Source organism: Cryptomeria japonica, chromosome 9 (genome assembly GCF_030272615.1).
Source record: "Cryptomeria japonica chromosome 9, Sugi_1.0, whole genome shotgun sequence".
In the NCBI taxonomy this organism is placed as follows: domain Eukaryota; kingdom Viridiplantae; phylum Streptophyta; class Pinopsida; order Cupressales; family Cupressaceae; genus Cryptomeria; species Cryptomeria japonica.
This window is the reverse complement of record NC_081413.1, coordinates 650,274,132-650,418,310: the sequence shown is the minus strand read 5'-3', so window position 1 is coordinate 650,418,310 and position 144,179 is coordinate 650,274,132. Positions and strand designations below refer to the sequence as shown.

Genomic DNA, 144,179 nt, shown 5'->3' with positions numbered 1-144,179 from the left:
TCTTAGGTTATCTTCATATGTTATGGTGGATCTTTGCTCATTGTTAGGCTAGGGTTTGGTGGTTGAATCCATTTTAGTCTTTCAATATTGTTGTTTATTGCTATCCATTTTCACCATATACATTTTGGCACGCCCGGTGGGACTCTTGTCCCTTTGCATTTAACATTTTTGTTGCAGATTTTGCATTTTTGAAGTTGCAGATCAGACGATTTCGACGACATTTTAGGATTTTTTTCGCGTCTGCGAGTGTTCGGATCGCGTTTTTGTATTTCAGAGGCGTCTGTGATATCTTTGATCGCGTCTGTGTTTCTGTCATTTCTATTTTTTTTGCAGGTTTCCGAAAGTCGCGTCTGTGATCCCGAATCGCGTCTGTGAACCATCTGATCGCGTCTGCAGAATAAAGAGCCGTCTGTGTTCTTAAATTACGTCTGCGACTCACAGAACCGCGTCTGTGTCGGACAGGCGCGTCTGTGTCTGGTATAACAGCGTCTGTGCATTCTGTTTTGCAAATTTTTCAAGTTTTCCGATTCAGGTTTTCGGATTTTGTACTTAGGGTTCCAGATCTGGTTTATATTCGGCTAACCTTTGCAGATCTAGCTAACCTGGTTTGTGCAGCTTGCTTTGGAGGCAAATGCGTTTTTGTTGAAGGCCTCTTTTCACAAAGTCTTTTTGGGTTTTCTAAAATTTACCTAACTTGTGTGCTTGCAGGAAGGGGTTATCATTTGAAACAACCCAAACTACTAACAATTTTGTTGCAGGGCCTTGGCTAGGGTTTTGTAATTTTTATTGTGTGCCTTGTTTCATAGCTTAGCAAACACTTCAATTGGTGCACTAAAATTGAATCATTGTCTTTTGTGTCTTGAGCAATAGGCTCTTTTTGTTTACTCTTTAGAGGGCCTGTCTTCCCGTGTGGTCATTAGGACTACTAGTGAGAAGAGAACGACCCAAGTGGTAGCGAGGAAAACCCACCTCATCCAAACCACTATAATCAAATGTATTCATGGTGAAAACTATGAATAACGTGTGCTGATTAGTTCATACCGACACTATGTCTCCCCATAAACCCGTTTGATCAAATTTATTTGATCATTTGTAGGGCGTAACCCCTACCGGCTGGGAGCCTTCTGTATTTACAGAGCTGAAAGTGCCGCATGTATGGCCACACGAGCGGATGCCCTTACTAGCACCTCATTGTTTTAGATGCCCAAATCCTTCTAGTTGTTGAGGCAGGAGGTCGGACCTCTAGTAGCGGCCCACACACATACGGTTCTTAGTAGAGATACAAAGTTCGCCATGGGGAGTTTTCATGGGGACTGATGCTTGGCTGACCCGAGAAGTGAGTGCCGAGGGTGGAGCCAGTGAGGTCAAGCATCTAAGTATCCGCTCTGAATAGCGTAGCCTCGGGGGTAAAACCCCATGTGGGATCAACAATTATTGTCCTGGCCAGCCATAAGAATTGTGCTTGACTTATGATAAACATTCAAACAATCAAGACAAAACAGCAAAACATTGTGTCTTTTGTGTCTTCAAGTGTATGCAAAAACTTTTTACATCAAACAAACACACTTTTTGGAGTCTAAACAGTCTGCAAACATTGGGTCATCAACACTGTGTCCTCTTGTCACGAAAAAACAGTCGAAAAATCAGATTTGGTCACAGCAAAACAAATTCACAGATAGGAAAGATTGCACTAAGGTTACAGAAACGCGTCTGTGTCTGTTAAAACCGCGTCTGTGTCTGATAAACGCGTCTGTGAAGTACAAAATAGCGTCTGTGTTTTTATCTTCGTCTGTGTCGAACAGAGACACGTCTGTGTCTGGGAATCGCGTCTGTGAAGTATACAGGCGCGTCTGTGTCCACAATTGCAAAAAACTGTTACAGTCCCAGCAAACATCAACAGGAAAATCTCAGACTCGCGTCTGCGTCCAACAGAATAGCGTCTGTGTCTTAAAACCGCGTCTGTGAAGTATACAGAGGCGTCTGTGTCAGGATTTGAAAAGTTTAACAGTCAAGCAAACAAAGAAAATCAGTTTCGGCATACTTGAGCTTCCTAGGTTGTCTCTTCAGGTTTCATCTAGCATTCAGCCTGTTCTAAGGTCTTACACAGTCCATCATTGCTTCATACCTCATTTTACATTCATACTTGTCTAAACTTGAGTCAAAAGGTCACTTGCTTGTCCTCACTATACTTTGTCAACACACTACATACTACAACACTTTGCTAAGTGGTCCCTCATCAAGGTTTCTTACCTTTGGGTCTCATTTGGTCTTACTTAGAGTCAAGGTCAGCTTACCTCATCAAGAGAAACTATCCTCTCTTTGGAAGTCACACCTACTCTACTACATACATACTTGGTCTTACACTTTGGACATTGCAAGTAAACTTCAGATTCATTTACACTCCATACAACTCTTGGTCTTACATACTCTTGTCATTTTCGTCTAAGTCTCTCACATATTGGTCTAACACCTAGTTCATGGTTGAAACCCGTCTTCAAAAATCTAGGAGAAAAGCTAAAGAAGCTCAAGGGTCCGTAAACATGAGTTCTTATGAGTATGACAATGATGTCTTCTACAATCCTGAGCACACTACATTACCAGACATGAATGTTTATAGACACAATCCAAATATGGAAAGCGCAAACGCTATACACAACGCTACACACAATGATAATGTGGACAATTCTTCAATACTATCAGCAGACATACAAGAGTCTATAATGGATCCTCAATTCAATAGATTGGTTGAAGAGATAATGAGGAGAGATCGTCAATATTTCCTAAACATGATGGCACAAAGTGGAGCTAAAATACCACATGATTTTGACTTATCTCAACTTATGGAAAGTAGACCTTCACAACAAACTCAACCTAATAGTGGAGGACCAAATAATATGATGCCGGAGTCACCATCAGTTTTGCTTCAAAAACCAGCAATCCCACATACACAAGCTCAAATGCATGATACTTACACTCAAAGACCATCATGGAGGCCTTATGTTCAAACACATGCTCAAGATATGGGTCAACCAAGACAAATGGATACTCAAGGACTTCCTCAAAATTTTGACACAAGAAGACCTCATGTCAAAATTGGGGGCAACACAATGGAAAATGAAAGGCCTATTGAATATGGTTTATACACACAAAACAGATATGGGGTCCCTCAACAAGAAATTATGCCAAGTGCTCCATACATGTCGCAACAATATAGACCTCCATATGGACATGTCTATGATCAATATCATCCATACATGCAACAAGCTCCTCCTCAAATGGGTGTTTCAAACATGGGGTATGCTACAAGAAATCAATCTCCTCCCAAAAATAATTTGGAGCAACAAATTAGAGATCTACAAAAGAAAGTGGAAGACATGGGCACATCAAAACCCACATATACTATGAGAGATATATGTCCTTATCCCTTCGATAAGAGCATTCCAATGCCTCCATTTCCTCCACACTTTGCAACGCCGAAATTTGACAAATATAGAGGGAGAGGAGACCCCAAGGCACATATAAGACAATTCTTCACAGCTTGCATTGAGGTAGCCGCAGAAGAAACATACTTAATGAGGTTGTTCCCACAGAGCTTAGGAGATCAAGCGATGGAATGGTTTTCTCAATTACCTCCCGGTATTAAGTCATGGGGCGACTTGGCAGAGGCATTCATCCAACATTTCTCTTACAACATTGAAACAGATGTCTCAGTTACTACCTTGTGCAATACGAAACAAAAAGAAGGAGAATCTTTTGCGTCATTTTTGCAAAGATGGAGAAACTTAGCTAGCAGATGCTCTTGTGAAATTCCGCAAAAACAAATGGTGGAGATGTTCACACAAAATGTTAACAAGGCTATTGGCTATGATCTCAGAAAAGCTTGTTTGTCTACATTTAAGGATGTCATTGAAAAGGGCCTAGCAACAGAAAAGGTCTTAATTGAACAAGGAGTTATCAAACTATTCAAAGAAAACAAAGAGGACTTTAAGGGAAAGGACAAACCAAAATTTTGGAACAAGAACAAGAACACAGTTAATGATGGTGTTGTTGATGCCAACACAGTGAGACCAAAGTTCGTCTTTTCTGGATCAAGTTCTACCAACAATCAAGTGAACAATCAAACGGCTGCTAAACCACGAAGGAAATATACTCCATTGGGAGAACCACTTGAATCAGTATTCAAAAAGCTTGTAGCAAACAAAGTGATCACGGTCCCAGATTTTCCTCCATATGAACCAAAGGTCAAACCGAATTGGTGGAATGATGATGAATATTGCGAATTTCATAAGAGCAAGGGTCACAAGACAAGTAATTGCCATCGATTGAAAAACATTGTACAAGATCTCATTGACAGAGGAGATATTGAGATTGAGGGACATTCATCTAACCAAGAGCATGAGGTGTTTAAGGAACCATTCCCAAAACATGACAAGGGAAAAGGCAAAGTCACAGATGATCAAGCCAATTACACCAGAACATCTTACAATTATGATTCCACTATTAATCACATCTCAACGGACAATCATATTTCTACCATTACTATCAAAAATAAAAATCCTGAGAATCCTCCTCAGCGACCCAAAATTGTCCTAAAAGGTGTGGGATCTTCGTCCACATCTACCTCTGAATGTCATGTTACAACCCGTCGAGGTAAGATCACATTGCCAGGTACCTCTACTAAGAATACCAATCTTCCGTCAACTAAGCCTGAGTACGATCTTGTAGAGCAACTAGGGAAAACACCCGCACTCATCTCTATTCTTGAGCTCTTACGTATATCTCCTGCACATAAAGCTATCCTTGATAAAACCTTGAGAGATGCTGCTGTCCCTACTGATCTAAACGTGGACCAGTTTCAAGCCATGGTGGGATACTTATCCGTTCCACACTCCCTCACATTCACAGAAGCCGATGACGCCTCCATAAGTCAGCCTCATAATGCACCTCTACATATTGAAGCCTTCATACATAAACACCGAATAAAACGAGTCTTGATAGATGGAGGAGCAGGTCTTAATATTTGTACATTGAGCACCATCAGACAATTGGGATATTCTGACAAAGCTGTGAATGCTACAAACCAAATCACTATTAAGGCTTATGATGATGAAGAGCGTTCGTCCAAGGGCACAGTCATCTTACCACTCAGAATAGGACCAGTTACAAAGGACGTGATTTGTCAAGTCCTGGATCTGGATCTCACGTATAACATATTGCTAGGACGCCCGTGGATTCATGAAATGAGAGCGGTCCCATCAACATACCACCAATGCATTAAATTTCCTCATAATGGAGTCGAGGTAACGGTTAATGGTGATCCAAATCCCTTCATATATTGCAATAACTTGAGATCACATACTGAGATTATCATTCCCAGCAATCGTGAGGCTACTCCTTCTTCAGCATATATTGATCCTGAGTCATTAAAGCCCTCGACATCCAAACAAGGTGAACTTAGAGCCAAGTTTCAAGACAAAGGCATCGGAGAATACACTCTGAATCAAACAATGTTCTTACGACAAGTCATGAACTCCCCTAAGGAATACGGGAGGCCACATCCTAATAAGCAAATCTCCATCATGCTACTCAAATGGGATCCTACCGTCTTTCAAAAATGGGGCGAACTAGAGGAAGAAAGTTTATATAAAATGCTATATAAAGACGCTGAAGATGATACACATGATCAAATTATAATACCCTGTGAAAACTATGGTAAAGGTTTCAAAATTCTGCAGAGATTCGGGTATGATGGAAAGAGCCCTCTCGGACTACGCAAAGAAGGTGTCATGGAGCCTCTACAACCTGAGCTAACTACAAGAAGGGAACGCTCTAAGGGGCTTGGTTTTCTAGATCCCAAGATTCAAAACAAGAGAACAAAACAGATATGGCGAGTCAAAGTGGCTGAAGTTCAACAAGAGGATAATTATTCCACAGACTCCAATGAGTGGGAATGGGGTTCAGACAAATCCTCCAGCGACTATGAACTCAATGAGACATTTAGAGAGCCAGATGAACCTACAGAGGAGGAGGAGTTTTACAAGAAATTCAGAGTTGGTCAAGAACCGACCCATAAGGATCCCGCACAAGCTTCGTTTCAAGGCCCTAGGTCAGGATCACATAGGATGAGGACACCTGTCCCTGAGGGTGCTACTAGTGATGATAATTTGGACTCACTCACGATCGAAACTGATGAGGAGAGTGCCATTGACAACCTCGATGACTATCTTGACATACCTGAATATAACCACATCTTCACTATTAGCCTTGCGGACTCTAAAAACACTAAAGACCTTCCCCTCGTTCACCCCCAACTCATTGACTGGGATCAGGATGGACCACCACAGTTTGATACATTTCAAAATGACGAAGCTATTGTTGATTATCTGGGCATTCGCGAAGATCTTCCTCTTGGAGACCATAAAGCAGGATACGCCATAGAGCTAAATAACATGGCATACTTTGGTGAGGGTGTCGGGCCTTCTAGTCGCAAAAATGTGAAAATAAAAACAAAACAAGGGTCTTATGGCGAAAACCACACTGTGGCGCTCTCTGACTCTAAAAAAGTAAAAAGAAAGGACGTATCTGAGGGTGAAAACCTCTCTGAGGCGCCCGAAGATGGAAGGCTTGACATTCTCCCAGCATCATACGAGGAAAAATCATCCATGTTGGTAGAGGAGACTATAAAGACGAACATTGGTACAGCAGAGGTCCCACACAACATATTTTTGGCTCAATCATTGACAGAGACCGAGAGAGCAAAATTCATAAGCTTCTTTAAGGAACGACAAGTCAACTTCGCATGGTCTTATGCTGATATGCCTGGACTAGACCCCGACTTAGTAATGCATCATTTAACAGTCAAACCGGGGGCAAAACCAGTAAAACAGAAATTGAGGAAAATGCATCCACAGGTGGCATTGCTAGTCAAGGCAGAGCTGGAGAAATTACTAGATGTCGGATTCATACGCCCAATTGATTATCCTGAATGGATTTCCAACTTAGTGCCTGTTAGCAAACCAGATCGCAGCATCCGAATATGCACAGACTTCAGGGATATCAACAAGGCTTGTCCGAAGGACGATTTCCCATTACCAAACATTGATTTAATTGTTGATCTCACAGCAGGCCATGAGATGTTATCTTTAATGGATGGATTCTCTGGATATAATCAGATCAGGATTGCACCTGAAGATCAACATAAAACATCATTCACTTGTCCATGGGGAACCTTCTGCTGGAATGTCATGCCCTTTGGGCTGAAAAATGCAGGTGCCACGTATCAACGAGCCATGACTACTATCTTCCATGATCTCATGCATGTAACGGTGGAAGATTATGTCGACGACCTTTTGGTTAAATCAATAGACAGAAATACACACTTGGACATACTTTCAGTTGCTTTTGATAGGCTGGAAAAATACAAGGTAAGATTAAACCCAAAGAAATGCGTCTTTGGAGTAACCTCCGGGAAGCTCCTAGGATTCATTGTGTCTAAAAGAGGAATAGAAGCGGATCCAGCAAAAGTCAAGGCTATCTTGGACATGCCACCACCCAAGAATATCAGTCAACTTCGGTCTTTACAAGGGAGACTCCAGTCCATACGAAGATTCATAGCACAACTTGCAGATAAGTGCAATCCTTTCCAGCACCTGCTACACAAAAACATTAAGTTCAAATGGGATGAGAACTGTCAACAGGCTTTTCAGGCACTTAAAGACTATCTTTTGAACCCGCCAGTTTTGATGCCACCAATTCAAGATCAACCATTGCTACTTTACATATCAGCTACTCCAACAGCACTGGGGGCACTCCTAGCACAGCAAATACCTGACGGCAAGGAAAAAGCAGTCTACTATATCAGTCGCACATTGGTGGGATATGAGCTAAACTACACACCAATTGAGCGTGCATGTCTCGCTGTGGTCTTCGCTTCACAAAAATTACGACATTATATGCTCACTCACAAGACCAAGCTGATTGCCAGAATTGATCCACTAAAATATCTTCTCAACAAAGCTACACTTACTGGGCGACTGGCCAAGTGGGTAATGATTTTGAGTGAATTCGACATTGAATACGTGGACAGAAAAGCAATCAAAGGACAAGCCATCGCAGATCAACTGGCAGATGCTCCCATGATAGATGATGTTCCTCTACAGTCAGAATTTCCAGATGAGTCCATTCTAACAATATCACCTGCAAAGCCATGGCAACTATACTTTGATGGCTCATACACACAGCACGGGGCAGGAGCGGGTATACTCTTTATAACTCCTCAAGGTGATTCTATACCAAAGTCATACCGCTTATCATTTCCTTGCACCAACAATATAGCGGAATACGAGGCATTAACAACGGGGCTAAGAATTGCAGTTCAGTGGAAGATCCAAGAACTTCGTGTTTTTGGGGATTCTCAACTTGTCATCCGTCAAACAACTGATGATTATCAAACAAAAGATGAAAAGCTAATACCTTACAAACAACTGGTAGATGATCTGAAACAGCACTTTGCAAAGATAAAGTTTGAGCAGATACCAAGAGAACAGAATCGTGCTGCTGATGCCATGGCTACAATTGCTTCGCTCATTGATCTACCGCAAAATGAGACTCGCTATGAGTTCCTGGTTGACAACTTGCTGATTCCGTCATATGAGATCACTCCTACGGAAATGATATGTGTTGTTGGTCCTGAATCCCAGTTATATGGTTCCATATTCACATACCTTCGCGACAACATCTTACCTCCCGATTTATCGAACAACCAACGCCGCACTTTCATCCGCCAATCCTCCCGATACGTTATCCTAGCTGATATCCTATACCGACGAGGTCTAGATGGCACCCTCCTTAGATGTTTAGAGAGTGACGAAGCTCAGATTGCGTTACGAGAAGTACACGAAGGGATATGTGGTCCGCATACTAGTGGTCCTACCTTGGCCAAGAAACTCATCAGGACTGGATACTACTGGCCTACTATGGAAAAAGATGCATATCAGTTTGTCAAGAGGTGTAAGCAGTGTCAAATTCATGGAGACCTCATACATGCACTAGCGCAGGAACTACAGCCACTTGCATCTCCTTGGCCCTTTTGTCAGTGGGGACTCGATCTCATAGGCAAGATTCACCCTCCTTCTTCCAATGGACATAAATTCATTATCACAGCCACAGAGTATTTCACAAAGTGGATTGAAGCCGTGCCTCTCACGCAAGTTACTGGGAAACAAATCGCTACTTTCATCCTGAACTACATCATTTGCCGATACGGGATTCCTACTTCCATTATTACCGATAATGAGCGTCCTTTCAAGAACCAGGATGTTCGTGAACTCTGTGAGCGCTTCCATATCTCCCATCGTTTCTCCACACCATATTACCCCCAAGGTAATGGCCAAGCTGAGGCGTCTAACAAAACAATTCTCAAAATACTTAAAAAGACAGTCGACGACGCTGGCCGTAACTGGCATGTCCAACTCAATCCCGCACTTTGGGCCTATCGTACCAGTGTCCGCACACCTACAGGAGCTACACCCTACTCACTTGTCTATGGCGCTGAAGCCATCTTGCCTATTGAGGTCGAGTTACCTTCTTTACGGGTCTCCTTGAGAAACATAATCGACGATGAAGACTACAGGGTCTCTCGCTTACAAGAACTAGAACTGCTGGAGGAACGACGACACACTGCTTTTAATCATCTCAAGGCTTACCAACAACGAATGAGTCGCAGTTACAATCACAAGGTCAAGCCTCGCACATTTGAGGTAGGTGACTTAGTCCTCAGAGAGAACCCCAAGAATCAACAAGACAGAGAAAAGAAGGGCAAATTTGAACCCAACTGGCTGGGTCCTTACATCATCACAGCAGCATATGGATCTGGGGCATATCAGCTCTCAACTACAGAAGGTGAACCCTTGGAGGATCCTATCAACAGCATGCACCTTCGCAGGTTCTACACATAAGCTCTTTTTGAGTATCCTAATTTCAAAAATACAAAAATACAAAAAAATCAAAAAATTCAAAAGTACAAAAAAATTATAAAACAAAAAAATCGTTACTTGGTGAAAACCTGGCAAACAGGCGCCTTGTGACAACAAAAAAATTGAAAAATCCAAAAAAGTAAAGAGAAATAATTTCGTCCAACGGTGAAAACCACTTCGGTGGCGCCCTGGGCAAGTACCATGGTGAAAACTGGGTCACCAGCGCCATGCGTAGGGACTTTGCTCCTCCCTCCTTCAGGATTCTCTTTCATCCTTTCACTTGGCACACACTCACAACTTATTCGCTCACAATAAACTTACCCATTCCCATCATGGCTTGTTATTGATCTACCTAAGATTGGTTAGCCATCCATAACCCCCCCTTTTCACTCCCTTTCCATCCATAATAAATCAGATCCTATCTGTGACTACGGCCAATTCCTACGTCTAGTAATGGGTGTGGAACTGAGAACATCACATGTTTCGAGGAGTACAGTTTCTTTCAGCTTTCTTCAATCTATCCGCGCACAATCCGCAATAAAGCAACATTTGCATCGCAGATCCACAATAAAGTTCCATCTTCTCCACAATAAAGTATCAGTTTCATGGATTCAGTCAGTTTCAGATGAGACACAGCAGCAACAATGGGCTTCAACAAATCAAATCTTTCAACAGACTCAGACAACATATGGTTCAGTGCTATCTATCCCTTTTGTGAAAGTGAACATTGTGACCACAATCGAATAAGACTTAAACAAGTGACAAGAGACACTAAACTTGAGGACTACAGTGATGTTGGTGTCGAGTCTTGGTTTTCTTTTGATTTTATCTTTTTGGTGACATGTCTTTTAGCTTTTCCAAGATGTCTTTGACTAGAGATTCTATCTCCAGGATGTCTTTGACTAGAAAGGCGAGGATGGGGTATCGTCACCTATTTGCATTTGCTGTCTGTGGATTGTCTTTTAGTAATGCTATGACTTGTCCAAGGATATGAGGACACTGTGAGTCTAGTATGAACTGGGGCATTCCTTGTTTGTGATTGTCTTATCTCCATGCAAACAGGTACAATGACTTTCTGGGCCGAACAAATGCCTCGATTGTCATAACCTACCTGCCATAATAAAGCTCAATGATGATAACGCACAAGAAGCTCTTTCACGTTCATATCTTCTGTCTTCCATCCCCCTTTCTTGATTGACTTCCATTGTCCTTCTCGAGTCCGTGTAGCCCGCTATCATATTCATTTGCATTACATACATTCACATTTGCATCATGCATCACATATACAACATAAAAGAACAAAAATATATTGCATTGCATCATATAAGCATCCATATCATAAAACATGCATCACATAAAGAACATCTCATCACATAAGGTACACATGCATATAGCTGCCGCAAAGATGAATCATCTCATATATATAATCAAATGTGTCATAATACAATGATGTCAAAAGAATCATATGGCTACAAAAGAATCACCCGCAGGTGTCTACAATACAACAATGATACATCTACTGATACAATGGGAACCCACTATAGCTATGAGGAACTCCCTCCCTCGGAGCCGCCTCGCCTCGACGGAGTCTGAGCTATAGATGGACCCGCCCCTGGATCCCCCTGTCTCTCTGGTGGTGGTGGAGGCCCCATGACTCCACCGCTGGATGCCTGTCTCCTGCGACTCCCTCCCGTAGCCGTCGCTGTGCGCGACGATCTCTGGAAGCTCCTAGCCCGCTGCTCTGCTGGCACGACTGCATAGTATAGATCCCTCCAGTAGGCGATCTCCTCTCCAGCTCGCAAAACATATGCGTAGCCTGCCCCTGCATCCTCTGCTGCCCGCCTCCCTGCCCTCAGAGCTGTCTCGGCCTCTGTATATCTCTGGATGGCCTGATCCCTCTCCCGCTCTGTATCTCGGACCCTGATCCTGAGGTGGTTCCTCTCTCGAACCAAATCCTCAATCTCATCTGCCTGGCCCTGGCAGATCTCCCGCAGCCTAAGCACCTCATCCTCCTCAGAGTCTCCGCTCTCTGTCCCTGCCTGTGGCTCCTCCTCTACAGGTGCCTGTCCCTGTGCCTGTATAGGTACCTGTGGCTGTACCTGTCTCTGTCCCTCTGGCTGCACCTGTCTCTGTCCCTCTCTGGGACCCTGTGCTGCTGGCACCTGTAGGGGCAGTCCACCCCGTCCTCTCACCACTAGAGCTGCTCTCTCCTGTCCTCCCTCCCTCCGAGGTGCTACCCGTCTCTCTCCCACCACTCCCCTCCGCCTCCGCTGGCCCCTACCTCCATCCCCTCCTCCATCATCATCCTCTCCTCCACCCTCTCCATCCACTGGCTCTGCTGGATCTGTCAATCTAGGAAATGGATGCTCTGCCCAGTACGCAGAGTACTCTGCGTCCATCCCTGCATCATCTACCTCTGGCCACATGTCCCATGGCATCGGCATCATCTCCGCTAGCTGTATAACTGCCTGATCATATGATAGCAGTGGGCCAAACTGCACCTGATCTCTGACCGTACGGGCATACATGCCCGAGCCTCGGGGCATCCTCTGAATCCTGCCATACTGCCTGCATACCCTGTCCACCAGCTGTCTCTCTAATATATAGGGCGTCCGCCCAATCAGGTACCTGCTCCGGAAGGTGTAGGGCAGCTCTAATGCATCGTCCTCCCACTCCTCACACCCCAGGTACGGCCTCCAGATCACCATGTCAATGTCATCAATGACTCTCCTCCAGTGCTCCAATCTCCCAATTCGAGGCTGGGATGTAATCATGGCATATAGGTGCACAAAACTCTGTCCCTGTCCTCTGCCTCTGAAGTGAATCGGTCGTGTGATGGGAAGGTGCTCATAGGCCCAAACCTGCAATAGAGTCACACCGCAGCCCAACCCCACTGATCCATGGTATACAAACTGATGCAGCTCATAATACAAATGTGTTAGGACACATGGCCCCCATGCATACCTAGTGTGCTCTGCCATCAGCGTCTCCAAGGCCCCTCCCCAACCCACTGCCAATCCTCGTGTGGCCCTGTCTGGACACAAATATCCACTGATAACTCCTCCAACAACTGCCGGCAATGCTAATCCTGTGGCAGTCATGGTGTCCCAGGCTACATGACCTGCTCGCATCTCTAACTCAGGATCCTGAAAAACTCGTCTCAAGGCCTCCCTGTCACCGTCACGGTCGTAGGGGATCAACTCTCCATCAATGGGAACATGTAATATCCTGTATACATCCTCCAGTGTCACTGTCATCTCACCCATCGGCAGGTGAAACGTGCATGTCTCTGAGTGCCATCTCTCGGCCAACGCAGTCAGCAACCCCATGTTTGCCCGAAACTCGGGCACATAGAGCATATGTGTGAGGCCCATCTCCTCAACGGAAATCATGTCCTGGATAGACAACTCTGGTCGCAGTCTCTGAGTCGACGGGAATCTCTCCCGTGACTCCAACATCGGCAAATACTCCTGCAGTCACACAATCAATCTTGTCAGTTATCGTGGCATTCACTGTTTATCACAAAATGCTACTTGCTACCTAAATGCATATGGCTATCTACCCTAGTGACACTCACTGTTCATCACAAAGTGTTGCTATTTATCCTAGTAGTGCTCACTGTTCATCACAAAGTACTACGTGTGTGACATTCCCTGTTCATCACAAAGTGTCACTCACATTCGCACTCCCTGTTCATCACAAAGTGCTGCCTATCCTGGTGCTCCCTGTTCATCACAAAGTGCCTTGATCTATCCTAAGCTTCCTAGAGGACCTGCTTGAGTGTATCCTCTCAGCAGCTTATCCAATCGACAGCGTATGTTCATCACAGAACTGCCGATTTGACCTAACAGACTAAAACCATGCATTTAAACACACAAACGCACTTTTACCTCACAAACGCACTTTTAACTCCTAAACGCGCTTATAGACTGCATAAACGCGCCTCTGCAACACAGACGCTTTTTATGAACACAAACGTGCCTATGCCAGACACAAACGCGACCAGGGAACACAGACGTCCCTGAATGACATAAACACTCCTAAAAATCACAGACGCTGCTACATTTCACAAACGCGTCCGCAATGAACACAAACGCGGTTCCAGGCACAGACGCGCCTGGACCCGACACAGACGCGCCTGTTGGACACAGACGCGCCTGGCGCTGACACAAACGCGGTTGCGCGTTTTTGCACTTTTAAACTATCCTATTTCTAGCGCATTTATTGCTCCTAAACATGCATTTATGACAAAACTCGAAATGCGTGAAAGTACGAGGAGGTTTTCGGGTACTTATCGGCTCTCCTGCATCGGCTGGTCGCTGGAATCGGCGGACACGGTCGAATCTATGAACGAATGCCATTGCTGCTGACTGCTGCTGCTCTTTTCTCGCTCTGCACTGTGATCTTCTATGGGTGTGGATGACAATGAGGATGTCTTTTGCCCGTGGTCTATCTTATAGCCTACCCTAGCCCTCGCCTGCATTTTCCCGAGTCAGTCTTCTTCAGTCCGTGACTCTGTCACTCTATTCGCTCAACCCATTCTATTCCATCTTTCTTATCGAGAGATTGTCTGCAATCTTTTCAGACATTTTCATCCAATCTCTCGAGGGGGCATATAATTCCTTATTCTGGGGCAACTCTGTATCAGTTCATCTTATCTTCTTTGAAACAACGCGACAAGCCGCATTGTCTCAAAGAGGGGCAAAATGTAGACACCCAAAATTGTCATGTCTAATTAAATAAATATTTTATTTATTTAATTATCTAAGCCTAATTCTTCTATTAATTAAATAAATCTTTATTTATTTAATTAATTCATTTATCCTCTTCTAGCCTTATCTCTCATTTAAATAAATACATTTATTTATTTAAATTATTCCTTTTCTAAATTAAATAAATATTTTATTTATTTAATTGTCCTACTTCTTCTATTAATTAAATAAATCTTTATTTATTTAATTAATTCATTATCTTTTTCTACACATGACACATGTCATTCATCTCTTATTTCCTACACTACCTACCTCTTTCATTATTTTGGTATTTCTTATACCTACCCTCTAATCCTAGCCGACCTCTCTTTTTACACCTCTCAATCTTAACCCTCCATTTCTTATTGTGTCTTCTATTTAAGGAGATGCTTTCTTCATTGTCAAACCCTAATCACTCATGCTAATGATCTTTCATGCAGCTTGGCTACACTACAATTCTACTTGCAACCACATTCCGTTCTTTGTTGAGCTCTTGTGCATACAAAAATCTGAGAGCAAGCATATCAAACAAGATCAATGGAGATAGGAAGAATGGAGATCAAAACCCTAATGGACATGTGATGGTATAATCTTTGTGATTTTTGAGTTATTTGCATTGTCTTAGGTTATCTTCATATGTTATGGTGGATCTTTGCTCATTGTTAGGCTAGGGTTTGGTGGTTGAATCCATTTTAGTCTTTCAATATTGTTGTTTATTGCTATCCATTTTCACCATATACAGTATGTATGTATGTATGTATGTGTAGTTGGCATTTTGATGATTATGTTGTGATTGTCATTGATGGACACACACTTGCTATGAGATCACTTTGAGAATGTATGAATTATGCTCAACCGATAATTGTTCCAAACTGGTATCATGTTGTAGTCTTTAGAGTATTGTTGTTATGCAGAAAGTGTTTGCCGATCCCAAGCGGCATAGAGAGATCAAGCGGTTTAAGGATCTCAAGCAGAGCGGAGCAAAGGAGCCAGAAGCGGCAGTTATCTTTTTCCCAGTCTTCAATTTTTGTCAACCGGTAATCCATTAAACTGGTATTACTCTGAGTCACCAACCGGTAACCCGAAAGTTGGACAAACCGGTAATACTCTGTGATGAGTTACCAACCAGTATATTTTTGTGATGAGTTACCATCCACCGACACTTTGACGGTGTTTTTGTGTCGTGTTATCAAATGTGTCTAGATACAATGAACCTAGGAACTTGTAATGAAATCCTATTGGACTGACATGAAATCAGATTCCTTTTAAGGACATCATGTCTAGGGTTTTGAGAGAGAGAGAGTATGCGAGTATAGCTGTTAGGTTTTGTAGTGGTTGAAAAACCTCTTGAATGTGTGATCTTAACTGAGAAGATCAAGTCTATGAGTTGTAACAGAGTAAGGAGTTACTGAAGACTGAAGTAATGCTGAAATGCATTAGCTATGAGCTACAATAGATCTAATCAAGCAGACTATGCCATTTGCTAGATCATTCACTTGTTGATTGCTCACATCTTTGACAAGTTTGAAACCCTTAACCGGGTAGGCCCAGAAAAGCCTTTGTAATTCCTCTAACAAGGTGGTTCACATATGTGGATCTGAAATCCTCTCACAAGGTAGTCTTTAATCGGACTTATCTCCTAACAGGGATTGAGATTCCTAATAGGATCTGTTCTAGTAAAGAACATTGTATGACCTTAACCGGTCTGGTTACTATTCTGCAAATAGTTACTTGTGAGTTTCATCTCACTGTGGTTTTTCCCATTTGGGTTTTCACGTCAAAATCTCTTGTGTTATGGTGATTGTGCTTTTGTAGGTGAATGTATTATTTGCTATTTGGTTTGCATGTGTGTTAACCGGTTTGTTTGCTAAACTGTTTTACTAGTTTACTGCTAGACTATTAAAGTGTTTAAGTACAGTATTTTTTGGTATACTAATTCACCCCCCCTCTTAGTATTCATCAATTGGTATCAGAGCCAACCTTTCTATAAATCTAACCACTTGGAAAGAGATATGGGGGAATACACTGTGAGGGAACTTACTTATCGACTCACTCAATCTGAGCAAGCCTATGATGAACTTATGGTCAAATATAAGGCCTCTCAGGCAAAAAGAAGAGAGCATGCTGAAAAACTGATGGAGCTAACTAAAAACAGTTCTTCTGATGAAGTGAACATGGAAGTCCTAATTCAAGAAGTTGAAAAACTGAATGAGTCCAACGCCAACCTAAGAAGGGAACTTGAAGGCCTAACTATCAGAATGTGTCAAGAGCTTGAGAACCAGAGGAAAGCTGAAGATCTGGTAAAAGACAAAGATCATGAGATCTCCAAGCTGAAGCAAGAGATCATTGCACTTACCGCTCGTCTTCATAGAAGCAAAATGGAAAAAGAAGAAGTGCAATGTGAACTAAACATGGCTGTCTCTGAGAATGCAACCTTGAAGGAATCTAATGCTACCATTTCCAAAGAACTCACCGAGTCAAAGGAAATACTTGTCAAATTCAATAAGAGCTCTGTCAAGCTAGAGCAGAAGCTTGAATCGGCTAAACTAGTAAAGAATACCAATGGACTTGGTTTCTTTGAATACGAGGAAGGTGAGACCTCTGGAACAAAAATTGGAGCATCAAAGGATAAAGGTAAGCAAAAGTTCAAACCTGTTTGCTTTAACTAACTCAAGGAGGGACACACTGCTAATGTATGTAAAAGTAAGACTTACAATAATTTTCCTTATTTTCTAAACGATAAGCCTAGATCCAATAGATTCAATGGTAATTGTTATGCATGCAACAAGTTTGGGCATAGAGCATTTGAATGCAGGTCTGTCATGCACAATACCGAAAGGTATTCTCAAAGGAATCAAGGAGTTTTTCCTAAACCCTTTGGGAACCGAAACCCAAACCGGTTTAATACCTATAGTCATCAGTCAGGTAGCGGTGGCTATCAAGCGGCAACTGGATGGAGAGCAATCTATGTGATTTGTCATGGTCATGGTCACACTGCTGCAACATGCAGAAGGAAGATTGGAAACATGAATAATGGACCTTGGAGAGCACCTGGAATGGTTTGCTATCACTGCAACAAACCGGGTCATACAACAAGATTCTGCAGAGCAAGAAAGACTATATCGGATGATATACCAGTCACTTCGGAAGGAAAAATTGATGTTGAAATTGTTCAAGCAGATATGAAGAAAACCTGGAAGAAGAAGCCAGAAGAAGTGATTCAAGAAGAACCGGTTTCTGCACCCAGTGTGGAAGTCACTGAACTGGCAAACTAAGCATCAGAAAAGCTTAGGGAGAGAAAACGGTGAAATATCTCGAACCCCCGGTTGACACCGGTAAAAGACCTTAACCGATATGAGATACTTGTCAGATTGGCAGAAGACCAGAAATGGTATAAGGAAAAATTAGGGTTTATGCCCTAATAGTGGAGCATTTATTGTGGTAGGTGAAGAATCTGTTTAAAAGGAATTTTCAAATCATTTCTCACTATCATTTTTCGAGCAAAGAAGTTTTCAAGTGCAGAGTGAAGAAAAGCGATTTACATTGTGATTCAAAGAATTTATCAAAATCCTAAAGATGAATCTGAAGCAAACATCTATTGGAGAAGTGTAGAACGCAAAGTGGTATTTCAGTAACCGAAGGAGTGTGTAGCGAAGTTCAAATTGCGAAGCCCTAAATTTCGATCTACAAAGGTATTTTTCAAAATTCTTAGTTTATCGTGGCTTCAGCATCACATGCTAGCTCTAGTGCACCCGTTGATTTTGTAGACTTCATTCAACAAAAGGCAAAATACAATGCCCTATCTCAAATACCCACTGGTGTCATAGTGGAAGAAGGCATTTCAGATTTCATTGACTGCAAGATTGAAGACCTAGGATCTCTGATGATCCATTCCCAGTTGAGTCTGTTCTGCAGAAAGGATAAGAAGATTAAACCAGAATTCAACATTCTGGAAAAGAAGAAACTTCACAACGCAACTTATTTTCTTGAAGAATTTTCGGATGATCACATTCGAATTATTCTGAGCAGAGTACACGGTGATAAGATGTACTTAGAGCGGACGCATGATATCACACCTGAAGCGATTCATGTCGTCACCAGTTTCTGCAACGTCGGTGAACTGCCAGCCCTAAGAAAGAGTAGCAAGACAGAAATGACTAAACACACCGGTTCTATGAGTGATTCACGGGGAATGACTGTCAATTCCATCAAGGACGATCTAGTCAAATATGAGTGTATGGTGATAGGATAATGGACGTTCCATGCCAGCAGAATCAACTCTGTCTTTGTTGCAGTGGTAAATGGCGCCTACAAGATGATCAAAGAAGATGCATCGTTTGATCTGTGCACTAATATGCAAAGACAACTTCTGTTGAACCTCAAGTCGATCAAACAGGACAATGCCCTGAAATTTAAGTTTGGACAACTATTGGTTGGGTTGTTCTTCTACTTCCAAGGCTATTTTCTAGGAGTAGGTGATATTCAGTGGTCTGCTGACCAACCGGTGACAAAGCAAATTAAGGAAAGCCTACAAGCGGTAGGAACTGGTTATCCAGAAGTGCTGAACAAATATTTTGATGAGTTCAGATGCAAAATGAACCAAAGAGCAAGAATATCTGGTGATATTGTCAAAAAGTATGAGGACATCTGCTTCACCATCAAAGTTGATGAGTGCATAATGGAGGCGGTTGAGCCTAGACAGGAAGAAGTGGAACCAATGGGATATGAGGTAATGTATGACATGTTAGATGGGTATGCCTCTACCCTAATCGCCTCGCCCCTTGATCCAAAGGAAAAGAGATCCGACACCTATTTGGATAGGGTTACACCAGTTCAAGAACCCTCAGTAAAGAAGGGAAAGGCAGTGCCTTCAGCATCGACACCGGTTATCACAACAAGTCCCAAATTGACCAAGCGGTCACCAACAAAGAAGAAACTGAAAGCAGCACCCGCCAAAGTCTTTGAGAGGAAGCGGAAGACAAAAAGAAATACACCAGACTCAGAGGGCACTGTCTCTGAAGAACAACCTAAGAAGACTAGGCAAATGAGGAAAAAGACAAAGAGTGAATTGACAACATCTGCACTGGTAAATATTGATATTTCCTCTTACAAACCTTTGACACATTGTCAAAGAACAAATAAGAATATTAGAAGAAAAGTACTTGGTGATTTGAAAGAGTGTTTTGATGATTTTAATGACGATGAAAAGAAAGAAGTTGAACAGGAAGTTATCAATTATTTATGTATTAATGACTGGTGGCCATCAGAAATTAAATCTGAGACGCCTGATTCTTTGTATAATTCTTTAGACAACAAGTGGCACATTGCCATAGAAAAGGAACAAGAAATAAGAGAGGAAGTATTTGCACAATACTTTTATGATGTGCCTAAAACAAAACTGTATGAAGTGGTGGAGAGATATAAGGGCCTCTTCTTCGTGAGAAGAAGAAGACTCCTGTTATTGGAAGGAAAAGTTCCGGAAGTGGTCAAAGAGACCCACTCCCTTGCTCAATCAGCTTTAAGACTGCATGAAGTGGTTGAAGCCAAGAGGAAAGCAGAGCAAGAACCAAAAATCACTCAACCAGATGAAGTATACAACAGTGAAGGAGAACCGGTCACCACTCAAATGGAACCGATTGATGTTGATGCCTTAAATAGTGACAATGTTACTCTGGATGCACTAGTAGAAACAAAAGGTTAGGAGAAATAGGAGGAAGACAAGAGAAAACAAGCAGAGGAAGAGAAGAAGAAACATGAGGAAGACAAGAGAAAATAGGCAGAGGAAGAGAAGAAGAAACAGGAGAAAGAAAAGACAAAACAGGCAGAACAGGAAAAGAAGAAAGAGGATGAGAAGAAAAGAGAAAAGAAGAGGAGAATAAGAAACAAGAGGATGAGAAGAAGAAGAAAGAAGAGGAAAAGGAAGAGGAGAAGAGAAAGGAAGAGGAGAAGAAAAAGGAAGAGGAGAAGAAAAAGGTAGAGGAGAAGAGAAAGGAAGAGGAGAAGAAAAAGGACGAAGATGAAAAGAAGCAGAAAAAAGAGGAGAAAAAGAAGGCAGAAGAAGACAAGAAAAAAGCCAAAGAGAAAGAAGAAGCGACACATAGCACTCAGATGGAGACTCCAAAGGCAATCGGTAGTCAAGCCAAACCGGCTGACATTACCAGTCCTATTGACCTCCAGTCTGCAAACGAATCGGAGCTACTGCAGAGCATTAAGCTTGCTCAAGAGCGATTGGATGCTCCAAGGAGGAAAAAGGAGGAAGATGTTATCCAAACTACAGTGGAAACACTCACCAATTTGATACCCGGTACAAACCTCCCCAGTACCGATTCCTCACTTGCCCAATTAAAGCTTCTATGTACAGTTGTGGAAGACCAGGTCCAAAGCCTGGAAGAAATTGCAGAAACAAATGCCAAAAAGGAGCATGAAAAGGCTCTGAACATTGCCTTGGTGAAGAAGTTGAATGAGCTTCAGTCATAACTTTAGAAGGCACAAAAGGACATCAGAGATGCAATGGATGAGGGCAATCTACTACTCAACAAGATTTGTCAACCTCGTTTATTTTGTGATGATGTGCTCACTCTGAAGGACAAACTGCAATATGATATGCACTCATTTATTAGCACCTTCAAGATGCCATATGATTCCTTCTCCACATATGGACAAACTGCTCACTGGTTTCAACTTCAATCTGCAAGAATAGAGGTAGAGATAAGCAACTAGACACGTAATTTGCAGGAACTTCAACTGGTCCTATTGCCAAGACTGCAAATTCTCCAAAAATGCTACCTCAATATAGATGCCCTAACAATTACTCAAGAGATGAGTACCATGGATGCCATGGAGGAGTAGGTTTATCAGATGCAAACGGAGAATGAGGTTGCTACCTCATTGCTTGAATCATGGTCTTTATCCATGAAGACATTTATGCAGGATTTTAAATAAGTTTTTGACAAGTTTCACTTTTTATTGTCATAAACTTTTTAAATCAGTTTTTAATGCTAATGGAACAACGGTTTTCAACTGTACTTTGTCATTGTTGGCAAAGGGGGAGTAGTATTTTGTATTTAAAATTTTGATGCATGCTTTGCATACTTTCATGTTTTTCTCAGTAAGGAAGTAGTATACATTGTATTTTCTGCAAAAGGGATAGTGTATATGCTTAGAGGGAGTAATTTTACTTATGGCATAATTTTGTTGTAAAACACTTAGATGTCAAAAATTTTCCTAAGTGTTAACATCAATACCAAAGGGGGAGATTGTTGGCATTTTGATGATTATGTTATTGTCATTGATGGACACACACTTGCAATGAGATCACTTTGAGAATGTATGAATTATGCTCAACCGGTAATTGTTCCAAACCGGTATCATGTTGTAGTTTTTAGACTATTGTTGTTATGCAGAAAGTGTTTACCGATCTCAAGTGGTATAAAGACCCAAGCGGCATAGAGAGATCAAGCGGTTTAAGGATCTCAAGCGAAGTGGAGCAAAGGAGCCAGAAGCCGCAGTTATCTTTTTCCCAGTCTTCAATTTTTGTCAACCGGTAATCCGTTAAACTGGTATTACTTTGAGTCACCAATCGGTAACCAGAAAGTTAGACAAACCGGTAATACTCTGTGATGAGTTACCAACCGGTATATTTTTGTGATGAGTTACCATCCACCGACACTTTGACGGTGTTTTTGTGTCGTGTTATCAAATGTGTCTAGATACAATGAACCTAAGAACTTGTAATGAAATCCTATTGGACCGACATGAAATCAGATTCCTTTTAAGGACATCATGTCTAGGGTTTTGAGAGAGAGAGAGAGAGAGAGAGAGAGAGAGAGAGAGAGAGAGAGAGAGAGAGAGAGAGAGAGAGAGAGAGAGAGAGAGAGAGAGTATGCGAGTATAGCTGTTAGGTTTTGTAGTGGTTGAAAAACCTCTTGAATGTGTGATATTAACTGAGAAGATCAAGTTTGTGAGTTGCAACAGAGTAAGGAGTTACTGAAGACTGAAGTAATGCTAAAATGCATTAGCTATGAGCTACAATGGATCTAATCAAGCAGACTGTGCCATTTGCTAGATCATTCACTTGTTGATTACTCACATCTTTGACAAGTTTGAAACCCTTAACCGGGTAGGCCCACAAAAGCCTTTGTAAATCCTCTAACAAGGTGGTTCACATCTGTGGATCTGAAATCGTCTCACAAGGTAGTCTTTAATCAGACTTATCTCCTAACAGAGATTGAGATTCCTAACAAGATCTCTTCTTGTAAAGAACATTGTATGACCTTAATCGGTTTGACCTTAATCGGTCTGGTTACTATTCTGCAGATAGTTACTTGTGAGTTTCATCTCACCGTGGTTCTTCCCATTTGGGTTTCCACATCAAAATTTCTTGTGTTATGGTGATTGTGCTTTTATGGGTGAATGCATTATTTGCTATTTGGTTTGCATGTGTGTTAACCGGTTTGTTTGCTAAACTGTTTTACCAGTTTACTACTAGACTATTAAAGTGTTTAAGTATAGTATTTTTTGGTATACTAATTCACCCCCTCCTCTTAGTATTCATCATCATCATCATCATCATCATCATCATATATATATATATATATATATATATATATATATATATATATATATATATATATATATATATATATATATGCATTGAGAGTTGGTTTTTCCTTGCGGAGTACTTTTGGTCCTTCCTCTTGACTTATTTTTCTTTGATCCTCGACTGTGATGGCCCTAGATCGGGACTAGCATTTTCAATAACTATAATAGCGGTAGATCTGGTAATCAAGGCGTATTTGGAAGACAAGATTTGAGTTTTACGATCTCAATCATCACTCATAGATTACATTTTTTGCTTCATTTATATGTAATCTGTTTTCAAGTGTTAAGGCGGGCTTTGGGGTTGCTCTATATACAACTATAGCTTTGAATATGGTTACCATTAACATATTTAAGATATAGCTATAAACATGCTCTTCATCCAGCCTCGCCTTGATTCTTAATCAGAATGGTTTGGATTAAGGTTAGTTCAGGGTTAAATTTTTTCTACAGTTGACTCGGGCTCATAAAGTGTTTGTTTCTCTAAGCACTAGGTAGGATGCATTTAATCACTTGTTTCAATGACGCAGAGATATATAAACCTTGTAAACACTTTTAACATGAACTCTTTAACTTCTCTACTACTACGAGTATAACAATTTGCAGGAGAAAGTTTCTTTACAGTGGTTTTGCAGGTTTATTTGACTCACACTGGAAGAAACGGTATCTTGATTACTACAAAGCTCCTTTATCTACCACTTTTGCAATTCTCTGCTTACGACAAGGCAAGAATTTGCAAGTATACTTCAGAACTGTATTTTAGTTGGAGTACCACTGAGCTTATATGTTTTTGTAACATGGTTTATCCACAGTATGGGTGGATCGGTTGTAATGTATTAATGTAATTTCGCATTGTAATCAACCAATGACTGATGTATAATGTAATTTTCCAGGATTGTATCCTTGGGCAAGACCAGAGGTTTTCATAGTTCGGTTCTTTCCTACTGGTGCCCACACCGAACCGAACATGTAACATGTAAAGATTTTAAATTAATATATATATTATTTGGCTACGACCCATTATCTATATATATATATATTTTATTAATTATCTCCATTTTAGAAGAAGATAAATATGATAAATTAATAAATATAATTTATTAATTAGTAATCATATTTATGAATTAGGTAATTAAATAAAATAAATTTATTTAATTAATAAGCAAAAAGGATAAATTAATAAATAAATATTAAATTTATTTATTTAATTTTTAGAAGAATTGTTAGCAGGAAAGGGGATTTAATTAATTAAACCTAAGAGACAAATAAGTCAAATTGACGTCCAGAGACCTCAATTTGGTCAAATTAAGTCATTTTGAGTGAAATTAGGAAGAATTAGGAAGAAATGGAAAGAAAACGGGAAGAATTGGGAAAATTGGGTCAAAATGGGTAAATTAGGTCAAAGCAGGTAAGAGGACACGAAATGGAGACAAAATGGCACCATGGGATAGGAAAATGGGTTAAAATGATAAACTCATGTTTCACGAGTAGTGGCTTACAATAACCCAACTTTCATGAGAATGAATAGTCTGCTTAGCACTCATTTCATCTGGGTGATGCTCATAGAGGTAAAGCATTAGGCCTTCTTGGTAAGTCACCCATCCCAATACTACTCCAACTCAAGTCCACTTAACGATAAAGTTTCTTCCAAGGTTAAACCCACTTAGCTTGTAACCCCACTTGCAAAATCTTTAGCAAGTGTTGTGCCTTATGAACCATTCATTATAGAGCCCCTTTAGCTAGTCAATTGACAAGTAAGAGATATTTTCCGTAGCAAGTCAAATTATGATACATGATTCATCTCTGTAGTTTTTGAGTCAAACTCATTGACCCATGTTTCATGAATAGTGGTTTACAAAGAACCCATCTCTCATGAGAATGAATGTTCCACTTAACACTCATTGCATCTGGGTGATGTTCATAGAGGTGAGGCATTGGGCCTTCCCGAGATGTCACCCATCCTAGTAATACTCCAACTCAAGTGTGTTTGACCACAAAGTGTCCTCCAAGGTTAAACCCACTTAGCTTGTAACCCCATTTGCAAAACCTTTAGCAAGTGTTGTGCCTTTGAATCTTTCATTATAGAGCCCCTTTAGCTGATCAATTGATAAGTAGGAGATATTTTCCACAACAAATCAAATTATGATATTGCTATTAGTGTTGTGCCTTTGAATCTTTCATTATAGAGCCCCTTTAGCTGATCAATTGATAAGTAGGAGATATTTTCCACAACAAATCAAATTATGAATGTTCCACTTAACACTCATTGCATCTAGGTGATTCTCACAGAGGTGAAGCATTGGGTCTTATCGGGAGGTCACCCATCCCAATACTACTCCAACTTAAGCGTGTTTAATTACAAAGTTTCCTCCAAGGTTAAACCCACTTAGCTTGCGGCCCCATTTGTAGAACCTCAAACAAGTGTTGTGCCTTATGACCCATTTATTATAGATCCCCTTTAACCCCTTTAGCACTTTCTCATTGTTTTGATATTTGAATTCCACAATTTGCACACTATAAAGGGCGAGTCTCTCAAGGGAAGGCAAAAGCCAGAGCCTCTAAACTATTTTTGCCCTCTAAAGATTGTATCTTGACCATATGTAAAGAAGAATTTATTAAGGACCAACTTGAACTCCAAATGCAAACCTAAGACAAAGTTAATCATGGATCAAAAAAAAAGTCATCGTCATAGAAACCCACTACATGGGGCAAAAGTGTGAACCCTATTCTCTACAAAATTCTTAACGACAACATAACAAAAACACTTTATAACTATTCTATTTAATGTATGAAAAAAATTAACATACTTTAACAAATTAACAAAATTACAAATAAAACTAACGAATTAAACTATTAAAAAAAGGCTGCAATATTATTAGCAAATTGAGTATATACTACTAGTATTGTGACTTTTTCTAGATCACATCATCATGACAATGATACCGAATGTCTGAGATACGTCGAATACTAGTCAACTTTTTATATTTGTCCCTGTCTTCTGCCCACAAATTGACTTCGTACAGGATTACCCTGAGAAATATGTGTATGAATGAATTAAAGAATAGAATCATCGAAATTCTAGCACAAATTTGAGAGGAATAGCGGGAATACCCACCAAAAAAATATGCTCGCATGGGACTCCTTGAAAGTCTTTCTGCCTTGATTTCTTCCTGGTATGACGAATTCCAAACCCCTTCAAATCCAGTGGAGACGCACCCTCCTGCTTCTCCCCCTCCTCCAGTAAATTCAATGGAAAACCCTGCACCTAGGGTTTCTTCTAATAACGATAAAGTGCCAGCCAAAAAGTTATCCCAAAAATTGAAGGGTTATTTCGATCTTGGAAAAGAGGAGATTGATAAAGCAATCTCTTGTGAAGAATGGGGTTTGCCAGACGATGCCGTCGCTCATTATTTGAATGCGCAGAGAATTTTCGCAGAGGCGATGTCACAACAGGTTACATTGGACTCATCCAGGTTTTGATTATTTTAACGCCCTAATTATGTCGCAAACAAATTAAATTGAAAACATTAGAGCGGGGTAATTTGATGAACTCAATTGAGACATCTAGTCCTTGTCTTGTTCAAACGAATGCGTTTTTATGCTTCTGTTTTCATCATGGTAGCAACTTTTGTATGGAAATTCATTACGGTGGACCTCAAAATGAAAGAACCGATTCACAGAAAAACATACAGTAGATTACATTATGAAAATATGATAACAAATGGCAATTTGAAATCTGCTGGCAAAAGGCTTTTCTAAAATTTGACGAAGATGTTAAATTTTTAAAATAGTACAGAGACTCTTCTAGTGTATTTATTTTTCAATAAATATCAAACTATAGTTAATTCACCTTTTTTCATTAAATTAAAATGTTATATAAAAATAGTGTATCTTACGGATTCGCAGTATATTTTTGCTTGATTGATTGTGGGTTATTGGGGTTCGCTCCCTTAGAGAAAAGGTTACAGGGAAATCCCAGAGGGTACAGCAAAGCAAGGACAAATTAAATTCCTACACAGCTAAACATGCAGAAACAACTTGCAACCATGTCAAAATGGAGAAACAAGTAAAACAAACTTGCCTAAAAAATAACAGACCAGAAAACCAGATTAAGTACCCTGTTCAAACACATTATTGGGGTTAAAAAGGAGTGGTGCTTTGCTCTGACCACCCCACTGATGGACAACAATGGAAGAGTGAAGGCATTCGAAATTTCCGGCTCCATCCGTCAAAACGACCCTCAAATTGTCTATGCATAAAGCCAGGTCCTGGCAGAAAAAGTCATGCCCAACTGCTTTTTTGATAAAGATGAGAAGATGCGTGTAATGCCCCCTCTTCAAAATTAATCCTAGATTAAAATCCTCGAAATCAATTTGTTAATTCCATTCAGTTTGAAAATTAAATATTCAAAATATTTGAATTATCTATAGAGCAAAATGCAATGCGTAATCAGCGATTAAAAATCATAGAAAAGACAAAGTAGATATAGGTGCTGATATGAAAAGAATCGCATTGATATTTTAAGTAACCATGTCTCTTTTGAAAGATATTAACTCGATTAAATCTACCACTCCCTTTGCTATCTGCTGTTGGTATAGAATTAAATATTGACTAAGGAGGTCACTAAATATATGTTTGAAGAAGAGCTTTGACAGCCACAGCGCTTTAGAAGACCATTTCTGACAGAAGGCCCAATTTGGTTGGGTTATTTAGTCATATTCCAACTTGAATGCTGCTGTAATTCAAATAACTATTGCAGTAAAGACAAGGCAAATATTCAATTAAAAAGGAAAGGGGATAGTAGTTGACAGAAGTAGCAATAGATTAAATGCAGTCCCTTTCAAAAGGGGTTAATTAACACTCTAAAGTAAAAATTATAATTAAAGTTTATAATATTGAGGGGCATGTGAAGAGTTGTTTCTATTGGAGGAAAACGGTAGTAAATATAGAGCAAGTGAGCTGTAGGAGCATCATTGAAAAAATGTTTTATTATCTGATTTCTACTCCTTATGGAGCATGTAACTGCAGTTCAATATATTTAAGAACGAAATCTCTTTAGATTAGGATTAGTGGACAAAAATCCTTGATATGTACTTGGCGCAATCTCACCCAGGTAGTGCATATGAACTTTCCATAAACAGCCATTGTATCATAAATTAACAATAAATATTATATTGTTGGTGGAACCCTGCACTCGGCTGGAGTTCTTTCCATTTTATACTGAATATTGCTTACATGTGAACCTTGTGGATTTGCCCATACTTGGTGCAGCAAAAGACATTAATGCACTGTGGTAACATAGTGATATTGAATCTAATTCAGTTTGCAGTTGTAATCCCTAGGCAACTCACTTGAAGAATTATTACACTTGCAGATCTGATTCGTAAAGAAATATTTAATTATTTGCCAATACAAGTTGATTCTTTGAGAATTGATTATAAGGTTGTGTGGCTTGCTGCCATTACTTATAATTGGACTAATTCTGAATCTTGACTTCATCTCTGATTTATGAGATTAATTGGTGAAATTCATTGTGTTAAATTTAATTAAATTAGGAGAAGATCAAATATTCCAAATGGAATATTAGAATGTGACAGAGTTCAATAATTTCCTACAATTGTTGCAGAAGGATGGAGGTTGAATCCTTTGTAGGAGTGTCCAAATTGGAATGGAAGCTAGAATGTCCATATCTTCTTCATAGACAACATGGCTCAGAATCTAGTGGAAAGTGGCAGTGTCTTAGATTGGTAAGCTTAAATTGGCCTCAAAGTTTGTAATATATGGTGGTTGAGTGCATAGAGCCCCTTATTTGCATGACCCTCTTCACCCAAAATTGTCTTAATGAAGCTTAGGGTATTCTTGTTTAGGATGCAAAAGGTGTTATGAAGGTGGTAGTGAGAGACAACTCATCATAAGGGGACTCTCAGCTAGAGGCACAATACTATGTCCTGCAAAACATAGTGCAGAGAAACCAAAATGATAGTCAAGAATCCCTTTCTAGATAGAGCTAGTTAAAACTTAAAAAAGTGGCCCCACAATGATGCTCAGTGAAGATGCTAAAACTGGCATTAAGTAGATATGTGACAAAAGATGGCCACCCTCCTCTCCAACCATTCATTGCAAACATGCCAAATATTCTATGTGCAGCAGAGATTTAAATGTTGACTCTATAATTATTTCAAGGGGTATAGAGTCCTTCTGAAGCAAATTCTGTTGGAAATCTGAGCTTGTATGGTTGTCATTGATGTCAAATTTGGTTGTCCGGATGGAGTCTTGTTCGGATGTGATCCTGTATTGTTGTAGGTTTCTTTGTCTTGTGTTTGGTGTTGCAATTGAGCTTGATGTTTTGGTGTTGGTTATAGCAAGTTCAATATGCAAGAAAGAGTTTTTAATGTATGCAGGAAACAATATTTAATGTCTCATTAGTAGAATGATTTGCATCCCCTTGGATGGTAAAGATTATGTTGCATCGATTGGTTTTCTGGCTTGTGGATTGCAAAAGTTGGTTGTTACTGATCTTTGACAGTAAGGGTGTCTATCAGATTGGTCTAGATTGTGTTTGGTGGCCTTCAGATATGTGGAATTTTATGTTGTGGATTAGTGGACATGGTTATGTGGCTCATACAATATTTAAAATGTGTTTCTTTGATGGTGTTTCTGTTTTGCTAGTGAGTTATGTTGATTTGTGTTTGGTATATTTAGTTGTGTTTTGGTTCGACGTGTTTGGTTGGATTATCTTTTTTGGATCATGCTTTTTGTTCCAGATATGCATTGGAGGATGAATTAGAATGTTGTTATGGATCTCACCATGGTGTGTGGAGATTCGCTCGGAATAATTTGTCTTTTGGCCTACTAATTGATAAGCTTTATTGCCTATCTACACATTACGTTTGGTGGCGACTTTTGAGGATGTGTTAGTGTGTGTGGATTGTTGGATTCGACTTGGAAGGATGTGTTGTGATGTATTTGGGTCCCCTCTTTTTCTTGGAGTGGATCGCCTAGAGTATTTCTGGTTCGGGTGGCTTATTTTGTGCAATAATGTTTATTCTAGTTGTGGTCGACCCTCAATTAGGTTTTTTGATGATCTATCTTATATTTAAGGAGTGCAAATGTATGAGTTGTATGTGAGATGGTATGTGAATTGATGAGAAGTGAATGTGAATAATGTGCAAGCAGGTTTGAGACTGCAGATGTGCGAAAGTCAGTTTGTGAAGAGCTTTAAAGGTGATACGTTCTGTGAGACAGTGTGTTGAGAAAGTGGTGGTTGTCAGAGATGTTTGTCATGATGTTGGTTGCTTGATACATATGTTTAAGGACAATTTCATAATCAGGAGATCCTTCTCATTTCAGTTTTTCTATTTCCTTTGTTGCTAATTGATAGTGGGTCCTTCGGTAGCACCTTGTATCTTGTCTTGAAGCAGTGTGCCTCAGTTGTTCAAGTCCATGTATCTTGTCCTAAGGTAGCGTGCCTTAGTCTTGCAAGCCCATTAGGTGCAGTTCCGCTCCTTGGTAGTAAGCCTAAAACGTTGTAATCATTTTTATTGATATTGTGTTTGATTCTCACTGTGGTTTTTCTCTGTTTGGGTTTTCCACGTAAAATTGGTGTTCATGTGTTGATGGTTGATGTGTTTTTAGTATTGTTGTAGAATGGTTAAATGCTGTTTATAATTAATCTATTTTGAAGATCCGGATTGATTCACCCTCTCTCCCAGTGTTGCCTTGGGTTCAACAATCGGTATCATAGCTTATCCTTTATCTTCTGGATTGATGCTATTGCTACTCTCATGGAGAGCAGTGGAGTGTGTGGTATCTGTTGGTTGATCAATATATCTTGGTGAGCCCTTTGTCTTTGATGTTAAAGGGGGAGAGAATTGTTAGAGAGAATTGTTTTGCCATCAATGACAAAGGGGGAGATTGTTGGAAATCTGAGTTTGTATGGTTGTCATTGATATCAAACTTGGTTGTTTGGATGGAGTCTTGTTCGGATATGATCTTGTATTGTTGCAGGTTTCTTTGTTTTGTGTTTGGTGTTGCAGTTGAGCTTGATGTTTTGGTGTTGGTTATGGCAAGTTCAATATGCGGGACATAATTTTTAATGTATGTAGGAAACAATATTTAATATCTCATTGGTAGAATGATTTGCATTCCTTTGGATGGTACAAATTATGTTGCATTGATTGGTTTTTTGGTTTGTGGATTGCAAAAGTTGGTTGTTACTGTTCTCTGACAGTAAGGGTGTTTGTCAGATTGGTTTGGATTGTGCTTGGTGGCCTCCAGATATGTTGAATTTTAGGTTGCGGATTAGTGCACACGGTTATGTGGCTCATACACTATTTTCAATGTGTTTCTCTGATGGTGTTTTTGTTGTTCTGCAAATGAGTTATGTTGATTTGTGTTTGGTATATTTAGTTGTGTTTTGGTTTAGTGTGTCCGGTTGGATTATGCTTTTTGGTCCAGATATGCTTTGGAGGATGAAATAGAATGTTGTTATGGGTCTCACCATGGTGTGTGGAGATTCGCATGGAATAATTTGTCTTTTGGCCAATTGATTGATAAGCTTTATTGCCTATCTACGTGATATGTTTGGTGGTGACTTTTGAGGCTGTGTTAGCATGTGTGGATTGTTGGATTTGACTTGGAAGGATGGGTTGTGATGTATTTGGGTTCCCTCTTTCTCTTGGAGTGGACCGCCTTGACTATTTTTGGTTTGGGTGGTTTATTTTGTGCAATAATGTTTATTCCGGTTGTGGCCGACCCTCAATTAGGTTTCTTGATGATCTATCTTATATTTAAGGAGTGCAGATGTATGAGTTGTATGTGAATTGATGAGAAGCGAATGTGAATAATGTGCAAGCAGATTTGAGATTGTAGATATGCGAAAGTTAGTTTGTGAAGAGCTTTGAAGGTGATACATTTTGTGAGACAGTGTGTTGAGATAGTGGTGGTTGTTAGAGATGTTTGCCATGATGTTGATCGCTTGATACAGATGTTCAATGGCAATTTCATGATTAAGAGATCCTTCTCATTTCAGTTTTGCTATTCCTGTTGTTGCTGATTGACAGTGTATCCTTCGGCAACACCTGGTATCTTGCCTTGAAGCAGTGTGCCTCAGTTGTGCAAGTCCATTTATCTTGCCCTAAGGTAGTGTGTCTTAGTCTTGCAAGTCCATTAGGTGCAATTCTGCGCCTTGGCTGTAAGCCTAAAACATTGTAATCATTTTTATTCATATCGTGAGTTTGATTCTCATCATTGTTATTCACTGTTTGGGTTTTCCATGTAAATCTAGTGTTCATGTGTTGATGGTTGATGTGTTTTCAGTAGTGAACCACCAGGACGCGTCCCCCCGCCCCCCCACAAACCCTCGCGTTTACGAGACGGGGGGATGGAAACGGGGCGTCCCCCATCATCCCACCACTTCCACTAGGATGTACCAATTTAGAAATTCGAACCCTAGGAGTCTACCATAGCCCCAACTTAGAAATTCGAACCCTAAGCAAAAATGGTGGAAAATTTGTGAAAATGGCATCCTTGTCTTCAAGCAAGTCTCATTCTCTTCATTGGATATATACATGAAATATAACATTTAAGTATAAGAAAGGAAAATTCTTATACTTTAAGTTATATTTCATGTATATATTGGCAAGATGTTTGAGTGGTTTCAGATGTCTAGGAATTATAATGTAGATTTTGGGTTTTAGAAGATTTAAATTTTTCGGACTTTGTCAAATTTCAGTAGTTCGCAACCTCCTATCAATATTCTTTCACTCTCTCTATCTCACTCTCTTTGTCCCTTCAACTCTAGGCCTATCTTTCTATCTATCACTCTTCCTCTAACCCCTCTCTACCTCTCTCTATCTCACTCTCTTCTCTTTCCTCCAAGATCGAGACCTGTCTCTACATCTCTCTCTCTTACCCAGATCCCTGCCAGGGATGCTACCCTCAACCTTGTTTTGGTGTTGCCCCCAAACTCCCATCAAACTATAATTCTAAGCAAGTAACAAGCTAATGATGAATCATGATCATAAATCATATTTTTCGATATAATAGAAATCTCCAATTTGACAATTTCATTTGTCAAATTTTATTTAGTATTCAAGAAATCTTAGTATTTATTATTTTGCAATTTTGCTATTTTACTAATTTACCAAAGTTTCATTTGAAATATAATTCTTATACATCTTTTCATAACTAGTTTTTCAAGTACTATATGTATATCAGCACTGCCCCCCTGCCACCCCCTCGCCGCCGTCCACCTGTCATTCCCAAACTTAGGCCCTTTGTCCCCCCATCCTCGAAACCCATCTCTGCATCCTTGTGCCCCTTGTGCCCAACGACTGTGGAACACTGGTTTTTTAGTATTGTTGTACAATGGTTAAATGCTTTTCATAATTAATCTGTTTTGTTAGTCCTACCTTGGGTTCAACAAATTCAATATCTCCCATTCATTGGTGGAATCATTGACCTTTACTTGGTGAACTCACAATGATGAGTCACACTTTTGGCCGCAGTAGGACATTGAAATCAGCATTTGTCACCAAATTTTCCCTTTTGGACACCTATAGCAATTAAACTGTTTAGAATTTGAAGATGACATGAACTACTGATATTTGAGATTTTGTCTGTAGATTTGTTGACGTGCGTTTTGTATACAATCAAACACAGAATAAAATACCCAAGGGTACCTTATCCTCTCTTGAATAAAGCCTCTGATTGCTGAAGATGTCGCGAAAAAGGATCAACCAGGATGACTCCAAGGTTCTTCAATGTAGGGTCTCTACGTGTGGATAAGCACCAGTGGTCGTTTTGAATGCTGTTTCATCAAGGGGCCTTACGTTTCCGTACAGGAACAGAATTTCCTAAAACTAACAAGTTCTCAAAAGATCAAAAGGTAGGGTTTGCAAGAGATGAATTCTAATCTAATCCTAGGAATGACTTAATGTAGGCTAGACTTGGTAAGATTCTACCAATTTCAGTATTGCCAAGGAATAACAACTCTACTGAAGTTGATGCGATCTTCTAAGGTGACTAATGATTTTTCAATTCATCAAGAATCATAGACACTACCATGAAGGTACATATCAATGGTTCAATAATGATTTGAAGGTTTTAAGCAATCCAAATATCTCCAGTTGACCACACAAGGCGTCCTTACAATCAGCAAGAAGCTAGTGGTTTGGAACGTGAATCTCACCAATGATCAAGCTCAACACTTAGTCTTTCGAATTTAAACACTACTTCAACCAAGAATGATTCAAGAAAGTAAGCAACCATGAAAGTAGCCACAAGAATTGCAATAAAACACCATAACTTCAATATTTATTGATCTCAAAGCCAAAATAGACAACAATTGCTTAAAATTCTCTCTTCAATGCTCAATCTTGCTACAAAATAACTTCTAACTATCTGACTCTAATATCTATTTCTCTTCTCAATCTCTAATTCTATTCTGCTATTCTCTATATCAAAATGAAAATGAGTGAGGGTATATATAGCATCCTCAATTACAATGAACGGCCCAGATCAAAAGAAGATCATTGGCTGAGATTCTGACACCTAAACCCTAATTAGGGTTTTATTACAAAAAGTTCCCCTTTTATTGAACAATATTAAATGCATAGCCAAATATTTAATTGGCACAAAAATCTAGGAAACATAGACCAATGATAATTAAGGTGCCACATCATCTATAACAACCTCTCTTCTAGAACCTTGTTCCCTTTCCAATGCTCCTTCTTAGCATACGCAATGAGTCTGGACACAATTCCTTCAATCTCGGCAATAGGAATCTTGGGAAGATTCCTCATTCGTTCCTCCAAGTGGATAACTTGATCAAAAGCTTTGAGAAGAGCTACATCCCATCCAGGTTCGAGTTCCTTGATTTTCTCAATCAGGAGCATAGTGGCGAACATTTGATCTCTTTGCTCATCTGTGATAATATTTTCATCTTTGCAAAAGATGACTTTAACCTTTTCTTCCAACTCTTGAAGATTCACATCTGTCTCGTCTTCAATCCTTCTGCTAAGAATAGAACATAACACCTCAAACACCTTGTCCTGAATTGGATGGATGACCTCCTCAACTTGATTGCATTTGGTGCTGATGTCTTCGAAAAGAACTTCCTTCATCTGGAGTAGAGTTGACCACTGGAGTAAATTATGAGCTCCTCCATCCATTATCTTTTCTTGTGCTAGGATCTTCCTTGGTGTTTGCCTGATTACTTGTAGAACAGGAATGATAACATCTCTAGTGTGTGCAAAGGCGGCTACTGTTATCATTAGGTTGTGAATGATCTCAAGGACCTGGATAGCTCGATGGGTGGTCTGCATCATTCTTGTTGCGAACTCAATGGCAACAGTATGGGATTTGTCAATCCAAGAGCTCATAAGCTGAACCAAGCTCTTAACTCTTTCTGCCTCGCCAACTGATTCGAGGGGAAGTGCTTGCACGGGAGACATTGCTGGATCCTGACGCCCCAAAGGCTGATTGAGATGGCTAAAGTAGCCTCTCCAAGCACCGACCTCTCGTTCAAGCTTTCTATTCTTTTCCATTTCTTCTTTAAGCTTGTCTTTAAGTGCCTCAAATGAATCAGTTGCCTCATCCAATGTCTGCTCGGCTGTGAGTGGACCAAGCTCAAAGGTCTCTACATCATACTCCTCTGCCAAGATCTCACCTTCATATTTGTCCACTGCTGGTGTAGCTATCTGCAATTTCCTGGACCCTGTCTCATCTCTGATCATCTTGGACATCTTGGTAGCCTTCCTCTTCTCTGTCATTTCCTGAGAATTTCCAACAAGGCTTTCTAAATCAATTACATTATCTTCATCTTCGATCACAATCACCCTTGTTAGCCTCTCTTTCAACCAATCTGGAATGGCGGACCTTGTCTCCCTAACTTGTATTTCTTTAGGCACTAATCCCTCTTCTCGGAGAGGAGATGTCACTTCATCATCATTCTTGTCTTCATGTAGCTCATTGACTTGGGGAGATTGACTTGATGAACATTGAGGTGCTTGCCTTTCTTCATGTTTATCATTCTGGACCATTGATTCCATAGATTCCTCAACTTCAAGTACCCTCTTCTCTTGTCCTTGACTTGTCCTTTTTTCATGTCGGGAAGATGTGCCAGATGAGTGATCTCGATGGGCTTCTTGCTTCTTCTTGGAGGGTTCTCTTTTCTCAGGTCTTTCTTTCCTCTTCGCGCTTCTAGGATGAGGATTGCCTTCACTCACGCATCTAGGGTGAGGATTGTCTTCACTTGTGCTCCTAGGATGAGGATTGCCTTCACTTGTGCTTGCTCCTCCTTCCCCTGGCCTTTCCTCCAAAGTAAAAGTCATCGGTGTGTTCTGTTCTCTCAACTTTTGATGTTGTATATCCACCCATCTGCGAGTACATGACAAAACCGGAGCCATCAAAGTTTTTAAGTCCACAATCTCAGGCTCGTTCCAATCTATCCTCACTGCTTTGTCCTCTCTGTCATAAGATGATTGGAGATGTCTGCCACTGTCCTGAGCTTGATCAGCCACCTTGTAAACTTTGCATTTCCTGATGAGATCTAAAGGCAATCTGGAATGCATCTTTCTTTTTACTTCTAAATCACTTGAGAGATTCATCCAAAAGTCCTCTATCTGAAATTCATGCTTGTACTTTCTACCAACTGTCTCCTCTATATACCCATAAGGATCAAAATTCTCTCTCAAGGCAAAGAATGAAAATGAATATAAGGCCAACTCTTTCTCTGCATCATCCAAGGCTAAAGCATTAGGACATACCTCAACTGAATTCCCTAGTATGATAGGCACCGGAATTCCATTTCCATGCCTGTGTTTGAATGCCTTCGCATAAGCCGCCAACTGCCTAGTCACCTCCAGTAACACTATTCTGTCTGTCGGATATCTTGGCAACATATATGGAGGTGAAGGACACCCATGAACTCTAATATATGTAAACTTCTGGAATTGGATAAACCAAGCACCATACCTCTTTACAAGCTCTTGTGCATCTTGAGATATCCGATTGTGAATCCCACCTTGCAACATCCTGGTGATGTTCATCGTGAAGGTATCATTAACTAACTTGTAGTTACTTCCCGGTGGATGATGCAAATGAACATAAGAGTCACAAACTCTGACTTCCCCTGGTCCTCTTCCGATCACTCCTCTGTGAGGTAGTCCTGCATATTCAAAACTCCTGATCAAAGCATATATGATGTATGAACTCATGTGGAAGGACTTGGTAGCCTTTAGTCTTCTTAACTGCACGTCCAAGCAATGGCTAATAATTCTAGCCCAATGAATTGTTCCTTTCCCTTGAACTATCACTTGGATGAAGTAGAACATCCATTTCTCAAAATAGAAGGCTTGAGGAGCACCTGTAACTCGATTGAGCAAAGTTATCAAATCTCTGTACTCCTTCTGGAAGTCGATCCTATGTGGTGTGTTGGGAATCTTGCTCAGGTGAGGATGACTTTTGAGTAACCAATTCTTATTGATGATGCTCAAGCAAGTGCTGGATCATCTTCATACATGGATCTGGCTCCTTCTAAGCTTTTGTAAATCATATCTTTATGTTCTGGCAGATGGAGAGCCTCACTGATAGCCTCTTCTGAAAGGTAAGCCAAAGTGTTCCCTTCCTTGGACACGATTGATCTTGATTGTGGGTCGTAATGGCGGGCACACTCGATCATCAGCTCATGGCACTGGACTGCTGGAGGGAAACCGGCCGCCTTGATGATGCCACTTTCAATTATTCTCTTTGCGACAGGTGATGGTTTTCCAATAAAAGGGACCTCTCGAAACTTCTTCACACTGAAGTTTCCCAAGTTGGTATCTCCAATGTTGCTCCACTTTGACACGATCTTGGTCTCCAATTCTTCATTCCTTTGATCTTCCTTCATGAGAGCCGGACGACTAGTGGATGCTCCTGCCTTTGGGGTCGCCATCTTGACACCTACACAACATTTCATAATGAGTAATATATTTTGCAATTTAAACATATAGAGTAAAAAGGAAGATTGAAGCTTTTAATTTAGGAAACTTCATGATAAATCTTTGAATTATCATTTCCTAAATTTAATTACGCAATTTGAAATTCAAAATTCAAATTTTCAACATTGGACTAGGAAGATCTCGCCATACCTCCACTTGAGGATTAATTCTAAGAAATGATGCAAAATTAGGAAAATTTGCTAGGGAAAAGGTAGATCGAAGTCTTCAAAATGCGCTTCCTTTATCAACTCCACCACCTCTAGCTTTCAACAAAATTCGCTCCAACTTAGACCAGATTTCGCACCTTTTATTGCTTCTCCAAATCGCACTTGAATGAATGATTGAATGATGGATTAAAATCGCTCAACACACCTCTCTTATATAGGCGCTCACCACTTCTTTTTCCCATAGGCCGACTTGGAAAATAGGCCAAAAATAAATAAAAATAAATAAAAGGAGAAGGCCGACTTGCCCCAAAACATTAAAATGATACCTTAAGCGCTTGTTTTTTAATTTTTTATTTAATAATAATTAATTTCGAATGCCTTAATAATAATAAAAAAAACGATTTTCCAAGGCTTAAATTAATTATTAAATACCAACGCACCCCTTATTAAATGCCAATTTAATTAAAATATTTCAAGGTTTTAGTGAATTTGGCAATTAATGCGATTTGTTTGAAGTAAGCGCTCAAGCCTAGGGAAAATAATGGATATCAATAACATCGCTCTGGTCCCTTGGAGAGGGACAGGAGCGCCCATGCATTTTAGACCTTGCATTTCTTATTTTCACGTTCAAAACCTCACCTTTGGCGTTCAAAATGGCGTTTATATTGGGAACTTTGAGTTCAATTTATGTGATCTTTGGAAGGAGCTTGCCTTAAAGCATTTTCGCCCTGGTCCCTTGGTGAGGGACAGGAGCGATTTCACACTTTGTCCTTGGTCTTTGTCTTCCAAATCGCCAACTCAAGTTTGGAGGTAAACAATGATCTTCATTCGTCCCTTCAGTGCATGTTCCACTCGCTTTCTCAAGGCAAAATAGACTATCCAAAGATTTTTGCCCTGGTTCTCCAGTGAAGGACAAGAGCGATTTTTGTATTTGAGCCTAGGAATGTTGATTCTTGGAGGCAATTCCTTGTTCATCATCTTTTGAAAGATATTTCTCAATTTGCACAACCTTGTCTTGGCGTGATTCTGGAGGGGATTTATTGATTTTATGAAAATCGCCTTGGTCCTTCAGTGAAGGACAGGAGCGCCTTTTAGTTTATTGTGCAAATTCTTGACCACATCAACCTCCAATTACCCTCAGGGCATAAAACATGATTCTCCATTCTATCTTGAGTCCTGGAAACAAGAAATAGTATTTCAAACGTTAAGTGTTTAGGCATACTTGAATATTTCGCTCTGGTCCCTTGGAGAGGGACAGGAGCGCCTTAGCTCATTTTCATCGAATTTTGTGGTCCTTGCAATTCCATTCTTCCTTGAAGCATTTTTAAATATCACTCCAATCTTGTGCCTTGACCTGGATTCGTCCTAATTTGGGGAGGAAAGCTTGTTAATGTGTTTTTCGCCCTGGTCCCTTGGTGAGGGACAGGAGCGCCTTGGCAATTATGAGCTCACTTATGTTTTGCTAACTTTCAAAATTATCTTCAATGGACCGGTTATGCCTTCCTTCATTCATCTCAAACATGAAACTCGCTTTACCTTTGCCAAAAATTTGTCTTGTGAGAAAATCACTCTGGTCCCTTGGAGAGGTACAGGAGCGCCTATGGCCATTTGGGTTGATTCTCTTCTTTGTGGCCTACTCAAGTTATATTCAATGGGCAAAACATACTTCCCTTGACCTCTTCAAATCGTGAAATCACTTAAGTCTTGCGAGGATAATGCAAATTTGGAATTCAAGCTCCGGTCCTTCAGTGAGGGACAAGAGCGCCTTTTGTCCTCAAGGCCAAATCCTTTCACTTTTCATCTCAAATTTCCTTTGCTGGGGAAGATATCATCCTTTTACAATCCATGAACGAGAGCCTAAATCCAAAAAAGGTCCAAGAAGGTGTGTACAAAGAAAATCGCTCCGGTCCCTTGGTGAGGGACAGGAGCGAATTCATCTTGCTAGACAAAAAGTTCAACCTTTCATTGCTTTTAACTGAGTTTGGATGCTCCATTACGCTCATTTCATCCTTCATTGTGTCCTTAATGCTTCAATTTGATCAACCAAGGCCAAAAATGACCAAAATAAATCATTTCGCCCTGGTCCTTCAGTGGAGGACAGGAGCAAATTTACCTTAATCCTTCAAATTTCATCATTTTCAAATCTTCAAAATCCTTAAAATCTTCAATTCACGTCCAATTATCTCCCCTGGAAACCCTGCACAAAACAATTTAAACAAGTCAGTAACCAATATGCACCAAATAACATTTTCGCCTTGGTCCCTGGGAGAGGGACAAGAGCGATTTCACCTTTATAAGCCAAAATATCCATAATTTAGGTCTTCAATCACTTCACAAGGTTTAATTAGGTCATCTTCAAGGCTGGGAATCAGTCATCAAGCCTTCAAAAATTTGGTCAAAATTTACCCAGACAAAAATGCACAATTCCATCCTCAAAATGCTAGCTTTTAGGCAAAATTTGAATTTGCCTCAAAAAGATCCCTGACTTAACCTAACCTGAGACATACCTGACTTCCTGACAGGTTCATCTTATTTCAAAAATTGCAATCTTCGGGAGGATGCTTAATAATCTTCAAAATTTGACTGGACTCGGCTTGAAAATATCCAAAAGAAACCCCTAAGGCTTAACCCTAGTCCAGACAACTCACTTACTTAATCAAAACCCTAAGAGCAGAGAGAAGAACAGGCAAAACAAAAGCAAAAAAAGAGGGGGTCCCCATTTTAATGGGGCGATGTGTGAAATGGTCACAACAAGATTATAAATATATAGTTTAAGAAATAATTTGTGAGCTTTTACGAAACTTTTAATAACTTATTGTTTATAGTTAACAATATTTTTAAATAGTGGCATTTATTTGGTATACCATAAATTTATTTGTAGGAAGGATAAAATTATAAATTTTTAAATTTAGATTCATAACATAGATATTTAGGGCATGCATCTTTTTCCATAAGCTTTTGTTGCGTAATTTAATTTTTTAATAATTTTTTGAAGTGAGGTTAGCTATAATTTAGACATAGGTATTGTGGAGAGAGAAAATATATCTGAAATCTTATGGGACAAGATCCAAATTTATTTCAACATCCTCAATAGAGTACTTGCAAAACGCACACAATGCAAACCAAATCTAAATTAGAAACACACACATACATGCTATAAACTACTCCATTGCACTTCTATCAAGTAAGATCTTGTCTTAAAAAATGATGCTCTCAGAAGCACACGCACAAGAAGCTATGGTGAATGAAGATTTGAAATGATGAACGCAAATGAAAGCTAGAGTATGAGAAAACAAGAAATGCAAGAGTGCAAAAGTAAACTAAATGCTTGATTGCTAGATTGCTTATTAGGGTTGATAAGGATGAGAGAATCCTCTTATATATAAGACCTTAGAAAATGGAGGGATAGAATTAAAAGGTGAAAGAATAAATGGTCGGCTATGATTAAAGGGTAGGTATAGAAAATGATAAAATAATAAGAGGGTAGTTAGAAAAAATAATAAAATAATGAAGGGGTAGGTAGAGGAAAATTAAGAGATAAATGACATGTGTCATAGAGTGAGAAAGCTAATGAATTAATTAAATAAATAAAGATTTATTTAATTAATAGAGGAAGTGGGGCCATTTAAATAAATAAAATATTTATTTAATTTAGGGAAAGGATAATTTAAATAAATATATTTTTAAATTTAAATAGGGAATGGGGATAAAAAAGGATAAATGAATTAAGTAAATAAATAAAATTTATTTGATTAATAAAGACTTAGGATAAAATAATTAAATAAACAAAATATTTATTTAATTAAGTTGGACAATTTTATGTGTCTACATTTTGCTCCTCTTTGAGACAATGCAACCTGTTGCGTTGGCTCAAAGAAGATGATCAACTGATACATGCCCCAAAGATATTCTGGTAAGGGTGATGATTGATTGGTTATGCCCCATTGAGAGATTGATTGAACAGATTGATGGAGATTGATCTCTCAATAGATTACGAGAGAGAAGATTGGATGATTGATATTGCGCAAGTGATTAAGTTGAGATGCACACATGATGAAAATGCACAGTTGATGAGGCGTAACTGAACAATTGATGGAAATGATTAGTATAGCCAGGGTGATAAGCTAATTAAGCGGATTAAGCTGATTAAGCTGATTGAGTTGATTAAGCTGATTGAGCTGATGAAGCTGATAGGGATTGATGCTAGCACAAGCTAAGGTGATCCAATGATTGATTGATTGATTGATCCAGAGGTGTTGAGATTGCAAGAAGCAAGTTGATTGATTTCAATAAAGCGATTAAAGATTCAGAGACATGCGTCAGTTGGATTAAGCATTTGATTGAGCACGCTTCAATGAGAAGAATGAAGAAGATGATGAAAGAAATGGTGAAAGAGAGAGATGAAAGGGGTGATGAAAAGAGAAAAGTGATGAGAAGAATGATGAGAAAGAGGATATGAAAAATGATAAGAATTCTTGTGCTTTTTTCATCTTCGAGCTTATTATAGAAAAAGAATAAAACTCATCTAGATCTGAATAAGACCGAAATGAATCATCATACCAATTGCGTTAAAGAAAACACATCAGACAAGAAAGGATTGCCTCAGTTTACATCAGACTGTTATGTCCTTGATGATCTTAGATTATCATGTCCTAAGACGAGTCATCATATTACTAAGGAATAATCCACAAGTGGTAGACAGGTAAATCTGTCCCATCCTTGCCTTTCTAATCAAAGACATCCTGGAGATAAAATCTAGTCAAAGACATCTCGGAAAAGCTAAAAGACATGTCACCAAAGATAAAATCAAAACAATCAGAAGACATAATCAAACAAACAGACATACATTGTGCTTCATGCCAAAGTGATTCTCGTTCATAGTTAATGTGTTTGGGTTGGATAAGTCGAATGGGTGTTGTTATGTCTGCTTAATTGTAATCTCGTCACGTCATGATCTTGGTGAAGTTCAAAGATGCATGCTCATCCGAAGTGTTTGTGTCTTCGCAACGTTTATTACATGTTTTTTGATTTTTAGGGTTTTATTTTTTTTTTGATCGGTAAGAGGCCGAAGCCAAATTTTTTTTATTAATCATTCTTAAAGTTTACATCACTCCACTCGTGCGGGTGCTGGTAGGAAAGAGTGGAGGCGAGAAAACCTCCGGCCTTGCCCGGGACCATAGTCCAGAAAATTTCTATAGCTATTACAGATTTTGAGAATTACAATAGCACCCCGGGCTGAGGGTGATCAGGTGGGAGATTTTTTAGGGTTTTATTAATGTTTTAATTTTTAGGGTTTTTTTAAGGACTTCTTATGATTTTTAGGATTTTTTCAGGACATTTTATGATTATTGCATAACTTTTCTTGTTTTCATTCAAATTAACTTTCTTTTTGTTGAAATGAGAACATCAATATTTAGAGGACAATTATTTTTCAATTTTTTATTTTTGTCTATTGTATTATTTTTTCATGTGTAGAACAAAGACCTTTAGAATTGCTGGAAAACCTATCCTCACTAGAACATAGAAAATAAATATAGTAGTCAATTTAAATATATTCAATATTATACTCGTTGATAAGCTTTACTTCGAGTGCTCTAATTTTATAAATTATCTTTTCATTTTCATTCCATTTATAGGTCCGACCCAAGGTTGGAAATGGAAAAATTTGAAGCGTAAGGTGGAAAGGTCACTTTTAGGGTACCTTTGTTTGAAGGTATGTCATTTCCACAATTAAAAAGAAAACTTCGAACAGCGGTACTTTTTGATATACCTTCGATCAAAGGTACTTTCTTTCGAAGAAATACTTAGAACGAAGGTGTTTGTAACTTTGCACCTCTATCTTAGTTAAAAGAATGTGATGTCCCACAAGTGGGACTCACTATTGTGGGTTCACCCAATTGTGATTTGTAGCTGTTTAATGCCTACATAAGTGAGGAAGTTTGCAATTGGGGTTCCTTCTCTCAAACAATGATAAAAGAAATTATGCTCAAAATGTTGAGTAATCAAACACGCTTCCTCTAGGATATTACACAACTTCTAGTCCACTCCTAAAATTGTTACGCATGCCATAGATAATGTAATGCCCCTTTTTGAAATGAGAAATAATAATAAATAATAATAATTTAAAGTATAAAATAAAATAAAATCTAATATAATTATAAAATATAAATTAAAATTTAAATAAGTTTAATGAATGGTCAAAAGGCATGAAATAAAGAGTTATGATTATCAAAGGATTAAAGGTACAAAAGGGAAATCATTTCTTGAAAACGAGGTATGAAGAGGAGAGAATGGAGTATATAAATCAAGAAAGGATTAATGAAAGAAGAAAGAATTGTGAAGAAGATAAGGAAGTGAGTATTTCAAAGAGCAGAAATTCTGAAAGGTTGTACTCTTTTAAAGGGTGGTAATTGTGAAAGGTTGTGACTCTTGCAAAGGGTAGTCATGATAAAGAGATGTGACTTATCACTCACATTGGAAGATATAAAGGGGAGAAGGTTTCATTTGATGAGGAGATGAAATAGAGATCAATTTGGAAAACAATTTATTGATCTCAAAGGGCAGCAATGGAGGGTGGTGACTCAAGTCTAATGAAACGTGGTGACCCTTTCAACAATGAAGTATAAAAGACATCATTCCAATCATTCAAGGATCACATATCAATCATTGCTATGAATTCACAAAAGCAATGATCACTTATCAAATCAAGCAAACAATCAATCAGCAAACCACTCTATCAAATAAGCATTCATTCAATCGTCATTCACCAATATATTAAACCAGCATTCGTTACATCATCACTCATCAATCACTTAATTATCACTCATCAATACCTCAAATCATACAATCAAAGGAATTCATTCAATCACTGAATATTTCATCCAAATATCAATCATTCAACAGCAATCGAATGAGAATTCTGACTTTGGAGATTAGCTCAGAAAAGTCCAGCGCAGCCAGCTATAATATTTGGAAAGTAATTGGCATGCCATATGGGTGGATGCATTATAAATCTGTGAAAAAGCTTAATTCATTTATTGCATTAAATTGCCAATTTATTAAGAAATATTAGTAAATATTTAATTGATTTCCAACAAGTAATCATATCTAGGATCAATGTGAAACGTGTGATAGGGAGATGGAGCAGTATTGGTTCCCTCATCAAGTAGATCACCCCAAGTCGGTTTGCTTGTGGACCAAGGGGCTGAACGACTCGGAGGCTCATTCCACATCCTTAGGCTTAATTGAGGAGGACATTCTCCCTATCATGCTTTCCCATCAAATTCCTAATATGGTTGGCTGTTGAAAAAGTTATGGAATGGATCCAAATGCATTTAGGATGTTTTGTTTTCAATAAGGATTATTCATGATCATAATGTTTGATGTTAATTAATTACAATTTTCTCTAAGTTTAATTGCAATTATGTAATTTAGTTATAGAATACTCTTTGTAAATAGATTGTATTGTTTGAACTGTTATTTCTGGGCAAAAATTGTTATTGTGTGTAGCTTCAAGAGAAAAGAGTTCTATTTCTTCGTTGTGTTCGTCAGCAATTAGCTGTAGTTTTGCGTCTTCTTCCTTTACCGTCTCCGATCTGTATGTGAGCTGGCAGCAGTTACTTCTTCGTGGATTTCTTCCGTTTCAAGTTCATCATTTCTATGTGTTCCAGGCTTCTCTTGGTGTCGGTTGTGTAACTGACAATTCATTTGATGCTTGATCTTCCATCTTTCTCCTTCGAGAGTTATATCTGGACGTGTTATTCTATTTTGTGAGTTTGATAGATGCCAAAGTGTGTGAAGTTTGAGACATTCAATATTCTTACGTTTTGCTGATCTTCCGTGATAGAGTTCTGGATGTTGCTGATCATTTTATGCTGCTGTTATCTTCAGTCAGTCTGATTCTACTTTTGTATTTCAGAAGTTGAACGAAGTCTCAGTTAAAGATATTAGTATTCATGTTCAGTCATGGTTATTGCTAGATGATTGACTGTTCATTTTGAGAGCTATGTATTCAGTTTGAGCGTTCAATAATAATTTCTTTGTGTGGCTGGGTTTTTCATCCTCAGGTGGAGGGTTTTCCCAGGATAATTATTGTGTATCTTGTTCTCATAAGTTTTTTTTTAGTTGTTGTCATTTGATTTTTTAGCTTTTTGGTTCTACTTTAACATGGTATCAGAGCGGGTCTAAAGAAAAGATCTAGAACCAGATCATTTAGTTTTGAAATATTCTTTGCTTATGTTAGCTTGTGTATTTCAAGTTTCAACAATGGTGAATGGACTCAAAGTTGAAGACAGATTGGATGGTGCAACTAATTATACTTCATGGAAGTTTAGAGTCCTCATTGTGCTTGAAGAGCATAATCTTCTCAACTATGTGAAGTCTGTTGTAGATGAACCTTCTGATGATTCTGAGAAAGCACAATGGAGAAAGAACAACTTCTTGGCAAGAAAGATGCTGATTGATTCTGTTAAGGATCATCTGGTACCTGTTATATCCAAGTTGGATTCAGCCAAAGAGATGTTCAAGTGTCTTCAAAGTTTGTATGAATTCAACAGTACTAGTAGAGCTCTAGCATTGAGACGTCAACTCCTTCATATCAAAATGGCTAGAGGTGAATTTGTTGTTTCTTTCTTTACGAAGATTACAAAATTGAAGGATCAACTCAATGCTATTGGAGATTCTATTGAGGATAAAGACCTGGTTATGCTGGCCATGAATGGCCTCCCTCACTCTTGGGAATCTTTCATTCAAGGTATTAGTGGAAGAAATGAGTTACCCAAGTTTGATCGATTGAGAGCTGATTGCATTCAAGAGGAATGCAGATTGGAGGCAAGAGAAATTGGACGTAAATGTCATCATGAAGATCATGTTCTTGTTGCCTATATGTCTAAAAGAAAAGGAAGGAAAGGAAACTTCGAAAGGAACAAAGATAGAAATTCTGATTCAACACCTGAATCTAAGAGAAGAAAGGACCTCTCTAGAGTACAATGCTTCAGATGTGACAAGTTTGGTCACTTTGCTAGAGAATGTCCTTCTAGACCCAAACAACAAGCCGCAACAACAAATGTTGGAAATGTTTCTCCTCATAGAGAGTCTAGTGAAAATTCAGAGGGATTCTTATTTATTTATGCTTTCTCCAGTAATATTCCTACTGACAGTGATACATGGCTTATTGATAGTGGAGCCTCCTGCCATATTACTGGTTATCGTGAACACCTCTCCAACTTGAAGGAAAAAGATTCTCATCTCCAAGCTATCATTGGTGATGATGCATGTTATTCTGTGAAGGGTGCTGGTTCTACTTCCTTTCAGTTGGATTTTGGTATTCCTCTTCTTCTGAGCGATGTTCTCTTTGTTCCTGGTATTAAGAGGAATCTAATTTCTATTTCAGCGTTAGAAGACTTATCATGTTACTTTTGCTGATGGAAAAGTTCTTGCATGGAAGAAGAACACCAACATTCAGTCAGCTCGTGAGATTGGTGTTCATCATGACAGTCTTTACAAGATTTCAGCCCATCCTATCCAAGCATTAACTCATGATTCTACAAGTTCAAGTGAGCTGTGCCATAAAAGATTTGGTCACCTAAATTTCAGAACTTTGTCTTCAATGGAGAAGGTAGTTGTTGGTCTTTCAAAGCTGAATCAAAACCATGAATGTGTCTGCAAGGGATGTGCTCTAGGTAAGAATGTTAATAGTACTTTTCATAGTAGTGAAAATAGAGCAAAGGATATTCTAGAGTTAATTCACTCTGATTTGTGTGGCCCTATTTCATTTGCTTCCCTTAGTGGTTTTTGGTATTATATTACCTTCACTGATGACTTTTCTCGTAAGTGTTGGATTTATTTTCTTAAGTCTAAAGAATCTGATGAAGTGCTGTCCAGATTTAAAGAATTTAAAGCACTTGTTGAAAATTTATCTAACAAGAAGATAAAGGTTCTAAGATCTGATAATGGGGGAAAATATGTTTCTGGTTTATTTCATAACTTTTGTGTTGAAGGTGGGATTGAGAGGGAGTTTTGTGTCTGGTGTAGCTGAAAGAAAGAACAAGACAATTGTTGAGGTAGTGAAGGCTATGATCCATGATCAAAGTCTTAAACATTTTTATGGGCAGAGGCTTGCAGGACAACAGTATACATTCAGAATCGTAGTCCTCATCAAATCCTAGACAACATGACTCCAGAAGAAGCTTTTTCAGGTATCAAACCAGACATTAGTCACCTCAGAATTTTTGGATGTCCTGTTTATATTCATGTTCCAAAAGAGAAAAGAACTAAATTAGAACCTTCAGGAAAGAAAGGCATCTTTGTTGGTTATAGTGAATCTTCAAAAGCATACAAAATCTGCATTCCAGGTCAAAAGCAAATTGAAATCGACAGGGATGTCTCTTTTGATGAAGATGTAGCTTGCAAGAAATCTAAAGAGTCTAACATGGAATCTGATAGAGAAGAATTTGAGCCTCCTCAAGACATAGATATGGCTGATCCGGATTCACCTTCAGAGATTCAGAGGGAGAATACAGATTTAGAAGACTCGGCTGATCCTGTTGATCCAATTGATTCTATAGATACTTCTGCCAGTCCCAGTAATATTTCAGCTAATAAGAAAAGAGCATTGTGGGCTCGACACACTATGGAAGAGGCTGAAAAATATGCAGCCCCTCGTGGCACCTTCAGAGAGAGTAAAAGGCCTCATAAGTATGCAGGATATGTAGCTTTGATGAGTCACTTTATAGCATTCGAGCCTTCTAATTTTGAAGAAGCTTCAAATCAGCAAGTGTGGAAGGATGCCATGATGGAGGAGTATCAATCCATTATCAAAAATGATGTGTGGGATATTGTTCCTAGGCCCAAAGGTAAATCTGTTGTTTCTTCTAAGTGGCTGTTCAAAATTAAACATGCAGCTGATGGGAGTGTAGAAAAATATAAAACTAGATTTGTAGCTAGAGTTTTTTCACAAAAGGAAGGCATAGACTATGAAGAGGCTTTGCACCTGTAGCACGTTACACTTCTATTAGAACTATTATTGCTATTGCAGCTGTTAAAGGGTGGAAATTGCATCAGATGGATGTAAAGACAACATTCTTGAATGGTGTAATTGAAGAAGAAGTTTTTATTGAGCAACCAGATGGATTTGTGATCCATGAGAAAGAATCACATGTATCAAAGGCCTTGTATGGTCTTAAGCAAGCTCCACGTGCTTGGTATGAAAGAATTGATTAGTATTTGTTGAGCTTGGGTTTTCTCAAAAATGATGCAGATCCAAATATCTACTTCAAGGTAATTGATGATAAAGCCTTAATTTTAGTTCTATATGTTGATGTTTTATTTCTTACTAGAGAGGGTTAGCTTTTGAATTCGAGATGAAAGATCTTGGTTTGATGCATTATTTTCTTGGTTTAGAAGTGTGGCAAAGATCAAATGAAGTCATATTGAGTCAAGGGAAATATGCCATTGATCTTTTGAAAAGATTTGGTATGTTAGATTGCAAGTCTATGGCAACTCCCATGGAAGCAAATCTAAAAAAGTTACACGAGGTTGCAGCTAGTTCAGACTTAGTTGATCCTACTATGTATAGACAATAGATTGGATCTTTGATGTATTTAGTTAATACTAGGCCTCACATATGTTAGGCTGTTAACACTCTTAGTCAATTTATGAGTGAGCCTAGACGGATTCATTTTGTTGCAGCTAAACATATATTGAGATATGTGCGTGGTACAGTAGGATATGGTCTGAAATATACTTCTTGTGGAGGTCTGAAATTGCAAGGTTTTTCTGATTCAGACTGGGCAGGATGTGTACCTAACAGGAAGAGCACTTCCGATTGTTGTTTTAGCTTAGGTTCAACTATGATTTCTTGGTGCAGTAGGAAGCAATCATGCGTGGCCCAAAGTACAACAGAAGTTGAATATGTTGCAGCTGCTACAACAGCTAGAGAAGCAGTATGGCTTCGCAAATTGCTTGCAGGATTGTTTGGACAGCCTTTGGAACCTATAGTGATTCATTGTGATAACCCAAGCTGTGTGAATCTTTCAGTTAATCCTGTTTTTCATGATAGAACCAAGCATGTGGAAATAAAATATCATTACTTGAGAGATATGGTTCAAAGGAAAGCAATGGAGCTCAAGTACATTTGCACTGAAGAGCAAACAACGGATATTCTCACTAAGCCACTTCCTAGAGTGAAGCTTTGTTATTTTTGAGACAAGCTTGGTATTGTGGAGAATGATGCTCTTGCTGAGAGGGAATCTCAGCTGTAATGAATCTTTTACATGTTAATGAGTTCTTCTCTACGAGGGAGAAGTTCGAGGTGCAGTCCCTTGTAATGCATTTTTCTCTGTGAGAGAAATTTGAGGTGAAAGCCCTTGATGCTCTTTTCATTTATTGGAGTAGCCATAGTGGATGTCATGTTGAGAGACTCCATGACAACATTGTTGATGTATGTAGCTAGGTCGGAGCCCTTCTAGGGCCGACATAGCACACCTAGCGTGTATGTGGCCCTGCCGGCCTTAGAAGACATAAATGATTTGTAACAGTCAAAGTGGGCGGTATATGTAACTTGTGTTTAATCATGACCTATCCATTTTGGCACCAACCTTAAGTTTTGTATTGTCATTAATTTGCTTTCATTGTAAGCTGACCTAAGGTAAATTGGAAGGCTAGAGTCTCATATATATGTAAAGACAATCTCATTGTAAACACACACAATTCAGCGAACATATTCATACATCGAATATCTTCTATGATCAGCAAACACATTCAGCATTCAACAACGAACTGTCTTCTGAGTCAGCGAATCATCATTTAGTGACAATGAACTATCTTTGGAGGCAGCGAACTATACTTGAAGATAGCTAACCTCATCCTAGGACAGCGAATTGATCTCCAGTGACAGCGATCATAATTGGAAGGACAACGAACACCATTTGAAGGGCAGCAAACATCTTTTGAAGGCAACGAACTTCATCTCTGAGACAACGAACCTACTTGTGACAACAAACCACTCTTTTCTCAGAGATAAGTGCATCATCTCTGAGACAACGAACCTACTTGTGTATGCTGTTCTTCTATGCATATCTTACTGGTCTTGATTGCTTCAAGTGTTGAAGCATATTGTAATCGCCTCTGATTATTGCATAATAAAGATCTGAGATTAGTTGCTGGGTTTTTCACCTCCAAGAGCGAGGTTTTCCCAGGGTAGTTTGGTGTTCTTTGTGTGCATTGATTTGTCTATCTGTTATTGTTATCTAATTTGCTACAGTCTGATACAAAATTAACATGGTATCGGAGCTAAGGTTTTCTCAGTTGTGATCAGACCTTGTAGCAGCTCTCCTATTTCACATTCTTCACACCATTTCTAGCATTCAAGATGGTGTATGGTCTGAAGGTTGAGGATAGACTTGAAGGAGCATCAAATTTCACCTCATGGAAATTCAGAATCCTTGTCACCCTAGAAGAAAATGATCTTTTGGAGTTTGTACAAGGAAAGGAGCAATTTGAACCTGAAGATCAAGATGAGAAGCTTCAGTTCAAGAAGAATGCAATCAAAGCCAAAAAGATCCTTATTGACTCCGTGAAAGATCATCTTGTTCCCATCATCTCCAAGATGTCTTCAGCTAGAGATATGTTCAAGACATTGGAGGGGATGCATGAGATCAACAACACAAGTAGAGCACTCACATTGCGTCAACAACTTCATCAAGTCAAGATGGCAAAAGGAGATTCAGTCATCACCTACTTCATGAAGATTTTAGAATTGAGAGATTAGCTCAACGCCATTGGAGATGAAGTTGTGGACAATGACCTAGTCATGCTTGCATTGAATGGTTGATCCAAATTTCCCAAGTTTGACCGCCTCTGTGTTGATTGCATTCAAGAGGAATCTAGGCTATCTGCAAGAGGTATCATCAAGAGCTCTCATGGTGAAGGCTCTCATGCTCTTGCTACCCAATCCTTCAAGAAGAAAGGAGGGAATTGGAAGAAAGGCAACTTAAAGAGGAACAAAGATCAAGGGTCAACATTTGCACCTGATTCTAAGAAGAAGAAGATCTCTCTCACATTGAGTGTTTCAGATGTGACAAGTTTGGTCACTATGCAAGAGACTGCCAGTCAAGACCGATGCATCAAGGGGTGAACATCAATGAAGTTTCAAATCAGAAGGAAGCGGAAGACAACTCCAATGAATTCCTCTTCATTTCAGTCCTGTCAAGCAACGTTCCCACAGATAGTGATACTTGGCTGATTACAGTGGAGCTTCTAGACACATTATCGGCTATCGGGAGCATCTTTCAGATTTGGTTGAGAGAGAGTCTAATCTCCAAGTTATCATTGGAGATGATGCGCGCTATTCTGCGAGAGGGTTCGGTGCTACTTCCCTCAACCTTGATTCAAGAATCTCTCTTCAACTCAGTGATGTCCTGTTTGTGCCAGGAATAAGGAGGAACCTTATCTCCATTTCAACCTTGGAGGATAAAGGTTATCAAGTGGCATTCTCAGAAGGAAGAGTCCTCGCATGGCCAAAGAAATCTAGCATTAAATCTGCTCGTGTGATTGGGAATTGGTATGAAAGCTTGTACAAGCTTTCCACTCGTCCATTCCAAGCTCTCCTTCATGACTCCTCCAGTTCAAGCGAGTTGTGGCATAGAAGACTTGGACATCTTCACTTTCGGGCCCTTCCAACCTTAGAGAAGATGGTTAAAGGTATGCCTAAACTCTATCATGTTCATAATGATACATGTAAAGGTTGTGCTATGGGTAAAAACACTAAGAGTCCATTTCATAGTAGTGAGAGTAGATCAAAAGAAATATTAGCTCCCGTGCATTCTGATTTATGTGGACCCATGTCAGTTGCATCTCCTAGTGGATTCTTGTATTATGTATCCTTCATAGATGACTACTCTAGGAAGACTTGGATTTATTTCTTAAAGTCTTAAGAGTCTGATGAAGTCCTAGGTAGATTCAAAGAATTCAAGGCCTTAGTTTTAAACTTATTTGGGAAAAGAATTAAAGTGTTAAGGTCTGACAATGGAGGTGAATACACCTCGGGTAGTTGTCATGATTTTTGTACTAAGGCAGGGATCAAGAGGGAGTTCTGTGTTCCCTACAACCCTCAACAAAATGGGGTTGTAGAAAGAAATAACAGATCTATAGTTGAAGCTGCCAAAGCCATGATTCTTGATCAGGATCTTCAGACTTTTCTATGGGCAGAAGCTTCTAGAACAACTGTATACATTTAGAACAGATGCCCTCATCGGATATTGCAAAATATGACTCCAAAAGAAGCCTTTACGGGGATCAAGCTTGATATCAGTCACTTGAGGATCTTTGGATGTCCAATATATGTACATGTGCTTAAAGACAAGAGGACCAAGTTGGAGCCTTCTGGCAAGAGAGGAATATTTGTGGGCTGCAAAGAATCTTCCAAGGCGTACAAAATCTACATTCCAGGACAGAGGTACATTGAGGTCAGCAAAGATGTTGCATTCAAGAAATGCAAGGGTTCGTGCATGGAGATAGAAGATGAAGCCCATCCTCGAGACATGAATATTGATCATGTTCCTGAGATTCAGAGGGAGCCGTCAGATCCTGAGATCGAGAGGGAGCCTTCAGAACCTGAGATGCACAATGATCCAGTTGAGCGTATGGACCCTACTGATGGGCCTAGAGATATTGTTATAACACGAAAGAGATCTCTTTGGGCAAGGAACACTATGTAGGTGGCATAATAGTTCACGGTTTCTAGAGGTACATTTTGAGAAAGTAAGAGACCTCAGAAATTCTCTTGTTATGTTGCTTAGATGTGTAATCTAACTGAGACTGAGCTTACTAGTGTTGAGGAAGCCGCAAATCAGCAAGTATGGAAAGATGCTATGGACGAAGAATATCAATCCATCCTTAAGAATGATGTTTGGGATATTGTGCAAAGACCTAAGGGCAAGTTAGTTGTATCTTCCAAGTGGCTATTCAAGATTAAGCATGCAGTTGATGGTAGCATTGAGAAATACGAGGCTAGATTTGTGGCTCGTGGTTTCTTTTAGAAAGAAGGGATAGATTATGAAGAAACCTTCGCTCCGGTTGGTCGATATACTTCCATCAGGACCATTATTGCAATTGCAACAACTAAGGGATGGAAGCTACATCAGATGGATGTGAAGACAACCTTTCTCAATGGTGTGATTGAGGAAGAGGCCTACATTGAGCAACCTGAGGGTTTCGTGATTCATGGGAAAGAGTCTCATGTATGCAAACTGAAGAAAGCTTTATATGGCCTTCAGCAAGCTCCTCGTGCATGGTATGAGAGAATTGATAGATACTTAACAGGTTTGGGCTTTTGCAAAAATGATGCTGATCCAAAACTCTACTTCAAGGTATTTAATAGTGAAATGTTGATCTTGGTATTATATGTTGATGACTTGTTTGTTATAGGGGAAGATCATCTCATTCACAAGTGCAAGAAGGAGTTGACTTCAGAATTTGAGATGAAAGACTTAGGACGGGTTAGAAGTATGGTAGAGGCCTAATGAGATCATCCTAAGTCAAGGCAAATACACCATTGATATCTTGAAGAGGTTTGGAATGTTAGATTGTAAGTCCATTCCTACTCCGATGGAAACTAACTTGAAGAAAATGAGGGAAGCTGCATCTAGTTCAGATCTTGTGGATCCTACCATGTACAGACATTTGATTGGATCCTTGATGTATCTAGTTAACACTAGACTGGATATTTGCTATGCAGTGAGTGCACTTAGTCAGTTCATGAGTGAATCAAGACAGATACATCAGCCAAGCATATCTTGAGATACTTGCGTGGCACGGTTGGCTATGGATTGAAGTACTCCTCCAACATTGTTATGAACTTGGAAGGTGTTGTGACGTTTTCACACATCGCCCCATTGCAAATGGGGACCCATGTTTTTTTTGCTTTTTAGGGTTTGTTTTCTAGGTCTTTTAGGGTTTTGTCAGTTGGCTTTTGCACTTTTGAGTGCTGTCGGGGAGATCAATAGGATAGCAGGTCCTGCTGGAGTGAAAGTCCTGATCCTGAAAATTTGGCTAAGTCTGAAAGTCCTGATCCTGAAATTTGGCTAATTCTGAAAGTCCTGATCCTGAAATTTGGCTAAGTCTGGAATGTCCTGATCCTGAATTTGACTAAGTCTGGAAACTGAAAAACCTCAAAAAACTAGATTTTGCAATATAACTCCTGGAGGTCTGAAACCACTCTCAAACATCCTGAAAGTATATATGGAATATAACTTAAAGTATAAGAAAGAAGAAGGATAGAAGGATAGAAGGAAATGTCACTTATACTTAAATGTTATATTCCATAAAAATTATCCTGATAGAGAGTTCGAAAAGTCAAATTTCGCTCCTGTCCTTCACTGAGGATCCACAGCGAATTTCACTCCTGTCCCTCTCCAAGGGACCAAGACGAAGCACTCCTGTCCCTCACCAAGGGTCCAGGGCGAAAAGGCTTATTTGAGTCATTCTTGACCTTGTTTGGTCAAATTGGAACATCAAAGGCATGGTGAAGGACGAAATGAGCATCATAGAACATCCAGACAAGACAATGAAATGATGAAGTTTTTGCCTAGAAGGTCAAATTCGCTCCTGTCCCTCACTGAAGGACCAGAGCGCTTTTCTTTATGTGCAAAATTTTTAGACCTTTTTTGGACATTAACTTTTATTCATAGCATGAAGTAAGATGATATCTTCCTTAGCCAAGACATTTCATGGTGAAAAGTGAAGCATTTTGGCCTAGAAGACAAAATTTGCTCCTGTCCCTCACTGAAGGACCGGAGCTTGAATTTCAAATTTGTACTGTTCTTGCAGGATCAAGATGATTTTATGATTTGAAGAGATCAAGAAAAACATGATTTGTGCGTTGAATATAACTTGAGTGGGCCACGAAGGAGAAAATCAACCCAAAAGATAATAGGCGCTCCTGTCCCTCACCAAGGAACCAGAGCGATTTTCTCACAAGGCCAATCTCTCGCAAAGGCAAAGCAAGTTTTATGTTTGAAATGAATGAAAAGGGGCGTGATTGGTACAATGAAGATAATTTCGAAGGCTAGCAAAACACAAGTAAGCTCATAGTTGCAAAATCGCTCCTGTCCCTCTCCAAGGGACCAGGGCGAAAAACACATTAGCCAGCCTTCCTCTCCAAATTGGGACGAGTCCAGGCCAAGGCACAAGTTTGGAATGATATTTAAAGTTCTTCAAAGAAGAATGGAGTTGCAAGGACCACAAAATTCGATGAAAATTGGCTAGGGCGCTCCTGTCCCTCTCCAAGGGACCAGAGCGAAATCTTCAAAATGCCTAAGTACCTAACATTTTGAAATGCTATTTCTTGTTGCTAGGACTCAAGATGAAGTGGGGAGTGATGTTCTACGTCTAGAAAGTAATTCGAGGTTGATATGATCAAGAGTTTGTGCAATGAACCAAAAGTCGCTCTTGTCCCTCACCAAGGGACCAGGGCAAAAATGCCTTAAGACAAGCTCCTTCCAAAGATCACATGAATTGAACTTAAAGTTCCAGATAAAATGCCATTTTGGACACCTAGGATGAAGTTTTGAACGTGGAAGCAAGAGATGCAAGGCTTAAAATACAAGGGCGCTCCTGTCCCTCTCCAAGGGACCAGAGCGAAGTTATCAAAATTCATTATTTTTTGCCTTATTTTAGCAAATCGCACTAGATGCCAAGTTCGCCCAAAAACTTCGAAATATTTTAAATTTTTTTTTAATTAAATTGGCATTTAATGAAAAGCGCATAGCATTTAATAATTAATTTTGAGCCTTGGAAAATCGTTTTTTTTATTATTAATTGAGGCATTTCGAAATTAATTATTATTAAATTAAAATTTAAAAGATAGAGCGCTTGAGGTATCATTTTAATATTTTTGTAAACTCGGCCTCTTCTTTTATTAATTTTTGTTTATTTTGGGTTTTATTTTACCAAGTCGGCCTATGGGAAAAGGAAGTGGTGAGCGCCTATATAATAGAGGTGTGTTGAGCGATTTTAATCAAATCATTCACTCATTATTTCAAGTGCGATTTGGAGGGCAAAGAAGAAGTGCGAAATCCAGAGGAGTGGAGTGAATTTCTACCAAGTGTGGAGACTAAGGAGGGCGAAATTCATCTTGAAGGCTATTGGAGAGGCGTATTTCTTGCTAGATTGGAGGATAAAATCCAGATGTTTTGAAGGTATTTGAAGGCGAATTTCCAGATTTTTGAAGAGGAAGGTGGAGTTCTTTTCCAAGCTAAAGGAGGCGCATTTTGCTAAAGGGAGTCTTGATCTACATTTTGCCCAGCAAATTCACCTTATTTTTGCATCATTTCTTAGAGTTAATTCTCAAGAGGAGGTATGGCAAAATCATCTTGACACCCTTATTCAAGGTTTGATTTTTTAGACATTTTTTGGAAAAATCTAAGTATTACATGGTTAATTAGGAAATGATAACTCAAGATTTATCATGAAGTTTCCTAATTAAAATCTTGAATCTTCCTTTTAAAGTTTAATTTCTACACTTCAAGATATATTATTAATTGTGAAATGTTGTGTAGGTATCAAGATGGCGACTCTCAAGCTCGAAAGATCTACAAGTCGGCAGCTTCTCATTAAGGACGATCAAGCAAGGACAAGGGCGACCTCCTCCAGTCTAGCATTGACAAGGACGACCTTCTTCGATCCAGCATCATCAAGATAAGGGCGACCTCTTCCAATCCAGCATTCCAAGGCGAGGTACATCATCATCCTGCAAATCAAGGACATAAGAAGTCAGAGCAAAGGGTTCGTTGAAGAAGCAGATAATTTCAGAAGAGTTAATTAAAGATAGCTTCTCAACAACATCAAGTTGAATATCTGCCAAGTTACAAGTGTCAGACGAGGTGGCATCCTAGTCATCACTTCTCTAGTCAGTGTGGTCCACCTCAGCATGTCCAGATTCAATGTACCTAACTCATGGAAGGTGGCATAAACTCCGATGTACCTACCCCGGCTATCCATTGGTGGAATTTTCTAGAGAGGACATATGTCCAAGCAATACAATTTTATCATTGGTCAAGCATTAAATGTTATGTAATGGTTGTAACAAACCCTAATTAGGTTTTTCATTGTTGAATCTTGGCCGTTGATCTCGAATTGATCTAAGCCATCGAATTGTATTGAGGGCACTATATAAGCCCTGACATTTCATTTTGTAAAGGCAATTAGAAAGAGTTAGAATATAGTTGGAAGCAGTTAGAAGACAGATAGAGAGTAGTTAGGAGGTGATTAGCTAGTTGATAGAATAGCAATTAGAGTAGAGTAGAGAGAGAAGGCAAAGATTGTTGCCAAGATGTTGTTGTAAAAGACTTGTAACTTCATTGAAGAAATGGTGAAATTTATGGGTCGATTCGACAATTTGCATGGTCTCTATACTTCTCGTATTTGATTTCATGTTATTAGATGAGTGGAAGAAATGTGCTTGATTGATGGTGGAATTCATATATCCATACTACTAGCAGTTTGTTGATTGCAGACTTGCCTTGTGTGGTCAACTGGAATCATTCAGCTTAAGCTTAACTTCAATTGTCGCTTCTTCATTGATATGCATCAACCTGATGGTGGCTATGCCTGCAGTGATGATTTGAACATCATAAAGCTTTCCTTCGAAGATCGCACTAACCTTGTGGAGATGGTCCTGGGATGTCAAAACAAGACTTAGTTAGAATTTCATCAAAGATCATTCATTGCTCTTACATTCTTAGTGTTAGGATTAGATCCTTTCCTCGCCCTCGTCTTTTTTCCTTTTTTCAAGTCAAAGCTAGTAAGAGCCTGTGTTCCAGCAATATTCAAAGCAAATCAGAAGTTTAGTCATCAAGTGTAAGTCCCCTTGTGATTCCAGCAAATCACATCATACCACAGAGAGCTTATCCACACGTAGAGACCCTACATACAAGAACCTTGAAGTCATCCCGATTGAACCTTTTCGCGACATCTTCAGCATTCGGAGGCTTTATTCAAGAGAGGATAAGGTACCCTTGGGTATTTTATTCTGTGTTTGATAGTGTACAAAATACACGTCAACAGAAGGTTATTCAGATTCTAATTGGGCAGGAAGTGTCACTGATCACAAGAGCACTTCTGGAGTTTGCTTCAGCTTGGGATCCGCCATGATTTCTTGGTGTAGCAGGAAACAGTCTTTAGTGGCATTGAGTACTGCAGAAGTAGAATACATTGCAGCATGTGTGGCGTCTCGTGAAGCCGTGTGGCTTCGGAAGCTCCTTGCAGGATTGTTCGGACAATCATTGGAGCCTACTATCATTCATTGTGATAACCAAAGCTGTGTGAAGCTTTCAGTTAATCCATTATTCCTTGACAGATTAAAACATGTTGAGATTCACTACCACTACATTAGGGATATGGTACAGAGGAATGCTGTTCAGCTGAGATACATCTGCATTGAGGAGCAGATGACCGACATTCTCACCAAGCCCCTTACCAAAGTGAAGTTTGTGCATTTTCGGGACAAGCTTGGAGTTGTGGAGAATGAAGCCCTTGCTGAGAGGGAGTCTCAGCATCAGTGATACATTGAGATGTATCTTCCACCCTCTGTGAGTAGGCATGGTGGTAATGCACTCTTCTCCAGGAGAAGTTTGAAGTGAAAGCCCTCTTCCACCCTCTGCGAGTAGGCATAGTGGATCCACCCTTTGCGAGTAGGCATGGTGGATGTCATGGAAGAAATTCCATGATGTACTTGTGTTTTTCCACCCTCTGCGGGTAGGTATGGTGGACCCACCCTTTGCGAGTAGGCATGGTGGATGTTATGATTTAGCACTTGTGCTTGTTCACCCTCTGGGAGTAGCTACGGTGAACGTCATCCATGGGAGTAGCCATGGTGGTTGTATTCATTTGCATTTTTCATGGGAGGAGCCATGTATCTCGGAGATTGAGAAGGTCTCCTCCCTAGCTAAGAGGGAGTGTTGATGTATGTAGCTAGGTCGGAGCCCTTCTAGGGCCGACCTAGCACACCTAGCGTGTATGTGGCCCTGCCGGCCTTAGAAGGCATAAATGATTTGTGTTAGCCGAGCCCTAAGTGGGCGGTATATGTAACTTGTGTTTAATCATGACCTACCCGTCTAGGCACCAACCTTAAGTTTTGTATTGTCATTAATTTGCTTTCATTGTAAAGCCGACCTAAGGTAAATTGGAAGGCTAGAGTCTCATATATATGTAAAAACAATCTCATTGTAAACACACACAATTCAGCGAACATATTCGTACAGTGAATATCTTCTATGATCAGCAAACACATTCAGCATTCAACAGTGAACTGTCTTCTGAGTCAGCGAATCATCATTTAGTGACAGCGAACTATCTTTGGAGGCAGCGAACTATCCTTGAAGGCAGCTAACCTCATCCTAGGACAGCGAATTGATCTCCAGTGACAGCGATCATAATTGGAAGGACAGTGAACACCATTTGAAGGGCAGCGAACATCTTTTGAAGGCAGCGAACTTCATCTCTGAGACAGCGAACCTACTTGTGACAGCAAACCACTCTATTCTCAGAGATAAGTGTATCATTGTATATGCTGTTCTTCTGTGCATATCTTGCTGGTCTTGATTGCTTCAAGTTTTGAAGCATATTGTAATCACCTCTCATTATTGGATAATAAAGATCTGAGATTAGTTGTTGGGTTTTTCACCCCCAAGAGGGAGTTTTTCCCAGGGTAGTTTGGTGCTCTTTGTGTGCATTGATTTGTCTATCTGTTATTGTTATCTAATTTGCTACAGTCTGATACAAAATTAACAAACATCACATTGAGTGACTCTATGATGAGAGCTTGTGTTTATTTCACTCATGGGAGTAGCCATGGTGAACGTCATGTTGAGAGAATCCATGATGCTATCACATTGAGAGAATCCGTGATTATTTTTGTTTTATTTATTCATATGAGTGTAGTCATTGTGTTTGTCATGTTGAGAGACTCCATGACTTGGAAAATCAGTAAATGATGTCTCCTTTGCTAAGAGGGAGTGTTATTGTGTGTAGCTTCAGGAGAATAGAGTTCTATTTCTTCGTTGTGTTTGTCAGCAATTAGCTGTAGTTTTGCATCTTCTTCCTTTACCATCTCCGGTCTGTATGTGAGCTGGCAGCAGTTACTTCTTCGTGGATTTCTTCCGTTTCAAGTTCATCATTTCCGTGTGTTCGAGGCTTCTCTTGGTGTCGGTTGTGTAACTGACAATTCATTTGATGCTCGATCTTCCATCTTTCTCCTTTGAGAGTTATATCTGGACGTGTTATTCTATTTTGTGAGTTCGATAGATGCCAAAGTGTGTGAAGTGAGACATTCAATATTCTAATGTTTTGCTGATCTTCTGTGATAGAGTTCTGGATGTTGCTGATTATTATATGCTGCTGTTATCTTCAGTCAGTCTGATAGAAGTTGAACGAAGTCTCAGTAAAAGATATTAGTATTCATGTTCAGTCATGGTTATTGTTAGATGATTGACTGTTCATTTTGAGAGCTATGTATTCAGTTTGAGCATTCAATAAATAATTTCTTTGTGTGGCCGGGTTTTTCACCCTCAGGTGGAGGGTTTTCCCAGGATAATTATTGTGCATCTTGTTCTCATAAGTTTTTTTTTATGTCATCTGATTTTTTAGCTTTCTGGTTCTACTTTAACAAAAATCAGGTTTATCCCCAAAGGGGACATAACAATTGGTATCAGGGCATTAACCCTGCCAGCCTGTGGGGCAAACCTACTTCAACCGCCATTCAATTAAGACTAACTATTCATCCCTCGTCTAAAGTAAATAAAAAATAAAATCAAGTAGGCCAATATTGCAGTTCTATATTTGTGTGCCTTTCACATGTATGCTTCGTGCCTATAACTTGTATTTATGTGTATGCTTCGTGTCTTACATGTATTTATGTGTATACTTTGTGTCTTACATGTATTTATGTGTATGCTTTGTGTCTTACGTTTATTTATATGCATGCTTCATGCCTTACCTGTATTTGTGTGTATGCTTTGTGTCTTACCTGTATTTGTGTAGGCTTTGCATCTTACATGTAATTATGCTTGATGTGTTTTCAGCATGTTTACTCCATGTTGATTTAAGCTGTATAAGAGCTCCCGCATTCCTATGAATCCTTTCAAAGTGCACTGGTTATAACCATTCATCAAGATTCTAAGGTAGTTTATATCAATAACATTAATCCTCTTACAATATGCAGAATGACATAAAGCCTTGAAACATACTTCATCTACCAAGTTCATTACAAATATTACTCAAAATTTTTGTGTTAAATTTAAAACAAAATCCGGACTGAAAAATAGAAACCCACAGAATATGATGAATCTGAATCATGAACAAACTCCAAAATATGACTTTGTAGAAGTCACAATTCTATCAACTTATACCATATATGTCAAGGGTAGAAGAAAAGAAATTCATTTTCTTTAACCAAAGTGAAATAATCATCAATACATGACTTCCACCATCTGTCAAAATGATATAACTGAGGTCTCTTCTCACAATCACAAAATACGCAGACTCATAAATTCACTTCTAATATGATATACTGCATGTCAAAATACATGGCCAAAGAAATTTTACCTGGCTAGTCCAAAATTAGAAATTGATAGACAGCGCATGTAAAATGTCTTCAATTCTTCAAAGGTCATACAAAGCAATAAATGCAAAAATAGTGCAAAAGCTATGCAGAAAATGACTTATAGACAAATTAAAAAAATAATTGTGGTTCACAAGAGCAAAAATTCTTATCCCACTAAGAGATACATAATAGCACACCACAGTTTGCACAGTAAAGAAGTCTTGTAACCCAAAGGGACATGTAATTGCATAGCAACGTGTCAGTTGACTTAAGAGTCTAGTATGTTCCAGCCACCATATTGACAGACCTGTGCCTTATGTTTATGACCTGCTATAATAATTGTCTATTCATCATGTACTCCATTTCTTCAACAGAATCTCAGATCATGGTAAGGTCATTATATGGTTTAGATATCTTATTTCTATGATCTGTTATAACATGGTGCCAGTTATCATGTTCACATTCTTTTATTGTCTTTGCGTGCACAAATAAGAGTAGAACAATTTGGAAATTGAGGGCATGAGTGTCAATATGTTAGTAGTGTATGGCAAATGTGTCTATTTAATTGTACACTGAATGAAAGTTTATAGAATAGATTTCAATCACAAGAAATCAACAATCTGATTGAATTTGCATTTAAATATCTATATAAACTTCTTCAAAAATGTTGAAAAAGGTTTTCTGCCGGCTAGTGTTTAAGGTAACTCTCCCTGTCAAAAAGCTTGTGGATTTTCCCTTCAATGCCCACAGAACTGTGGCATAATATGTTTTCTGTGTACTAATAGTTGGAATATTGTATATCGAAATGCCTATCACAACCCTTGCTGACATTATTCTAAGGGGCTCCCTCAGCTTTAGATGTTCAATGGAACCCTATGACCATTTTTTTTTCCGTGATGGTTTATCTGAAACTGCATGATGATGCACTTCTATCAACCAAACACACTAAATCAAGGGACACTCTTTAGAACTCAAATTAACATATTCTTGTTGCAAAAAATAAAATAAAAATACATCAGTCATTTCTGTAGACTTTCCATTTGCACTGCATAGCTAGAACTAAGATGGCCAAGTAAAACACCATTTTCAAAATGATTATCAACCTTTTTGCGATTTCCATCTTAAACACTAGATTTACAGTATTATCTTAGAAAGAACGTGACAATATTTTTCTGTTATGTTTCAATGTGTACACACAACTTACCCAAGTTATGGTAAAATCATAGTTACCCCACTTGATGATGAGGGAAAATTAATCATAGACATGAAAGACAAAGTTTTTCAACAAATAGGTAGTTAATCAATTACATTACATCATTAGATAGATACATAACATTTCCAAGATTGATTTGGGATTGTAGCATCTCTAAAGCATCCTAGTTTGTGATTGTTTGAGGACAAGTAACCTTGGGCAGATGTAATGTCCCCAAATTAGAGATGCCCAATTTCTGCCCTAATTGAAGGGGAATAAGGATTAGAGATACCTGTTGCCTTGACTGAAACCCAACCGGAGTGTTAAACTGATTTGATGTTTAATGATTCTCCTCTTCCTGTTTGATGTTGGGGGGAAATCACTGCTAGAGCAAGGAGAGAGGGTTGATTCATAAAGCAATTTGCCTGTGATCTATTTGGCGATTCAATAATTTCTGATCTGCTTATAAGTCTGCTAACAGATCTGCAATAATTCGCCTTAAATTCTGATCATAAATCCTACCTCAGACCTGCCCTCCCTTTTATTTTCTTTTCCAATTTTCTGATGTCCTTGGTGATCCTCAAAACCTCTCCTTTATACCCTTCAAGTGCCCTTTCATCTAATGGTCGCCTTGTTTCAAGTTCAAGTTGGCCAAGAATAAAGATTATTAATTTCTTTCTTTCTGGCCAGGTTGTCCCTTTAGGATAATCTGCCCATAGTTTTTATCTTCCTGGGCGAGGTTGGCCTTATTTGTATGGTGATCACTCTTGCATTTGTTTTGTCATAACCCTAGGTTGGCCCTCTTCATTTATTTTTCTATCGCCCAAGCTTCAATTGCTATATGAGGCTGTAATTTAGTTTTGAGAAGGCTGCGATTTATATATATTTTGCCCTAGTTTCAGGTGGGGCATGACAGTAGGGTGGACTGTAATGCCCCCTTCTGAAATGAGATTTAATAATAATTGATAATAAAGTAAAATATATATAATAAGGACAAATGAAACAAAATAAATATAATTATAAAATCAAAATGAAAATTTAATTAAGTTTAATGAATGGTCAAAAAGCATGAAATAAAGAGTTATGACTATTGAAGGATAAAGATACAAAAGGGAAATCATTTCTTGAAGATACGGTATGAAGAGGAGAGAATGGAGTGTATGAATCAAGAAAGGATAATGAAAGGAGAAAGAATTGGGAAGAAGATAAGGAAGTGACTATTTTGAAGGGCAGAAGTTATGAAAGGTTGTCCTCTTTCAAATAGTGGTAATTGTGAAAGGTTGTGACTATTGCAAAAGGTAGACATGATAAAGAGGTGTGACTTCTCCCTTACATTGGAAGATATAAACAGGAGAAGATTGTTAGAATTTTTGTCATTGATGTCAAAGGTTTGTTTGAGCTTGTCAAGTTGCTGATTATACATTATGGTCAAATTGAGTTGTTTGCCATCTTGGTTGAGCTGTCTACTTGCTTGGTTGAGCTGCTTGAGCTCTTTACTTGCCTGCTTGAGCTTCTTGTTTGATTGGTTATGCTACTTGTCTGCCTGGTTGAGCAGCTTGAGCTGCTTGGTTACCTACTTGAGGTGCTTGTATGCTTGCTGGAGATGCCTGGGTGTCTAGTTGAGCAGGTGTGTGTCTGCATTAGCAGTGTGAGTGCTTACTTGTCATTTTGTCAGCTGCTACATCAGATCATGTGCCATGTCATCATTGGAAGATTTAGAGGGGGTCAACTTCTATCAAATTTAAATCAATCGGGTTATTTACTTATTACATGACCCCATGTATTTGAGGCTCCACGTTTCTTTTCAAAGATTATTTTAAATAGAAAATTGCAGTGGTTTCTGCTGTGTAACGGTTCAATGAATTGTGTTCAGATTGTCAGTTCCACATATGGTATTGCAGACATAGTGGAGATCCTTCTTGGCTGCATTTTCTTTTAAAATCGCGAGCAATCATTATTTTACAGTGATGTGGTATGCTTTTATTAACAGGTGAAAAGTTGTGGTGACTATACGCACCGTATTGCCTCATGATTGTATGGTGACTCTTAGAGTGGTGGCATAAATTTATGATGAAAGAAAATCATGGCTCTGACATGGCAGAAATGCTACCCAAAATCGCATCTGTTTTTTTTTTTAAATGAGTGAACATGATAGTTTTGCTGGATAAAAATACGTTTTTAAAGATATAGAATCTTTATGTTGCTAAAGAGTTTTTCAGCAGGTTCGATTCTTCTTTTTGCGGAGGTCATTTACTGAGTTGTGAGGTGCAGACTTGCAGTGCATAAGACATATCGTGTAGCCTGTGAAGTCTACTCAGCGGTCATTATGGAATTTATTGGAGTATTATTTCTTAAAAAATGGTCGAGCCTTTCGGAAATGATTGATATGCGACATAGATAAGATTTTCTTTGGAAGTCTGGGCACACCACGTAATAATAAGTGTGTTTTATTTTGGGTTATGCGAAAGTTTTCTGAAAGGTATCAAAAGCATTTTTGATGAGTAGGGGGTGACCTTTCTTGATGTCGTGTATGCAGAATTTTTTTAGAAGCCAGTTCTTGCGTAAGTTTTGGTTCATTATTGAGGTGCCATTCTTGACAATTTCGTGTGTTGACTGGAGGTGCAGCTTTTACAGATTTATATGGGTATGCAGCCTGTTTGAAACTGGATGGACTGTGAAAATATTTAATGCATGAAAAGGGGTGCTGGAGGGACTCGTTGTTTTATGAGAATTTATTCTTTACCTCAATAGTGAGCAGGTTCTCTGTAGAGTGCTGAGTGTTCATTTTCAGAGTGGTGATTTGTTCATCTTGAGCAGAATTTTTTTAAGAGACAGTATTGTTAGGATGAAGAATGAAATTCTAAGTTAAGGGGATTTATTGAGAAAAAGTGACTATTGGGCGTGTGATTTAAAAAGGGGGAAATGAGATTGTTAGAGCAGTACGTCACTGATATATTTTGCTGTGTATTCTGAAGAGTTGTGTTAAGTTCTATTTCATTAATTTCTGAGTTCCATTTTGAGTTGGTGCTCTAACTGGAGTTGGTGCTTTTTTGGTTGAAGTTGGTGCTTCGAAGAGGGTCAGTGCTCTCATTTGTAATCTGGGTTGGTGCCCTTCTTTGTTAAAGAAAGTTATTGCATGCCGTGGTTTTTTACTCGAAAGGTTTTTCCACGAGAAATTCTGGTGTCTGGCTCTCACTGATTTTTTTCTCATGTTTTGTTTTTTTCTTTGTGGTTTCAAGTTTTAATTTCTTCAAATACTGATTCACACCCCCACCCCCCCTCTTAGTATTTGCTGTGTGTTTCTCAGATTTCATTTGAGGAGGAGATGAAAGAAAGATCAATTTGGAAAATAATTTATTACTCTCAAAGGCATCAACAGAGGGTGGTGACTCAAGTCTTATGAAAGGAGGTAACCTTTTCAACAATGAAGTATAAAAGAGATCATTCCAATCATTCAAGGATCACTTATCAATCATCACTCATGAATCCACAAAAGTAATCATCACTTACCAAATCAAGTAAACAATCAGTCAGTAAACCACTCTATCAAATCAGCATTCATTCAATTGTCATTCACCAATGTATCAAACCAGCATTGATTACAATATCAGTCATCAATCATTTAATCAACAATCACTTAATCATCACTTACCAATACCTCAAATCATACACTTAAAGGAATTCATTCATTCAATTAATCGTTCATACAAATATCAATTATTCAACAACAATTGAATGGGATTTCTGATTTTAGAGATTAACTCAGAAAAGTGCTGCCATCTGTAATATGTGGAAAGCAATTGGTATGCCATATGGGTGAATGTATTATTTATTTGTTTGTTTATAATTCTGTTAAGAAGCTTAATTCATTTGTCGCATTAAATAGCAAATTCATTAAGAAATATTAGTAAATATTTATTTGATTTCCAACAAGCAATTATATCTGGGATCAGTGTGAAATATGCAATAGGGAGATGCAGTAGTACTGGTTCCCTCATTAAGTAGATCACCCCAAGTTGGTTTGCTTGTGGGCCAAGGGGCTGAATGACTTGGAGGCTCATTCCGCAGCCTTGGGCTTAATTGAGGAGGAAAGTCTCCTGCTGCCCTATCATGCTTTCCCATCTAATTCCCTTGGGCTTAATTTGTTTATTTTTGTCACTAGGCCCAAACTGACCACTCTACTAAAGCTTGAAGGGCAATAAGTTTTATCAACAATATATGTAGGTTTTTGCTCTGTTAGCACTTTAAAAGAACCAATTTCAAATTTCAAATTGTTATGAACTTAACTATAGTACTCAACAAAAGCTCAACGGACTTGATTTTTTACCAACATTATATCTAGGTTTTTGCTTTTTTAGCACTTTGAAAGAGGAAGTTTCTGACTACAAATTGTTACAAACCTAACTATAAACCTATTGGATGTTGAATTATTGTCATTGATGTCAAAATGATCTCTATGCAAACATTGTGATCAAGACATACTGGAGCAGATCTCATCATGACTCCTGTGCAAATATTGTGTGCAGACATACTAGAGCAGATCGAATAAAGTTAGTAAAGCAGATCAACTGTGTGAAGAAGATCAATTGCAGAAGAAACTAAAGATTTACTGTGTAGCAGATCGACTGGGTGAAGTCGATTGATTGCAGAATGAATAAAATAAGAACATTGATCATTAGTACCACGATTTGGTGATTAACAAATCAAACAAGTTCCAGAACAAAATTATATTATTTTTAAGAATCGTACAAGATTCAGTGCTAATCATTATTTATCAAAACCACGATTTAATAACGATAAATCGTTGAGAAAAGTCATGACTTAAACAGATCGGCTGAATATTAGTTTATTACTAATACAAGGTTAACAAAAGAAAGTGACTTCTTACGTATAAAGACATGTTGCTTCATAAAGAAAGCTTATATATATGGTTACAATTTTTGTGTTTTTATTTGGATGTGTAAAAAGATGGGTTGAGTATGCCACGATAAGGATACAAATCTGATATAGATGTCAGACCTCTGAGAAAAACATAAGGAAGAACCAGAGTATATGAGTTATACAGAAGATCTTGTTGCTGAGTGAGAAGAATATAATGTGCAGTTCACAAAAGAAGATTTTATAATCATTCTGCAATCAGAAGTTGACAATAAGAGGTTAGGTGTAATAAGCAGATTAGTGAAGGTTGGAGTTATCCCATTGTTTTTGAAGAAATGAACTGTAGAATGAAGGGTTGGTGCTTCTAGTGAGTTGGTGCTCACATAGTGAATGAGGGGTTGGTGCCTCTAGTGAGTTGGTGCTCACATAGTAAATGAGGGGTTGGTGCCTCTATCAATTGTAAAATCATATTTATATATATATATATATATAATAATAATAATATATCTAGAGTCTTTTGTAATTGTGTTATTTTCAATTGCATTGTTGATAAAAGTTGAAATTATCAAAAGGTGTGTTAGACAGTTAGACTGATTCACCCCCCCTCTCAGTATAACTGTGGGACCAATATTGTATATGTATTTAATTTTTTAAAATGATAAAAGGATGCTTTCCATTCTCATTGAAATTTCTACAACACCTGACAAAAATTTACTTTACAAGTGTTGTTTGACACTTTTCTAAGAACTGACAAAAAATGAAAAACCTGCAAAAACCTTAAACGTTTTTCATAATAATGTTATTACTATTTCATTAATTAATGCCGGGTTTAAAGATGACCTGAAAGTCAGGTTTGAAGATAATCCTAAAGTTGCATTTAAAGACAACCTGATAATTGGATCTAAAGTCACAGAAGATTTACATGGAACTGTGGCACACTCTAGGCCGACAAGTAGAAATGTAATAGAAATATTCAAGTGTAGATTTATGAAAATCATTTTTTTCTCCACATAATATTGTAAAGAAGATCATGCCAGGTTGCATGAATGTTTGTAATGTTTTTAAAAATCAAATTTTTCTAGTTTGTTGAATTAAATTAACTTTGTAAAATATGAGCCATAAAATTATGTTTTTACCCACCTTCAGTTGGGTGATTTATTGAATAAAAACTAGAAGTATTTTGTTTAGAGAAACTTAAAATTCTTTGGATGGCCTTTTGGATGATATTATGTATTAAAAATTGTTTCATGGAATGTGAGAGGTCTTATAGAAATGAAGATGAGTTTCCTACAGAAAAATTCTCTAATTAGCTTAACCATAGTGGTTGTAATTTTGGAGATAGGATGAGGACCAAATCCTTCAGTCTTGCTTCAAGTCAAGGTTTAAATGGGTTCCTATTGGGCAAGCTTAGAGCAGTGAGTCAAGCTTTATGAATGCCCCATATACAATAGTAGCAAAGCGTAATGTCATAGACGTGCTTGGTTAAAATTCTATGTTGACATAAAGTCATGAGGATGGATGCCTTGAATGACAGGTATTCAATAGTCAATAGTAATTGCGTGTACAATGGAATGCCAATATCTGTAATTTAGTGGTTACTAGCAAATGTTCATTTTAAAAATAAGAAGGAAAAAAATCCGTTGACAATATTATCTATACCGGTCACATACAGTGGTTGGTGACTCCACAGGTGCTCTTTCAATGTCTGATGAAGTTCGTGGTTTACTTGTTAGATGTTGTGAGGGATGTATTCTTCATGCAATATCTTAGGATTGGGCTTACATTTTTGTTGATAGCCTGCGATATTTTTATTTATTTATTTTTGTTGTGGGCAGTGCTTTTGGCATCTCCTTATATTGCTAAATTTTACTGGTTGTACTTTCTAGATACACAACTATTTTGTGCACACTTGTTCAAATCCATATAATTTCATTCTGTTTATTTTGTTACACCCTTCATGACCATAATATTCAATTTCTACTACTATTTATAAGCTGAGTACCGATGATCTTTTATTTAATATAGGTTTTTTTGAGACTCTACTTCATTGGTACCCTGGCCTCATCCAAATTTGGAGCCTTAGCATAATGTTGTTAACAATGAAATGTTCTAATGATGATTTATTAGCACTTTCGAGGCCATCAAGATTTATTGATACCTTTAGACCATTAATTTATTGATGCAATTTTCTAAAGTAGCAAGTTCTGTTGTCATTGTTATGTTTCTAGTGGTTCTGAGGAGATCAAGAATTATCGAGGAAAGATATTGAAATGGCAAGGGAAAGTTTCTGAGAGGTTACAAATATTGAGTCGTCGATCAGGTATACTTTTTTTTAAAGCTCTACAGAAATTATTAAGTTTTCTGAATTATAAAAATAAGTCGTAATTATTCATTATCATTTTTCTTAGCTGAAAGCTGCAGGCCTTCAGACCATAAATTTTAGAGTTCAACTCTTACATGCACAAAGTTGTAGGTTTTATTGAGCTATCCGTTATCATTTGTGACACTTTACTTGGTGAGAAAGATTAAGGTCAAATCCTAGTTGTCATTGTGTTTGGGCCATAAAGCTTTGTTTAATTAGGGGAATTCTTTTAAAATTGAGATAAAAAATCTACAAATAAAGTCCGGATTGGGGACCACATATAAAACCATCACATGAAGAACCACTGAAATGGTGGTATCAAAATTGTAGAATTGAAAAAACAGACTAGATAAAAAAGTTCATAGGCCCATAAGGACACCCACCAAAATATGAACCATCAATTTATAGGCCCATGCAAGATAACCCAAGGAACAACAGGAAGTGAAAACCAGATGGACAGAAAAAAGAACATAAAACTTAGGGAGTTGGATCATGATCATGACTTTTATTTTTTCAGTTTTTAAATAGTGTTTTCTTGGTCTCAGTCTCTGATGAGTCAGCTGATATTAATTTTTTTTTTTGAAAAAACTTTGCAAGAATCTGCAAAACTTGCAAGTTGGCCGAGTCAAGGCCAAAAGAATTGTGGCAACCTACTGGGCTCTGGACTCCGCAAGTCATGCAGAGACTCACAGATTCTCAATACTTTTCCTACAACAGATATTGCTAAATGTTGCATCACGCATGGCATAGTTTGACTTTGAACATTAATTGTACCTACCAGTTTACATTCTTGACATTTCTGAGATGAATTCATGTGTTATGTGCTAGCAAGGGAGTTTGGTTTGTTCACATTTTACAGTTGTATCCTATCTGGAATTCATCTCATAGCTCTCTTATGGTGTGTGTGAGCTATATAATACAGTTGACATTAATGTTGTTTATATTTAACCACTGACAAAGGAAAAGCAATGAAATTTTCTTTGGTAAGACGTCATAGACATATACCAGACACAATAATTTGACATAATGTATGTGTGCCTATGTATGTATGATATACTTTACATATATAGTCTCACACACCAAATTATATAATAATATTAGACATCTTTTGTATAATATATGCCCAACCCATATAATAATATTATATTATTAGCTACGTTCCTTAGGAACATGTTCCCTACCTTTTTGGATGCGAATCTGTATTGGAGATGTCCTGGGGATGCCTTGTAGACATCCCCCCTCCATGCCCCGTTGTATGTATGATATATTATGCATATATAGTCTCACACAATAAACTATATAATAATAATAGACTCACAAAACAAAATATATATGTATGAATGAATGCTTGAAGACAAAACAAGGTCCATTGCCTGCAAACAACATTTCTCCCCTTAGGAAGAAATAGATCTATTGGTGATTGGAGAAGCCATTCCCATAAACTGGATGAATTAGGAATCCAAATCCAAATGTGTGCCTTTGAAAATGATGTCCTCATGTCAGAATGAGATCCAAAGATGATCAAGATGGTGGGCTGACAACTATGATGTGGCAATCAACAAAGAGGTGATGAATGTCCTCAAGATAATCTTCAAAATTTGCAATCTGAGATTCCACAAATAAGGATGATATGTTGCAAGATATGAATACCAAGCAGCTATGTCTAGAAGATGATGGAATGTTTTGCTGCATTGAATTAATGGGGGTTGAAGATGTGGTGATACAAAGCTGATTAAAAACAATGGAACATGAATATTGGGTCTCAATGTGAGGAGTAGGAAGTAGAAGACAAGCCTATGATCTATCAAAACATGCAAGATTTGTGATATACTCAAGCTCCCCTAAAGTATCACCATCGACAGGTATACAATTTGCATTTGCCAAGGAAAGGAGACAATCTGGAGTAGGTTTCTTTGGGAATGGAGAGATATGAGGGTCTTTGTGGATCTTCCAAAGTCTAGTCCAAAGTGCTTGGGGACAATCAATTTCCAATACAACACAAGGATGACAACAGAAGGATAAACAAAAACACATGATACTTAAATGAAAATATTAGAGACCACACACGCACACGCACACGCATGCACACACACCCACAAATGACACACCACACCCCCCCCACCACACACACACACTGACTCACCCTAACGCATGCACACACACAAATATCAATGCAGGTTCACAATACATTAACCTTTATGTAGTAACACAGATTTATCCACACACACATCCAAAACATGTAACCGTATCTCCATATCCTATGTTCTTAGAAGTTTGAACTGAACAACATGTGTATCTGCTGTTCTGCTTCTAGCAAATTGCATGGGCGAATTTCTAGCTCTGCTAAATGATCATGAGACAATGGTAACTAAAAGGATGATAGTATTTGTATCATTATTTGTCAGATGCAGATGAGGTGCCATTTCAAGAAAAGGAACCATCGCAAATGCAATTACCTCTATCTTCTGTTCTATAAAAATTATCAATCTTATTGGTGAACCAAATTCACTCTTTGAAATTCCAATTGGCAATTTGCCTTTAGAAGCCTTTTAACATTGTCCTTAATTTATTCTTGTTTAATTTGTAGCTTATAATTTTCATGCTGTGTATGTGACAATTAGCCTCTACTTTTAGAAATTTGCTTTTTTGTGTATACATTAATTGTAAGTCACAGATTTCTTTTGCTCAAATTTGACATGTGTTATGTTTGTTGTGCTATAATCCGACTGCTATTTCAGAAGTGACATCATCAAAACAGGTACTGGATTCTTGTGAATGGGGATTAACAACAATCTTTCAATTTGGTTGAAAATGATTCTATGCATCTGAATCAGAATTTTATTTTCTTTTGCAGAAAGTTTCAAGGCCCCAGCAATCTCAAATTCCAGCTAAAATGGTAACACATTCTGTTTTGTTATAATTGTACTGGTGGGATCTGTCAATTTACTTGGAACACTTTATGAATCTGAACGGGAATTCATTTTATTTTGCAGAATGTTTCAAGGCCTCAGCAATCTCAAAAACCAGCTAGAATGGTAACACATTGAGTTCTGTATTGTACCTTTTAGTCTACTTGGAATCATTTTATGAATCTGAACTAGAATTCGTTTTATTTTATAGAATGTTTCAAAGTCTTAGTAATCTCAAACACTAGCTAGAATTATACCCCATTGACCTTCGCTATCCTTGTACTGCTTAGATCTGTTAATTTACTTTAGTCGTTTAATGAATTTGAAAAAAGATTCATTTCATTTTGTAGAATATTTCAAGTCCTGTTAAATCTCAGATACCAGCTAGATCAAAATCATTTTCCCAGAAGTCGTCTGGTGCCAAGCAAAATATTTCTCAAACAAGTGCCCCGACAAATATCTCCAGCAGTTCTCAATCCCATGGAACCAATGTTAAAGGGGTAGATCCAAAATTTTCAGAAATAATAGAAAGTGTGATTGTTGATAAAAGTCCAGCAGTTAAATGGGATGATGTTGGTAAGAGAGTAACAATATAACTATTTAATATTTGTAGTTCTGGTGCTACTTTTATACTACTTTTTTTGAGGCCAGTTCTGATATTTTATCATCTTTCTTGTCCAGCCGGACTTGCAAAAGCAAAACAAGCTTTGATGGAAATGGTTATATTACCTACCAAAAGAAGTGATCTTTTCACTGGTCTTAGAAAACCAGCTCGAGGTGCGTTTCTATCAAAACGATTTGCATATCTTGTGGCCAATAAACACTTTTTGAATCTTTGGTATTCTTTTCAGGATTACTTCTTTTTGGACCACCTGGGAATGGTAAAACATTGCTGGCTAAAGCTGTGGCATCAGAAGCATCAGCCACATTCTTTAGCATAGCAGCCTCCTCTTTAACATCAAAATGGGTACGTGATCTTGCTTCGATCTCTTGATTTTCATGTGGCAGTAACTACTTTTTTTGATTGAGGCCAATTTTAATGTGACCCAGGTTGGAGAGGGTGAGAAACTCATGAGGGCTCTTTTTGCTGTTGCAGTTGCAAGGCAACCATCAGTGATTTTCATGGATGAGGTAAGAAGTAGTACTATTACAAGTTTGAAGTGTTTTTTATTGGCATGTAGCAACATTGATTACTGAATTCAATGTTATAAATTGTTTATGTAATCTGCATGGCAAACCAGGTCTGAAGCAGATTTGAGACCTTAGTTTCTCATTAGCAGGCACATTATAATGTTTGGCTTACTGAATGAAGGGAGGAGTTTATTCATATTAGTGTACACAATGGATCAAGATGTACCGATATGATGGAATGAGTTACAACTTTTTTATCAACTATATCAGTCAAGGAAGTTCATTAAGAATATACATCTAAAAGTTCAAAGCCAAGAAGAGAGGAAATGTGCATATCTGTCTTAGAGGTGGATTTAAAGGGCAACAGGAGGTGAGAAGATATAGTCCGGTAGCATTGGAAGGACTCAAACCTGCAAATCAAGTCAATTTAAGTATCATGGCAACAATAGAATTAAAAGAACACGAAGAGAGAAAATGTGCATTTCTGTTTTAGAAGTTGGTGTAAAGGGTAATAGGAGGTGAGAGGATATAGTCTGGTAGTATTGGATGGACGCAAACCTGCAAATCAAGTCAATTTAAGTACCGTGGCAGCAATAGAAATTAATGTTGTGATATATAGAGACTTGCTTATAGCAGCTGACAGGAATTGTCAACATTCATGTCTCAATGTGAAGGAGGGAGAGTGTGTGTTAGAAGAGTTGGTGCTGCTCATGGTGACTAAATGTTATATCACAACTTTGAGAAAGAAAGATAGAATTTATATCAATACAAACAAATGACAAAAGCTGGTCAATGGGGCTAGAATTTATATCAGTACAAACAATTAACAAATAACAAATAACAAATAACAAAAGAAGGTCAATGGGGCTCGAAAGTACAAGAAAACGCGATAACCAATCGGGATTGCTAAAATGTTTCCACAACCAAATATAAAATATCTCAATCTAAGTCTAGATACACATTTTGCAAGTAATAGAGAAGATTAGACCTAAATTTGTAAATCCACAGCAAATCAACAATACAGATTCATGCAATATTTAAAAGACTTGTTAAAGGAACGTCCCATACAAATAGAGAACCACATGCCTTGTCTTCAAATAAGACTCAGTAACTAGGTAGTTTTTAAGTAATTAAAATTGCTAGCTAAAAGTCAAAGCTTATAAATATCAGTCATACAGTGAGGTTGCTTTTATATGCCAAGGTAAGATCATTGCTTCTTGCTACCAATGCTTTCCAAAGGTAACATTACCTACAACACATAATTGAATTGAATCCATACACTAATTTTAGCCAGTGGGTAGTAGTCCTAGAAATTCCTGTATTGATTGTTGACAAGGGAGGTTTATTGAGTTAACATTTTACAGTTTTTTGTATCTGGAATTTCATTTGATCATCCTTTTATGGCGTATCACAGTTGATTGGACAGTTGATGTTAAGGGTATGAATATAGCCATTATCACAGGACAAGAAAAGATATAAAACTAAAAGGTATATTTGTTAGCTAAGCTGTTATGTATATAATATCATAGAGGTAAACATTTACTCTTTAAATAATTAATGGAATGTAGATCATCAAATGACTGTGACACATTGATTGCTACATGCTGATGCGGGGGCATCTTGGAGAATTGAGCAATCGACATCAACCAAATTTTTTTTTGTTTTCATGTTGTTTGTTGGCTCTAACTGTTGGCTTTGTACGTGTGGAGGGGCACAAACAAATTCAAATTCAAATTCAAATCATTCCCTTTCAAAATGGTACTGTAGACATGTGGAGGTCTTTACTTGCCACACAAGTTGTTGACTTGCAATTCAAGAGTGTGTAAAGAGGAGTTTGCTTTAGTTAGTTTTGGGAGTTTAAAAGTGCATTTGCCACTCTTTTCGAATGCTTGGATTTCCAATTGGTGTACCCATGTGAAGGAGTGGCAACTAAGGAGAATTTCGCATGTCAAATATGGTTGAGTCATGAATGATGAGTTGCTAGATTGTATGAGCCTTGTTTTAGTTTTGCATGACAAACTTGACTCATCTTGGAGGATGGCGCCATAGTCCACTCATGACTTGTTTGAGTTCAACTCCGAAATTAACTCATGGCATTAGAGATTGAATGCATCGTTGAGGGAGGATCTCCTATTTTTCTCTATAAATGTTTCTTCAAAATACCTTGAATATTTTCTCTTTCAGGTGCCCTATTAAAGATTTTTTTTAAAAGGGATGAAGGGAGCTTATGAAAGTTGGCATCTCAATTATTTTGTTGCAAGTGAAGAGGGAAGAAGGTATTGGAGATGTATTATTCAAAATTGGATCCTATGGGAGAAGTTCAAAGCCATTCGTTGGAACTAGTGTTAGCAGAGGGCTACCTAGTTTCTATGTTATTGTTATTATATGTTTCAGATTGGCTTTGGGTGGATTTATGGGGTTTTGGATAAGAGAACTCAATTTTATAAAGGGTTATGTAGTTCAATTTTGCCAAGTTACTATTGTGTAATATTGTTCTTTCATGATAATAAAATCAGCACCGCATGTTTGGTGTTCACAATTTGCCTGTAAAATCGGCTTGCTTGGTTTTCATATTTTGCTCATAAAATCGCCAAGCTTAAGAGTAAATGGTTGCAGATTTTTTCTGATTTTAATCTGTCAATTATAGTGTAATAAGAGTGTTCATAGTCTGCTAAAAGTTAGCAAACAATAACATCTAAATTAATTTCGAAAATCAGGGAAAACAGGGTTCATGTTTCGGATTGGGCCTTGGGTGGATTTATGGAGTTTCAGATAGAAAAAAATCACTTTGTAAGGGCTAATGTTGTCTCTAAGTTACTATTATGTAATATTGTTTTTTCATGATAATAAAATCAGCATGTTTGGTTCACATTTGTTTTGTAAATGGTTCTGATTTTTTTCTTTTTTAAATCAGTCAATTGGAGTGTAATAAGAGTGTCCATAGTCTGTTAACAATCAGCAAACAATACAATTTAAATTAATTTCGAAAGTCAGTGAAAACAGGGTTCATGCGGTCTTGTTCAATCACTAGGTGAGTGCAGTTCCTCTTTAGAGTTGGATCTCTTTAGAGAGCTTTAAAATCTATTGTTCTCTGATGTCTTAGAGACCTTTTTGAACTGTTATAAGTGGTCTTTTGTGGTCTTTCTTAAAAAAGGAGGCAGCTACCCTTCATTGGGTCCCCAATTCTTGACTGCATCACAGCTGTTGGCCTGTTGTTGATTTTTATGGTAACTAATGTCCATGGAAATATCCCTTAGGTTTTCTTCTTTACCATGCACACACAGTAGAATCAGAAAATGTTGACCAATAACTCTCAACTATACATTTTCAGATCAGAATTCACTGAAACTATCTCTAGCATAATTACACAGGCAGATTAAAAAGTTTGCAGGATTCATGAGGTGATGGATTTGTGACCTTGAGGGATTACTGTGGTATCATCACTCGTGCAGTAGCATCCAAATTCAAGCTGACAAACTTGATTGCTTCATCTTTGGTTGTCAAGTTAGGGGACAAGAATGTGGTCTAGATTTTGTACCCATACGTGAGCTGAGCATATGTTAGATCCATTATATGGAGAGAGTGTCAACTTCCCCAAAGATTCCTGCACATCTCTTTGAAAGACTTGTGGTCTAGGCTTAGGTCTGTAACCATTCTGAGACTTCCTTACGTTCATATATTTGGTGAGTGACATTTGCTTTGGATCTCCCTAGGAAGAGTCCTATATTTTGTATGACAAGCCCTAATATCGTTAAACAATGAGTTATGGGCTTCAGGCTCTGGAGCCTCCATCTCCATATTCAGAAAGGTAGGTAGGGTTGTTCTTGCAGCTGAAACAAGAACGGTCCTTTACATGTGTTTTTGGGTGGCATCTCGATTATTACCCTTTGAAGCACTTGCTTCACCTGTCAGCTGTCTAGGCATATTCATATTATTGTCCATCTTGTGAAGCAACTATGCCATCATATCAATCATGAGATCAAAGTTTCTTTTGGTCCGACCCTCTGAGTTATAATTTATGTTTGTTCCCCACTCTCTTTTTGCCATACTATTCTGCTCTGTAATGGATTTCGGAGGAGATAATTGGTTCTTTGCACCATCTATAGATCGATTTTGTTTCCTGATCTCCCTCAAGTGATATCTGGTTGCTTTGTCACTTAACTACTTAAAACTACAACATGCAAAGTTAAACTATGAACACATAGGCTTACAATCTCATCAACTCTAATACCACTGTAACATCTCGAGCCTAAACAATAATGTAATTTTGATTCTTAATCTTTCTCAACACTTATTGTTTGGATAACAGTAGTATCTATCCTGGTATTCAATCAAATCTTAAACAATTCAGATTAAAATTAATACTTATGCATCAGCAATACCATTGCATTTCTAAGAGCAAATGACAAAAATAACTCCCAATCTTCATATTATAATGAATAAACAAATGACAGGTGTAATTCCTGATTTCTTTCTTATTGCAATAATGGCTGGATTACATTCAAATGACTCTGCAATGCCATTAACTACTATGACAATATATACGGACAACAATATATTAACTACTCAATACAATGTTGTTCGAGTCCATATGTCCAATGAAGCTCAAATATGAATTCTGTATGAGATTGTCCTTTGACATTAGTACAATTTTTGTGTTAAGATTCCTATGTTCAAACACAAGTGCTCAGAATGGATTTTGAAAAGAATTTGGTTAAGTGTACATGATGATCTTGAATAAAAATATCTGCTATTTATATCCTCCGCAAATAGAACAGGTAGGCCTTTGTGCACATTTGCAACTTCAAATCTAAACAGTGATCACGGGTGGAAAGTTTCCACTTTGAAAGTAATGGTGCCAAAAATAGACTATTGAAAACATTATGACATGTGCTAGGAAGTTAGGAGATGAACAAAAACATAGGCAGAACATCGACGATCAGGGGTGTGCCATATTGCAAGAGTCAAACTTTAGGACGAGGTGTCAGAGATCAAGCAATGGGAATGCCAGAGAGGAAAAGTCGAAAGTTTGACTGGAAGAGGGAAAGATTGGAGTTGGAATAAAAAACATACTCACAAAAGGAAAACACATAGTAGATGAAAACATGGAAGACACAAGTATATACCTAGTATGTACATACTTAAATTGACTAGAAATGGGACATGAACACCTCTTGCAAAGGAGGAAGATTTAGAGAATATCTAACTAGTTGCAGTAGAGCTCCAACTTCTTTTTAGAAACAAGAGAAATTGTTTTGAGTAGCAAGGGTATGTGCTGGCACAAAAGGGGTAGTCAAAGCATCATAGTGAAAAACCAAGAAGTCCTCAGCAGCATCTCCATATTCCATGAAGTCTTGTATATAGGCCATCTACCTAGTGAGTGTAGTGAAGATGCTCCTTAACTCTTTGAATGCTCCTGAGCTTTTGATTTTTGTTTAGATATGGGGAGAATTGCCCTAGAAAAATCCCAATCTAGATCCGGTGCTTCATTTAGACCTTGTCTATATTCAGCTTGATATGAGTTGCTTCTAGATTCAATCGTGTGAGTGTTTTTTCATCAACGTTTCGAATCACACTTCGTGATCCATCATCAAGATATGAAAGAGATCATAAGGAGAAAAATGATACAAGTTGCAGACCAACACCTATTTAAAAGAGCAAGTAGGGAAGGAGGTGTCCTAGGAAAGTACAAGAGGAGGTAAGAAAAAATAAACAAAGATGCAAAAGAAAACAAAAGGAAAAAATATAACAAAAGAAACCACAATGTGTAGAACTTGACCCGTATTTTTGATTAGCAACATAAAATTAGAGAGAGTGGAAGCGATCTCAAAGTTCTCCCAACTTCTCATGTCCATCTCCATGTAGTTGGGGACTTACAATATCCTTAATGTGTTCCTCTGCTAGATTGCTTTGTATGATGAAGACTCTTTTTCACCCATATTCCATGATTAAACCATGGAATGCCATCTCTTGGTTGTTTGCATATAGGAAGAAGAGTCGCTCCATGGTAGATAAATTAGAAATCCTAGTAGAATAGAGAAGGATGAGAAAATATGTTGAAAATTTTTGCTTTGCAAATGAAATAAATTGTGAGCTTTGCTTAATGAAATAATGATTTCCTTCATGTCACATCTAATGGCAAGTCTTGTTCACATATCAAGAAGTGCCGAGAAGGGGAATGAAGAGTACATGGCCACACAAGAAGGAATAATGAGAAGTTAAAGCTTAGAATTATGCATAGCCATCACAAATTCGTTTTAGTCATTCCCACTACTCCATTAAATTTGTTATTGCAAAATTGTAATTGACCCAATATCTTGGTTAGCCAAAAATTGGCTATTGAATTTGCCTCATGAAAGCAATGTTGAATATAGAGAATGCCAAGAGAATACAAACCATCCAGGCTTGTTGAAGAATGTTATTAATCTTCCAATTATGGGAAGATCGCTTCATGATGGTGTTAATGACAATTATCAAATCGCCTTCAATACATGTCTTTTTAGAATTGCTTAGAGAAGACATTTGAAGGCTTAGGATAAGTGCTTGGATTCAATTTTTTTTTTTGTTCGCTTTGGGATAAGCTAGACCCAGGAAGGTGCTCTTAGAGGTATTCTTCATAGGGAAATTAAAGCATAATGATAGAACAATACAAAAACATTCAATAACCATAATATGTGATTGGCCCCAAAACTTGTCACTTAACCTATTTCATATTAGTTATGTGTATGACCTCTTTTGAAGCTAATAATAACATTTTTATTTGATGTACTCAAATATAACAACGATGCGTGAGGGTTTGAAGATCAAGGGAAAGTTTGGGATCTTGAAATGAAAGGGAAGTACGAATTTGGGGAAATAAGGGAAAAGGTACCAATGTAAGGAAAACCTTAAAAACTTATATGAGGTTGGAAATCAACTCAGATATAAAGACATGAGGAATAACAAAGCCAACCACCAAGCACATATTGAGCAAGGGAGCCCATTTAAGGAGTTCTTTGATAGGATATCAATGATGGGTAACAAATAGAACCAAGGCAATAAAGAGAACACAAGACAAAAAAATGCAATTTTATGACAATTGCAACTGAAAAGAAGTTAAGTGCGGAATAAATCTTCCTATGCTAAATCTAATAGAAGAGTGAATGCAAAAATTTCTTCCAAACCCTTTAATATGTTACACATTAGATGCTCATAAGCAATGTCAGGTTCAAACGAATAAACACATAATATCAGATTTATGTGCAAAAACCCTTATGGGAAAAAACCCAAATTCCAAAACAGAGAGCTCAATTGTATTACTGTAACGAAGATTACAATACAATGCATAGAGGTAATGCTCTTTCGGAGTAGATACAACAACAAAGGATTTTGGAGCAATTCTGGCAATGTAACGATGTCTCATAAAATAAAACGAAGTGTCTCTCTAAAATAACTAAGGCACCAACAATTTATAGAGCTCACATATGAAAGGTAGGGGCCCGTGGTTTCCAAAACCATCTTCCACACCTAGGTTGTCAAGTGGTGTTCAAAACAACAACTTGCCATATTCTTGACACATTGCAAATAACACTTTCCAAAGTGCTAACACTTGTCCTTCCATAATGGTAAACTTTCCACATGCACTACACCCACTACATAGAAATTGCCAATGCCATAATTAGGCGCCCCCCATGCACTTAGAAACTTGCTAAAAAGAACTCAACAATAGATACCGGCAGCCAAACATTAACTCCCCATGAGTCTTTAGTCCCACCATAGCAATTTCCCAATCTTACCAAGAGTTAATTCAACATACAAGGACACATGTCACCAAAGCCCACCTCTTAGGAATTTTAACAAGTCGCACAATTTCATGCTCCTCACTTCACATGTGGGAAGCCAACTTACAATTGGGTCCCACAAAGTGATATATCAACATAGTAAGTTAACACTTAGGAAATAATTAAATATTTATCAATGTTGAGACTTTAAGGTTGAGACATCTTAATCCCAACATTCTACCACTTACTGAAGACTTGTCAAGAGTCAATCTCCATCATCTACTCAGGTACCCAAGGCCCATAGAACTGGCACACCATATGAACTTCTCTGTGCTCACTGGCTTCATTAGTGCATTTGCAGCATTTGCCAAAGTATCAACCTTTTTCATCTTCACCTTTCCATCTTCTACCATATCATGAACAAAATGAAACAGTACGTCAATATGCTGTTTTTTTGGCATGGAAGGTTGGATTCTTTACTAAACAAATGGCACTTTGGTTGTCACTTCAGATAATAATCTATCCTGCATCAAAACCACTATCAGATACAAATGTTTAAGCCAAATAGCTTCCTTTTAAGCATGATTAGCTACCATGTACTCTACTTTTGTAGTGGACAAAGTGACTATAGCTTGGCGCTTACTCATCCAACTGATACCACCACCAAACATCGTGAAAACATATCCACTGGTGGATCTTCTGCTGTCTGTCACTTGCCCGATCTGAATCCACATATACACGAATGCAAGTTGAATGTCGAGGTCTAGTAGGATAACCGTGAAAGCACAATGAATACTCAGATACAAGGACACATGTAACCAAAGCGCACTTCCTAGGAATTTTACAATTTCCTTTACCCAAGATGAGTGCCTAGGTGACAAGTGGCACAATATTATGCTCCTCACTTCACATGTAGGAATCCAACTCACAATCGGGTCCCACAAAGTGATATAGCAGCATAGTAAGTTAACACTTTGAAATAATTAATAAAATAATGAATTATTTATCCATGTTTAGACTCTAAGGTTGAGACACCTTAATCCCAACACCAACATGCCCCATCAAAATTGTCTTGATAAAACTTGGCTGAGGGTGTTGCCATTTGACATTCTTTTTTAGAATCCCTTTGCTCTTCATTAATGGGGGGCTGTCTTAGGAGAGGCTAGGATTTTAGTAAAGATAGATCCTAGGGGGAGATTTGCAAGCCTTTGTATTTGCTGGAGTTTGGTCACATTTAGAGACAACTAGTTTAAGTTTGGTGTGGACCTATTCAAACATTATCGATTTGTTTAGAAAAATTATTCTATTTCTCTCCTTCTAGGTGTGCTAGATCACTAGAGAAGGGCTAGATTCCAAATGCAAGAAAATATTGCTTTTAATTTCAGAAATGGCCAAGCTCAAAACAATTGCAGAACAATATCTAGGAGAGCACTAACATAGTTAAACCTATCACATAGCCAAGATCAACATTTAGTTGAAAAAGGATAGTGAATACGAAGAACCTTGGAATTGAAATTTATGAAGTCAATCTTGGAAGAGGATATTCCCATGACTTTTTGCCCAGTCAAAAATACTAGTCTCTGTGATGCAAGGCTTGTTCCGTAAAGTAGAGAATGGCCAAGATGACTCAACATAATGATTTATGAGTAAATTGTACCCCAACTTAGCTAAGTAGGTGCTCAATTTCAAGCTGTCCCAATGAATCAAAACATTTTCTGTGCTGAAGTGAACCTTCTTGCTAAGAAGAGAGGAAATGAAATCCACTTTTTGCTTATTAGGAAAGGGAAGGTTGACGAAGTTTTTCTTTCTATAACAGAGATCCATGTGTGTGTTGTGAATCCAGTAGTCAGTAACTTTGTTTGCCAAGAGAGGTGAGAATTCGTCTTGCCTCATTAAGGGAAGGAGAATTTGCTAGTAGAGGATACCCATTCTAGGAGTCTTTCCAGATATTTGCAAAACAATCATTTTTAATTTCACATGAAAGATGATCTGTTATCATTGGGTGACATGCAGTCATGAAATTCATATTTGAGCTCTTGTGAGGATTGGCGACTGAAAATTCTGCTAGAGTTCACATCATCCTGGTGTTTCATTTGAATAAGTTGACACAACTTTGCTTCAAGATGAGAAAACACACTCTAGGTCAACTTGATTCCCTCAACTAAGATCTGCTGTTCCTTAAAGTCTGATACTGGCTCCACCTTCATCTTTTGGGGAGTAGACTTTACTCTAGGTAATCAGAGGGATTTTTTTATTTTCTCCCAAAAATTTCTAGATGAAGTTTTGCGTAATTAGCTCCAAATTCTTTAGGATGCTTGTAGGAGATTTTAAAGTGGACATAAGATGGATGGGAGAAGCAGGAAAATGGATTTAATCAATTTAATTCTACTTGCTAGAGAGAGCCTTTTTCCTTTATAGGACTTGGGTTTGCTTTGAAAACCTCCACTAAGTTTTCCAGAGAAAGCTTTGCCAGCATTGATGAACAACACCAAGTATTTCCTTGAAAGGGACTTAGGTGGAAACTAAGAATCTGGCAAATTATTCCTTGGAGGATAGAAGGCATATTAGAAAAGAAAATCTTAGATCTTGTTTTATTGATGATTTGTCCAGATGCCAAACTATTTTGCTCAAGAATTGCCTTGAATTCTTTGGCAACTTTTTAATAGTTGCATTTCCAAATAGAAAAAGTGTCATCAGCAAATTGTTGATGTGTGAAGGTGTTGATACCCCTAGTTGCCTTGATTCCCTTAACGATTCCATTCTATCTTGTAGGAACAAAAGATCTGCCTAGAGCTTCAGCTGTTATGGTGAAAAGGTAAAGGGAGAGATGGTCTCCCTGGCAAAGACTGTAGGAGGGTTCAAGTTAACCATGAGGACTACCATTGATTAGGACAGAATATTTGGAGCCTGCAATGCATTCAAAAATTCATTTTTTCTTTCAAGGAAAAGTCAAATTTGTCTAGAACGAGCATGAGATGTCTCTAGTTAACTCTGTTATAAGCCTTGTTAATATCTAATTTGATTAGTGTCCTGTTGGTGACAGAGTGCAAAATTTCATGTGATATAATGATGCCCCCTGTGATGACCTTGGTAGAAACAAAAATCCCTTTCTGAAGGGAGATGATGGGATGACAGAACAAACTCAACTGTTGTACCATTGCCTTGGACATGATCTTGTAAATGTTGCTGCAAAGGGAAACTAGCCTGAAATCGACAAATTACTTGGACACATCTAATCTAGGGATTAGTGGCAGGATTGAGTTTTCTGAGGAACCTTTTTGACCCCCTGGAGCTTTAACCACCTTATGTACCTCTTTACCTATAATGTGCCAGAAGTGTTGAATGAAAGGTGCTGTGAAACCATCTGCATCCAGAGCATTATCCCTTTGCATTTGAAACATAGCCTATTTTACTTCCTCCTTCGTGAAAGGGGCCATGGGCATAGGATTTTGATCAGATTGGCTGGATTATATCCAAAAATCTTAATTAAGATTGCCAGTGAGAGGCCACTTGTGAACAAAGAAGCTTTAAAAAAAAGACGTACCTTCTAATTGTATCTCAGAGGCAGATTATTATCCACAGACTGAATGGAGGAGATCCTGTTAATACTTTCCTTGGCTTTAGATGAGTTGCATTTTTCTTTCCTCCCTTTCTTAATCACAACTATATAGATTTTGATTTCTAGAAAATTTCTTCTCTTTGGTGTACTTCCTTTAGTTATGCTAATAATTTTCTCCAAAGCATATGCTTCGGGGCCTAAAACCGCTATTTTTGAAGATGATTTTCTATATTTGGATCCCTGAGCCACATAATTTGAAATTGAATTAGTATCCAGTAGGGGGGAATCTCCCTTTATGTTAATGGAAATAGGGTAATGGTTTATGTTAAATTTTGTAACGTCGGTCGTACTATTTCATGCTTCCGATATATATATATTAATTTTTTACACCGTTCATGGTATCGAGTGGTAAAGCGATTCTCAAACAAGTCGCACTCCTTTCGATCGGGTAAGTAAATGGTGACTAGTTTATACACTGTGGTGAGAGGTACGTAGGGAAGAGATGTGTCTTCCCACGTGGGAAGACATATCTCTTCACTACGTAACCCCTCATCCACTTATATAGCATGCTTACATTGAGGAGGATGGACACACCGGAAATTAATAAGTGTTGTGCATCTTCAAAACATGCTATAGCAGATAAAATACAACTTTTAGATCATATCTCCATCTCTTCTATTTTGATCATAAAATTTTGAAAGAACTTAACATGGTATCAGAGCCAAGTTAAGGAAGATCATATTAAAATTCTGTAACGATCTCATAAACTTTCACTAGGCTCTTACTAAGATCACATTCCCATAAATCTAATGGCAACCGGAGTTAGGTTTGAAGATAGATTAGATGGAGCATCAAATTTTGTATCTTGGAAATTCAGGATCATGCTTGTTTTGAAAGAAAATAAAATTGACTCCCATGTCAAGAGTGAAATTCCTGAACCCTCTGATGATACAGAGAAAATTCAGTGGAGCAAGGACAGTGAGAAGGCCCTTAAGATAATTGTGGATTCAGTAAGAGACCACATTGTACCAGTTATTTCTAGATATGAGACGGCCTTTCAGATGTTCAAAGCACTAGCTGACATTTATGAAATCAACAACACTAGCAGGGTTCTCACCCTAAAGAATCAACTACACCATATAAAGATGAATAAAGGAGAAACGGGTACATCCTATTTCTTGAGGATCACTGAGCTTAGGGATCAACTATCCACTATTGGACATCTAGTAGACAACAAAGAACTTGCTATGATGGCCCTAAATGGACTTCCTACCTCATGGGAATCGTTCATTCAAGGAATCAATGCTCGTTCTAAATTTCCCAAGTTTGATAGATTGAAAACTGATTGCATTCAAGAGGAATCTCGGCTTGTCACAAGAGGAATGAAACAAAACAACGGTAATGAAGACATTCAAGTTCTAAACTCTAATTCCCACAAGAAAGGAAAGAAGAAGAACTTTAAGAGAAAGAGGGACAACAACTCAAATGGGAAGAGGTCTTCAAAGAAGAAGAGAGACATTTCTGAAGTACAATGTTTTAGATGTGACCAATATGGGCACTATGCAATGAAGTGTCCAGACAGGATCAAACAACAAGCTTCAATGGCAGAAATTAAGGGAGTAATTCCGATAAGCTAGTCTTCTACTCAGCCCTCTCTAGTCAAGTCACCTCCAGTTTCAACACATGGGTGATTGACAGCGGAGCATCTCGACACATCACAGGATTTCGTGAGTACCTAGATACACTTGTGGAAAGTTCAAATGAAGAAGTGACAATTGGTGATGACTCAAATTATCCAGTTATGGGAATAGGAACTTGCAATATCAACCTAAAGTCAGGCATATCCCTACAACTAACTGGAGTTCTATTTGTACCTGGTATAAAGAGAAACCTTGTCTCAATTTCTGCACTTGAAGATAAGGGTTACAGATTAACCTTTATGGAAGGAAAGGTACTTGCTTGGCCAAAGAACTCCACCATCAAGAAAGCCCAGACCATTGGAGTAAGACAAGGGAGCCTCTACAGACTTTGCACCACTCCACCTCTAGCCTTGATTCATGAGACTCCAGATTCGAATGAACTTTGGCACAAAAGATTAGGGCACCTTCATTTCCATGCCCTACCTAAGATAGAGAAGATGGTGATCGGCTTACCCAAGCTAAGTCAAAAATTTGAAGGAGCTTGCAAAGGGTGTGCCTTGGGAAAGAATACTAAAGGGTCTTTTTATTCTAGCAACAGTAAATCCAAAAATGTATTAGAATTAGTTCATTCTGATTTATGTGGACCCATGTCTGTACCCTCATTAGGGGGATTTTTATATTATGTAATATTTGTAGATGATTATTCTAGGAAGACCTGGATATATTTTCTGAGGTACAAATAGTCTGAAGAAATCCTTTCTAAATTTAAGGAATTCAAAGCTCTTGCGGAAAATATGACAGGTAAGAAAATCATAACCTTAAGAACAGACAATGGGGGGGAATACACTTCTGATATGTTTAAAGATTATTGTATAAATGCTGGGATTAAGAGGGAGTTAACTATACCTTATAACCCACAACAAAATGGGGTAGCTGAAAGAAAGAATAGGACTATAGTAGAAGCTGCTAGGGCTATGCTGTTTGACCAAAATATAGAAACCTCATTTTGGGCTGAAGCATCTAGGACAACTGTGTACATTCAAAATAGATGTCCTCATTCTCTTGACAATAAAACCCCTGAAGAAGCCTTTACTGGCAACAAACTTGACATAAGTCATTTTCGGATCTTTGGGTGTCCAGTTTATATTCATGTCCCCAAAGAAAAGAGGTCAAAGTTAGAACCTTCTGGAAAGAAAGGAGTATTTGTTGGGTATAGTGAAACCTCTAAAGCCTACAAAATATACATACCTGGTCAAAGACAAATTGAACTAAGCAGAGATGTCATCTTTGAGGAAGACATAGCATTCAGGAGGTCCAAAAGATCTAATGAATTAGAACACCAAGATCCTCCTACAAGCTTGGGTGAGGATTCCACCCCTGAGATTTAGAGGGAGACCCCTGAAGATGCTGAGCATGAAGTTCAAGGCTTACCTTTAGAAGAAAATTATCCCGAAACTAGGAAGAGACCACTTTGAGCTAAAAAAATGCTTCAAGAAGCTGAAAATTATGCTGCTCCAAAGGGGACCTTCAGAGAAAGTAAGAGACCTAACCTATTTTCTAGTTATACTGACTTGATGAGTGAGATCATTGATGCAAAACCTTCTTGTGTTGGAGATGTGCTCAAGCATCAAGTTTGGAAAGATGCTATGTCACAAGAGTATCAGTCAATTCTGAAAAATGATGTTTGGGATATTGTGCCTAGGCCTAAAGGCAAATATGTGGTATCTTCTAAATGGCTCTTCAAAATTAAACATGCAGCAGATGGCAGCATTGAGAAGCACAAAGCAAGGTTCGTTGCTAGAGGTATCTCACAGAAAGAAGGTATTGACTATGAAGAGACATTTGCTCCTGTTGCCAGATACACTTCCGTCCGAGTAGTTTTGTCTATTGCAGCATCTAAAGGATGGAAAGTCCATCAAATGGATGTTAAGACTGCTTTTCTGAATGGTAAGATTGAAGAAGAAGTTTATTTGGAGCAACCGGAAGGTTTTGTGATTCATAAGACTGAATCACATGTCTACAGATTAAAGAAAGCTCTATATGGATTGAAACAGGCCCCTAGAGCATGGTATGAAAGAATTGATCACTATCTCTTGGAATTAGGGTTTTCCAAGAATGAAGCAGATCCAAATCTCTACTACAAGGTAATCAGTGGTAAATTATTAATTTTTATTCTTTATGTTGATGATCTACTAATCACAGGAGAGGATAATTGTATTTCTCAATGTAAGAAAGAATTAGCCTCTGAGTTTGATATGAAAGATTTAGGAATTCTTCACTACTTCCTTGGATTGGAAGTTTGGCAGCAGGCAGATGGTATAATCCTTAATCAAGGAAAATACACCATTGATATACTCAAGAGATTTGGAATGATGGATTGTAGATCCATGACCACACCTATGGAGACAAATCTGCACAAACTAAAGGAAGCAACTGCAGAATCAGAGTCTGTAGATTCTACCCTCTACATACAGATTATTGGATCTCTGATGTATTTGGTAAACACAAGACGTGATATATGTTATGTTGTTAATGCACTAAGTCAATTCATGTGTGAACCTAGGGATATACATCTTGTTGCTGCAAAACATATTCTGAGATATCTTCAAGGAACTATTTGTTTTGGTCTGAAGTATAAACATGTAGACCTTGACCTACATGGATTCACTGATTCTGATTGGGCTAGAAGCGTAGTTGACAGGAAAAGCACATCAGGATGTTGCTTCAGTTTAGGATCAGGAATGATCTCATGGATATGTAGAAAACAGTCTTCAGTTGCTCAGAGTTCTCCAGAAGCTGAATACATTGCAGCCTCCATGGGAACAAGAGAAGCAGTATGGCTTCGGGAACTACTTGTAGGACTGTTTGGTCAGCCCTTAAATCCTACTGTCATCTACTGTGACAATCAGAGTTGCATCAAGCTTTCAATGAATCCAGTATTTCATGACAGGTCTAAACACATTGAGATTCCTTATCACTATGTTCGAGATATGGTGGAATCGAATGTGATCCGACTGAATTATATTGGTACAGGTGATCAGATTGCAGACATTCTTACCAAGCCTCTCTCCAAGATCAAGATTGAACACTTAAGAGATAAACTTGGTATGGTTGAAAATGTTATTTTATTTTGAGATAGTCTCATTTATTCTGATATACTAATATATTTAAAGATGTTTAGTGTGTAAACTCTTTTATTTGTCATGTGTGTGACTCCATGACTGCATGGGCCTTCTGTGAACATTATTGAAGGGTGACGACTTTTCAATAATGAACACTTGTTTCAAATTGATATTGTAAGGTGACGATTTTACAATTATCAATTTAACTATCTTGATGGATATCATGTGACTTGATATTTGTGGACATGTCATGATAGTATATATCATAGAAGCAAAAGTCGGCATTGAGTCGTGATTAATCGTGAATCGTCAGAAATGCCGATTTTTTCCCCAAAGTCGGGCCAAAAAATCGTTGACTATCAGTCAACGACTTTGGCCGATTAATTGTGGGTAGAACTCTGCAAAATCGTGTTTAAAAATTGCGAAATATTTGCTCGGCTAAAAAAATGACATAAACCCTAAAAATCACCTATGAAAATAGACCGATTCTGGGTATAGTTTGCATGGAATCAGTTAGGGTTCGAAATTTTTGTCCTTAATTTTTTGCCGGACGTTTTGACCTCTGCAATACCTTAACGACTTTCTGTATCGCTGAAAATTGAAACCTTAAATATTTTTGTTTGCATTTTGAATAAGAGCCTCACCTTGTCTCGCTGTTTCACCTGGGAATTATAAATAAAAATCGGAAATAACGTTTCTGCAATTGATAAAGCTTGAGAAATACGAGAATAAGCTTTCCGTTGTTTCCTTATTTTTGGTAACTTTATATTATTGAGAACTTTAAATTAAAATCTGAACTCTAAATTAAAAACTATGACATCTTATTTGGGGGATTATAAACTTTATATAGGTATTTATAAAAAAAATTATAAGCGACAATCCTTACATTCATTTATATTATTGTTTACTATGTTTAATATATAATTAAAAATAATTTAATAATTAACATTATAAAATAATTTGTAAATTAAAATTATTATACATTATATTAGTGTGTAATTTATTAAACTATATAGAATAATTATATAATTTAATAAAATTGTAAATTAGAAATATAAATAATTTAAAAATTATAAATTAAAACTTCGCATCTCTATAGACCACTAATAAATGTAAATATAATAATATTTATTTTTAATTTATAATGTATATTATTTAATTTTTAATATATAATTAATATATATAAAATAATTTGTAAATTAAAAGTATTATATATTATATTAGTGTGTCATTTATTAAACTATATAGAATAATTATATAATTTAATAAAATTGTAAATTAGAAATATAAATAATTTAAAAATTATAAATTATAAATTCGTATCTTTATAGACCATTAATAAATGTAAATATAATAATATTTATTTTAAATTTATAATGTATATTATATCATTTTTAATATATAATTAATATATATTTAATTTTAAAAATATATTTATTTTTAGACTATATCCGATTTTTTGCCGATTTTTTCCCGATTAATTCCCGATTTTTTCAAAAAATCTTATACTTTTGTTTTACCGATTAATTCCCCAAACGATTAATGTTTCACTAGTATATATATCTCTAAGACATTATGGTAGATATCTATTGGTTGATATCATTAAATAAACCATAATTATGATAAAGATCTTCATGGTGAATATTATGAACATAATATTCGTGGACATGCCATGAAATCATTATCAGTATGGTAGGCATCATGTGACTTGATGCCAGTGCACATACCTTACTTGATAACTATGAGTTATGGTGAGTATCATGAGACTTGATATTCATTGTTGAACCATATCTCTGAATATCACTATGGTGTGATAGCTCCTCTCTTCACAATCAATGGATGAATTGTGATGTTTTCTCTAACATGAAATGTGTCCTCCCTAGTTAAGAGGGAGTGTTAAATTTTGTAACGTCGGTCGTACTATTTCATGCTTCCGATATATATATATATATATATATATATATATTAATTTTTTACACCGTTCATGGTATTGGGTGGTAAAGCGATTCTCAAACAAGTCGCACTCCTTCCGATCGGGTAAGTAAATGGTGACTAGTTTATATATTGTGGTGAGAGGTACGTAGGGAAGAGATGTGTCTTCTCACATACGTAACCCCTCATCCACTTATATAGCATGCTTACATTGAGGAGGATGGACACACCGGAAATAAGTGTTGTGCATCTTCAAAACACGCTATAGCAGATAAAATACAATTATCAGATCATATCTCCATTTCTTCTATTTTGATCACAGAATTTTGAAAGAACTTAACAGTTTACAGGGGCAGATTTTTGCTCTAGAAGGTGAAATTTTTATCTAGCTATTATTGAGAATGAAGGAAATGGTCCAGCCTTTCAACAATATAGCTGAACCTTGCCCATCTCCTGATTTTATAGTAATGCCAATCAAATTCATGATATCTATGAAATTCGAAAATCCTACCCGGGACTGAGTTTGCTGCATAATTCTTCGCTTATCTGAAGCTTTTATTGAGAATCACATTAAAATCTTCACTAAGAATGACTAGGTTGGGCAGCAGTATCTTCATATACTGAGGTGTTTGTTCCCAAAGTTTGTGGTTTGGAAAGAGACCAGTCAGCCCATATACATTGAAAAGAAAGAAAGAGATATTCTCAATCAGAACTTTTTACTTTGACACATTGCCAGTTGCCTTTTAAACCTACCAAAGAAATATGAATAGAGAAGGGTGACTATTAAGTATAAAATGTCCAAACCACTATAAGCTCTAACAATATCCACAAAATCACATTTCTAGGTTTTCCAGAGGGCTTGAACCATCAAATTAGCCTCATTTTTTAAGCTTAGTTTCCTGTAAGAAGAGAATGCCCATTTTTCAGTCCAAGGTTTGATGCCTGAGAAAGCGTCCCCTAACTTTCCACCATTCCATGAAGGATGAGATTTACCTAGATATTTAGCCATTAATAGCTGATTCCCTTCCAAAGGATTCTCCTGTGTTTTAACTAATTTTATCCGACCTCCTTTTTGTTTAAACTACTATCTGATTTCAATTTGGAGCAATCTGATTGGGAGATTTTTAAAGTTTTGGCAGAGGGAATTTCCCCATATTCATCTTTGTTCTCCAAGTCCTCATCCTGCAACGTGCATGTAGATGCGTCCTGACTAGCTGGATGGAGGGTCTTATCCAACAGAGGGTATTTGGGAGGTGTCTAATTCACATTTGGGATGTCGGATGTTATTCTTTCTGACCTCCTAACAGTTTTTTCTAGGTCTTTTGACAAAGAGTGATAAAAAATCTTGTGGGCCTCCTCAACTTTGGGAATAGAGTCAAAGATAGGATCAAGTTCACTTTCTTAAGATTGAAGTAATGAAGAGTGCTGATAGAAGAATCCTCTTTCACTGCATCATATTATCAATTTGAACCTCTAGTTTTGACCTTTCCTGCTGAATAAGCTTGGATTTTAGGATAGTCAGGCAAGCCAAAGGCTAGCGGCCTGATTGATGCATATGTACCCACCGTTTTCTATAGTTGATAAATAGTCTAAATTCATAGTCACAATTCTCAGATTTTGCTGGATTGATGCATGTGTTTTAACATTTGAATAAGTCAAATGCTTGAATAACACTTAAAAAATAAAGATCTCTGAGACAATTTTCCCTCCCCTTTCTAGTTTTTGGGCTGCTATGTGGTATTTTCACAACCCTTTTTTCCAATTATCTGTGCAGTGCATTGAGATGCAAATTTGTTCAGTGAAAATCAAATAATGCCTGGCTTTTAACTACAAGTTTGTCAGCAACTATTTTAGTTGAGACGAGAACTAACCTGAAGAGAGTTTTGGGGAAGAAATGATGCAATATTGATAATTTTTTTTGTGATAAATCCTATGTTAAGGTTGTTAGTTCTATAAACTGACTAAAGTTATTCAATAGTAATTTAATTTCATAAAACTCAAAGCTTGCATACGTTCCTATTATTTTATGAAAAAATTGGTGTGGAGCATGAATGATGAAACATTTATTAATCTCATAAATTTGCTCAACATCTCAAATTAATCAATATATAGTAATTTTTGTTTTGAGAAACTCATATAGAGATGGTTCTCAATTAGTTTGTGGTCACAGCTACACTTAATAACGATTTTGTCCAAGGAATATTAAAAAGAAGAGTGAAAATGTATTAATGTCTGAAAATGACCAAAGTAGGTCAATGGGATTAGAAATACAACCAGTTACAAGAGAAAAGTATTGTAGTAAAAGGAACACTTGGCTCTTTAAAGTTTCTAAATACTTGAATTTTAAGACAGGAGAAAGATTCAAGGACAAGAAAATTCAACTTCAAATATTTTTGACTGTATTGATGAAATTAGAGTAATATTTTTATTGAATGTTTTCACATAAATCCTTGCCTTTTCTTTTTACTTAAATTGTTGTTCAAAATCTGTTATCCATACCTTTTAGTTGTCTTTGAATTGTGTGTATCTGAGTTGTCAAAATGATTGAACTGAAAATTTGAGGTGCTCACAGCTGAATTTGTACACACCTTTTAGAACTTTAAAATATGTTGCGATAGTTGATGGAATTGATCATCATTGCTAAGCACATTGTGCTCAATTGATAATGAATTTTTTAACTTGTCTGGGTCTGTTAGGTGCTGAATATGAAAGGTTGCATTTCTTTTAATGCTCATTAAGTGCAGATAGACAGTATAATGTCAGCAAGGTCAGCAAATGAGCATGAAGCTAGCAGAAGGCTGAAGTCAGAGTTTCTTATTCAGTTTGATGGGGTGATGTCAAATTCAGATGATCGTGTTATTGTCATGGGTGAGCTTTCTGTTTTCTTCTCTTGCTTGTACATATTAATAAGACATTGTTTATGTTTTTAAAAGGTATCTTACAGCTACTGATGCTATTTTCTAATTGGCAATACAAATGCAGGTGCAACAAACAGGCCACAAGAATTAGATGATGCTGTTCTTCGTAGATTGGTGAGTTTTACCATAAAAATTATCTATACTTGCATAGGCAAAAAAGTCAAGAGGTCATAAAGACACCGTTAGATAGTGTAGCTTGTTTTGAGGTATTTTTATTTTTTGAAAGAAATGCATCTTATATTACTTCAAAGAACTCCAAATTTAGATCAGATTCCCACAAGGCTACATCAGGTTAATGGTGGGTTTGCTAGGAAAATTTCTATTAGAATATTTAATTATATTTTAGTCACCTATATTTAGTTCCTTGTTTAATGGTCATTTAGCTTTTTCTTTTTAGTTAATTAGCTTTTAAGCTTTATTTAGTATTTAACTTTTTAGTTAATTAGCTTTTAAGCTTTATTTAGCATTTAGCTTTTTCTTTTTAGTTAATTAGCTTTTAAGCTTAATTTAGCTTTTAGCTCTTTAATCTTTTACTTTAACGTTATGTTCTAATTATAGAACATTGTCTTGTAACCTCTATATATACGTGTGTGTATCGTTCAATGTAATCATCCGATTATTGAATCATTCATTCAATTTATTTTTCATGGTATCAGAAGGGGTCGATGGGATTTTTTAAAGTTTGGCGAATTTTTTAATAAAAAATCATGGCCTTCTTTTTGGAATATTTTCCATATTTTTTTTATTTGTTTTAAAAAAAAAATGATTTTGCTTTTTTGAAGGCTTTTTTAGGGTTTCGAGGGTTTTTGGTTCGTGGGCGAATTTCTTTGTGCTGGGCAGCAATTCATGTTTTTTTTAGCGTTTTGGAGATTTTCGGGTCTGCAACCTGAGTTTTTTTTGCAGATTGAAAATTTTCCTAGGGTTTCTGCAATTTTCAACTAGGGTTTTGACCCTTCAGTTCAAGTCGAAATTTGATTTTTCTTGCAGATTCTTGGTGGGTTTTTCAAGACCTCAATTGGGTCGTTGTCAGATTTTTCTGGGTTACCCCAGAAACATCAATTGGGTTACCCCGAGTAGGAAAAATCTCCCCTCCTAGCCCGTCATACGGACTTGCAGGTACAGGTTTGAATTTTTTTTTTTTCCGTTTTATTTTTTTCAGAAATTTTGCCAAAAAAAATTTAATTTCAAAAGGGGGGGTTGTATTATTTTAGACGAAAAAAAAAAAAAATTTTGGCCGTGCCACAGGAACCGCGGGTACACCGTAGTGTACTTGCAGGGTACCTGCGGCCCCGCAGTACTCTGCGGGCCCCTCCTCATGTGGAGGGGAGGTTAAATTTTTATTTTTTGTTTTTTTTAAAGTTTTTTTTAAAATAAACTTTTTCAATAAGTTTTTTAATAATCAAAAATAAACTTTTTTATAAACATTTTTTTCTTTAATAAATTTTTATTAAAGTTTTTTTCATTTCATTTTCTTTTCAAAAAAAAAAAAATGACTATCGCCTTTTTGAATTTTTTCTTTATTTTTTAATAAAGTTTTTTTTGCATGGGCTTTAATAAATTGTTTTTATTTAGATTTTTAAAATCTTTTAAAAACACAAATATCATTTAATAAGTCAAATTGGGAACACTTTTTTTCTTGTCACTTCACACCTGTCTTGCAGTGCTTCCAACCGACAGTCAAGGGGGGGGGGGGTTGATTTGCTCCTTTATATCTCTTGGCCACATCCCAATCGGAGGCGTCTTTGCTGCAGTATTCTATAGGGCTTCTTGGTGGCATCATCTTCATGTTTCCAGATTTGCACTATCATGTTGTATGCTCTTGCATGAGCAATGTTGTACTCGCACTATCATAAAGTGCCACACCTCTTTGTATCTTGTCATTGTTGACATATTTGATGTAATCCTCTTGTATACATAGATTAAGAATATCTTGTGAGACTTGGTGCATGGCTCCAGTTAAGACTTAGATTGTACACATTTGTGCATGGCTCCCGTGAGACTTTGATTGTACTGGTATTTCTGAGTATCCAGATGATGCTCACAACAGGTTGTCTCCATGCCTGATCTTCATTTTGTTGCAGCGAGTGATTCATCATCATCGACATGGTACCTGGTTTTGTCACACTGACATTTTTGGTGCAGCATAGACTCTCTTTCTTCCTTATGGGGAGGTATTTTGGTCATCATCATTGGACCATCTTTGTAGGAGATTTGACATTGAGGGGGGCCTTCATGGTCTCTTCTTCTCTCTTATGGGGGGACATATTTTTTGTTCTTCTCATTTATCATTGAGAGCATTGTGTGCTTTCATCATCTCTCTTTTGGGGTAGGGTTTTTTCCTATGAAACCTGGGGACGCGTCCCCTACCTAAAAACCCCCTTCTCAATCCCGGGGACATTTCGGGGACTTGGGGATGGCTAGGGGACGTCCCCGCCTCGTCTCCAAATTGTCAGAATTTTGAGGGGACGTCCCCGAAATGGGGGGACGGCTTCCCTAGCTATGGGGGACGTCCGTACGTCCCGGGGACGGCTAGACGTCCCCCACATCTAGGGCTAGGGAAAAATATTAAAATAAAAAAAGTCGTATTTTCAATTTTTTTTAATGATGTTTTTTGCGTAATTGAGGGAGTGAAATATCTCATGAAGGGTTTTTTGCCAATAGAAAAATAACACTCGACGCCTATATAAAATAATAAAAGTATTTTTGGCGCAAGGGGTGTTGCCCCTTGACCCCAACTTGGGGGCGCTGCCCCCAAACCCCCGTCGAAAAATATAGGGGGAAATTGCGCTGGAAGTAGTGAAAATTTAACCTTCGGGTCTGATTAGGCTCCATTATGTATGTTATTTCTTTAATATCTATTATGATATGCATATTGACAATGTGAATGAATTGAAATTTTGAATTATGAGTGCATATTGAGTATTGAGTCTATTGAGACTTTTGTATGTTCGATGTTTGCATTCTAAAATGTTTTCATAGTATCATACACATGCTATATCCATATTTTCATATGAATATAATGTATAGATGCATGCTTTATCCATGTTTTCATATGAACATTTAGAATTTTCCTATATATTTTAAATTTTCCCTATATTTTATATAGCCGTCCCCTTTGCTGTCCCCCCCCGTCCCCAAATTTGGCAAAAAAATTTGCCGTCCCGGAAATTCGTCCCCCCGTCCCGGAAACTTGGGGTAACGTAGGTTTTTTCCCATTGGGTTTTTCTCTCTTTCCCCGCTTTATGGGAGATTGCATTTGCATTTGTACATGGGTACCTGTTGACGTGTATTTTGTACACTGCCTAACACAGAATAAAATACCCAAGGGCATCTTATCCTCTCTTGAATAAAGCCTCTAACTGCTGAAGATTCGCATGAAGGATCAGTTAGGATGACTCCAATGTTCTGGTTAGTAGGGTCTCTACGTGTGGATAAGCACCAGTTGGTATGATGTGATTTGCTGTGTCCTCGAGGGGATCTTACACTCCGAAATTCCGAAATCTTACTAAACTAAGAAGCTTTCAAAAAATAACAAAAGGAACAGAGTTTTGCAAGGAGTCTAATCTAGTCTAACCCTAAGAATGACTTCGTGTGAACAAGACTTGGCAAGATTCAACCAACTTCAATTTTGCCATAAGATAACAACTCAATTGAAATTGATGCGATCTTCTAAGGTAACAAAATGATTTTCAATGCATCAAAGATCAAAGACACTACCACGAAGGTACATATCCAAGATACAATAATGATTGAAGGTTAAGTGATTCAAGGTATTCTCCAGTCGACCACGCAAGGCGTTCCTACAATCAACAAGAAGCTAGTGGTTTGGATTACAAATCCTACCAAAGATCAAGTTTCACACTATGTCCTTCAAATTAACACACTACTTTGATTGAGCATGATTCAAGTAAATTTAACAACCATGAAGATAACCAAGAAAGTTGCAACAAAACACCATAACTTCAATATTTCATTGATTTCAAAGTCATCATGTACAACAATTGCTTGAATTCCTCTCCTCAAACTCAATCTTGCTACAAAAGTAAAATTGCTTCTAACTCTAATCTCTCTAATACAACAAACTCTCTGATATCTAACTCTCTTTTTTTTTTTTTTGATATTGCTTTTTCACTCCGTCAATTCCTTTGGCTCGTAAGCAGTAAAGCTTACTAGGGTTTGAGGATTGCGGTGGCGCTGAAGCCAAACTTTAGATTTTTCACCAATCACAGCTTTGCCTGAAAACCATAATGACTCGGAGTCTATTAATGTGTGAAGATATAGTAATCAACAGATGTCGGCATCAAGACACAGAAAATGATTTCCTTCCAAGTCAAATACAGGTCCTGATCAGATGATAAAGCTGAAGAGGAACAACCTCGGATTCCGAGCACTTCATGAATTCCTCTCCTCAAACTCAATCTTGCTACAAAAGTAAAATTGCTTCTAACTCTAATCTCTCTAATACAACAAACTCTCTGATATCGAACTCTCTTTTTTTTTTTTTTGATATTGCTTTTTCACTCCGTCAATTCCTTTGGCTCGTAAGCAGTAAAGCTTACTAGGGTTTGAGGATTGCGGTGGCGCTGAAGCCAAACTTTAGATTTTTCACCAATCACAGCTTTGCCTGAAAACCATAATGACTCGGAGTCTATTAATGTGTGAAGATATAGTAATCAACAGATGTCGGCATCAAGACACAGAAAATGATTTCCTTCCAAGTCAAATACAGGTCCTGATCAGATGATAAAGCTGAAGAGGAACAACCTCGGATTCCGAGCACTTCATGAATAGATATCTAAGAAATGAGTCTAACATAAGATCCAGGATGTTGCCAGTGTGTGAGCAACAACACAAACACCTTTCTCACAAGATGGAGGCTCCCACTCAAGACACCTAAACTAAAGCAAACCAACCGACAAACCGACTCAAAGCAAACTAAACTAAAACGCACACCAAAAGCAAACAACTAAACTACCTGAGCCACACTAGATCATGAGTCAAGTGACTCAAGGCAAATTAAGAACAAGGCTCAAAAGACCTCTAATCTAAAAACACGAAAAGAAAACCTACTCTAAACCTATATACAAGAGTCCTAGACTCGACACGACTCAAAGAAGCAAAATATATACATAACTTTACATGATTTCTCAGGTTGTGCAACAGGAGCATGGCAAACGTGATGGTTCTCAATCGAGCAAATTCATCCTTAAACACAGAAAGGCAAACTCTCACCATGCATCTCTCATACTCAAGCAAATTTTCACTCAAAATGATCAACTGGGGTAATTCGTTAGGACCATGGTCAATCCAGATGCAAGTTGTTTTCCCAAAATCCCCATAATCGAAATCATAATAACTTTCAAGGCTAGGATTAAGGAAAGAAACAACCTGGCATGTTTCAGGCTCAGACGACACTGTATTGTTGCAAGCGAGGTCACCAACTACTTCAGGAGGTCGCCATTGGTGATGAATCATTCCACGAGTATCCACAACATGTTGATCTTGATTAGGAAGTTCTTGAAACAAGCTTAGCGCCCCTTCGAATAGCTTAACATTTTCTATTTTCACTGAAACATCTTGCATAAACCAAGCATCTTCATGAAATTTCGTTAGCATATCCTCAAAAATGAGAGTCTCCTTGATGGATTGAGCTTCAAACATCTCTTCTAGTGGATCAAAGATAATCTCAGGTGGCCTTTCTTCTTCAAGTATAGTCTCGGGAGGTCGGAGCTGATGGTGGATCACATCACTCCCAGTAACTTGCTTATCTAGAAAAAAATTTGGCAGTAATTCCATTTGTGTTTCCTCTACAAAATCCTTCAATGCTTCCTTAAATATCATAATGGTGATGAAATCTTCAAGCGCCCCTTCAAATTGTTCTTCATACCTGGGCTCACTTATGATGATTTGTATCTCTTTGTTTAACATCTCAACTTGATTGTCTTCTTCAATGAGGCCATTTGAAAACTCCTGCAATTCAACCTCAAGGATTTCCTTTTGTAGCATAAGTGAGAATTCTTCAAGGAATGAGTCGTCTTCTTTAATTGCTTGTTCAACTCCTGGATCTTCCTTTATCACTGTTTGAGTATTCTCAATTGATTCTTCAACTTTTGTTTCATGGTATTCTTTTTCAGGTGCAAGGCATGGCGAGCTATCCACTGTAATACATTGTTCCTCAGGTGCATTTGTATCGTCAACGTACAATTGATCCTTCTCACATTCAGATGCTGGAGCAATGTCTTGTTCATAGGTTCTCCTAAATTCGGCTGCGAGACGTGCACCCCAAGATCTGTTCATAATACACCCTTCCTCGGACAAAGTTGGCATTCCAAACTGGTTTCTGACTTGATTGATAGCCATTTCACATACTGAGCAAGTAAATTCAGAGTGAGGTGAGTTGTGAATTCTACACCACAATGGTAGCAATATGTTCTCTAAACGCATTTCACCATCCAAAATGAGTTGACTCTCGATCATCCACATGAAGCTTAGAAGAGGATCTTTGCTCTCTGGGACACTGAAGTTGCCTTCTTCTATTTCTGGCTTGGGGACATCCCAAAAGAAGATTTTTCCCTGTGCTGCCGATTCCATCCTTGATAAGTACTTCAAGCAATGCATCTCATCATGTTCCTCTGTCTCGTGAACTCGACACTGCCCTGGTCTTGCAAACTCGGACAATCTGTGTGGATAAAGCTGTGTATCTAATCTCCACCAAAGTTCAGGAAAATCAACATGTTGCTCCTCGTGAAACTGTTGTTGCTCCATGAGAAATCTTTTCTTTTTTGATTTTTTAATTTTTTGATTTTTTTGATTTTCTATTTTTCACTTTTTTTTTGATTTTCTATTTTTCACTTTTTTTCGATTTTCTGGTTTTTCACTTTTTTTTGGATTTTCTGGAATAAGAGAGATCTTGAATATCTTGGATTCAACTTGAACGTTCAACTGGTTCCAGCTTGATTCCTTCTTGCGTAAGTCCAACTGACGACCCAACGATCACCTTCCGTCGAGTGTTTGAGAAAAAGCTTTCCACTGATCTTCCTTGGGTTCAAGAGTTCGTGTTCGCTGTCAGGCACTCCTAATTCAATTCTGTCGAGCGTGGAGGAGGGTAAAAGGCTCTTGAAAATTTCTTCAAATGCGATGTGACTTGACAAGATCGGTCTTTCAAATGCTCAGACCTCCTTCTAGCGCCAATTCTGTTGACGTGTATTTTGTACACTGCCTAACACAGAATAAAATACCCAAGGGTACCTTATCCTCTCTTGAATAAAGCCTCCGAATGCTGAAGATGTCGCGAAAAGGATCAATCGGGATGACTTCAAGGTTCCTGTATGTAGGGTCTCTACGTGTGGATAAGCTCCAGTGGTATGATGTGATTTGCTGGAATCACAAGGGGACTTACATTCTATGATTTAACTTCCGATCTGCTTTGCTGGAACACAGGCTCTTACTGGCTTAGATTTGAAAAAATGGAAAAAGGATGAGGGTGAAGAGAAGATCTAATCCTAATACTAAGAATGTAGGAGCAATGATTTGATTTTTGATGAAACTCTAACTAGGTCTTGTTTTGACATCAATGGACCATCTCCACAAGGCTAGTGCGATCTTCGAAGGGAAGCTTTATGATGTTCAAATCATCACTGCAGGCATAGACACCATCAGGTTGATGCATATCAATGAAGAAGCGACAAATTGAAATTGAGCTTAAGCTGAATGATTCCAGTTGACTACACAAGGCAAGTCTGCAATCAACAAACTGCTAGTAGTATGGATATACGAATTCCACCATTAATCAATCGCATTTCCTCCATTCATCTAATCATCTACCATCTAGGATTGAAGACTCAACAAGAAACCATGCAAATTGCAAGAAACGACACACTTCACCATTACTTCAATGAAAATGGAGTTTGTTTACAATCAATGGCAACAATTTCTTGCCTTGTCCTCCTATTCTACTCTAATTACTATTCTATCAATTTCTAACTACTCTCTATCTACTAACTGCTTTCTATTATTTACAACTCTCTCTCATTTATTGCTAATTAGCCTTTACAAATGAAATGCCAGGGCTTATATAGTGCCCACAATACAATTCGATGGCTTAGATCAATTTGAGATCAATGGCCAAGATTTTACAATGAAAACCCTAATTAGGGTTTGTTACAACCATTACATAACATTTAATGCTTGACCAATGATATAATTGTATTGCTTGGACACATGTCCTCTCTGGAAAAATCGACCAATGGATAGCCGGGGTAGGTACATCGGAGTTTGTGCCACCTTCCATGAGTTAGGTACATTGAATCTGGACATGCTGAGGTGGACCACACTGACTGGAGGAGTGATGACTGAGATGCCACCTCATCTGACACTTGTAGCTTGGTAGATATTCAACTTGATGTTGTTGAGAAGCTTGCTTTAATTAATTCATCTGGAACTATTTACTTCTTCAACGAGCCCTTGTTCTAACTCCTTGTGTCCTTGATGTGCAGGATGATGATGTACCTCGCCTTGGAACGCTGGATTGAAAGAGGTCACCCCTGTCCTGGCTTGATCGTCCCGGCGAAGATCGTCCTTGATCCGGCTTGATTTTCCTTGATGAGATCTCCATTTGATGCCTACACAACATTTCAAAATTAGTAACATGATTTTGCAATGAATAACTAAATTAGAGATTAAATTTAGGAAACTTCATAATAAGTCCTTGAGTTATCATTTCCTAAACGACGATTGAGCTTTTAGAATTCAAAATTTCAAAATTTAAGGCTATGACGATCAAAATTCGAAATTAAAACAAGGGATCTTGTCATACCTTACTTGAGAGCTAACTCTAGAATGCAAAACAAGGAAATTGCCTAGGCAAAATTGACGTTAGATGGTCTTCAACGTGATCTCTTCCTCAAGTTAGCAACTTCGCCACCTTTGATATGCCCTTGACGTCCTTGGCAAATTCGCCCAAGTGAAACTTCAAGTTCGCCTCTCCTTTGGATAGTAGTTTCGCACCACCTTTGATTGAATTCGCACCTTAAAACACAACTCGCACTCTTCCTTTTGTCTTCCTCAAATCGCACTTGAAGGATAAAATGGTAATGTGAAAATAACAATCTTCACCACCCTTTATAAGCGCTCATATCACCAATTCACTTAGGCCGACTTTGTAAAAATAAGGCAATTAAAATGATTTTTTAAATAGAAATAAAAGGCTGACCTCCATAAACCAAGCGCTTCATTTAATTTTTTAATTGATTAATAATTAATTATTAAATGCCTTTATTATTTAAATTGTCAAATTCGATTTTTACAAAGGCAAAAATAATTAATAAATATCAAACGCAATATTTAAATGCCAATTAATTGAATCTTTTAATTTATCGAATTTTAGCATTTAAAATAGATTCAAAAATATTTGTTTAAGCGCCAAATTTTGAAGATGAACAATACATACCTCATCGCCCTGGTCCCTGACTGAGGGACAGGAGCGATCCATTAACTTTGTCTTGATCCTTGCATTTTTGACGTTCAAAGTCTTCATCTCCACGTTGAATTTGCCATTTTCGTTGGGTTCTTCGAGCTTGATTGATTTGCTTGTGTGAACGAGTGCCCTTTATGACCATTATTGCCCTGGTCCCTTGGAGAGGGACAGGAGCGATCTAGATGTTTTCACTTAGATCTTGCATCTTTAATCTCCAATTTTCATCATAAGGCGAATAATAACATTATTTCTTCATTCTATGCTTGTTTCACTTGACTTCTACAAGGCGTTTTGATGTTTGGAGGATCATCGCCCTGGTCCCTTGGAGAGGGACAGGAGCGATCCATGTGTTTTCTCCATTTCAAGCTTAAATTGGTAACATCTTAACGTTCACCTCCCTTGTATCGCCTTCCAAATGATGTTTTAAACCTTGTGCAACTTTACTTTGACGTGATCTTCAAAGGATAATAAGTGACTTAACAAATATCGCCCTAGTCCCTTGGAGAGGGACAGGAGCGATCTAGTGTTTTGGCTCAAATTTGCAAACTTTTAACCTTTGTTCTTCATTCATTACCTTCCAAATGACGTCCTCGATCTTGCCTATCTTTGCATTGTCTTGATTTTGAAGGAGCATGAGTGTTTTAATGAAAATCGCTTTGGTCCTTGTCCAAAGGACAGGAGCGATATAGCTTCCTTATTCAAATTGGTGATCATTTTGACGTTTAAAACCTTTGCACATCATCTTCTGACAACACCTTAGACCCTGTGCGACCTTGCAAAACCTTGACCTAACGTGATTTTGGAAAGATTTGGCAAATATAATAGATATCGCTCTGGTCCCTTGGAGAGGGACAGGAGCGAATTTCAAGGTTTTGAGCTCGTCCTTGCCTTCTTCAACTTGTCATTACCTTCATTGGGTAAAACACAGTCCGCTGATCCTTCTTGGCCGCTTAATACTTGGTAATCCTTCAAAATTTAGAGCCTCATGAAGATTTCGCTCTGGTCCCTCTCTGAGGGACAGGAGCGAACTTGGACACTTGATGTAATTCTTTCAATATTGGCGACCTTTGATACTTCGTTCTTCATTAAGACGCTTCAAAAAATTAAATGAAGCGCTTGGTTTATGGAGGTCGGCCTTTTATTTCTATTTAAAAAATCGTTTTAATTGCCTTATTTTTACAAAGTCGGCCTAAGTGAATTGGTGATATGAGCGCTTATAAAGGGTGGTGAAGATTGTTATTTTCACATTACCATTTTATCCTTCAAGTGCGATTTGAGGAAGACAAAAGGAAGAGTGCGAGTTGTGTTTTAAGGTGCGAATTCAATCAAAGGTGGTGCGAAACTACTATCCAAAGGAGAGGCGAACTTGAAGTTTCACTTGGGCGAATTTGCCAAGGACGTCAAGGGCATATCAAAGGTGGCGAAGTTGCTAACTTGAGGAAGAGATCACGTTGAAGACCATCTAATGTCAATTTTGCCTAGGCAATTTCCTTGTTTTGCATTCTAGAGTTAGCTCTCAAGTAAGGTATGACAAGATCCCTTGTTTTAATTTCGAATTTTGATCGTCATAGCCTTAAATTTTGAAATTTTGAATTCTAAAAGCTCAATCGTCGTTTAGGAAATGATAACTCAAGGACTTATTATGAAGTTTCCTAAATTTAATCTCTAATTTAGTTATTCATTGCAAAATCATGTTACTAATTTTGAAATGTTGTGTAGGCATCAAATGGAGATCTCATCAAGGAAAATCAAGCCGGATCAAGGACGATCTTCGCCGGGACGATCAAGCCAGGACAGGGGTGACCTCTTTCAATCCAGCGTTCCAAGGCGAGGTACATCATCATCCTGCACATCAAGGACACAAGGAGTTAGAACAAGGGCTCGTTGAAGAAGTAAATAGTTCCAGATGAATTAATTAAAGCAAGCTTCTCAACAACATCAAGTTGAATATCTACCAAGCTACAAGTGTCAAATGAGGTGGCATCCCAGTCATCACTCCTCCAGTCAGTGTGGTCCACCTCAGCATGTCCAGATTCAATGTACCTAACTCATGGAAGGTGGCACAAACTCCGATGTACCTACCCCGGCTATCCATTGGTCGATTTTTCCAGAGAGGACATGTGTCCAAGCAATACAATTATATCATTGGTCAAGCATTAAATGTTATGTAATGGTTGTAACAAACCCTAATTAGGGTTTTCATTGTAAAATCTTGGCCATTGATCTCAAATTGATCTAAGCCATCGAATTGTATTGTGGGCACTATATAAGCCCTGGCATTTCATTTGTAAAGGCTAATTAGCAATAAATGAGAGAGAGTTGTAAATAATAGAAAGCAGTTAGTAGATAGAGAGTAGTTAGAAATTGATAGAATAGTAATTAGAGTAGAATAGGAGGACAAGGCAAGAAATTGTTGCCATTGATTGTAAACAAACTCCATTTTCATTGAAGTAATGGTGAAGTGTGTCGTTTCTTGCAATTTGCGTGGTTTCTTGTTGAGTCTTCAATCCTAGATGGTAGATGATTAGATGAATGGAGGAAATGCGATTGATTAATGGTGGAATTCGTTTATCCATACTACTAGCAGTTTGTTGATTGCAGACTTGCCTTGTGTAGTCAACTAGAATCATTCAGCTTAAGCTCAATTTCAATTTGTCGCTTCTTCATTGATATGCATCAACCTGATGGTGTCTATGCTTGCAGTGATGATTTGAACATCATAAAGCTTCCCTTCGAAGATCGCACTAGCCTTGTGGAGATGGTCCATTGATGTCAAAACAAGACCTAGTTAGAGTTTCATCAAAAATCAAATCATTGCTCCTACATTCTTAGTATTAGGATTAGATCTTCTCTTCACCCTCATCCTTTTTCCATTTTTTCAAATCTAAGCCAGTAAGAGCCTGTGTTCCAGCAAAGCAGATCGGAAGTTAAATCATAGAATGTAAGTCCCCTTGTGATTCCAGCAAATCACATCATACCACTGGAGCTTATCCACACGTAGAGACCCTACATACAGGAACCTTGAAGTCATCTCGATTGATCCTTTTCGCGACATCTTTAGCATTCGGAGGCTTTATTCAAGAGAGGATAAGGTACCCTTGGGTATTTTATTCTGTGTTAGGCAGTGTACAAAATACACGTCAACAGTACCTTACATGGCCTAGTAGCCGGGACCCATCTTGCATTTCTTAGTTGCATTGTAGACTTTAGTGCATTCCCCTAAGTTGCACTTAAGGGGGGGTGTTGGTGTAAATAATTATTCATCATGGATATTATTACACCTTACTTAAGTTTACTTAGGTACATGCATTTCATAGTAGTTTGGGTATGAGACACTTGGGTATTTGTGCCACATTGGGATAGTGTGTGTAGGAGAATTTCAACCTTTTGTGGACTTATCTTGTTGTTACATTCCACATTCAGTGGGTGATCCACCTCATGTGGAATATTATATTGTTTCTCCTATCTACCCACACCTATTTCCTACCTACCCTTGTTTCTTATTGAGCCACATGTCATGTTTGTGTGCTCACATATCCATATAGCCTTGCCTATATAAGGAGGCTCATATTCCTTGTATGTAACGCTTGATGATCCAGTTGATCAGTATTTTCATCTTGATAGAGAATACAGTTTATTTCTATCATCTATTTTGTTCTCTTATTTGTGCTTTCCATTGCCTCTAGATCTTGGCAAAATCTCACACCTCGAAATTCGTGCTTTGGAATTCGTGCCAGAATTCTCCTCCAGGGTTTCAGATTTTTTGTGCAGCTGCTTCTATTCTAATTTTTGAATCAGATTCTTCTGTCTCATGCTTTCACTTGGTTGACCTCGTTCAACCTCCATTTTCGTGATGGCATCTTTGACCAACATCATGTTGGAACACAGTCAAAAGTTCAACAGTTGCCACAACACCTGGAAACAGTGCATGTTCACGATATCTGAATATCGTTACCTTTATCAGATTGATTTAGGCCAGACCTCGTCTTACAGGTCCTAGGGTTTTCACGATTTTTTCTTGAAAAATTGTCTGTCGGTTTTTTTATTTTTTCCACAAAAAATCATGGGAGGGTTTTCACGATTTTTTCCTCAAAAATTGTTCGTTGGGTTTATAATTTTCCCTTAAAAATTATCTCATCTGTAATCCGCGATATTCGCGTAAGATTTTAATTATCTGGGTTTTACCGTTTTTTTCCACAAAAACGATAATTTGTAACCTCAAATTTCTTGGTTTTTCGATTTTCTCCTCAAAATCGTAAATTCTCTTTTCGAGGGTTCCTGTTTCAGGGTTTGACGGTTTTTTCCTCAAAATCGTGCTTTGTTGCAGTTAGTTTGGGTCACACATGCCAGGGCGAACATCTGTAACCATGGTATCTTGCAGTCAGTTTTGGAGTTGATACTCTTCTGCAAAAGGGTTTGCCGATTTTCCTCAAAATCATGGTTTCAGTTTTCAGTTTGGTTACCCAACGTTAGGTTGGATGGATTCTGGTATTCTTGGTCATTAACACTTTTCAGATCCAGGGAGGGTCTCCACTGCAACAAAGTGTTCTTTCATTTGTGATCAAAAGACCTGCAGTGTCTTCTGTAGGGTAGTTAGTAGATAGAATGACCATTAAGGGAGGGTATTAGAATATTTAATTATATTCTAGTCACCTATATTTAGTTCCTTGTTTAATGGTCATTTAGCTTTTTCTTTTTAGTTAATTAGCTTTTAAGCTTTATTTAATATTTAGCTTTTAAGCTTTATTTAGCATTTAGCTTTTTCTTTTTAGTTAATTAGCTTTTAAGCTTAATTTAGCCTTTAACTCTTTAATCTTTTACTTTAACGTTATGTTCTAATTATAGAACATCGTCTTGTAACCTCTATATATACGTGTGTATCGTTCAATGTAATCATCCGATTATTGAATCATTTATTCAATTTATTTTTCAATTTCTCCCTGCATTGCCAGGAAAGAAGGCACCTGGACCTTAGAACCAAGTTCAAGAGGATCGATATCCTGACAGATCCATTTATCTTGAGCTTTAAGTTGCATAGGCATATCCTACCTTAAAGTATGCAATTTTTAGGCTGATAGGATAAGTGTCCTCTTGGATTGCTTCCTTATACCTCTTTCTCCATAGAAAGTTCATATTATACAGCCAAGTTGCATGCCATATTATTTTGAAGATGCCAATGATCATCCAAGGGTAGTCCAAAAAATGGCATCTGCAAGATAAAAAAATTAACTTCAGGACATGGCCAAATCTAGGTTTTTTTGCAATAAATTGAGAACCTTTTTTCTGTAGGACATCTTGGAAAGGCATGTGTAAGCATTTTATCTTTTCAATATGCCATACATAAAGAATATAAAATACCAACCTTGGACAAACTTGTCTTAACTTCTAAAACTTGATGTAGAACTAACCATCTCAATACCTTTAGTTTAAAAGAAGGCCTTGGTTCTCATATGGAATGAGACTTTCTTTGTCATCTAACTTAGAGTACATGAATCCCTCCCTGTTTGTTAACTTTGGAGGGTATGGGTGAGGTGTGACTCAGTTTACTATACAAGTCTTTAGTCATAAAATTAGATAATTATTATTTTTTGATTGCTCCATGTCCTGTCCCTCCAATAGGGGCTTGACTCTTAAAGTTGTAATTTGAATGTTGAACAACCAACCCTCAGAAATCATCTCAAAGTTTTTGGATCACCTATTTATCTGTTGCAATAAGCATTTGAGCTCTGTTTAGCTAACTTAGCTAACACCAAGAATGTTATTGCTGTAATTCATGATCCATAGATATCTTTAATCAAAAAACACCTTTTTTTGCCAATCTCTTACTTGCAAAAAAGGGCAGGAGTCCAAATTTTTATCAAGGAGCACAAAAGGTTTAGATAGTTCTTGAAGCAAGGACCTATTCTAAGTTAACTATGTTATTTGGTTATGTTGAGACATGGACCAGCTAGGACTCGAACCTAGGACCTTCCATACGCTGCTGGAGTGCTCTACCACTGAGCTACTGGCCCCTCTTGGACCAGTCCATCGTCGGTCCGGGTGTGGCTTATTTCCAACACCAACACCCCCCCTTAAGCCACACCTCTCGTGTGCTTGGGGCTCCTAGCCTGGACCTGGCTCTGATACCATGTTGAGACATGGACCAGCTAGGACTCGAACCTAGGACCTTCCATACGCTGCTGGAGTGCTCTACCACTGAGCTACTGGCCCCTCTTGGACCAGTCCATCGTCGGTCCGGGTGTGGCTTATTTCCAACACCAACACCCCCCCTTAAGCCACACCTCTCGTGTGCTTGGGGCTCCTAGCCTGGACCTGGCTCTGATACCATGTTGAGACATGGACCAGCTAGGACTCGAACCTAGGACCTTCCATACGCTGCTGGAGTGCTCTACCACTGAGCTACTGGCCCCTCTTGGACCAGTCCATCGTTGGTTCGGGTGTGGCTTATTTCCAACACCAACACCCCCCCTTAAGCCACACCTCTCGTGTGCTTGGGGCTCCTAGCCTGGACCTGGCTCGGATACCATGTTGAGACATGGACCAGCTAGGACTCGAACCTAGGACCTTCCATACGCTGCTGGAGTGCTCTACCACTGAGCTACTGGTCCCTCTTGGACCAGTCCATCGTCGGTCCAGGTGTGGCTTATTTCCAACACCAACGGGTTATAGGGTTGTTGAATTGTAACTTCTTGTATGTTGGATAGAAAAAAGCGAAGATTCTAGTGAGGTGCTGGTGGAGCAAAAAGAGGTTATAGACTTATCCTAAAAAATAGTGTCATCACGATACCTATGTATATGTTAAAATATCTATGGAGTTATTGAATAAATGCTTTCTGTTACTGTGCTAAATCCATTACCCCTAGAAAACTGAAGAATTCAGATCGGAATCTAAATCTGAAAATTGAAAATTCACAAATGTTATGTGGGATGAAACATAGAATGGAACCAGGCATAGAAAATAAAAGCAAGTTTAATGTCTTGGAGAAATGGCATGGGCACATATGGGAACCAAAAGTTTTGCAATTCAAGTGCAAATCACCCTTGATGAAGGCACCTAGATGTCTGTTTTGAAGGATGGCAGCTATTATGGAAGAACATAGCTGTTGAGCAAACAAACTCATCTAGAAAACACCCGATTCACTTCTGTAAAATCCTATAAATCTGTCTTAAAACAAGATGTCTAATCCAGGTCACCGACTTGGCAAAAAAAGACGCAACTAGAACCCAATAACACATCACCAATCCAAGGAGGGACGCTAAGGAACAATCAGACAGTTATGATTTTGATAAATCAGAAAGGGTGGAAGAAATTTGAGCAGTCTGTTTCGATGCTTATATTTTGTTTCTTTCTTTCTGTTTTTTTTTGGTTGAACTTAATTAAGATGCTGTTTGCAAAGCTCTTCATATGCCCCCAAATCTTATGTTGAGAATTAAAATGCTGTTGCTCCTGAAAGATTCTTTATGCAAGTTGCAAAATTAAGATTATTTTACACATGTTGGTAGTACATGCAATTTTTGTTTCAATATGTTTTTCCTAACATGGTGTTGATTTTTCTAATCAGGTGAAGAGAATATATGTTCCCTTGCCAGATGCAGATGTTAGGCGAGTTATACTGAAGCACCAGCTTAAGGGCCAGGCATTTTCTCTGCCAGGTATGCTGTGGTGATTTACATACCATACACTGCAAAAGAGAAAATCAAGCAATTGATGAACAACAAATATGATGTTTGGCCTTATGCACTGGACTGATCAATGCTGATTGAATAATTGGTTAGCATATTTGTTGCTCATAACATTAAATATCTTACGAAACATGATGCTTCTTGTTAATCCCAGTTATTTTGTTTTTTAAAATTATCAAATTTTCCACTAAATACATGATGATGCATCAAAACTTACTAGATAAAGGGTGTTTGAGCTAATAACTGGGGCTTATATATTTCTAGTCAATATTTATGTTGTGTACCATGATTGACAGTGGATGTGGCAACCCATTTTGTGAAACTCGAAAAGACAGCAAATTTAATATAATCACATGCTGCTGTTATCAGGGCATAATCATTCTTATGTTGGATTATATGATCTATGTGTAATATTTTTCTGTTTTGGTGACCAATAAAAATGTCTTCCAAAACATGTGGTGAAGTGTTGTGGTTTAAAAAGCACATATATCAAGTGAGATGAATAGGCAATTTTATGTTATTTACCGGGATAAGGCTGTAAGTAGATGTCCTTGGTGGCATTGTATGAATTATTGCTTCCTCTTTGTTATTGTTGCAAAAGTTTGTCATTTATGCCATTATAGGTCCTCAGATTAAGAGATTCACATCTAAACCATTGCTGCTTTTCTTGATTGCTCAAAATATGCCTCGTTGGCTTTCAAAGTCTATTCCGAAAATGAAGAAAAATGAATGGTATAACTAGCATGTTATTTATGTCAATAGAGTTAGTTTAGAAAATCAATGGGTACTCGCTTGGCTCATGAGTACTTGCCTAGAATTCTCACTAGCAAGCAATCACAAGAAAACCTCTCTGATGAGATTTAGGTAAAAATCATGGCACTTATTTGTTAAGAAATTGCTAAATATTGGAAATTTGCATGTAAAAACTCGTCTAGCATTTGTTATAAAAGGAGGCAAATATTTTCTAGTTGTTGCAAATGGATCTAGGTCACAATATGAAGATTTTTCAGTTTCTGCCAAACCACCACCCATTGGGGGCTCAGTCCTGTTGTGACCTATTTCACAGATCGCTCCATCGTAGATGGGGACCCCCTGTTTTTGCTTTTTAGGGTTTTGTCCTAGCTCTGCAGTTTCATAAATCCATTTTCTCTGAGAGTTTTGAGTTAGAGTTTTTGAGAAGTCATCCCGACCCAAATAGAGAATTCATGGTCAAATCAGTGTTTGAACGGTGTCAAAGTGCTTAGAAGGTCTGAAGAACGAGGATCACAATTGCTTTGAGTCATTTCTGACAACTTTCTATTTTTAGGAATTTTTGCTATTTTGCTTTTTTCAAAAAAATAGAAAGTTTTGTTTTTGGCACTTTGGGCACAATGCGGGAAGCAACTTTTTTGGCTTGCTTTTTGCTTTTTTCAGCTCTTTTGAAAGTAGAACATGGGTTTTGTTCCTCAAGTCATTTGGTCAGTGCCCATGTTTTCAGAATCAAAAAAATTGGTCTCTAAGTTTAAAAAGCATGGTGGAAACCCTAATTAGGGTTTTGTTCTAGATAATCCAGGTATAAACATGATAGATCAGATATGGACATGACAGTTTGAATAAATGTGAAGACATGGCTGTCCAGACAAATTCGACCAAGGAAAGGAATGACAGACAAAGGTTGTCTAGAAGTTTGGAAGATTGCACATCAACTTGGATGTCCAAGTTCTCTTCAAGTCCGCCCATGCACAAACAACTTGGCAAGAACATAGCAAACTCCTACCTTCAGTTAAGTAACCCATGGCAGAGGTTAATCAAACTCCTACCTTTGGTTAAGGTCAAGCAAACAAAAATGGCAAGACCTTCATGAAGTCTGCCCAAGTCCAAGGAGCCTCAAACTTCGCCTAAGACATAAAGCAACATGGCACAAGGAAGATGAAGTCTACCCTTGGATTGTCCAAGCATCCTCAAACTCCGCCTTGTCCAGGGAGCCTCCAAGTCCGCCCTCTAGGAGAAAGAGAAAAGCGAAATCAAGCATGATTAGAACATGTCCAAGGAGCCTCCAAGTCCATCCTTGGCTAACGCACTCCAAAGTCCGCTAGGTACATGAAAGGTTGGCATAAGACTGTCAAAGACCGCCCTCCTAAAAGAAAGTTGGCATCATGTCCTCCAAGTCCACCTTGGACAAGTATGAAAGCATAAAAGCATGGTAAACCTTGAACTCTGCCTTGTCCAAGAAGGCTCAAACTTTGCCCTATGGAAGATGTCCTGACATACTCCAAGTCCGCCTTGGCCAAGACTACTTGAAGTTCACTTAGGAAGGGAAAAGAAGATGTTCCAAAAGAAGTTAAACTCCGCCCTAGCAAGCTGTCTATCAAGTTCGTCATGATGAAGACAAAACAAAGTTAACAAGGATAGAAAAACGACGTGTACAAGAGCACACAAAGTTTGCCTAGGGTTGATGATAAAAAGCATGGCAAATGGGAGACAAAGTCTACCCAGCTTAAGGGGAAAAGCATGGAAAAGATGAAAGTATTGAAGCATGACAAAGTTGGAATAAAACTCCTCAAGTCCGCCCATGAGATGAAAGCCAAAATAAAGCATGGCATAAAGCTTATGAAGTTCGCCCAACCTTGAAAGATGGAGATGTCATGGGGAAGTTGAAGTCTGCTCTAGGTCTTACAAGCACGAAAGTCCGCCAATCACAAGAAGAAAGCAATGGATTTGAACATGATCAAAGAAGCAAGATGGCGAGGTATACTTGAAGTCCGCCCAAGGGGTATGGAAATATGAACATGGCAAGGACGTCATGAAGCCCGCCTAGGCTAAGGAGAAGATAAGAAAGGTTTGCCAAGGCATGGCAAAGACCAAGAAGAAGATTGTCCAAATTCCTTCCAAGTCCACCATGAGGAAGTTTGTCCAAGAGAGCTCATAGTCCGCCCAAGTAAAGTAAGGAAGGTGGCAAAGACTAAGCCAAGTATGCCTTAGCCTATGAAGTTCAAAGTTCGCCTAAGAAAATAAAATTTTGCCAAAATAAATTGTCCAAACACTTTGGAAATTCACTGAAAACAAAATTGGCCAAGATGAATAAGACATTAGAACTTCCAAGTTGGGCTAGGCGTAAATGGAATATGTGAAGATGCCTGAGCCAGACATGAAAATTTGCCCCATGGCTTGGACACAAAGATAATCAACTTGCCATGACAAAAGATAGAAAATGGCTAGAGGAAAAAACAATTAGAGAAAAATTGCACATGAAATCAAGGGTCAATCAACGAACGGGTTGGAAAATAAAACTTGACACATGAATATTTTTAATTATTTTCCAACACTTAAAATTATTTTCAAAAGGAAAATAATTTCAACACTTAAATATATTTTCAAAAAATTGAAGAATTTTGGAATTTGGAAGAAGTTCTAGAAGGTTCCTTAGCTAATGATGAAATTTTGAGAGAGAAATAAAACTTTACATTTTGGAAAGATTTAAAACATTTAAACACAAAAAAATAATAAAAAATTAGAAAAACAAAAAAACAAAGAAAGAAGCTTCTAAGTTTAAAATCCTTAAACTCTATATATTTTCAACAAGTCACTTTCAAAATTCATTATTCAGGTTGGAAATTTGGAGAGCAATTGAGAAGAAGTTTTCTCTCTCAGATTTTTGTGAAAATTGATTTTTGAAGTTTCCAAATGTTGAAACACAAGAATAAACTGCTTTTTCTGATTTTAAGACAGAATTTTCAGAATTCAAGGTGAATTTCAGTCACAGAGCAATTTCAATGATCCAAAATCTGAATTGGATTGAATTCTTCTATTATTCTGTCTTATTTCTCTTAAAATTCATCAATTTCTAGACAAAATTCTTCACTTTGTCTGCTTTTTTTGCAGAAATTTAGCTTTTGACAAGCTGAAAGTGAAATATTCAAGTAAAAGGGTCTGAAAATCAGAATTAAAATCAGCAAGTTGTCTTGAAAATAATTTTGATTTTTCATCTTGAAAATAATTTTGATTTTTCATGTGTTATATAGGTTAATGACCACCAAAAGAGCACCTTCCAGAAAAAACACCAATGAAGTTTGCCAGTAAAGGAGTTCAGCCAGAATCAAAGATTAAATCTAAATGGAAGAATGTCATAGACATTGACCTTGGACATGTGGACTTAGAAGAATTAAAAAAGAGAATGTATGGGCATGATGGATACTTGTCGACACCTATTTCTTGCCGGATGATGAGAAATGGCATCGTCCAAGCAGTTGGATATCCTCCGGCTAAGGAATGTGCTGAGTTGATAGTTGAGTGTGCTATACACTACAATGCACAATCAAGAGAGATCATTACACCTGATGGAAGGGTTTTAGTTAATCTTTTAGAGTTAGCCATTCAAGAGACGTTTGGAATTCCAAACTACAATAAAACCTCCTACAAGACCAAAGAAGATACCAAAAAGATTTATGATAACCAGTCCGAACTCTGTGCGGCAAATATTAACAAGTCATGGTTGGAAAAGAAAAGACCCCAAGGGAAAGTGCCAAAGAATCTATTGTGCCCATACTTAAAAGAAGAATATGGTGATATCATCCTACTGCTAAATAGGGTAATGGGCAGCCCTCGGGGTGTGCCATTCAAGACATGGATGTACTACTTTATAGATGAAATTACTTAAGGAGTCAAGATGTTCAATTGGTCCCGCATAATCAGCAACAATCTTCATGAACAGTTGATAAATTTGGAGAAGATAAAGTCATTCTACATGAGCTTCTACATTATCTACTCATTGGCTAGAAATTTCAGATATTCCAGACTAGTCTGCAGAGGCGTAGTTGGCAATGGAGACAATGAATTCAAGTCTTATGATTGTTATCCTCAGCTACAACTTAAGGAGAAGAGCCATTTCAAGCGAGTGAATGATGCATTCCTGATGTACTTCACAAGGACATTACAAGGAGGAACTCACCAGAGGTTGTCTCCTGAAGCTAAAAGTCTAATTAGCAAGGTTTATCTAGTTTCCAAAATTTACATATATAAGAATTCAAGGTTTTGACGGTCGTCCTTACCGACTTCTGATCTATCCAACCAACAGGATGGTCCTACTTGAAGTTCTTAGACAACTGGAAACATACCAGAGCTTCAAAAGGATAAGACAAAAGGCAGCTATATCCTTTCCATTCTTTATTGGAAATATGCAAGAGTCTTGTCCGACACCATAGGCAGCTGAAAGTGCCAGGCTAGAAATGCAGTGGTATCCCTTTACATTCTATTGGTCCAGAGCTAACTATGATCCTCACAACAATAATGGATTAGTGAATGGAGAAAGATTTAGACATAGAGTAGACATAGAGGATTTTTGGGCAAATGCTGCAGATGAATTTGACATTAGGAAAAGTTTATCGTCTAGACTGCCAATAAGCTTGATTAGAATGACTGAACCTTTCCTTGTGTCGGATCAGCTGTAAGATAGTGCAGAATATACTTAGCCTAGCTTTGATGAGCATGCACCTCTTTCTCCTATCAAATGGTTAGAACCAAAGCATGTAGACTTGACCACCTTGATGCAGCCAGTTATGAAATATTCCAGGTAGTGGATTGATTGACAGAGTCATAGATTAAGACAGAGAAATATAACCTTGACTTATGACCTGATGGGTGAAGCAGAAGAATGTTCTTCAAATGCATAGGCATCTCAAAGTGCCAGGCCAGTCGAAAGTGCTAAAAAGAAAGGGAAGGCAGTTGTGAATGAAGGACCTGCTCAGAAGAAACAAAGGCTAGAACCATCTCGTTCGGCCGCATCAACAAACATAAATAACATACTGCCATAGATAAGTCATTGGCAGAACTGGAAATTCCCTCCCCAATTCATGGAGAAAACGTAGAGTCAATCCATCAAGAAGATGAGCAGCCTTCGTCTCCTATTGGCACAAAAGTATTGGAATCAAACAATGAAATGGATGTTGAGGAAGGTGGATTTCAAGAAGGAATGATTTCCGCCCTTCGGGGTATCACGTGTGAAAAGGGCAAACAGGAAGTGGAAGGCATTGAGCAGCCCACTGTTCTTGATTGGTTGAAGGAAAGATTGAAAATAAAGACACAAGAAATAGAAGTTCAAGAAGAGGATAATATGGCAGATTTCTTGGCCAGATTAGAACAGGTTGCCACAAAGAAGCCATCCAGAAGGTTTTCCACTATCTAGAGAGATGAAATTGGCTGCAGGACGATGCAAATTGCTGTGCCAAAAGTGGACAAGGCAAAGGGAGATATTGGTCCTCATGAATACGCAGTCACTACAATCAATTTGGGACCAACTACCAAGAAGCAGGAAGCTGAAGACTCGGATAATTCAATTGCTTCCATGAAGGTAAGAGTGGACAAGGAAGTAGAAAAGAAGACGGGATATAAGAAAGAAGTTGAACGCCTGAGGGGATACATTCAACTCTTGACTGAGCCACTTAACCAAGCCAATCCAGAAGTTCCTCTACTCTTGAATGTACAAGAAACAGTCAGAAGTGTTGAGGAAGAAGCAGTGACAACCAGAGAGACTAAGGCATGGATGGAAAACACAAGTAAAGAGGTGGCCACATTTGTGGAAAGGTTAGCACTAACATATGGACAAACCTCCTCTTTACCCTTCAGGATTGTAAGCATTGCAAACGCATGGGCTGATCTCCAGGATATTCAAGACAAAATTATCCCATGCCTTAGAGAATTGAAAGGAGTTTCAAAGCAAGAACTAACTGATGGAAATATAATTGAAGCAGGAGCTGCATATGACTTCAACAATTGGCACTGGACATTGGTTGCACGTAGTGAAGTCTTGGAGAAAGTAAAGGCAAATGCTGACAGAGATGAAGAGAAGATAAAAGAAATTTAAGACAAGGTTTACCTTGTAGCTGGAGAGGTACTTGAAAAGGAAACTATCCGAGAGAGGGATATGAAGTTAGAAAATCTAAAGATTAAGACACGAGATCTTCACTATTGGACCAGTCCTGAAGTAGAATCTGGCTTCAAAACAGGAATTAGATTGGGAAATCACTTTTTCCGTATGTGCAGATGATTTGGAAGTATTATAGTTCAGAGTCAGTGTGCTGCCACATGTCACGATGGAAGAGGTTGATCAAATTGTGTCCAAGTTCATTGAACTTTCTGCCTCTCAACAGGAGAAGGGGGTGCAATCCTAAAAGATAGCACCTTGTGCCATTTGTCTTGCATGCACTGGATATTAGTTTTATTTTGGGAAACCCTAATTAGAGTTGGGTTGTCTTAATCTCGACCGTTGATCTTAGATTGATCTCGGCTTTTCATTTGTTTTCAGAAACTCTATATAAACTCATTCTCTCCTTTCATTTCAGTGTGGAGAGATTTATGAAATTGTTGTGTAGAGCTACTTGGATAATAAAAAGTTCATTATCAGTATTGTTTTGAAGTCTTATTGTTATCAAGTGGTTGCATGGTTGCATATTTTCTTCAACACTTAGAATAGATTTGCTTTGAGTAATTCGCTTTGAAGTTGTTAGATGAATGAAGGATTGATAGTTTAGATTGGTGAAATTTTGCTCATACTTTTATTGGATGGATGATTTTCATTCAATTTGTAAAGTTAGCTTGAGCTTTTGATGTGGATGCTTAACTTCTACTTTGAGTAATATTGTTCAATTGTTGGTACTATTCTTAAGTGTGAAAATCTTAAGCACAACCCTAGAAGATTGCACCCGCTTTGCATAGTTGTCCTAAGTGTGGCGAAACAAAGTATCGTTTATTGGTTTCACCCAGTTTACACCGTCTCTTGAGTTCTTAGTAGTAGTTAGAATTCCTAAACCCTCATCATTTTTATCTTTTTTTGAAATCACAAATTAGAAAATCCAAAAAAACAAAGAGCACTTATTGATAAATTTGCCTAAGTCCAGCTTGTGAATGATACTAGTTGTCAAGCATAAGTCCCCCTTGTATTTCAGCACACACTACCCAAGAAGTTATCCACATAAAGTCGCCCGTTCGCACATATAGACCTTGGAGTCGCCTTGTGGTCTTTCTCGCAATCTTGGCACAAGTAGTGATTTTGTTCAGGAGAGGATAGAGTATCCTTGGATATTTTATTCTAATGCTCGATATATGATAAAACGTACACCAACATAAATTGGTGCTAGAAGGAGGGCACGATCATTGTCAACTTGAGATCATATCAAGAGTTATCCAGAACTTTTTCCACACGCAGCATAAATTGGCGAGAAATAACAATTAATTGTTGTGCACAAGTTGAAATAGTAGGCATGAAGCAGTATGGTGTTGCCGCATGAGTTTCCTTTTGACATACCTTTTAAGCAATCGGAACTAGGACTGCACCAGACGAAAATTACCGATCAATTACTTACACTTGCTTGGAAGTCAAAGACAAACCACACTCAATCCAGACAAGCAAGCTGTTTTATTGCTGAAGAAGAAGAGAAAGGTTGGAAAATTGAAGCAAAAATCGATTTTTTTTTGAAGGAACAAAGATTCTTGGCTCTACAACAACAGATTCATAGAGATATACGACGATTTTCCTTGAAATCAGCCACTCAGTCAGAGAAATGATGAAAAATGGGCCTACCAATCACTCCTGAACCAGGTAGAGATCCTGAGCTAGTAGTGCAGCCGGACGTGGGTCTCAACGACGAGCAAGAAAACATCATCACAAAATTGTAAACTCTAGCGTGGGAAGTAAAAAGAAACTCTCCTAATTGGTTTCGAATGTGCTTTATTCTTGAGGAAGAAGAAGAAATTGCTGATCACATTGATGCTGAAATATGAAGAGAACAACGTCTACTACCACCGCAAATTGTTGAACCAGCTCCTGAACCTACTCCCGCACCACCTTGACAAGATTAAGCAAAGTCACGTTGGATCACACAAATTCCCCTTCACCAGGCAAATTCCAGAGAGTCCTAAGATCAACTCTGAGCTCATCCAAAAAGTTTGTAGAATTAGAATCTTCTACCAAAATCAAGCAAAGGAAAAGAGCAGTTGCGACAAGTGAAGAAGATATTTTCAGCTTATTTCATATCTCAAGTTTATTCCAAACACTTGCCCCAGAGGTTTCAATTCCAAGAGATACCCAAGGAACCCCAGTGCTAGAAACCCCGGTCCTAGAAGTTCACACAACACCAGTTTAAGTCACACCAATTCAAGTAGTATCGTCCCCGACATCCCCGCCACCAGTTGCTCAGCAAATTCAAGCAGGAGTACATCAGGCAAATGTTCCAATTGCGTGGCGTCCAGCAAATGCATCGCCTATGTCCTTTATTGTTTACCATAACATGCCAAAGAACCCAAAACAAATTTGTTCCAAGTTTCGTAGCGGTGACTTGAGCCGCACTGCGGACGAACATATTAAATTTTTTGAAGATCTCCTCCAGAATAGAGATGTCCAAGAAGAGGATGTCGCTTGTAGATTGTTCCCGTATACTTTTGATGAAGAAGCCTTGTATTGGTATATCCACCTGCCGGCCGGCTCTATCCACAATTAGCAAGAATTGAAGGATGCTATCTTAGAGAAATTCAAGGCACCAATTTCCCCAACAGATTTGTATAGACAATTTGTGGAAGTGAAGAGACAACAACACGAACCGATCAGCATGTTCAACAACAGATTCCACAAGGCCTACACAAGGTTGCAAGATCCTTATAACTTGGATAATGCTGCAGCACTACGAGTATATTATGCAGCCTTAGATCATCTTACTGCTATGTTTGTAAAGTCAAAGAATCCGGTCCCAACAAATTTAAAAGAAGCATACGCTGCAGCAGTTACAATTAGCAATGATTTGGGAGTAGGTACTACTTCAAAGCTGCTCAATTATTTGGGAAGTCCTACTGCCCAAAATCAAATTCAAGATATCAATCGAGCGTTGGCTCAGCATACTCTTGTGATGAATCCAGTTCCTACATCAAATAATCAATTAATTCTTCACCCGGGAGGGCCCATTTCTCAAGCACCACCCCCACAGGCAGTATATCTTCAAAATGCAACGACCTCAGTCCGAACTCAAGAAGAGAAGGATGAAATGAAAGAATTGATTGACCAAGTCAGAAAATTGTCCACCGAAGTCACGTACTTGAGAAATCGTAATAATCAAATATTAAGTATGCAAAGGAATTATCAGTCAACTCAAGGGAATTACCAAGGTCAAAGTTGTTCTGGATACCAAAGAGATAATCAAAATTACTAGAGAGATAATCAAAATTATCAAGGGAATAATGAAGGATTCCGAAATAACAATCGAGGATTCCAAAAGAAAACATGGAATACTGGACCCAACAACGGTACCGTGCTGTCTCCTTTAGATAATCAACCTGCCGCTGACAATCGTTCTGCAGACAAGGTATTCCTAGCTGAAGCAACATTATCAGGATGGTGCAGATTGCACAATACCGATCAACATTCTGAATTAAATTGTCATGAGTTCCAAGTAGCAGCAGATATTTTTAAGAATGAGAAAAGAATTACAGAGGATCCTCTAGTGATGGGATATGACTTGGTCCCCGCACCAAGATACGACCAAGCCCTTGTTTTTGAGAATGTCAAAGAGTATGCGCACTATCAGCCTAATCAAAGATTCCCACTTGCATCTACAAATGGCCTAGTGGAGACGCCATGATACCAAGAAACTCAAGTTCCATCAGACCAATCAGCTATAATTAATGGTTATAGTTTTCCTCCATTAAACAATAGGGTATTGGTGGAAGGTACTAGAGAGGTCCAAGCATTTTAGTAGATGTCTGGAAATCTGCTCAAGGTGTATCAGAGGAATATTCGCCAAAATGAACCTTTAATGACATCCATTCCTCCGAATAATTTTCAGACCCCACCAAATCCAAATGCTACCAATGTGCCTTCTCTTCCAAGAGATTCTCCTGAATATCTTCAGCAAAATGTCCAAGCAAATGGGGATGAGACAAGCTACTGTACCACCAATTGGATAAAGGCGACAAACAACCCCTCAAGTTGGACAGTCACAAGCACAGACACAAGATCGCCCCAGAGAAGAATTGAAGAGATTAAGTTCATACGTACTAGAAGAATTTTAGAGGATAAAGGTCAGCTTACCCTTGTTTGAGCTGATGAAAATTCTAGAGATTCAAGAAACACTCCTAAACAGTCTAATTGAAGTTGTTGCCCCAAGGAGCACTTCACAAAACATGCCAAGTAGAAATGTACCTAATGTTCCGGCAAATACAAATGTTATTCAAGACATGCAAGAAATGTCGATTGATGCTCCACAGCAACAACCTCCTAATTTTGTGGGAATGGTCGAAATATCGTCAGGAAATTCAAAACAAGAAGATATCACGCTAGAAGAAGTTCTTGAGGACACATATATATTCCAAGAAGAAGAGATTTTGACCAATGAGCTCCCATAGACTTCACAAGAACAAGAATCTGTCCAAAGGAGACAGGAAGGAAAGAATCAAGATGTCAGCGAACAAGTAGAACATCCGGTGATCTTTTACCAAGGAAAGGACGAGCCCGCTCCGTTCTTACTATCAATCAGAATATTCGGGAATCTTGTACATAATTGCTTAGTAGACTCCGGCGCTTAAAGCAACATGATGCCTCTCGCCATGTGTGAAAGACTAGGAGTGATACCTACATGGACCAATAAGAAAGTCACTTAGTTAGACAAAACGGAAGTCCCCGTGTTTGGAGAATTGAATAACATCCACATGCAGCTAGCAGCCGATCCTAGAGTGCAAAGTTGTATTGACATTTCAGTCGTCAATATCCCTGATGGCTGAGGCATGCTTTTAAGCAGAGATTGGTCACGGAGGCTGAACGGATACATTTACACGGACTTTTCTCATATGTGGCTGCAATTTATGGTTGGCCTTTAAGTCCTGTTTCTATTATAAACCTGCATAACAGGTCATTCTGGAGAAGTGATAAGATTGGTCACCTCTTTTTGAAGTTCCGTTTCTGTTAATTACAACTGGTTGTATCAGCTGAGGGAATTTAGAGTTGTACTGTGACCCTACATTTATCAGTAGTAATAGATGGGTGTAGTTGAATATCCTAGATTTTTTGGTAGCTGAGAAAGATTGTAAATTATATCCATTCAGGATCTTACATGGTTAACGGTGCTGATTAGTGATCACATGGGTTCCTTGTATAATGCACTGAAAGTCTGGATGGTTTTACAGAATAAAGAGGTCTCAAAAATGAACTTAAAATTTTATAGTTTCTATTGAATCTTTTTTATTTTCTGTCTTCATGTTTGAGTTTCAATGACATTTTTTTATTTGCTGACAATTTTGGCAGCTGCTGAGTTGGAAAGACTTGTTAAGGACACTGACGGTATGGTTATCCTTTCTTGTGTTCTCAAATTACCTATGATATCTATATCTTATTGTTTTTTGATGACTGGTACTTACTTTGCATGGTCAATGTGTGCAGGCTACTCTGGAAGTGATCTACAAGCATTGTGTGAAGAAGCTGCAATGATACCGATTAGAGAGCTGGGTTCGCGTATTAGCACAATTAAGGCAGATCAGGTAAATCGATAGAAAATGTTACTTGATTGAGTAAAATTGTATTTTACCTGTAAGTTATAGAGTTATGCTAAGGTCTTCATTTTCAACTGGTTTATATCATATCATTCAAGTTCATATGCGTGACATTTTCAGCTTTTGCAATTTTGAAAGTAAAGAGAGATTGCTTTTCTCTATTTATGCTCTTAATTATATATGCCTTTTCAAATAGATTTTTACTGAATGCTTAGTGATCATTATCAGATTTACCTAACAATTATTTGTTAAAGAAGGAAACAATCTAGAATACAGTTTTTCAAGATTCTTGACTAATATAGTAAAGAGAGATTGCTTTTCTCTATTTATGCTCTTAATTATATATGCCTTTTCAAATAGATTTTTACTGAATGCTTAGTGATCATTATCAGATTTACCTAACAATTATTTGTTAAAGAAGGAAACAATCTAGAATACAGTTTTTCAAGATTCTCGACTAATATCCGTAAAAATAAATATTCAAGATGTTTGTTATAGATGTTTTTGGATATCTCTTCAGGCACGAATACAAGAAATCGATTTACTGTTACCATGCTTTTCATCCTGCTCAAGAATTATACAGTGGGAGGATTAAGTTCAATGTTGTGAGCTTAATGCACTTTCTCGGAGAGACTATATGTCTCTTATGAAACTATCTAGGAAAATCCTCCTTTCCACATAAGGTCATAACTTTTCCTTCCATAGAAATTTTCAGTAGTAGATTCTTGGTTTCACCAGCCCATTATATTTTAAGTACAAACTGTAACCAGTGTTGATGCACAATGCATAGCTACTCTTACTACCAAACTATTTTTATTTGTAACTCAAGATCCCTGTGATTGGGAAGGGGAGTGTGAAAGACATGCCTTTGGTCAGGCTGCTCCTCTCACCCATGTCATTGGATATGGTACAATAAAAAATCCATATGGTAGATACAAGAAGCGTTGTAAAACAATTTATTATCTAACAACACCATAAAAATGAAAAATACGTAATAATACATAGATTAAATATAATGAGATTTATGATAATTCAAAATCATATATCATCACTTGTGGATTAAGAGAATATTGGTTTCTGGTAATTGGAAGATGAATTTCCAATTTTGAGTGTTATGGTTGTTAGGGTTTCAAGCAAATCCGAAGCAAAGATGAACTAACAATTATATGCAGATTTAAATACAAAAGATAAAGAAATAAAACAGGACATAGATAACACAGAGATTTAACGTGGTTCACCCAAAATGGATTACGTCCACCATATACAGCCGTCCAATCTTTCTTATTATCCAGCAAAAACAATACATCAACCTTACAATGCCTTAAGCGTCCCAGCCGCTTATAACATGCGTTTTTAGGGCAACAAACAAAGTCGGCCTTTTTAGGTTTTTATTACAATGTCGGTTTTCATCAACAAAAAACGGCAAATTTTTTTTTCTCGGGGGTTGCCGCCCCCGAACCCCCGCTACGGGCTGCCACCCACTTTCCCGGGGCTTGGTCCGGCCCGGCCCCGGACCCTGGCGAGGATACGTGCTAAGTGTATAGTACTTTGCTGATCAGTCGCCACATATCAACAACCTCCCACTTGGAGATTGATCAGGCTCCACACCAAACAATCTCCCACTTGGAGACTGATACTAGACGACACCACTGTACTTGCAGCATCCACTGGATAAAACACTTGGACTTGACTGGTATAAATTCCACAATTATCAATCAAGAAGACCAATAGAAACTGATGAAGAAATCAGCTTCTCCTGTGGAACTGCCTTCGTGAACATATCGACAGGATTCTCACTTGTGTGAATCTTCTCAAGCCGTAACTGACCCTCCTCCAAAACAGTCCGGATGAAGTGGTACTTGAGCTGAATGTGCTTTGTCCTTGAATGAAAAGCAGAGTTCTTCGCAAGATGAATGGCACTCTGGCTATCAGTATACAATGGGCGATCCTCCTGTGTCTGACCCAATTCCTCCAGAAAACATTGTAACCAAGTCATCTCTTTGCTGGCTTCTGTAGCAGCAACATACTCAGCTTTAGTGGTTGAAAGTGCAACAACCTTTTGCAGCCTAGAAATCCAATTGACTGCAGTTCCCCCTATAGTAAAAACATACCTTGTAGTACTCTTCCGTGAATCAATATCACCTGCCCTTCCGTGAATCAATATCACCTGCCAGATCAGAGTCAACAAATCCACTCAGAGCAGCATTAGATCCTTTGAAACATAATGCCTTCGTAGTAGTTCCTTTCAATCGCCAAATATCAACAATGGTGACATCAAATATCATGTGATATGTTATAGTTGGAACTAGAGATGCTTTTTGTTGAATCAAAATAGGTCTGACCTGTTTCTGGTAATGTTTCCCAAGTGTGAAAAATGTAGTTGGAAGCTTTCTTGTTCATATTCTTAATATTTCTCCTATATATATTACTGACCTAATCCACTCCACAAAGATGCTAAATCTTGATATATACCCTTCAAACCTTTTAAAACACATTCATTTAATTTTGGTAGAAAAATGAGAAACATCAAATACACAAGATTGGTTTGAAGTGTGTTGATCTGTAGTCTATTGCAAGATGTGATAAACTCCACACTGAGTTGGGCTCAACACTCAGAGGGAAGGAAAGCACCTCTGTGATAATGCAACTCGGTGTAAAATAACCGAAAGTTTTCATTGATCAGATGGAGGTGGGATGAGCGAGTGAGCCTCTCGGCCAAGCAATATTGTATTGTGCTAAATGACATAAATTGCCAAATTCCATTGGAACTATTTGGAGTATGATGAATTTAATAAAACATGAAAATAACATTGAAAATTATGCACAGGTGATTTATCTTTAAATTTAATCAAAAACCCTAAATATATATTTCTAAAAATAACATAAAAATGTCTGCTAGGGTTTCACCATTTGGGTTTTTATTGTTTCTTTTCTGACTAACTATAAATAAGCTTTGTTATAGGATGTGCATCACTGTTTATTAATATCTGCATCATATATTATAACCTATTTTACTGTAGTCTCCAATACTCTTGGTGTTTGTTGCAGCATATGTGAAAAGAGGACAAAAATAGGAAAGAGCCAGTCCTGTATCTTTTTCTTGGTCCTTCAATTTTCCTCACCAATGTTGCCCTCCAAAAACTAATGGCAAACTTGTAAAAGTTTTTGCCTTATAAATTTCTAAATATTGAGGTTTCGTATGAGCTTTTATTTTACTTTTTAAACAAATTTTGAAGCATAAGATTTTTTTTTTTTGATTTGTTAATGTGGAGCAAGGAGCACACTCCCATTATGATAACCAACAAAATAATGGAAAAGGCTTCAGACTGTGATTAGTCAAACACAGACCAAATCCCACAAACAAGAAAGAAAACAAAGAGGACTGAAGTTTCTGCTGTCCAAAGAAACTCAGAGAGGCCTACCAAACAATAAACTAGGGGATCAAACCAAATTTCAGACAACCATGGTAAGAGCAGTTCCAAATCCAATCCACAAGAATAAATTTCATCATCCAAGGGCAAGTCATGAATCATGCATGTGCCGAGATCACTATTCTCCCTTTCTTGTCGTCCATTGAAAATTGAGATCCCTTGCAACTGAATCCTGGGCTTTCAAGTGCAACCTCTCAGCTCCTGTTTTCTCTCCTCTTCATTTTACCTTGATCCTGCATTTTTGTTCTGATTTTTAACTTTGTATTCAGGAGATTGTAAGAATGTATGTCATGACCAATTGATCTTCAACTTCTACCAAGTCCTTCAAGTCCCTACAAATTTGCATTTCTTCACCATTGGCCTCACCAAGGAATCATCACTAGTAACCTGAAAAACCAGCTTCTTTATCTGATCTACACTTTCAATTTTTGAAGATTCTACATTTATCTACTTGCCTTCTTTTGTACTGTTGTTGGGAGAGGAAATAAGGCACTCCTCAAAAAACTGCCCACGGTTTCTTCACACAAAATTGGTGTTTAGGGCACCAGATTTCCTAATCCACCTCTGCAAATGGATAGAGAGAACCAGGAGTAGATTTAAAGGACTAATCTGCCACTTTGTAACCCAAATTATTACAATGGAAACATCTGAAAGGCAGCCCCTTTTAATTAATAATTTGAGTCCACCATGTTCCACACCCTTCCAAATTCGTTTTGTGAATCAAGCAAATCCTTGTCCTTTTTTTGGATAAAATCAACCAACTTTTCAACCAAAATGTGAATTGTACTAGGTTCAATCATGACCACTGGAAGTTTATATAGATGGATCCATAATGGTACTTTTGTGATTGAAGCTACTGTTTCAAGAAAGGGAGTTCAAAAAAATACCACGTCTTCCAAAAAATCAGGGACCCTTGTTCCACATGATTTCTTGATCCTCTAAGGTTTGAAAAGTGGCCAAGAAGAAATGATTCGCCAGCACAGACAGGGAATGTTCTGGAATATCACTCCATGTAGAGTGCATCCAGTGAACAAAGTCCTCATAAGAAGGTTTCTTCCCCTTACATTGACACTCGAAAGACCTAATCCCAAGGTCATCTTCAAACTATTTTATGCAATCTTTTGTAATGAATAGTTCAGGCCCTTCCTCTGCCACTTTCAATGGAACATCTCCTAGTGACAGGGAAAGAAAATTTCTGGGCATGAACTTCATCTGTGTTCAAATTCCCAGGACTCAAAATGCGGAGAACAATATTCTGAGTATTTCTTTTATCAGATATTTTTATCTGTCCTTATTTGATCCAAAAAGGGAAACAGTTTCTGCTCAACCAAAACAGGGTATTGAGATAGAGTGAGTGAAATAATTTGCTGTTTACAGAGAGCCCTGCAGTAGTTGAAAGGGTTTGAAGAATTTTGCAGTCCTAAACACTATCAGCTGGCATCTGTATTTTTTAAATCACTACAGTGGCTGTTGGGCGAAAAGTAGTAGTTTTCAAAAAATCTGCAGAGAAAAGCCTCATGCCCAAAAGAAGAGATTTGATTGCCTCTATAAGATTAATTTTATCTACTTTTACTGCTTAGGAAATTCTTTTGTTTCTATTTTTATTAGTTGGAATTTTTTCTTTCAACTTAAAAATATATTTAAGTTTTATTGTTATTATAATTTAAAATTATTAAAGTCTATTTTTAGATTTTTTGAATCTATTTTTAGTAGTTAATTGATATTTTATTTATATATGATCGCTTGAAAAAACAAATATACAAGATATTTAGGTTTCAAGTTTTCTTGTTTTAATTTTTAACTTTAATTTAAATTCTAATATTATAGTTTTATTAATTTTTATTACTTGAGCAATGTGCTGACTAAAATTCACATTTTGGTTGGTTAATTATTTTTATTTATTATGGTTTATATATTTTGATATCTATGCACTTTTCAAACTTATTAATATTTATTTATTTATTATTTAAAAATTTAAAAAATTATATTCATTGAAATTGATCATGTATATTTGTTCCAATTATTCTCAATTTCAAATTTCTTTCAAATGTTATCCCCTCTGAACATGAATGCAGACACAAATCTTGCGACAGGTATCGGGGGAAGGTCATATTTCTGCTAATTTGGGTCATTCATTCAATCAAAGAAACTAAAAAAATTGATCAAAATGACAACAAAAAAATGGAGAATGTCTACTATTTGGGCATCTCAACATTTTTACTAGTGAAAACCAGAAGATAAAATCCTGTTTTTGGATGTTTGTGTACATCCGAGGGCTGTTTTTTTGAGAAGTTTTTGACTTTTGAGTTTAAGTAAAAAATTAAGTGTCCTTAACCATGCACAAAGCTACAATGTAACTATATCATCATTGAATAGATCCAACCTCTGCAAGTGAAAAAAACTCATAATCGTTCCATCAAGCTCAAGTATAACACTGGGTCAGCACCATAAACATAGCCCCCTGTTCACAAAGTTTTTGACTTTGGTCAAATGGATGGCTGAAAATCTAAGGAACAAACAAGTTGTACGTGGGTGATTGTCATAACCTGGAGTTTTATTGCAGATGTAGGGGAGCGAGTTCATTTTCCTTAAATGAAATGAAGGGAAGATTTGGTTATAGTTAAGAAGTTCCAAAAGACAAAAGAGAAAATAAATGATTACATTACAGATCCTGGCTTGTTTCCATGCTGAATCACAAAAAGATGGCATTGTCTTTAATGATTAGAAAGAGATTTCTTAATGTCAGTATCTGTCTTGACTAGCATCATTTGAAGGAATATTTTTGGAGCATGTACAATACAAGTTCAAGAAAAGTAGTAGAGCAATTCTTCTTTTTTTAAAACAAACAGGATTCTGTGTAGTGGTTAAAGTCATCCTGGGGCTTCACAAGGTCTGAAAGCACTTGGCTATGCTAAAATGGAATCACCTTTGAGAATGGAAAAGACATGAAGGTTTTAGTAAGTGGAGAACACAGGTTAGCCTAGTCGTCTGCTCTTTTAGAAACCCCATCTGCTGTCTTTTCAAGCTTGTATTTGTGAAATTTGGTTCAAGTTAGCTGGATTTTCATTTTCTTCATTTTCTACACAGAACAATCATTCTTTAACAACATCGAAAGCACTGCATTTCTCACAGTATGGATAGCAACAATCCCTAGAATATTATTTGGAGGCTCTAAACCAAAATATGTACCGAGTTAAATTTGGAATAATTGATAGGCATAGTATGTATTGCTTTGAAAATATGCAATTTTCCATGGGGACATGCCCCCCCCCCCAAAACCCCACATCCCCTTTACGAGGACATTTCTGAGACTTGGGGACTTGGGGAATTGTCCCCTCACAGGACCACCACCTCTGCCACTTCCGCCAGGGATGTTGCCAGGTCCCTTGCTATATGGCACATGCCATTACATACTGATTGCAATTTTAACTTTGCAAAAACTAGTTTGCCTTTCGTGGGACACTTGCAGATATTTTATATTGCAGATTTTGCATTGAAGATTTCAGTTCACCTCAATTTATAGTATATGTAATGCTAGCTCTTTAACGTCAACTAGGATCATGAATAAATTCCAATCTTATCTTGGGTTCAAGCTCCACAAGGTGCAGAACACCTTTTGCTGTTACGAAGAACCGTTGAGAGCAATGCCATAGTTTTTTATCTGCAGAAGCTATAATCAATGTCATTCATCTTGTCAATAGGTTCTTCTTCCTTCTGAAGAGACCTATTGTAGAGTATTCCAGAAAACTGTAGATACTTCAATAACCATGCTTATACATTTACAATCTACACTCCTGCAGTACATTCCACCACTTGCAAACTCCCATGACAGGTCAACAGCCCACAGGTCATGTTGGGGATTCTTTATCATAGCGAAATCATTCTGTACTGACAATTACCATGTCAAGTTGCTACTCACTTGAATAGCATTTCTAAGTAATTGGGCAGTTTTCCTGGATTCAATGCGGCCAATATCCATATGAGACATGTTTGCTGTTAGATCCTCTGTTCAAAGGGTGGATCTCTGACTGGAACCGGTTGAATGCCAGTAGAGGCTGCATCATCGAATTTTTAACCATTGTTAGATCTTCTCCAAGTTATCAAACTCTGGATTTGTAGTGTAGTTTGTCTCTAGTTTTGGCACTTGTTCTGAATAGTTTTGAAAACTGGTATTAAATTTAGAGTGTTAATAATTTCAGGGTGAAGGCTTTATGTTGGTTCTTGTTTGGTCTATATCCTTACCTCGTCTTTTTTCAGAAAAACGTCTCTTTGTTGGAGTCAGCTTTACCATTTTATAATGTATCACAGCCTGCCTTCAACAGCCACCTTATCATGGGTATTTGTAATGTCCCCTTTTTTGGAGAGGAATTGATTAATTAATTTAATTAGTTAAATTGTCCAAATAATTATTATTTTTCATGGATAGCTTAATTAATTATTTTTAATTAATAATATTAAGTTAATTATTTATAAAGTTATCAAATAAATAAAAAAATAAAAAAATAAAAAGATGACTTTATATTTAATTAATTTAATAAAGTGACTAATTAAAAATTATATCATAAAGTCACTTCTAGAAGCTTCTAGAGATGGAATGAAAAAAGTATAAAGGGGGATCTAACTGAAGCTTCAAGGCAGCTTGGATTGGTTTTTGACATCGAATTGAGTTTTGTAGAACCACGGGGTATCTGTAGACTATTGTCTTTGGGAACGAAAACTCCCATACATAGCATAACTGAGGGAATGAAAGATCTTCCAAGGGGTTGCAGCTGAGAGTGAGGTGATAATCTCAGTCCTTCACATTGTGCTTATCGAGTTCATGTGAATTTCATGGTAGACATCTTTGAGGTATTTTTCAGTCTTCCCATATTTAGCAAATTGGTGCATCGATTCTCATTGGGAAAGAAAGGCGATTTCAGTAGAAGACCAATCGAAGGTGGATTTTGGGAGATTGCTGGCTGTGGCCCAGGTCTGAAACAAACTGGGCTCCATCCTCCATACTCACAATTTTGCCATTACCTCTTAGTTGAAGCTCTAAGCCCTTCACTAGAAGTCAGCGCTAGCCTTGAGAGCATAAGGCAATCCAGCATAGAAGACATTTGAAGGAGAATAAGTATTGTTGCAGGAATATTATCAGATCTGAAACAAATCGGACTGCAACCTCCATTGGTTCGATTTTGCTGATTGCTCTTTGGATAGGCATTGAACTTGGTATTTGAGAATAGCGCTTTGATTAGGGACAGACAGCGAATATTTTAGGAGTCAAGAGATTGTGTTTGGAGCTGGTAATTAATTATTCTCAGACATTTACATCTGCAGCAGGGGCAATCTGGAGGTTTATTCAATTTGGCTTAAGGGAGGCTCAAAAAGCCACGGCATTTCTTGTTTCTTCAATAGCAAACCTTGGTGATATTTTTCCAGGTTCATTTGTCACTTAGTTTTCATTGTATTTCAGTTGGTACATTTGAATCCATGACTGTCATGTGTCTTCAGACATACTGAAATTCATTGTTTAGAAGCCAAGAGTCTTGGCCCTTGTTTTTGGCATTGTAAATCAGTCTATTGCTTCTAATAAAGTGGAGGAATAAGGTTGTATTCATTCCTATGTTATATGGTTGCATGAAAACTGTTTGTCAAAATTATAGTCTGCTGTAGCTTTATGTTCTTGCATATCTACTCATACTATTGCATTGGTAAACACAAATACAACTTGCACCATCACCCTAGAGGCTTATAGTGTTGATGGGCAGTCATCCCTTGATTATTCTTTAAGGTTTATGCTTCCAAACACAAGTCTGAAAACTTGCAACAGTCAAACAGCATAACACGCAAGTTATCCTGTAGTCCAGAAACCACATAACACGCAGGTTATACAGACTGAGTCTTAGATCATGCAGTTTGACAGCCAACTGTTTGCAAATATTCCTTGTATTTTCAGTCTATCTACTGCAGGGGATATTTCAGTATTCCGATAACACAGTCACGTTAATCTGGGATGCCTTACAGAAGACATCTGTTGTGGCTAGAATCATATAAGTGCACCCCAAATTCCATCAGACCACTACCGCTTGAAGTGGTCATGATTAGCTAGGACACTTTGCAACTTACCTCAGGAAAAATAGCTTAACGAGATTACTTCATTTCATACTTGTTTATATCTTTTTGTTCTGTTTTCCACATAGAATCTTGTTCTAATAAACTTGAGCATTAATAGTGTCCTGAAAACCAATTCTAGACATTCACTTATTTGATATATCAGCACATGTTTATGAATGAATGGGCATGGAGATGGGCAATTGATTAGTTTGGCACAATGCCTGGGAACTTTCAATGTCTACTTAAAAAGGGTGCTTGCTTAAAATTATTTTTGGTCTCAACATGGAACTTTGCTTTAGACTGTTTCTTGATTGTGCTGAAATGCAAGGATTTGGAATGGCTTTCATGTTATTTATATTAATTCTTGTGTTCTGCTTCTTATATTCCATGTTTTTCTATTCTATTACATTCTGTAATATGTGCAAGGTTTTTGTTTAGTAGGCAAGGAAATTTGCCTTGTAATGTTCTTTAATTAATTGGGAAATATCATTTTTAATTTTATGAAGTTTAAATTCATCTTTATCCAGGTTCGTCCATTGACATATGCTGATTTCAAGGAAGCATTGAGGGTTATACGACCGAGTGTAGCAAAGAATAAATTGGAAGAATATGAAATTTGGAATGAAGAGTTTGGCTCAAGATGATAATGGGGGAAAACTTGAAATCTGCAATTACAAATCAAATTGATGAGGACTGTGGCCCATGCATGCTTTATCCCAAATATCTGAATGCTTTTTTGAATGCCTATAATATGCCCTTTCTCAGGATGAGGATTTCTATGCAATGGATATGCTTATTCAGGAAGCTTTCAGGGTTGTCAGAGCTTATTGGCTTTAGCAACGAAAATTATAATGTGTATTTACTGCGAGCTTCGAGTTCTATGATGATGTTGGTATTGTATCCTTTGACTATTATTTCAGTGTACCCCTATGCAAAACCAATCCGTTTCTGTTCTTTTTTCATGTATTTTAAGCAATGCATTGTACATATTTTCTACTGAAATACATTTTAGCCTGGCATTGGCTACCTGTTGAACAGATTTGTTATTGTACAGATTGGGTGTTTTTCAGAAACATTCAACTATATATTTTGCAATGGAAATTCGATTAAGATGTTAGGCTTACTAAAAGTATACTGTGCCAAGCTATAATTGTCAACTCATTTCTGAACCGCATTATTCCTCTCTTCCTCTACCCGTCTTTCTTTCTCTTTATTTAGACGCCTCCAAAGTCAGTGTACTCTGTAGGGCAATGGAATTGAGTCTTTTTGAAGACTCAATAAGCTTTTTGTTTCTACCTTGAAAACAATCTTGGTTTGAAAACCAACAAAAAAAAACAAAACTTTTTACTAAGCCCTTTGACACAACCAAATAAGATTTCTTGCCAAAAGTTCCTTTTGCTGTGTCAACCCCCCAAAGCAGCAAAAAACATCAGCCCAATTTTTTTGCCATAAAAATCAATAAAGAAAGATATGGTTAACAGTCTCTGAGGTTCTGCAAATTGAACAAAAACTGTTGATTGATTGGATATGATTCGAATTGACACACTTGTTAAAAAAAGAAGCAACCATTTAAAGCAAGTTTTCTTAGGTTCTGTCATGCCCCTGCCAAAATAGAAACAGATTACAGCCCCAAGCAATAGGTTTCAATTATGTTAGTCTTATAGATAGGGTTTAATTAGGTTCAGGATTAAAGTTTAATATGGTTTGACATTAGGTTTAGTGTTTTATTTGTCATAGGGTTAGGGTAGGGTTCAATTTGATCTATTATTCAATTAGGTTTAGGGTTAGGGTTCAAATTGGTTTAGTATTAGAGTCAAGTTACATATAAAATTAGAGTTATGGTTCAAATTGAAAGAATAAATATAATATATAAGGTTTAGGATTCATTTTGGTTAATGGTATAATTTTGTCTAGGGTTATTGTTCAAATTAGTTTATAGTTCAATTAGGTTTACGGTTAGGGTTTAATTTGGTTTAATATTGAATTCTAGGTTTAGGGTTAGGGCTCAATTTGGTTTAGTGTTAGGTTTAAGATTACATTTGGCTCAGGTTAGGGTTTGATTTGTTTTAGTGTTAGGGTTAGGGTACAATTTGGTTTAGGTTCACAATTATGATTTAGTTAGGTTTAATGTTTAATAGGTTAATGGCTAAGGTTCAATTTCGTTTAGGTTTAGAGTTTAATTTGGTTTAGTGTTAGGTTTAGGGTTAGGTTACAATTTGGTTGAGGATTTATGTTCACTTTGGTGTAGGGTTAGGGTACAATTTAGTTCAAGAATTATGTTCACTAAATGGTGCAGGGTTATGGTTCAATCTATTTCTGTGTATTTTATTATGTTTATGGTTAGTATTGAATAATGTACCGTGTTAGGGTTAGGGTTAAATTTGGGTAAGAATTAGGGTTAAAGATCAAATTATAGTTAGGGTTTTTGGAGTAGAATACTAACCTTAATTTAGTAAGGGTTAGGGTTCAATTTTGTTAGGTTATAGTTATACCTATTACACAAAAGAGATCAAGCAAAGATTGTATGCTCTATAACAACCAAAGATTTGAAGATTCAATATTGAAGGTACAATATTGGAGGTACAATTACAATGAATGAAAGACTTGATTTATAGAGAGCAAGAGATGCCCTAATCCTAAAAATAGAAGAACTAAAGCAGTCCAAAGTAGGACTTAAATTAAGCTCAACAAGCTAAAAAAGCTAATTAGAAGTGCCTCCAAGTGAATTCAACTAAAAAAGCATAACACCTAGATAAAATAAAGAATCTAAGTTTAGTTTAAGTGAAAAGCAAATAAAGGACCTAATTAATAAATAATTAGATGATTGTCCTAAAATAAGATAAACTTAGGCATAAGCTAAAGAGCTAATGATGAGTGTAGAAGGCATGAAATAATGAGTCCCGACAACAAAGGCCTGATTAGGTACTTATGTACAAACTAATGTAAAGAAATGCAACTCACAACGAGGCCTTTCTAAACTAAGAAAGGGAGAAAAACCACATGGGAAAAAACCCCTCTCCAAAAGCGAGAGATGTAATGAAAAAGGTACTACATGTGAGTAAGATGGACTCGACCCTCAAGTACTGAATTGGTTAAAGAAGTACCATGAATCCCAACCCCCCCAACCCCCCCTCCCTAAGAGAGAGAATGAGGATAAAAATCCCCCCAATGTAGAAGTAGCTTTTGTGCCAATGATGAATGCTTGAAGACAGAACATGATCCACTACTTGCAAACAACATGTCTCCCCTTCAAGAAATCAATCCACTAGAGATAGGTGAAGCCACTCTCATAAATTTAAAGATGGAGGAATCCAAATCCAACTATGTGTGCCTTGGAAATTGCTCAAATGCTGCTATGTCAATGATATATGAGGATGCCACAACCAAATCAGATACATGCCTAATAAATGTAGGAGGTGACAAATCAACACTCTGCAAAAGCTGATGAAGAACAAGATCCATAGGTGATAGAGATGGGTTAATAACACTGATGTGGCTATCAACAAAGAGGAGATAAATTTCCTCAAAATAGTCCTCCAAATCTGCAATATGAGACTCTACAAACAAGGATGATATGTTTGCTAGATATGAATCCCAAATAGTCGTGTCTGGAAGAATAATGCCCTGTTGCACTGAATCAATGGGGGCTATGCATGAGCCAATGCCAATCTGATCAGGAACAACGAAAGATGAAGATGATTGAGATGAAATCTTAATGTGATCTATCAGAACATGAAGATAGGTCTTTGATCCATTGGAACATGCAAGACCTCTGATAAACTCAAGCTCCTCTATAGTATCATCATCATAGGGCATGATATTTGCATGTGCAAGAGGAATAAAACAATCTGCTACAGGATCCTCTAGAAATGGATAGATATGAGGGTCTCCAAAGATCTCCCATAGGCGAGTCCAAAGGGCGCGAGGACACTCAAGGTCTGATATAGCACATAGTGTCATAATCAACACTAGAACAAATCACACCTACACCATGGTTTGTGAGATTACCCCAAGTTGATTTACCTCCTAAAGTTGCTGGTTTAGGTATGAGTCCATACAAAAAAGGTAACATATCTAGCCATCTGAGATGTGTCAGGATGCCATGGTGTCAAGACTTATAATTGCCCTTAGCCAGTTAGACAACTGAAGGATGAACAAAAAAACCCATGATACCTCAAATAAAATTATTAGACACCAATAATCTCATCACATGTAAAACACATCAAATACAACCCCTTACAATAAATAGATCCATCCAAAGTGCCAAAATATCCAAGTAATTGTGCTTATAATAAAAACACAAAAATCTCAATAAAATGTACATGGAGCACGATATGGAAAAATAGACCTAATATATGGATAGGGGACTCTTAAGAGATTTTAGAGGATGTATGGAAGTAAAAAAACTGAGTCCTGATGTGTAAGATATGGCCACAAAATTGCAAAATTGAAGGCTGACATGGAGGCTTGGTATGGAAAATTGGTGCAGAATCTGACCAAACCACCTACACAATAAAATCAACGTTAGAACCTACTTTCCAACGATATCTTGTTTGCTTGATTTTAATTTTGTATGACAAAGTTATGGACAAAATACCACACGTTGCTTTTTAAAGCTTCGAGGACTAAAAATAGAACAATCAACTAAATTTAGTTGAATGCCAAATTTAGAAGGGCCACAAAAAAATAAAGAAACTGGGTGATGACATCAGCGCTGATGCAAAAGATAATTTTTCTGTAGAAGGTTTGTCTTTCTTGTTTTTAATTAAAAAATCACCTTTTTGTGACAATATGCACCCACGTGAATTTTCTTTTGAAAAATTGAAAACGTAGTAATCAAATTTTTTTCACCAGTTCGTTGATTTTGTTAGCACTGATTTTTTTTAACACAAAAAATAATGTAGTGAGAAATAAAAGACAAGTGCTTGATGAAATAATAAAGTGTAGGAAACTAGAACAATATATGTTGGACCAAAGGAGAAGTGTGCTGAAATACAAGGGGTGTATGTGTTAATTTGCAGACATAAAAATAAAGACAATACCAAACATTGCAGATTGATAGATGAGAAGAAACATAGGAGAAGACATCATAGTCCAAGTGAATCAATAAAACAGCTCTAGTAGTTATAAATTTTAGTAAGTCATCAAATCAAAATGTATGGCAAAGAAAATCAAAATGTATGGCAAAGACTCTCAAAATTGCACAGAGAAATAAGACACCAAAAAAAATATAGGGTGAGAAAGAAAAGACAAGTGCTCAATGAAATAAGAAAGTGTATGAAATTAAGAATAATATATGTTGGACAAAAGGACAGAGTGTGCATAAATACAAGGGGTGTATGTGTTAATTTGTAGACATAAGAATACAGACAATACAAAACATTGCAGATTGACAAATGAGAAGAAACATAGGAGAAGACATCACAATCCAAGTGAATCAATAAAGCAGCTCTGACAGTTACAAATTTTAGTAAGACATCAAATCAAACTGTATGGCAAAGATTTTGAAAATTGCAAAGAGAAATAAGACAAAATTATGCAGTGTGAGAAAGAAAAGACAAGTGCTTGATGAAATAAGAAAGTGTAGGAAACTAAGAATAATCTATGCTGGACCAAAGGAGAAGTGTGTAGAAATATAAGGGGTGTATATGTTAATTTGCAGACATAAAAATTGAGACAATACAAAACATTGCAGATTGATAGATGAGAAGAAACATAGGAGACGACATCACGGTCCAAATGAATCAATAAAGCAACTCTGACAGTTACATATTTTAGTAAGACAACAAATCCAAATGTATGACAAAGATACTCAAAATTGCACAGAGAAATAAGACACCAAAAATTATGTTTTGTGGGAAAGAAAATACAAGTGTTTGATGAAATAAGAAAGTGTCAGAAACTAAGAATAATATATATGTTAGACCAAAGGAGAAGTGTGCGAAAATACAAGGGGTGTATGTTTTAATTTGCAGACATAAAAATAGAGACAATACAAAACATTACAGATAGACAGATGAGAAGAAACATAGGAGAAGATATCACAGTCCAAGTGAATCAATAAAGCAGCTCTGGTAGTTACAGATTTTAGTAAGACATCAAATCAAAATGTATGGTGAAGATTCTAAAAATTGAAAATAGAAATAAGACACCAAAAATTATGTAGCGTGGGAAAGAAAATACAAGTGCTTGATGAAATAAGAAAGTGTAGGAAACTAAGAATAATATATATGTTGGACCAAAGGAGAATTGTGCGGAAATACAAGGGGTGCATGTGTTAATTTGTAGACATAAAAATAAAGACAATACAAAACATTGCAGATTGATAGATGAAAAGAAACATAGGAGAAGACATCGTAGTCCAAGTGAATCAATAAAGTAGCTCTTGCAGTTAAAGATTTTAGTAAGACATCAAATCAAAATATGTGACAAAGATTCTCAAAATTGCATCGAGAAATAAGTCACCAAAAACTATGTAGTGTGAGAAAGAAAATACAAGTCCTTGACGAAATAAGAAAGTGTAGGAAACTAAAAATAATATACGTTGCACCAAAGGAGAAGTGTGCTGAAATACAAGTGGTGTATGTCTTAATTTGCATGCATAAAAATAGAGACAATACAAAACATTGTAGATTGACGGATGAGAAGAAACATAGGAGAAGACATCACAGTCCAAGTGAATAAATAAAACAACTTTGATAGTTATAGATTTTAGTAAGACATCAAATTAAAATGTATGGAAAAGATTCTCAAAATTGCATAGATAAATAAGACACCAAAAATTACGTAGTGTGAGAAAGAAAAGACAAGTGCTTGATGAAATAAGAAAGTGTAGGAAATTAAGAATAATATATATGTTGAACCAAAGAAGTGTGCGGATATATAAGGGTTGTATGTGTTAATTTGTAGACATAAAAATAGAGACAATACAAAACATTGCAGATTGACACATGAGAAGAAACATAGGAGAAGACATCATAGTCCGAGTGAATCAATAAAGCAGCTTTGACAGTTACAGATTTTAGTAAGACATCAAATCAAGATTTTTGATAGATTCTCAAAATTGCATAGAGAAATGAGACTCTCAAATTTATGTAGTGTGAGAAAGAAAGCACAAGTGCTTGATGAAATAACAAAGATTAGGAAAGTAAGAATAATATATGTTGAATATAACTAAAAGTGTGTGGAAATACAAGGGGTGTATGTGTTAATTTGGAGACATAAAAATAGAGATAATACAAAACATTGAAGATAGATAGATGAGAAGAAACATAGGAGAAGACATCACAGTTCAAGTGAGTCAATAAAAATGAATGGCAAAGATTCTCAAAATTTTAGTAAGACATCAAATCAAAATGAATGGCAAAGATTCTCAAAATTGCACAGAGAAATAAGACAAAAAAAATTATGTAGTGTGAGAGAGAAAAGACAAGTGCGTGATGAAATAGGAAAGTGTAGGAAACTAAGAATAATTTCTGTTTGACGAAAGGAGAAGTGTGCTGAAATACAATGTGTGTATGTGTTAATTTGTAGACATAAAAATAGAGATAATACAAAACATTGCAGATTGATAGATGAGAAGAAACATAGGAGAAAACATCACAGTCCAAGTGAATCAATAAACCAACTTTGGCAGTTACGGATTTTAGTAAGACCTCAAATAAAAATGTATGGGGAAGATTCTCAAAATTGCATAAAGAAATAAGATACCAAAAATTATGCAGTGTGAGAAATAAAAGACAAGTGCTTGATGAAATAAGAAAGTGTAAGAAACTAAGAATAATATATATGTTGGACCAAAGGATAAGTGTGCGGAAATACAAAGGGTGTATGCGTTAATTCACAAACATAAAAATAGAGACAATACAAAGCATTGCAAATTGACAAATGAGAAGAAACATAGGAGAAGACATCACAGTCCATGTGAGTCAATAAAGCAACTTTAACATTTACAGATTTTAGTAAGACATCGAATTAAAATGTATGACAAATATTCTCAAAATTGCACAAAGAAATAAAACAATAAAAATTATTTAGCCCGAGAAAGAAAAAACAAGTGCTTGATGAAATAAAAGTGTAGGAAACTAAGAATAATATATATGTTGGAGCAAAGGAGAAGTGTGCAAATATACAAGGGGTGTATGTGTTAATGTGCAGACATAAAAATAGAGACAATATAAAACATTGCAGATTGACAGATGGGAAGAAACATAGGAGAAGACATCATAGTCCAAGTGAATCAATAAAGTAGCTTTGACAGTTACAATTTTTAAAAAGACATCAAATCACAATGTATGGCAAAGATTTTCAAAATTGCACAGAGAAATAAGACACCAAAAATTATGTAGTGTGAAAGAAAAGACAAGTGCTTGATTAAATAAGAAAGTGTAGGAAAATAAGAATAATATATGTTGGACCAAAGGAAAAGTGCGCGGAAATACAAGGGGTGTATGTGTTGATTTGCAAACATAAAAATAGAGACAATACAAAACATTACATATTGACAGATGAGATG

General features: G+C 37.6%; 1 protein-coding gene across 2 annotated transcripts; it reads left to right on the top strand.

Annotated features, from left to right (window-relative positions):
• Positions 1 to 26,266: 26,266 nt before the first annotated feature.
• On the top strand, positions 26,267 to 136,793 carry LOC131045730 (uncharacterized). Of its 2 annotated transcripts, none has more exons than XM_057979321.2 (15): positions 26,267 to 26,796; positions 71,371 to 71,462; positions 74,243 to 74,262; positions 74,359 to 74,400; positions 74,498 to 74,539; positions 74,764 to 74,989; positions 75,095 to 75,190; positions 75,265 to 75,380; positions 75,464 to 75,544; positions 96,302 to 96,425; positions 96,540 to 96,589; positions 113,513 to 113,603; positions 125,893 to 125,928; positions 126,028 to 126,125; positions 136,192 to 136,793. In XM_057979321.2, exons 1-15 carry the CDS (start codon positions 26,456 to 26,458, stop codon positions 136,306 to 136,308), a joined length of 1,572 nt encoding a protein of 523 aa, XP_057835304.2. In that variant the 5' UTR covers positions 26,267 to 26,455; the 3' UTR covers positions 136,309 to 136,793. The 2 variants fall into 2 exon arrangements, with proteins under 2 accessions (XP_057835304.2, XP_059067010.1); XM_059211027.1 differs by having other exon boundaries at positions 26,594 to 26,776.
• The last annotated feature ends 7,386 nt before the right edge of the window (positions 136,794 to 144,179 follow it).

What these genes read in the sequence shown, in the direction of transcription:
- LOC131045730 (XM_057979321.2), top strand. Translation starts at nt 26,456, where the DNA reads ATGGGACTCCTTGAAAGTCTTTCTGCCTTGATTTCTTCCTGGTATGAC. An exon ending in CTCAAATTCCAGCTAAAATG is followed by an intron (nt 74,401 to 74,497) that starts GTAACACATTCT and finishes TTTATTTTGCAG; the next exon opens with AATGTTTCAAGGCCTCAGCA. An exon ending in ACTTGTTAAGGACACTGACG is followed by an intron (nt 125,929 to 126,027) that starts GTATGGTTATCC and finishes CAATGTGTGCAG; the next exon opens with GCTACTCTGGAAGTGATCTA.